The sequence below is a fragment of the Rattus rattus genome, chromosome 10, assembly GCF_011064425.1.
Source record: "Rattus rattus isolate New Zealand chromosome 10, Rrattus_CSIRO_v1, whole genome shotgun sequence".
In the NCBI taxonomy this organism is placed as follows: domain Eukaryota; kingdom Metazoa; phylum Chordata; class Mammalia; order Rodentia; family Muridae; genus Rattus; species Rattus rattus.
In genome coordinates, this window is record NC_046163.1 from 52,842,291 (window position 1) to 52,963,261 (window position 120,971).

At 38.2% G+C, this 120,971-nt stretch overlaps 4 protein-coding genes across 5 annotated transcripts; 3 read left to right on the forward strand and 1 right to left on the reverse strand.

Annotated features, from left to right (window-relative positions):
- The first annotated feature begins 5,835 nt into the window (after positions 1-5,835).
- Positions 5,836-9,301, forward strand: LOC116911509 (olfactory receptor 6K3). 2 transcript variants are annotated; one of them, XM_032915497.1, is made up of 2 exons: positions 5,836-6,636; positions 9,221-9,301. In XM_032915497.1, exons 1-2 carry the CDS (start codon positions 5,836-5,838, stop codon positions 9,299-9,301), a joined length of 882 nt encoding a protein of 293 aa, XP_032771388.1. The 2 variants fall into 2 exon arrangements, with proteins under 2 accessions (XP_032771388.1, XP_032771387.1); XM_032915496.1 differs by lacking the exon at positions 9,221-9,301 and having other exon boundaries at positions 5,836-6,783.
- Positions 9,302-16,868: 7,567 nt separating this feature from the next.
- On the forward strand, positions 16,869-17,834 carry LOC116911510 (olfactory receptor 6K2-like). The gene has a single exon (XM_032915498.1). It carries the CDS (start codon positions 16,869-16,871, stop codon positions 17,832-17,834), a length of 966 nt encoding a protein of 321 aa, XP_032771389.1.
- A 13,664-nt stretch (positions 17,835-31,498) lies between these two features.
- On the forward strand, positions 31,499-99,280 carry Spta1 (spectrin alpha, erythrocytic 1). The gene is made up of 52 exons (XM_032914675.1): positions 31,499-31,519; positions 32,681-32,917; positions 34,137-34,262; positions 36,517-36,657; positions 37,391-37,537; positions 38,960-39,093; positions 39,639-39,783; positions 41,548-41,702; positions 42,562-42,697; positions 42,814-42,915; positions 43,794-43,931; positions 44,645-44,755; positions 46,168-46,245; positions 46,827-46,982; positions 49,170-49,374; positions 50,908-51,089; positions 51,662-51,905; positions 52,745-52,867; positions 53,602-53,819; positions 54,612-54,704; positions 56,359-56,496; positions 58,019-58,170; positions 59,216-59,402; positions 60,275-60,376; positions 61,649-61,740; positions 63,485-63,629; positions 64,273-64,454; positions 64,791-64,890; positions 64,994-65,191; positions 66,388-66,531; positions 67,761-67,864; positions 68,153-68,315; positions 68,513-68,644; positions 69,022-69,159; positions 69,340-69,444; positions 70,361-70,569; positions 72,161-72,281; positions 72,847-72,968; positions 74,008-74,140; positions 81,749-81,847; positions 83,174-83,336; positions 83,856-83,932; positions 87,133-87,342; positions 91,027-91,323; positions 92,015-92,127; positions 93,170-93,187; positions 94,057-94,108; positions 95,091-95,278; positions 96,178-96,231; positions 96,701-96,847; positions 97,528-97,672; positions 98,640-99,280. Exons 1-52 carry the CDS (start codon positions 31,499-31,501, stop codon positions 98,763-98,765), a joined length of 7,248 nt encoding a protein of 2,415 aa, XP_032770566.1. The 3' UTR covers positions 98,766-99,280.
- Positions 99,281-101,422: 2,142 nt separating this feature from the next.
- On the reverse strand, positions 101,423-102,364 carry LOC116910856 (olfactory receptor 10Z1). The gene has a single exon (XM_032914615.1). It carries the CDS (start codon positions 102,362-102,364, stop codon positions 101,423-101,425), a length of 942 nt encoding a protein of 313 aa, XP_032770506.1.
- Between the last annotated feature and the right edge of the window lie 18,607 nt (positions 102,365-120,971).

Here is a 120,971-nt window from a genome sequence, read left to right on the forward strand (position 1 = left end):
TCAATCAAAAGAAAATAATAGGCATCTAAGGGATAACAACCAAATACAACAAAATAAAATATAGTAGAATGATTCTCCTGATTTTCTCCATGTCTATGATACGTCTCCCTTTTTATTGTGTCCTGTGAATTTGGTTATGGTGTATATTCATTTGTATTGAATTCCAAAAACTCTTTTCTTTATTTCTTTATTGAGCCATTTTACATTCAGTAGTGAATCCTTCAGTTTCCATGAATTCATAAGCTTTCTAACTTATCTGTCATTTCTGGTATCCATGGTAGTCTCATAGGATGCAGGGAGTTATTTTATATTTTTTTTTCTGTCAAGACATGCTTTGTGTTCCATTATATTGTCTATTTTAGAGAGAGTTCCATGAGTAGCAGAGAAGAAGGTGTATTCTTTTGCATTTGGATAGAATATTCTGTAAATATTTGTTAGGTACACTTGGTTATACCATCTGTTAGCTCCAGCATTTCTCTGTTTAGTTTTGGTCTGAACGACCTGTCCATCATTGAAAATGGAATATTGCAGTTTCCCACTATCAGGGTGTGAGGGTCAGTATGTGATATAAGCTGGAGTGTTTCTTTTACAAACTTTGGTGCCCTTGTGTTTGAGGCAATGAAGGTAAGTATTGAAATGTGGTTGGAGAGGGGAACATCCTTATCAAAGACGGGGAGGGGGATGGGATAGAGGATTTATGTTTGGGAAACCGGGAAATGGAATAATATTTGAAATTTAAATTAAAAGAAATCCAATAAAAATAAATTATGAGTGTCATGCGGTGGGTGTTACCAGGCACTTAATTCATAACAACAACAATAGAAAAAGGTCATCTTGGTGGACCTTTTCCTTGGATGAGTATGCTCTGTCATTCCCCATATTTTTGTTTTGAAGGCTATTTCATTAGACATTAAAATGGCTATGCCAGTTTGCTTCTTGGGTCCATTTGCTTGATATATCTTTTTCTAATGCTTTTTGCTGAGGTAAAGTCTATCCTTGATCTTGAGGAGTAATTCTTGGACACAGAAGGAGAAGAGTTCCTGTTCTTGCATTCATTCTGTTACTCTGTGTTTTATTATTGGAACATTGAGGCCACTGACATTGAGATATATCCAGGATCTAGGATTATTTTTATTGGATTTATTTTATTTACATTTCAAATGTTGTCCCCTTTCCTGGTTTTCCATCCATAAACCCTCTATCCCATCCCCCTCCCCCTTCGTCTATGAGGGTGTTCCCCCACCCAACCATCCACCCCATCCTGCCTCCCTACCCTGACATTCCCTTACACTGGGGGGGTCCAGCCTTGGCAGGACCAAGGGCTTCTCCTCCCATTGATGCCCAACAAGGCCATCCTCTGCTAGATATGCAGCTGGAGCCATGGGTCTGTCCATGTATACTCCTTTGACCAACTTAATAATTGGATTTTTTACTCAAAATGATATTTACATGTTCACAAAAACTAGAGATAGATGATAGATATAAAATAGATAAATAGATAATAGCTAGATGATGGTGATAGATGATAGACAGATGGATAGGTAGCTAGATGACATAATAAATATATAGATAGACTGATTATTAATAGATAATAGGAACCTCCTGTGAACTGCATTATTTTGTGTCCTTTGAAATGTGTTTCATGCAATGTCACCAAAACTGATTTTCTGCAGTTCAAGGATAGATATCAGTATTAATAAAACAATTCAAACTCATATATTATAACTTTATTTCTCCCCAAATTCAATGAACATAAAATTAAGATTACTATACGAATTGAAAATAATTTAAAATAACAAAGAGGGAAATAAATATAAAATTTCACTAGGATACTTGTGGATTTTTAATATTATGACATGTTGAATATCACACTTTTTAAGAAAAGGAAACCACAGTAGTTTGTTTTGGACAATGCAACCAATAATTATTTGATTCTGTCTATTATGTGGTCCACTAATAACCAAAAGTATACACTTTACAACATCCACAACATTATAACCAAACAACGAAGTGAAACAAAATATTATCACCCCTAGGGAAGAAATCAATTCCCGGGAGTGATTTTCCTTACTTCTTCAGGTACAATACAAGTGAGATGTAAATAGGGAAAGGGAATCTGCTAGATGTTAAAGCAGAAAAGAGAAGAGAATCCCAGATGGGAAACTATATTTGCATCGTGAAAGGGATAACAAAAGTTTCGAGAAGTAATGGTCTATTGAGGAACCATGGATGGTGAAAACGAAGTCAACATTCATATGGGATTCCCCATGTCACACTGGACCTGTATGCTTGGATTTATTGAGGGAAAAGTCCGAGGAGAAACTGAAACACACAATAGAGATGTGGCCTCTAGGATTCTAAGACATTGGAAAGTATAACATCGCAACAGTAATCTCTTTGCTAGACTTTGGGACATGCTTTTATTTTGGTATGAGCATTTGGATCATTGACATTCACTTACATTTGCAATCATAAATCTATATTCTGTCCCATATCTGTCTGTCTTTTCCCACTTTTTCTCCCTTCTTTCTCAGGGTATACACACACAGAGCTTAATCTCTCATTATAGAACTTCATGGTTTAATGTCACTAACTTTTTCAGTCCAATCAAAGGGAACAATCATTAGTTGGACTACTGAAAAGAAAGTTGTTTAGAGACTGAAATTAAATGGTTTCTTAGGAAATTGACTCTTTCTGTTCTAAAAACAATTAGATTGTTTCATAACTAACATCCAAAGGCACACAAGATGCTTCATATTTACTGCTGTCTGCAATATACCTGCCCCAGTCATGTTACTATCTCTACCCAGAGGCTACCGGTTGTTCCAATTCCTTCATGTTACTCATTGTATCTAAAGTTTTTAATTATCATCAAGCCATATGACAGTGTCCAATTGGTAATAAACCTAACACTATACATACCAAGCTTACATTCAAATATACAGCATGAAAGACTGCACAGAGGAACTCATAAAAGTTATTACAGCATAAACTACGTATATTAAACATGCATGTTTAATATGTATAACTTAACATTATATAATATTTATTATTATTCACAAAATACCAAATGACACATTTTGAATGAAATGCTCTTATTTTCTTCTGTGTAGATTTTCGGTGTAATTTTCTGTTCAGATTTTCTACCATACCACCTTTATCTGCGCACATGTAAAGGGGGAAATCCAGAATGATCACTTAGTTGCAGTGCACTCTGGGAGACTCAAAAACAAGAAACAGTAATTGAAATAATACTGCAGAAAGTGGTTACTGTGCTTATTAAGATGAGCATAATTTGGAAAAAATATATTTATTGACAAGTTTGGCCCGGAAATCTGAATGGAGGAGTTAACTAATTAACCTCATGAGAAATGAAGTTTGTGATACCATAGGGGAGGAATTCCTCACAGAGTTCAGACCCCTCCTTGCTATTCCCTGAGATGACTGTGGTGTGAGTATAACTCCCCCTTTGAGTGCTGAAGAAAGGTCAATAATGCAGAGACCTAGAGAGACTGAGGCGTTCCTCTGTTCTGGGTCAGAGGTAAGTACCATCGCCAATGCTTGCAAAGGAAGAATAATTAGGCACATGTGCCACAGAAAATCACATGGCTGAGTTTCATTGCTTGTGAGAGGAAAACAATAGTCTTATCTGTAGAACTTCATGAGAAGCAGGTTAATCAGGTTGCAAGTGTATACAGTGTGCTGGGGCAATGTCCACTGCAGCCATCGTTATACTGTGATATACATTAATTAATTAGTGCTATCACCAACATATTCTCTCATTGTCAGAACATTATGAGCATATATGAACACTGCCCTCTTAGAAATTGGAGTTGATTTAAAACACAATGAAGTTGAATAATTTGAAATGTCACAAGTATGTAAACGTTAGCAAGGATTTAAGTGCTAGCATTTCATTTATAATGTCTAAAATGCAACCACTGCTATGTATTGATTTTATGTTATGAGACAAAGCAGAGGATAGAGAAGTGTTATATGTAAGTCAGAGGCTTCAACACACAGAGAAAGTATTGCAGTTATAGAAAACAACATGAAAACTGAAATTAGAAGGAAGACTAGAGTAGGCAGATGCTAGGTGAAATGACAGAGTCTTAATGGGTCAGATACATTATCTTAGAGCACATGAGAAAAATTGTAGAACAAAACATTGGTAGATTTTATAGGCATTGTCAGATAGATCCTATAAGTTAGTGAGATTAGCAAGCAGTGTACAGAACAAGAAATTAGGGAAGTAATTTAGGAAATAGATTCTTGAAGAAGACTTTAAGATGATGCTTATTGATGTGAGAAGGAAGAGGAAGATGAGAATGGGAGTTGCATCTAAAAACAAACGAAACAAGGCAGGCCTGCCTGTGAGAGGCATTTGGAGCTGGAGGTATTGAAAGAGAAGGAATAGTATGTGAGGAAGAGAAATGGAGTGTGCCACATGCCAGGCAGGACTGAGTAATAACCACAGTGACTGGCAGAATAGCACCAGCAGGATGCTGAGGGATGAAGTATGTAGCAAAGGGTTAAGGTGCATAAGAAAGTAAGTGATCTGGATCTTCTTACTCCACTGGAGTCTACGTCACTGCTTAATGTCCTGGTACACCCATAGGACAGTGCCCATTGTGCTGGCACACTTGCAGCCCAAGCATTCATTTGAACGGCTAAGGAGGACGGATATTTTATGTGAGATCAGCCTAGACTACATAGTGAATTCCAAGGCATCCTTGGCTAGATAGGAAAACTGTCTCAGAAACAAACTGACAAGCAAACAAAAGTCCTAGCACCAACAAAACAACACCAAACATTTATGTTTATGTTCAAATCCCTTGACTCTACATTAAATAGCATTTTTCAAATGAGTAACTGAGACTGGGAGATTTAGTAACTCTGTGTGTGTGTGTGTGTGTGTGTGTGTGTGTGTGTGTGAGAGAGAGAGAGAGAGAGAGAGAGAGAGAGAGAGAGAGAGAAAGAGAGACAGACAGACAGACTGACAGACAGAGAAAGAGAGACAGAGACAGAGACAGAGAGACAGAGAGAGTGTAGGGGCACATTCATAACATGGCCCACATGTCAAATGTCTAGCTAGGTCAGAGGACAACTTCCCCTTTTGTTGAGATAGAAATCCCCTTGATTTTCTGCTGGGGTGTTGTATAAACCAACATCCTGCTCATTTTAATTTCTATACCTCCTATATCAACATAGGAGTACTGGAATTAGGGATGTGTGCCACTGTACCTGGATTTTTACTACTTGCTGGAACCGAACTCAGGTTACCAAGCTTGCATAGCAAATATTTGTACCTGATGAGCAGTCTTACTAGCCCCTAAGTTTACACTCTAATTTGCTTGAATCAATATATCAAACTAGTGTGTATAAAAAATAGAGTTTGGTGTGGAAAGCACATAAAAGGGCATTTATTTTATTATCTTTAATTTATGCTTCATATCATTAATATTGTTATGTAAATGTGTTACAACACAGAACAATGCAATAATACAATACAATATAGCATATATAGATTGTTAATAGGGATACATAGAGGATATGCTGAGATAACTTTGAATAATTTTTATGCCCTTAAAAGATTTGAAAACCCTTTAGCCTGGCTTTAGCCTGAAGTTCTACTTCTTCAAGGAGTAAGAAGGGAAATACCAGATAGCAGTCACTATGCAGAATAGCAAGAAGGTGGGGAAAGTGTGCACAAACACTTCAGCTTATTCCCAACGATTCCTTCAAGCCATTTAGCTGTGCATTTTGCTTATTTTCCTCTCCGTCTCTCATGAGTGAAGTGTGTTCTCTTCTTCTGCAGATAGCTCTCCTGGGGACATGGAGAATGGAAGTCTTTCAGCCGTGACAGAGTTTATCTTTACCACCTTCCCCAGACTCCAGGATGGCAGTCTACTGTACTTCTTCCCTTTGCTCTTCATCTATGCTTTCATTGTCATTGGGAACCTGTTGATTTTCTTTGCTGTAAGGCTAGACAGCCATCTTCATAATCCCATGTATAATTTTATAAGTATTTTTTCCTTTCTGGAGATCTGGTATACCACAGCTACCATTCCCAAGATGCTGTCCAATCTCATCGATGAAAAGAAGTCCATCACCATCACTGGCTGCCTCTTACAAATGTATTTCTTTCATTCATTGGGGAATTCAGAGGGGATTTTGCTCATCACCATGGCTGTTGACAGATACATTGCCATCTGTAACCCTCTTCGCTACCAGATGATCATGACACCCAGGCTCTGTGTTCAGCTTTCTGCAGCCTCTTGCACCTTTGGTTTTCTCATCTTGCTTCCTGAGATTGTGATGATTTCCACTCTGCCTTTCTGTGGACCCAACCAGATCCATCAGATCTTCTGTGACTTGGTCCCTGTGCTGAGCTTAGCCTGCACAGACACTTCTATGATTGTCATTGAGGACGTGATCCATGCAGTAGCCATTATCATCACTGTTCTTATCATTGCTCTGTCCTATGTAAGAATTGTCATCGTGATCCTAAGAATTCCTTCTGCTGAGGGTAGGAGAAAGGCCTTTTCTACCTGTGCTGGTCACCTCATGGTCTTCCTGATATTCTTTGGTAGCGTGTCACTCATGTATTTGCGTTTCAATGTCACTTATCCCCCAGTTTTAGAGACTGCAATTGCACTGATGTTTACTGTACTTGCCCCCTTCTTCAATCCCATCATTTATAGTCTTAGAAACAAGGACATGAAGAATGCAATTAAAAGACTCTTCTGCCTTCACAAAGTTTTGAACACATCTGAAAGTTAAATTTAAGCCTCAGATTCTTTGTTATTATTTAAACTATGCATTTAATATATAGAACATGATATTCCTTTATCCATACCTAGCTCTTTGTTAGATTGAAATATGTCAACTAAATGTCTTTTCCTAATATAAAAGAAGACAAGTATTCTCTGTGTCATCATTGTAAAGTCTGTCCTGAATATGATTGGGAATCTTAAGTGTTTCAATAACTTTAATTTCTGTTTACAGGATGTTTCTTAAAAATCTTGTTCATTGCTTTTGAGATTAGAATTATATGGCTTAACTAAACTGTACTACTGTACTATGGGGTATGGTGCCTCCATTCTTGCAATATATTTAAGATTTAAAAAGACTTTATGAGTCATGAATTACCTTATTAGGTAATAACACAATATAGAATCCTATTTCCCTTAATAGATAGATAAATAGATACATGATAAATAGATAAATAAAGATAAATGATGGATTTATAAATGATAGCTAGATATAGATATGTGCTAGATCAATAGATGATTGATAGAGGACAGATGGATAGATGACAGATGATTGATTGATAGATAAATATTAGATATATAGATGAAAGATAGATCATGATCCTTGTCAGAAAATCACCTTCAATACAGCTCTCTTTTCTTTCTACAAAACAGAATAATGACAGCACCCTTCCATGGCTGTTTTGTCACAGCAATTTTGGTGTCATATCTAAGTGGAGAATGGCTTTTTCAATCATAACACTGATAAAGGGTGTGACAATGTTCAGCAGGATCTGGAAGCATCTTGCTCAGCACTGACTCTCCCTGACCTGAGGATCTAATTAAGAGAAAGCACAGAACGTGTTCATCTCTGACCCCAGGAGGGAAGTGTTTTCTCTGTACTGTTGAGGGAATAAAACCTCAGTGGAACCCACATTCCCTTCAGGATGTTCCCAAGGATGGTTATAGGAACTTTGTAGAGGTGCTGAGAGAACAGGTACAGAGATACCTGAGTAAAAACCCTGACTACTTGACACATCTGAGTTTGGTACTCCTGAGGTCAAAGGTGAGTGTTCATTTCTTTTACTTGGAATGAAGCACTCAGTAACTGACTGTTGAAAGTTCAAAGTGTGAGAGTTTTGGGAGGTATGGAAGTTGAAACTTGCTTTGGCTATATGAGAAATTTCATCTTTCGAGCTCTAGGCTCTTAAGAATAACATAAGAAACAATAGTGAGTTATTCATCCTGTGCTCAACTTCATAGGTGTAAGTGATGACATGATCCCTTCCCCTCTGTCTGCTTTGCAGATTTCTTTTGTTTTAATTGTGCTTTTATATTCAATTCAAATTGTTTTTATTGGAAAGTAAACTATTTCCAAGTGCCTAATATCTCTCAAGGGTAAACTATGCACTAATAGAATCTAGTGACAAAAACCCAAACTAAACCAAACTAACTAACAAAAACCCTGCAACAACAGATTTTGGTAAAGATCATCTAGAGGATGCATGTGAAAGACAGTCTAAGGGGTACACGTGTGGGAGCATGTTCATGTCTGTGCAAGTGTGCTTGTGAATGTGAATGTGTGTGTGTGTGTGTGTGTGAGTGTGTGTGTGTGTGTGTGTAGGAGACAGTACTAACAGTCTATAGCCTTTTCAAGAGATACAATAGCTGAATTGAAACTTGAGAATAGATCAGAGTTAGACAGGTAAAGGTGCATGAGCAAAGGGGCACCCTAAGAAGAAAGCTAAAAGCCACCACAGCTCTAGCGAGTATCTCACGGTGAACTTTGAAACTGCCACAGAGAAATATGAGAAAGTGAAGACAGAGAGTGTTATAAATTGAAATTTGAGACAATAGGAAGTGATGGGGGAGTATTTTCTTCAACTGAAAGTGTGTGTTGACTGATATTAAGGATCAGGTCTTCGGTGTTCCTGCAGACATAAATAAGGAGTAATGAGCATGACTGTCAAAATATAAAACTATAAAATCGTCACTCAAAAATAATCTAAAAAAGGTTGCTATAGGAAAATGGAAAAGACAGGAATGATGGTTTATTGGAAATCAATAACAAAAAGTTTCTAAGAAAATAAGCTCCTTTACATGATTCAAAAGTATAATCATAACGTAAGGACTGCAATTTCAACTGATTTGACATTAGTATGACAGGGATACATAAGGCAGAATGGTTCCTGAATAGCAAAAATGTGGGAAAACCACCTAATAAGTGATTGAAAAAAATAACACAATCTCAAGGAGATAGAGTTAGGATAATTCTCTCACACAGCCAGTCTATAAAGGAAATAAATAGTTATTCTGTGTTTTTTGGATATTAGCATCTCAAATCCCATCTAGGATCATAAAAGTTTTCCCATGTATTGGCACACATCATACCCCACATTTCTGTCTTCCTGTTGTTTTCCAGCAGTGTGACCCTTAAGTATCTTCGATTCTCTGCTACCTATACACAGTTCTGGTACAACACCATTGTTCTTACATTTTCTGTGTTTGCCCCTTTTTTCCAATCCTATTATATGCAGCCTGAAAAATAAGGACATGAAAGATGCATTTAACAAACTCCTTTGTTCTCAAAAGGTGTCCAACCAATCAGGTACGTGATTTATACCACTGCCTTTTAAAGCTAAATAAGATCCTTTTCCAAAAGAATTGATTCTAAAGAATGACTGCAATTTCAAAGATTATGTAATTGATCAACCACTTTCTCCAATGAACTGATGGATGGACATATAAATTCTATCTGCTGATAATTCCCCAGGATTATGAAATTAACAAGTTTTGTCTTAACTTCATCATTGAGTATAAATCTATATTTAGAATAGTTAAGTGTACAGCTATGAAGAACATTTACAGGTGTTCGTTTTCTGACTCAGTTTCTTGGCCACTGTAATCTTCACAATAACATTAGTGTTCTTAGCGACTCATGTTGCAATGACTCTCTCTGTGGTTCAATGGTTAATAATCTGATCCTTAAAACAAGCTTTGGAGAAAAAGAAATCCTTCCTTGCATTGGAACTGTAGGTGTTGACTTTCGTCTTTGTCTCCTTTCCACTTAGTGTTCTAACTGTTTAAGACACATGAATCCATGCACTGTGACTGTAAAATTTCATCAGCAGGACATCATAAGCTCTATTTAGTATTGTGTCAAACACTACAAAAGAAATAGAGTTTTTTACAGAAAGTCAATATGAATAAACTGATATAGAATAAATACATGCATTTCATTCATTACTCTAAAATATTTTCCGTGTTTGAAGTACAAAATACATAATTTTGTATTAGCATATTTAATATTAAACATATATGACTCCATAGCCCATATTTGCAAAACCTGGAATATTATACTAAGGTTTATATACACACCTAATATTTACTATAACTTAATTGTAAGATAATATGGTGATGTCCTATAAATTTTCTCTAACTTGAAATTTTATATATTTCTACATATCATTGTCTTTATTAATCAAGTCTGCACAAAACCCGTTTTCTAAAATATTGTCTCAAGATAAATGTCAAGAAGTTAATATATTACATAAAATTTTTTATTATATTTACAATTATTGATAAAAACATTGGCTACAAAAACAGTTTTACAACTAACACATGAATGTAAAACTATAAATATGACTTGTAGCATAATATCTGGTCTATAGTTTCAATCTGATTTCTGTATTTTGTGGAGTCTATGATTTGATCATTTGCAAGATGAAGTTGTAGTGTAACTAAAAGAGGATTCTGATATGTTGAATTACAGGACTCAATTCTACACATTACTATAAAAACTATAAAATCATTGCACCAAATGGACTCTCAATGAGTTGTAGGCACCTTTCCATCTCATAAGCCTAGGTTGATATTTCTCTTACTTGGCTATTAAGGAGTTAATGGAAAATCCTGGGATGCATTGTTTTGAAGTTAGGCTTGCCCAGGGTGGCTGCCTTACCTCAGCCCTATATCCTACTTAAGTTATTTATCCTCTCTCTTTAGTTTCCTCTCCTTCCTCCTCCTACTATTTCTATTGTAATGTTCTCTAAACATTACCATGTATAAGAAAGCATTCCACCAAGGGACAAAAGTGGCTTCAGTTCTATGAGTGGACAGCTGGTTCCTCTTTCAAGCCTTTAAAATTGGATGGAAATGGCCTATGGGATATTGAGAAGACGCTAACCCAGATAAAACACAGTGGGTTGTGTACAGGAAAGCTTGGGGAGAAGGAGAATTGAAGAAAGATGGAGCAAACAATCAAGAGACGAGGGATGGGAAATCCATGGTGAAGAACCTCAGTTCTATGTGGAAAGATGAGAACAGCCTGAAGATGGAGTCTGGGGCAGGTCGGAAGTGGGGGCTCGTAGAGGGCAATAATGAAGACTGGGATGCTGACCACTCAGAGTTCATCAAGGATGTTGAAAGTGCGTCTGAGTTAGGAGAGAATGACAGAGACAGTCCAACGATGAGGAACCACTGAAGTACATAGTGGGTTTTAGAAATCTCAGTATTTCTTTACCTAGATACTTGCCCAATGTGAGAACTGTACCAGATGTCAGCCTCTTCTGTATGTTCTCACTATTCTCCCACTTGTCTTTCCTCTGTTTATTCATTCACATGGCTCCAGGCCTGGTTCTAGCCTCATTTTCCTTGATGTTTAATTTTTATTTGTTTAACTATTAATATTTATAATTGTACTTATAATTAATATTTATCTGTTTATTTTGCTAACTTTTATTCTTTAATTTTTTCATTTTTGTTTTGACAACTCTTTGGTTTTTATTTGATGCATCCTTATGACAATAATATAGCATGCTTCTTTAGTTAACTGTCTCCAAAGTAATGTATTCTTATGCAGGAAATACATTTTTGCATTTATATATAATTTTAGTTGTGGCTTCCCTGCATGCAAAGGAAATCTCATTTAGTTGTAGAAAATGAGAAAAACTTTTAGTTAAAGTAATGTATGAGATCCCCATGAGTACTCTGAGATTCAACACAAATGTACCAATGTAATTTTGTTTATGGGACTTGGTTTGCAAAACACACCCTTTAGAAGAGTGCTGTCATAATCTTCATATTTGTTTTCCATAGAGGATATTGTACATTTTGTGAGGAGCCTGATTCTTTGAACCTTTTTACTTTTACTTTTTTTTTTACAATGTAAATACAACTGCTTTTATTTTTTCTTTTTTAATTTTGTTTTTATTTATACTCAAGATTTTATTCCCCTCCTGGTCCACCGTCCTACTGTTCTACATCCGATGACTCCTCCATGCTACCCCTGTCTCCACTAGGATGTTCCCACCCCACCTACCCTGCCAGACCTCTATTTGCCCCCAACCAATCAACAGAAGCCACTGACCCCTGTGATTGAATTACAGAAAAGCTGGAGGAAGCTGAGGAGGAGGGTGACCCTGTAAGAGGACTGGCACTCTCATTAAACTGAACCCCCAAGATCTCTCAGACACTAGATCATCAACCAGGCAGCATACACCAGCTGATATGAGGCCCCCAACACATATATGGCAGAAGACTCTCATGTCTGGGTTCCATCAGAGAAGATACCTACATAATAATAAGCTTAAGAAAATCATTAGTCAGCTAAGAGTCAAGTTAAGAGAACTGCTAATATAAAACTGGTTACATTATGTACTTATATTTAATAAATGATTCCAACACAATATTAGCATTGATTTGAACTTATCAATGTGAATACATAAACTTTAGGAAAATACTTTCTGGACTTCACTTTTCATATTACATATTACTCAAAGAAAAAAGGTAATTTATTTTAGGAAAATGTAATTACATAAGTTCATACCAATGTTTAAATTTTGGTTTTCCATATGGGAAGGGATATTTTGAAGAAAAGCTTATACCAATTCACAGGGCAAGTGATGTTCAAGGGGAGAAGAAACTCAATTGGTTGTGTAAAAGTTGAGACTATAATTGAAATAGTCTTATGAGGTCACCATATAACACTACTTATTTGTACTAATATTTGCAAAGCTTCCTTGTTTGTCATTTGTCTCCACTGAGAAGTCCTGACCTCAGTGCACAAAGCAGGTAAAGAAAACAATCAAAACTATTGCCCTAAATTTTAATTAGAAGTAAATAACTGGAATATTCAAAAGGCCAATTGATTTTCCTAAACTTAGCTGTATTGTCTCGGACCAAGTGAGAAGGAAGGTCAGCCTCCTCTTTTCACTGCATCTACATGCATCTCCCTGACTGTACCAACGCCACTCAAATCTGAGTCTTAGACCTTCTTCATTTTGATTAACTAAACATCAGCATCATTAGGAGAGCCATGGAAAGAGGGAGGGAGTAAATATAAGAAGAAGAGTTCATTTGAAATGATCTGGGGATCCTTAGGCCTGAGATTCTCCTCATTAGCCTGAGCTGTTTTGCTTTTGTTTTTCCCAATTGAAGCCATTATGGGGATGATTGTTTTCTCCTAATCTTGAATCATTTATGTACAATTCCCAAGAGAGTCAATCATTTTACTCATGTTTAAAAAACAAAAGAAGGGAAGAAAAGGGGAGAAGACCCACAAGGGAGACTCAGGTCTGTATATCACTGAGTTTATGAAAGAAATTGCTTCAAGTGGAAGTAGCGTGAAGGAAGTTCTCCTATGGCAGTTAGATCCCTCACAACCATCAATATAGCAAAGGTAGAGTTTTCATTCATGTTTGTTCTGACTTTGGACTCTAACAGCAGCAAGGTCAATGGTTGACTATTTGGAGGCAGAGGACAGTACCACTCACTGTAGTTACTGTGAGTAGCCTTTGGATTGGCTTTTAAGAAATATGAATGAAAATTCTAGGATGAGGCAGTACAAGATATAAAGATTTGAATTAGCAGGTTTCTCTGTAGAAAGGGCTGCTTTAAATTTTACACAGACAAAAACTGGGTTTGGATCTCTGAAATGTTTCAAGAATGGTTAGGAAAGAAACATAGGCTTGGGAAGTTGACGTTACTGACAACTGTACCAGATTCACCACTACTGAAATTTGAATGATGATAGATTTATTGGGTAAAGATGAAAATTTCTGCTTTTGGTCAGGTTTTCCTCATGCTTTCTGTGGTGTATTGGCCTGAATTTAGAGATTACAGAAATGTCTGGGTCTATTTAGAAGCTACATTCTTGAGCAAGTGTCTAATTCAAATTTTAGAACCATGCTCTGAAGTCCATAGTTAGAAGATACATATTAAAAAATACACATGTGGGGGTTGGGGATTTAGCTCAGTGGTAGAGCGCTTGCCTAGCAAGTGCAAGGCCCTGGGTTCAGTCCCCAGCTCCGAAAAAAAATACACATGTGTATTTTAAAAAAACTCAAGAAAACTTGAAAAACATTCTAAAAAATTAACATGTATGTATAGACAGGTAGATAGATGATAGATAGATATAGATAGATAGATATTTAAACAGATAGATGACAGACAGATATATAGGACATATATATATATATGGTAGATAGATAGGTGATAGATTATAGATCAATAGATAGATAAGTGATAGATCTATTGATACATGATAGATAGATAGATAGATAGATAGATAGATAGATAGAACACAGATAGGAGAATAACACCCATTCTCCTACCATACACATACATATATATCACCAATAATGGAGTAAGCAGAGATACAAAACTCCAAGAAACACATGAACTTGATTAGAAAACAAAGAAGCAGATGTCGACAGGAAATAAGAAACAGGATATTTCTGGAAAGAGACTCTACTCTTACAGATGTTTAGAAAGTAGAAAATATAAGTTTCATGAGTAGAAACAGTAAATAGCAAGTTGTCATAGCAATGAGGGATAAGGGAAATCTTACTTCTTCAGAATAACAACTAATTTCACTATGGAGTTAAAGGAAAATGGTAGAGTTAATGTATGCAAACAAGAGGAGTTTGATAGGACTTAGTCACATAATTGAAATGATGGAAGTTCGAGAGATTTGTAGTTAATAATAAATAGGAGAAAAATAAATTAAATGTATGTGGGCAATTGATCTAGTTTGGAAACAAGTGGAAAGATAGTTATGGTAGGAGTATGGCTACGATATATGAGAACAACAAGAAGAACAGTGAGGGAAGAAACTGGCTGAATGCTAGCACTATGGTCACATGCCAGCCTGTTAGAGTGAGTCTTTAAAAAAGAAATTTAACATCTCCACTTTTTGAGAACTAGAATACTGCGTGTGAGGTTTTGACCTTATTGCTTTTCTTCTGAGCCTTTTTTCCTTGGGCAATAAATACTCATGTTTCCTGGAGCCTTCCTTGACCTTTCCATAGAAAAATGTCCAAATATTTTCTCACAGACACACCAGTCCATGCAGAATAGCATCAACTCTAGTGGCCTTTTTTAACTGAAATTCTTTCTTAGGTGCAACATGTTAAAAAACCAAAAAACCAAAAATGCAGTTACACTTTGAGGTCCCGAGGTTTAGAAAGTCAGCAAGATTTTCAGGGCTGTGGTCTTGTGACACAATATGTGTTGCTTAAACACTGGGCAACAATAAAACTTCTTGGGGTGGGTTGTCAATGTGGGGACAAGAGAGAGATTCAGAACAGAGACTTATAAATTATTGTTAATATAAAAGAACAAAGGCCAAGGGGAACTGGGAATCTTAAAAAAATGAAATGTTGAAGTAAAATGACTCTTCTGAGTGGAAAGGAAATAGGGATGAGAATAAAATGGAACCAGAATTTTGAGTTATTCATATACTTGGGGAATGAAAAAATGAAATGTCTAGGAGGGAAACCAAACCCAATGGTCTCAATAGAGGACTTCTGAGCATCGAGCACCTGACTTTCAGAGGTGAGTGGAAGCTGATATGGAAAGATGAAGGTAGGTAATTTATTTGAAAAGATTTGGACAATAGAATGATTACACATGACAGTAGGAAAAACTTTATGTAAAGAAAGAAATCGTCTAAGTAGAGATACAATGTACTCGGAATGAACCTATTGATACTAAAAGAAAAATCAATCCATAGAAGTAAAACAAAGTACTGTGAAAAGAGAGACAATTACCAGGACAATGCCTTGTCCTATGCTGTAGTGTATGTAGTCAATGTGTAGCTCTCCCTCCCTACTGAGCTCCCCCACAAAACTAGAAGGGCAACCCTACACTGACAGCGTAACATACTCGATTTTCACAAACTCGTTTTTTTGTTGAAGACTTCTGGCTTGAAGCACCTTCAAGTCTCTTTTACATAAGACATGAAAATGTGACAGGAGTCAAAAGATTGGTACATCCTTTAAATAACAAACAACACAAAGACGCCAGTGCAGTTTATCCTCTGGATCATTTTAAGAATTATACTCATAAAGAGGTGAGGTAATTAGAAGAAAGGGAAGAAGATGGTGAGAAATCCCCAGTGATGGCTTATTATTGTCCCTTAGATACCTGTTTGTTTTCTAACAGAGACAAAAGGATTGAGATGGGTGGGGTGGGGTTGAGGGGGAAGGAACTGAAACGATTAAGGAGAGGAAAAACAATAATCATAATATATTGTATGAAAAAAATCTACTTTCTATGAAAGGAAAAAAATCTCAGATCACATGCCAAGAGTCAGATGCACTGATCAGAAAGTCAGAATTTTGTTGGGGAATCAGTAAGATCGGAACTCAGGAATGAGCATTGTTTTTATTCCCATTTCTCAGGTTTCCCTCCAGATGTCTAACAGAGCATGATGATTTTAAAATATGATTTTCAGAGCATTGGGATTCCTGGTCATTGCCTGCAAATCTTCAGGTTTTACCTCAGACCTCCTGAATAAAACGTTGACTTACAGCACCAAGAATCTGAGCTTTGACTGGTCATTAATTCTGATTCGCGCTAGTATTTGAGAATGACTGTCTAAACACAAGTTGTATTTTCTGCCCATTTTTTCTCCTTTATCGCACATTTCCTTGAAAGCCAGTGTGGACTACACATGATGTCATCATTCATTTCTCTTCACCTCCATCCACAGTGCAAGTGTCTTCTGAAAGTCTGCCTTTAGGTAAGTGGGTTTTCCCCCAAAACCACAGTGGACGCTTTCAGAAGAGCTTGAGTACACTGGCAGTTGTTGGCGCTCTCGCTTCTCACTTAGAGATGGAATTCTCCAATTGGACCACTGCTCAGGAGTTCATTTTTTCTGCTTTCCCTTGTTCCTGGGGAGATTCTGTCATTTGCTTCATCCCACTGCTCTTTATCTATGCCTTTATCATCGTTGGAAACCTGGTTATCATCACAGTAGTCCAGCTCAATGCGCACCTCCACACGCCCATGTACTTCTTCATCAGCGCCCTTTCCTTTCTGGAGATATGGTACACCACAGCCACCATCCCAAAGATGCTCTCTAGCCTGCTTAGTGAACGAAGGAGTATTACCTTGAACGGTTGCGTCCTGCAGATGTATTTCTTCCATTCTACAGGCATCAGCGAGGTTTGTCTCTTGACCGCTATGGCCTTCGATCGATACTTGGCTATCTGCAGTCCTCTTCATTATCCTACCATCATGACTTCCAGACTGTGTGCCCAGCTGACCCTCAGTTGCTGTGTCTGTGGCTTTCTCACACCCCTCCCTGAGATTGCCTGGATCTCCACACTGCCTTTCTGTGGCTCTAATCGGCTTGAGCACATCTTCTGTGACTTCCTCCCTGTGCTGCGCCTGGCCTGCACAGATACCCACACCATCGTCATGATTCAGGTGGTGGACATTGTCCATGCTGTGGAGATAATTACAGCAGTGATGCTCATTTTCATGTCCTATGTCGGCATTGTGGCTGTGATTCTGCGCATCCGGTCAGCCGAAGGCCGCCGCAAAGCATTTTCCACGTGCGTCTCGCACCTTACGGTCTTTTTGCTCTTCTTTGGTAGCGTGGCTCTCATGTATCTGCGATTCTCCGCTACCTACTCCTTGTTCTGGGACACTGCCATTGCTCTGGCCTTTGCAGTTCTATCCCCCTTCTTCAACCCCATCATCTACAGCCTTAGGAACAAAGAAATAAAAGAAGCCATAAAAAAGCATATAGGTCAAGCTGCCATCTTAATTGGTAAGAGCAGGAACCTCCCGTAGCATCTCGTCTTCTGGAGGACATGTCGGTTCTCTTTCATTGTCACTTCCCAGAAGTCTTTGTCAGCCTTTCAGTGAAACTTGTTTTGTAAATGTCCCTGATATGCAAAATTTATAAACAACTAAATTAAATTTATTATTTATCTTACTATGTGTATGTATATATGTAAGAGAGATTCACATGTGATGAGTTCAGAAATAAACATTAGATGTCTTCTTCTCTACCTTAATTTTTGAGAAAGGCTCTCTCACTGAATCAGAAGTTCTCCACTAGCTAGATTGGCTGGGTTGCAAGGCTAAGTTTCCTTTTGTCTCCTCCACACCCTAGGTGTAGGGCCAAGGATTGGTTTAGCTACAAGTATTTTAGCCGGTTGGCCCATCTCCGCAGTCCCTAAACATAAGAGCTTCTTTTTAGTTCAATGCAACATATTTTCGAGTGTAGCTTCATCAATTGAACATCATGCTACTCACGTTGCGTGCGGTACCTCCATCCTCCATTTTGCTGAAGTTACCCTGGTAATCACTCCACTTTCAACATAACCTAAACAGAGATTGGAAGAGTTGGACTGAAATTCAGTTGGTAGAGCGCTGATCCAGATGCGTAGGGCTACGGGGTTGTTTCTCAGTACAAATAAACAGCAAACAGGAAGGGCAACGAAGCTGACATGGTGGGGCACACCTTAAATCCTAGAACTTGAGAGACAGGCAGGCACATCTCTGTGAGTTCAAGGCCCACTAGATCTACTTAGAGAGTTCAAGTATAGCCAGTGCTACATAGAGAGATCCTGTCTCAAAAAAAATGCTTCTTAAGAATATGTTAAGTGTAAAATCTTCATAAGACAAAATTCTCTCTATTTACCACTGTGTATAGAATCAAAGAACAACCCTAAACTATAAGTTAATTACTGAAATTTTGACCAATAAAGCACTGAAGTTAACTCATAAAACAAATAATCAGTTTTTCATAACAATTAAAATTTAATCTTTGTTTTTAGCGTACTCTTGTATGCAATCCTATTGAGCAATGCATATAATAAATTTCTATTGAACTAATAAATCAGGATCATCACACTAAGTTTTAATTGTTGTAGCTAACAGGCCAATATAATGAACAGAAATGTGTATTTAAACCCTTCTTTCCTTGGCTTTAAAGATTCCATATACTTTATGGTACAGTGTGATGGCTTCCTTGGCTGAAATACCTTGCCATACATGTCTCATAAGGAATAATTTTGCCTAGGACATACACTTCAATGAGACAAAGCTCATTTTTCGCACAGACCTACAAAGTCCTACCCCTCTTCCTTCAACCAACACCAACTCTGTAGTTGTCATTCTACTTTCATCACTTCTGTACTTCTATCTTTCATCTTTATTCCTAAATTTTATAGAAAGGCAAAAGTAAAAGTGAAGGTCTCACATTTCAACAGCTAATGCCAATTATATGCTGAAGAAAAAGAAGAGGAGGAAAATGAGAAAGGTTTTATGTTGTGGGTAGAAGAGGTCAAACAAGAGTTCACAGCATACTTTGTTATTGGAATGAGAGAAAAACAACACAGGGACTCAGACAATAATCCTGGACTATATGTGCCACTATTTGTTTCTGAAAATTTATGATTTCACTTAATATTACACATTCTAATGCATTCTAATTCTGTGCATTTGCTTGAAATGTGTGATTTCACAATATTTGCAGGAAAACAATGTGTCTTTAATGCTCCTTGAGTACTTAACAAACACCATGCCCTCCTTTGTTGCAGTATTGTTTTAAAAGTGATACTTAATGACTCAGTACTATATAAAAAGATCATTCCATTTCCTTTTCTGACCACCACACTTTTAACTTTTATACTACATAGTTATATCCTAGAAATAAGAGTAACTTTAGACATTGATTTAGCTAATTCTTACCTATACACTTTCCTCAGTGGAAAAATATAGGAAATGAAAGAGTTAAAACTTGGGTGAGGTGACTTTAATGGTACATTGTAAATACAACCTTTATAGGTACCCAGAATTCAGGACACATGGTTTCTAACTTGGAGATAGGGAGAGCTACTAACACCGTCTCTGTCCACTTGTTTAACAAAAGTTTTCATGAGTTTATTAACACAATATTGTTGTAAAAATAAAATGACAATATAAGTTCATACTGGTATTTGCATTTTGTGATACTAAAAGTGCAACTTTCTACTTACTGCACATTCATATTTTAAGATACTGCACTAATTTCTCCCATATCAAAAGAAATAAATGATGACTATTTCCTTAGCTTGCTCCCTCTTTATGCCTGTGCATCCTGTAGGCAGAACATTCAATCCCATAGGGTTGAATATTTGTATGTAGGTTGTTGTCCCCCTCCTCCCACTGGATATCCCACCTGACTAGAGGAAGTGGACACTCAGTCTCTAATATACCCCACTTGCAGAAATATCAGATTGGGTCACCCCCGTAGGCTCCTAGGCACCTCTCCTACCCCGGGTGAGAAAGCCAATGCCTGACACTGTTAATGTCATTCAGCTCTGCTTGCAGATAGGCGCCTAGCATATCTGTCTCCTGAAATGCTTTATCCAGCAGTAGATAGAAATAGACACAGCCAAACATAAGGCTGAGTGCTGTGTGTCTTGTGGAGAGTAGCACATAGAAGTGAGAAGCTGGAAAGGTCAAAGACACCACAAGAAGACCTAAAAATTCAACTAACCTGGGCCTCAGTGAGGGGTGGGGGCTCACAGAGATTGAGTCACCAACCAGGGAACATGCAGGAGCTAGACTTAGAAGCTCTACACATCTGTAGTAAATGTGAAGCTTGGTGTTCATGTGATACACCTAAGAAGTAGGACAGGTACCGTCTTGGTCTCTGTTTTCTTCCACCAGATCCCCTTCTCCATACTTAAACTGCCTGGATCTGAAGGGTGGGACTGGTAGGAGAGGAGGGAGATTGGGTTGTAAATTGAATAAAAAATAAATTATAGAAAAAAAGAGTAACATTCATTTTTATCATTCCTGTTGCAAAAGAAAATGGGCTTATAGTAGTTAAGTGACTTGTCTAAATATAGATGTTTTACAAAATGCTAAGCTATAGTTCAAATTCAAAAAAGCTTTGTCTTAAGCACCATGAAATATTTTCTAATACTATTGCTTTGAGAGATCAGAAGGTACTACAACACCTGGGATGTTAGTCAGGTAACTGATGCTCTACTTGCTCCACTGTGATGGGATTCATACATATCTAAGGCATGTTTTCCAGAGGCTTATTTATCCAGGAACCCAGGATTGAGACAACCAAGCCCCCAAAACTTATGGTTCTGGATCTTAAGAACTAGAAACTGTAGATCCAAGCTTCAGTGTTCAGAAATTTACAACTCTTGCTATTCAAGTCAGAGGCTGACTGCACTGGTCCTTGACTGGCCGTGACTTGTGGCAACTCTGGGTTGGCATATCTCTGGGCATTCTGGAACTCTTCCAGGTATCAATAACACCTGTAGTCTCTTATCTTCAGCACTTTGTGTCTTTCTATCTCTCACACTCTTTGCTTTCTGCCTGCTCTTGTCTCCTGCCATTTTTGTCTCCATGGTCTCTGCTCCCTATATTTCTTCTCCTAGTTGCTTGCTGAAGCTCTTCCAGTGCCTTCTCTCTGTTACTGTAGTAGCTATTTCTCAGCAACTGTTATTGCTGATACAACTCCCTCCTCTTCGTCTTACCAGCTTAGCATGCTCTACCAAAGCAGATCACACTGAAGCAGGAAAAAGGCTTTCTATTGAGTTGAATATCACCAACACAAGGGGGCGCCCTCTGACTGACTCAACAAGGAACTGGAAGGCCTGTTTTTATAGAAAATATATTTGCATCAATTAACAAAGCTTCTTTTTTTTACTAGTCATAGCTCCTGCATAGGGACTCATCATAGCCTGTAAAACAGTCCTACACATGTCACCAATTATTGGCTTCTATTGATTTGCAGGTGAGGTATTTTCTTTAGTGATAATTGCTTCACAGTCACCTGTGCTTTCAGATGTTCCTCTTTATTTCAATTTTTCTTTCTAAGATCTATGCATTAATTACAGTTTCTAGAGAGAGACCACTACTCTAGCCAGGTCTTCCAAAACAGATGTGGCTGTTGTGCTCATTGCACCTAGAGTGTAGCTCCTCAAGCTAGCTGTCCGTGAAATAGTCAAACCAGTCAGGTTGTTACAATGACATCTGTACAGGCCACAAACAAACATCTCAGTTAACTATTCTCTGCCTGCTGAAAGCAGTCAGGCATATAAAAATTCTAACACTTGTTCAAATCAGCTTAATTCCCAGTATTTAGTTTTATAAAATGTCTGGCACTAAATTCCTATCATTAATGTTAGCATTCTCACTTTTATGAAACAGTACTTAACTGCTACGAAAATGCCTGTGAAAATGATTGTGCCCCCTAAACCCTTCTAAGGATTGTACTGGAGAAGCACTTACAGTAGCCTGGGATGTCTGGGACTCACAACAAAACTGCATTAAATACTTTTCTATTCCTGTGACAAAATACCATGGCAAAGACAACTTGTAGATGAGAGAGTTTGTGGTTTATAGATCCAGAGTCAATGATGAAGGAGCAGAGGCCGTAGGTGCCAGGCATGGCTGCTGGAGCAGTGGCTGAGAATTCACATCTTAAACCACACGCATGAAGCAGAGAAAGAGAACAGAAATGGTATGAGTCTTTCAATTCTCAAACCCTGCCTCCAGTGACATACTTTCTCCAGTGAGGCCACATCCCCTAAACCTCCCTTATAGTTCCACCAACTAGGGACCAAAGACATTTCATTTAAAGCACCACAAACACCAAAAGAGGAAACCCATTTCTGGCACTAGATTTTTTATTTGTTGGCCTATGGTATCTAGCTGGGCCTTTGTTACCAACCCCTCATCCTGGATTTACTTTATTTAATGTATATGTATATGTATGTACTTTATGAAGCTTCTATAGTAGTTTCTATATGACTCTTCCCGACAACTTCAGTGCTGTTTTCCCTCCCTTTTCCTCTTCTACCTTGCTCTTACCTACCCCAATTTAACCCTTCCTGCTTCTATAATCCCGTTAACTCTTTATAGCCCAGCATTCTTTCTCCCCTCATTTGAAAGGCCTTCATTCCTATGGCCCTGTACTAGTTTCGTGACTTCAACAGGTATTCTGTATAGAACACGGATGTCTTAAGATTCAAAGCTAATACCTACAAATGAAGGAAGTGTCCTCATCACATTTCTTATTCTGCATCTGGGTTAACTCACTCAGAATGATTGTTTCTCTAAGTATTTACTCCTAGCTTTCATAATTTCCCATTTCTTAACAAATAGATAATATTACACTGTGTAAAAGTTCCACATTTTCCTTATCTATTCACCAGTTGGCAGCAACTTAAGCTGTGTCCATTTTCTGACTATTGAGACTAGTCATCAATGACCATGAATGGGCAGGTATCTCTAGAGTAGGACAGAGTCCGTTTGGGGGTATAGTCAACCTTGCTCAGATAAGTTTCTGTTCACACTGATGGCAGGCAGTGGAGAGAGAGCTAAGTGGTCAAAGGGCTAAGCATAAAAACATGAGTACTCACAGCTAAATGAACAATTTATATTAGCTCCTACCCCACTAAGGCTCAAGGAACATCGAATACAACGAGGTGGAAAGGACATAAGAACCAGAGAATGAGGAGGGGCACTAGGAAAATAGTCCTTCTGAGTATGATACGGAATCTATCACACTCACGGATTCACAGTAGCTGTGCTTACTTGTCTAAGGGCTACACAAGACCAAGCCAGTCAACATGGCTGCATAGATTGGCTAGGAATCTCCAGATGCTACCTCATACTGAGGGGGTGTTTATTGTTGATAGTTTCTGAGGCAAGGCAGATCATTCTTCTTTGAGGATGAGGGTAGGTTAAACCATTTATTTCTTATAGTTTAAGAGGTTAGAGCATCTAAGATCCAGGTACAAGTTAATTTAATTCTTGGTGAAAGCTCTCTTTCAGAATTACAGATGTCCACCTTTGTGTGTATCCTCACATAGAAGGGCGAGAAAGAAGCTGGGAGGAGAGAGAGAGAGGGGAGACAACCACTATCTTTTTCTAAAAAAGTGATTCTTTTCAAAATTTAAAATGTTTTTGTATGTGTATTCCTCGTGTGTGTGTGTGTGTGTGTGTGCCTATGTCTATGTGTGTCCCTGTGTGTGTATCATTAGAGTGCCAGTCTCTAAAAATGCCAAAAGAGTGTGTCAGATTCTACAGGACTCTAGTTACAAGCAGTTATAAACTGCATGCTGTAGCTGCTGTAAACCAAACCTAGGTGCTTCACAGTGTTCTTGACTCCTAAGGTCATTTCTCCAGTCCCAGATTTTTATCATACACTCCCAGGCTGTATTAGACTGTATATTGTCTATATAAATATAATAGTGATGAATGTAACTTCAGCTTACATCTTTGGTTAACGGAGGGGCACAAAATAACATGTTTCATAACATAAGGAGTTAATTCAAAGCTTTGACTTCTCTTATTTACTTTCTGAGCAAATACACTGTTATAGAAGAAAGAAGGTGAGAATATGAATGTTTTCTCAACAAAAAAGAGACATCAGTGAAGTGTCCTGCTAATTACAGAAGTGTTCTCTTTTTTTTAGCAGTGTTAATTAATTATTCAAGGTGAACCACTTGGAATGTATGGCTAGGAGAATCTAGTAATTAATGGATTTGGAGCTTTATGCTTTCCATGATCATTTTCATTTTGACATAATACACTGTACATGGAATGAGTAAGTCCTCAGCAACTTTTGAATAAAAACAGGAAATATAAGGAATTAATAAATTGAAACATTAGCTACTCATCAAAAATATATGTCCAAGAATATAACCATTTTGGGCACAGCTGAGAGGACCAGTAAACACTAGATAGTAATGGTTTAATTTGTAGTCACTGGGTGTTTTCTTGGGTAGGTTAATGTGCTTTTTCTATTCTCTTGCTTCTTGTCTACTGGCATGGGACATTATGATCTTTGCATCAAATTATGTGTACATTTAGACAGACCTATGCATTTTTTTCATTAGTGACTTCCCCTTCCTGGAGATCTGGTTTACAACAACTACCATGCCGAGGTTGACCTAGTCAATGAACAAGAGAGTATCTTTTCTGCTGGTTGCATCATTCAGATGCACTCAATTTACTCCCTTGGTATCAGGATTTCCTGCTCATCAATATGGCTATGAACAGAGTTCTGACTGTATGTAACTGCTTCTAATTCTCAGCAAGTATATCTCAGCTCTACACACTCAGCTGACTACTCATGATTATCCATTATTCTTTTCAATTGCACTGTCATTTTATGATTCAGATCCAGTTCAGAATATCTTCTGAGACACTGACCTCATTGAGAATCTGACGGTATGGACATGCGTATAATGATGTCGGTCAAAGTTTTGACCTTGTACATACTGTGGAGAACACTGCAACTGCAAAGTTTGTGACTTGGGGTTGCTTGTTTTTGTATTTGTTGGGTTTCTCTGCAGGAACAGAGCTGACAATAAATGCACACTATAAATGGGATTTGTAAGGTTGCCTTCCATGCTGTGGGCTAACAGTAGTTGTTTGCACACTGAAGAGGCTAAGAACCTGGTAGCCACTTGGTCAACAAGGTTAAGTGTCTCAGCAATCTTTGACACTGAAGACATGGAGAGTTCCCGAGGAGCTTCTCATCTTCAGTCCATACTAGAAAGCTGACAAGGATAAGTTTCTAGGTCAACAACGTCTGGCAGGAACAGCTATGGTTTAGATGCCCTCACCAGCGAGGATGGAAGAGAAGCAGGCAAAGTCAGCCTTACTGTATCTTGGCTGCCACCAGGAGGCACTGCTTCTCTGCAAGAGCAGAAAGTACTCTTAACTAAACAATCTACTCTGGGCACGTCTTCACCTATCCCTCACTTCAGGTAATCCTCCTAGTAGACAGATTCACAGAGCCACTCTGATGTAGCTCTTAGAGACTGAGTCAAGTTGACAGTCAAATTTACCTATCACAGTGTGGTTCCCTGCACTGATCCTAAGCATGCACTCTCCTGACAGACACACAAAATGGCTCCTTTAAACAACAGCCTCCCACTTTGCTCTTTTCTGAATATTGTTTCAGAATCTGGTCCTGGGGTACTGACACTGTTGCATTTTCCTTCATCTGAAACACAGCTGTCAGCTCGATGTTTGTGGTGTTTGCTGCATTAACTAAATCATCTACACTCCAAAAGGGAAAGAAACAAAGCTATCAAAAATAAAAAAGCTTATTTAAAAAAAACATGCATTCAGTGAGTATGTGTATTGGTCAGGTGTTGTGGTAGAACCTCTCAGGGAAGAACCATGCCAGGCTCCTCTCAGCAAGTGCTTCTTGGCATCAGCAATAGTGTCTGGGTTTGGTGTCTGCAGATGGGATGGATTCCTAAGTGGGGCAGTCTCTGGATGACCTTTTCTTCAGTCTCTGTTCAAATTTTTGTCTTTGTCTTTCCTTTGGATAGGAAAAGTTCTGGGTTAATATTTTTGAGATGGGTGGGTGACCCCATCCCTCAACTGGGGGCCATGCCTATCTACTGGAGGTGATCTCTGGCAGAGCTAGGGGAAGGACTGAAGGAGATGAAGGAGGTTGCAACCCCATAGGAAGAACAATATCAACTAACCAGAACACCCAGAGACTAAACAACCAACCAAAGAATATAGATGAGGATGGGATCCATGGCTCCAGATACATATGTAGCAAAGGATGATCCTATCTGACATCATTGGGAGGCCCTTGGTCCTGTGGAGGCTTGATGCCCCAGCATAGGAGAATGCTAGGGCAGTGAGGTGGGAGTAGGTAAGTGAGTGGAGGAGCACCCTCAGAGAGGCAAAGGGGAGACGGAGAAGGGAATGGGATGGAGGTGGAGGAGTAACCAGGAAGAAGGATATCATTTGAAATGTAAATGTATAAAATCATTAATAAAAAATGCATGTCATTCTAATCTACTGCTCCATATGTCCCATAGGACAAAATGCACATCACTGCATCTGTAAAATACATACAATTGTGTTTTCAGTGTTGGTTGTAGATGAGTTGATTCTGTATGTAGACAGCCAGTGAAGTGGTTAACAGATCATGCTCTGTTTAATACTAAGTGTTCTCAGAGGTTGGCTGGCAACAGATGCCCAGGAGGTAGGATAAGACCTAACCCTGTCCAATTGGTTAACGTTGAACTCAAAAGAAGTCCTGCAATATGCGATCTCTTCTCTGACGTCCACACTTCTAACAGACGCAACCTTACCTTTCTCTTTCTACAATGTGCATTGCTTAAACCACTATTTAGCATGATTTTGTTCTCTTAAGTTACTGTATATCTGGTCTTATGTGCCTCTAATTAACAATGTTGTGTTAAAGTAGATATCCATTTCACTTGTCTCCATATCCACAATGTCTGGGAGAGCTTCTATCTACCAAATTGTTGAATGATGGTTTATTGAAAGATTAAATGAGTAACTAGAAGCCTCCTTTATTTCTTGAAGTTAAAGGAGAACAAAGCATCAAGGTATTCTCAATTCTACAAAAGAATAGGGAGAAAAGCAAATGGAAAAATATATTAATGGATATAAATTTTAGTAGTAACATGAAGCCACAAGCCAATAACCCAACTCGATTCTACTCAGGGCATACGTTTTAATGTATGGCTAAGACTTTCATTAGCATCCCTTAAACACAGTCATTAAACTTCATACTGAGTTGAGCATCTGAAGGAGGAGGGAGGTCTGGGTAGTTCCAGCTCTTGACTGATTCCTACTCATGTCTGCTCTGATGAAAAATTATATTTTTCACTTGAGTTCCTTTTACTTCCTTGAGAGGGACCATGTCTCAAACACGCTGCCATTCCAAGGCCTCTGAAGATTGATCTGTGTCTACTGCTGTCTTCCACGTCAATATATTGAGATAGACTCATTGGTGGATGAGAGTAGGAGGGAACTTGACATAAAATTTCAATGATTCCCATGAAAGAATGGGAATCATTCTTTGTGAGAAGTGATCTTCTATTGAAGAGTTTCCTTTTACATTCCAATTTAAAAAAATTATAACTCACAGTGAAGTGTATGATTTGGCACAGTCAAATATACTACTGATAACATTCACATCTAACTAAAACTGACAACCTACCCAACACAAAGTAACTCTACACTTTTAAATTGGGCCATAGGCCAATGTTCAATTAGATAAATTAGTCATAGCTACTTCCTAGCACGCTTAAGAAAATTTAAGTCAATTTCCAATAGCCTTCCTATCCTTAAGTAGTAGATTTGAGCATTTGCATGAAAGGGTTGAGCTTCCAATCCAGTGCAATATCACATTGTTCTAAGTTGTCTCCTAAGGACAAATGTATAGAATACTGTAAAAAGGAAATATGATTTATAGGGTTTATTACTGCAATAAACCCATGTGACTAAGCGGGAAAGAAAACACAGAAAGAAGGTATAGATATTCAACTAGAACTAAGGACTAAGTAGCTTCAGAGATTTCAGCTGGTAATGGTTGAAGCAGATATTAACTACAGAAGGACTTTCTTTGTGTAGTTATGCCGCCTATAATTCTAGCAATTAGAAAGCAGTTAGGATAGACAAGAGGTCAAGACCAGCTTGAGTTATATATGCAAACCCCATTCCCTCCCCCAGCAAAATATCTTTTTCATTTTCTGAACATTATATTGTACTATCTTGACCCATTTAGTATTCAAAAAAATCCAAAAAAAAAATGTAAAATGAAGTAGCTTCAGCAAAATAAAGGTAAAATTGTTAGAGAATAGATGAATGATAAGTTCTATTCCGTGAGAAATGTTAGTTTTGCATTAAATTGAATGTATCTGTTTCATTGACTCCAACATAAGTTTACAGTATAGAAATTGCAAATTTTTGTCGCTGAAGTTCTTGGATCCTGTGAACCTGAGAGGAAGACATCAAAAGCCTCACTTGTCCTGACCTCTAAGCCTGGCTGAAGCAAGCTGCTCACGGCTGATTACTGCTGTATGAACACAGATCTGCCCAGAGCTGATAGCAAAGTCCCAGAGGCCCAGCCCTTCAAATCACCCCACCCATGCACAAAAGACTCCTCTTATAAAAACCATTCGTTTCATAATTTCCCTAAGGTTTGGTTAAAGAATATGTCAGAACAGTAAATAATGGCATTTCAAACTTGAGAGCCCCTTTTGTCGCCAATGTTTAACTTTATCATTCTAGGTCTTCTAAGGCTTTTCTCTCTGCGTGTGCATTAATCTAATTACTACTTTTTAATTAAACAATTCTCTTCTTGTGCCATCTCTTTAACCTACCTGTTAAATGTGATCATTTCTGGTTTTTAATTATCGAATTAATATTTCCGATGTACCTCACCCACCGAACACAGTTCTGACTGTGTATATTTTTTCTGTGAGATCCGCTGAGCACTCTTTTTAAAGGATTTTATACGTTTGGAGATTGTAATTACAGTCTTTCTCCATTCCTTTTCCTCCCTCCCAAGCCTCCCAATGTATACCCCTGGTTGTTCATTTTCAAATCCATTGCTGCTCTTTTCATAAATTTTTATTACACACCTATCTGTATATGATTGCTTGCATGCATGTTTTCTGTACTGATCTTTGGTATTGGATAAACAATTGGCATGTTTTTTCCCTGGGGAAGACTGTTTCACCCACTCTCAATATTCCTTAGTTACGCATAATTGTTTAGCACAGAACTGAGGCCTCATGGATGTCCTCCTCCACTTTGGCAAGTCTATTGGTGACATCCTTGTTCATCTCATTTGGAAGCCATGTTGGTGAGACTTTATGGTTTTGTAAAATACACTTTAATTTATTTCCTTCTGGTGTATAGGTTTATTTCCTTGTCTGTGCAGAAGCTTTTCAACTTGATGTACCACTTATCTTTTGTGGTTCCATTCTTTTTTCCAAACTCAAGAGGAAATTATCTAGAGCAATTTCATGAAGCTCCTGTACATCTTCTTCTAACAGTTTTATATAGTTTTTAATGCATTTGGATAAAAATTGATAAGAAAGACAAAGGCACCAGTTTAGTCAATGCATTGTATCACATGTACTGAGGAATTTCAGCCTAGAGCTGAGGTGAGGAAGGGAAAATATTTTATTTTTATCCAAGAAATTTGGCAAGTGTCTACCATGCATGATGTGACTAATTCATATAAATTTTATAGCATTCTGCAGGTTATAATCTCATTTTTATTTGGGAAAACATAATAAATAGACCGGAAAACAAAGTTTCATACTGTACTTATGGCTTTGAGGTATTCAAATAATGAGTCAAGGCCACATATGAATGTCATAATATTTCCTCCTCCTTGCTTTAATTAGTCTTCTCTTAGGCTATCAACATTTATGGCTCTGGTTTCTACTTTCTGGGGCCATCTGACAATAATTACAAAACACTTAATACCTTATAATCACACACACACACACACACACACACACACACACACACATATACACGCAGTTACTCAATTGACAGGACTGGGCATCATGAAACAAAATTGTGTTTTCATTGTATGAAAGACTTAAGCATAATATAAAACTATTAGAAGGAAACCTGGGCAAAGCTTCATGAAGTAGGTCTTGACATTGACTGCAGGGATACAGAAACAAAAGCTGCAGCAACAAAACAAAATAGGATGAGTGGTGGATGGGGCTGGCTAGCACCAGTGCTTGTGACAGGCTATTAAACATTGTATGCTTTTATTTTGCTTTTGTGTTTTTCTTTAGTACAGTAACCTAAAAGAACAAACCTTAGAAAGAAACTTCTGCCTCCTTTATATATGCAAAAGAGTATAGTTTCTGCCTCATGTCTTAGGCATGTTTAAACATGCAGTGAATAATTTATACATATTTCTAAATGATAATTTTTGTTCTAGTAATATTGCTTTATGAACTTTAAGATAAACATGTTCATACAACTTATTATATTGTGCTTTCTGTTTGAATGATTAAGGGTGCAGACAGATCATATTTTTAAGAATGTGTTCTATGAAGTCATAAATAAAGTCTCCTGATTTGGAGAAAGACCCTGGAGCAAACTGTGAAATAAACTATTGACTAAAAGACATTTCATTACCTGAGGTTGGGTCCCTGTCAAAGCAACTGCATTGTACTTCCTAAAAGGAGATCAGAACAAGAAAATCATGTCCCCTCTGAATTCCCTGAGCTCTCCAATGTGGAATCAGAAGAGAAACCTGGAATTTCTTCCTGATTTTTAAATTCTCCTACCTTATAAGGTCTATGACTGGGTCAAACACAGTCCAGCACAGACACTTGCCTTTCATCTGTCACTGCTTTCCCTCCATACTTTTGCAAATGAAAAGTTTGTTTTCTTTCCTTTGTAAAATACCTTACTGAGGTCCTGAAAGCCACAGTCCCCAAAACTGCTGAGTCACCATGTCTGTGGGAGTCAGCAGCTGCCTCAACTGAATGTCCCCTGGAGATAATGCTGATTGTCCACGCTTGGCGGGATTCTAAAACTTTTTTCCTCTGGGTCTTTGCCACATTCACATTTCTGTCATTCCTATTTGAAGTGGACTGGATATTCAAAGAACTGTTTTTCTCTCTTAGCTTCATTTCATCTGGCAAAGTCTTAGACTCTGAGGAGAGATGGAAACTCCAAAGGAAACTGTGAGTATAGTTGCTGTTAGGGAAGTTTGTCTCCTCAGAACCTTCAATTCCATCCTCACAGGCTCATTTAAAAAGTTTACTTATTTGATTTTAATGTGGTAAAGAGTTTTGATTTTAATCCTTTTATGAAGGTTTCACTTCTAAAAATAACCTAGAACTTTATACCTACATAATAATAATAATAATAATAATAATTTAATAATTACTTGCTAAAGTCAGATATAACATACAGAAAACTACTAGGTAATTTGAGATCAAATAATCCCATTAAAACATTGTGTCCTTGTGGAATGACTTAATTTTAGAGTCATCTCAGGAATTACTGTCTACAAAAATAAGATTTTTGAAAAATAAAGTAACATCAAAATATAAACTCAGTATTATATATTTTGGAAATAAGAAATAAGGAGCTTAATACCCTATAGAAATGTCTCTATAGAAATTTTTCTGATTATTGTTACACATAAACTGTATTTCTTTAAAGCACAGTTTTGTATAAAACTATAATACAATATTTTATATTCTGAAATCCAATTACAAACATTAATGATTTATACTTTGTGACAAGTGGGAAGACAGGTTAAATTCAGATTTTATTTTAGTATTTTCTTTTTTTAAGTCAAAGAAGTATATAGTACATGATCTAGACTTTTAGTTAAGAAGAAAAGTACTCAAAATGTGTGTATGATTGATTTACTAAAATAATTACAAAACAATCTCACTATTCCCTAAATTTACAGGATGACCAGCACTTATCAATGTTGTTTAGCCTTTGAAGGGTATAAAATAGCATTTTTTATTGTCTATCTGACATGTTGTGATATTGCTTCAGCAGTCAAAATTTGTTCTTTCTATAGAATATTTTGGATGATTAAGAACTATTGATCTAAAAATAGTTATTTATAGTTTAAAATATACATATTACAGCACCCACAAACTGTATGTATTACTAGGCGTAATAATTTGTACACATAGACTGAATGTGGGTGAATGCCTTGGAATATAAAAGAGAGATAACATTCTTATATGAGAACTAGCAACAGGTACAGGCATTACGTATTGTTTTTGTATAGTTTTAATTAACATAATAACCACACCCATATGTATTTTGGGATACAGAATGTAATATTTCAAAACATGAAGAGACTTTTTAACTTATAGGCTGTCGAAAGCAGTGGACCAAAGGTTCTAGAGACAGCAGAAGAAATCCAGCACAGAAGGCAGGAGGTGTTAGACCAATACCAGAGGTTCAAGGAGCGCGTGGCTGAGAGGGGTCAGAAGCTTGAGGAATCTTATCACTATCAAGTTTTCAGGAGAGATGCAGACGACCTGGAGAAGTGGATCATGGAGAAGCTTGAAATTGCAAAAGATAAGACATATGAACCCACAAATATACAGGTAACTCAGTGCCACCGATGTCCTCAGAAGTGACGCTAGGTTCTCTAGAGATTGAAATAGGCTTTTCTTTATGGTAATGTTGAAGGGTGGATGTGAGCACTGCTCGATTCTATTACAGAACAAAGCCAAATGGTAAAAAGGGAAGTTTACAAATTCAGTTAAGAAAAAGGCTAAAGTTGCTTGTTCTTTACAAATTAGAAAGATGAGCTAGAAGAAAGAAAAAAATGACTGTATATCGATATTTGAAAATACAGAAACATACTGAAGTTTCATTCAGAACTCACATTCTTATAATTAATACGTAGATTCCACAGAAAGATTAGACTATCTAATAGAGATAAAAATTGTGCCTACAAGTGATCTCTGCTTTCCATTTCTTAACTTTCACAGCCTATCTGCAAATAAAACTCATCAGAGACTTTATTTTATTATAGCTTATTAGAAAAAATAGTGGCTGAAAGTTCAAGAAACTTTGACATAACTTGTACTTTCTACATTGTGATATTAATGATAAAGCAATTGATTTTTAATCATAAATAGTAAAACTTGCCAGTGCTTCTAAAGCAACTGTTGTCTATTCTGTTCAGCCAGTCGTACTTTTTGAACTTCTCTCAAAATATTTTTATAGCTGCTGTTAATTTCAAATAAAAGTCTATAGAACAAGAATTTTAGTAGAAAGTTCTACATCTGATGGCATATTACATAGCAAGATCATAAGGAGTAATCATTGTTGAGCCAACAAGAATGGAGCAAAATCTGGGTGATGTATGATGCATGTGTCAAAATTCACATTTGACAAGAACAGAGCTCATTATGAACTTTAAACAAATAATTTCATTTTCTTCATTGTACTTCTTACAAGAGAACTCAGCATTAACCTTTGGAAGGAAAAGGACACTATGCATTACATGGTTTTATTCACATAGGAGCCTGCGGAGCCTTGAGTAGAATATTTTATTTATACTTTCCCAAAGGAAGCGCCAACAGAAAAGGCTGACTTTATGACTTTTGACACAAGAAGCCATGTTCATTTGTTTTCCTTGAGTAACCACTTGTTTGTTTCAATATATGATTGTTTCTGCCTTGGCTAAGGGAAATCTCTGAGTAAATGCAGAAGATCAGGGCGTCTGCTTAGAATTGAGAGGAAGAACAAAATAGTACTTGTTGTTCCTATAAGACTGCATTTCGTTACTCATAAACTCTGATTCCTAAACTGCAGGGGAAATATCAGAAGCACGAATCCTTTGTATCAGAGGTGCAAGCCAAATCAAGAGTGCTTCCTGAGCTGGAGGAAATCAGGGAGGCTCGATTTGCAGAAGATCATTTTGCCCATGAAGCCACCAAGGTAAATGGACGCTAGAATCGCAATCCTAGTTGCTGATTGTGTTATCACGGTTTGGATGGATTAGGCCAGAGAAAGCTCAATGTAGCTGCCTTAGAACAAGGGCTGAAAGCTCTTGTTCTCTATTCAAATTGAGGCAGGCAAAATGATAGCACACCCTTGCTTCCCCATGGGTGGGGAAGAACCGTGGTATGGAAATAGCACTGAGCAGCCCTTATACGTATCCTTATGTCATGATCATGCTATCTTCAACCCATCCCATGTTTCTCAGATGAAATTTTTCTAAAGAATCTTATATTAATTATTAATTCTGACTTCAAAGTGATGTCTATCCATTTCAATCTTTTTTGAAATCTTCCTCTTTGACAGTGAAGTTTTGGTTTGTTTGTTTTTGTTCACATAACACTCTCCATTTCTGATGACATGCTTTTCCATTCTTTCCTTCTACTTACAAAAGAAAGAGAAAAGAAAGAAAGAAAAAGAAAAAAAGCCCTAAAATCTAACAACTTTGGAAAAATGCCCTTTGATGTCTAGACTTGAAGATCACAGTCATTTCAACAATCATTTACCACTGTACTTATTCTTAATGTCATGGCTACTTTCTAATTCATATATTCTCCCTGTTATATGAGTAAAATTTTCAGCTTATATAGTCTTAAATTAAAAAACCAATTTATATTACATAACGTATAATTGAGGATTGTCTTTCTATTTGCAGCATAAACATTCTAGCCCATGTGAATGGTAACAAGATAGGATCAAGAAAGAATTTTTTCACTAGAAAAATAATCTAATTAGAAGAAGGGTAGCAGTAAGAAAACCTTCTGTCTTTTCCACTTGTTTAAAATGAAAAAAAAATTATACTATAGTGCTCTGTGTAAACTCTTACATTAATTAAAATATTTAAAACTAGATATGAGGATGCATGCCCATAATCCCAGAGTGAAGAGATGGAGATTGCTGGAATAGTGGCGGTACTGAGTTCAAGTCTAACTGAGCTACTGTTTTAAGGTTTTATTCCTGTGAAGAGAATAAAAACCATTTTCAAGGCAATTCTTATAAAGTAAGCGTTTAATTGGGGCTGGCTTACAGTTTAGAGAGTTAGTCAATCCTGTTGATAGGAAGCAGGCAGCGAAGCATGGCAGCGTGCAGGCAGATATGGTGCTGGAAGAGCCTAGCGCTCTACACCTTGATCCACATGCAGTAGGAGACTATGTGCAACACTGGATATAGCTTGAGCATGGGAGACCTCAAAGCCTACTCCCACAGTGATACACTTCCTCCAACAAGACCACACCTATTCTAACAAGACCACCCCTCCTAATAGTGCTACCCTCTTTGAGCCAAGCATTCAAACACATGAGTCGATGGGGCACATTCCTATTCAAACCACTACAGCTGCACTGTTAGATGTTGCTTTCTAAAACCTTAATGCAAAATTAAATAGAAATGTATGAGCAGTGTTTAAAACAACTGGTACCACCATTAAGGCTGTGTTGGATACCATAGAAGGGTTCAGAGAAATGTGAACAAGGTGTTGAAGATACACGATTCTTTTAGGGATGGCATAGTGCTCACCAGTTTCATGTGATTGGTGGGATATGACGTTCTGGTCTAATCTAGCACACACTGCCTCTACATTTTGTCAAACTATACAGCAGCAAAATATTCTTTGATTTTTAATGTGCTTTCCAGTTACTCAAGTTGTTTGGTGGTATGCTATGCTTAGAACATTCGCTGCCTATCATCTACCCATGAGAAAGCTTTCCCTTCTTAAGGCTCAGTCAAAATGAACACTCTACCACGAAACCTTCTACCAATGTCTCGTTTTCTCTCCCTTTGCCATCTTATAACTTGTACTTTTCAATTCTTTGAAACATCAAGACATTTTAACAAATTTTCTGTCATGGAAGATTACATTTGGTTTATCTTAGTAACTATTTTCATATATATATATATATATATATATATATTTCTCTCAGTTGAGACTTTATTTCTCATTTCATTTATTTTTTCTTTTGTTGAGCAATTAGTACAGGAATGAATGGGAGGACTGAATTTTATTAATTAATTAAGTAATTTATTTTTATCCTTGCCACAGTTTCCCCTCCCTCCTCTCCTCCCAGTCCTTCTTCATAACTACCCAGACCATCTAGTCCTCCTCCCTTTCTCTTCAGAAAAAGGGAGGCCTCTCATGAGTATCAACCAGCCATTGAACTATTTGCTAGCCTCACCATTCTGTTTCTCTCCCTTAAAGACGCATCTGAAGGAACTTCGCCACTTGTGGGATCTGCTGTTGGAGTTGACCCAAGAGAAAAGTGACGTCCTGCTGAGGGCACTGAAGTTCTATCAGTACTGTCAGGAGTGTGAAGACATCTTGGAGTGGGTCAAAGAGAAGGTACAGGCGCACATGCTTATGGGGTATTCTGACGGCTCCATCCCAACCGCACCATAGAAACTTTCTACAATCTACTCTGGCAGTCTTGAGTAGTTGGGAAATCTGTCCCTAGACTTCGTTCTTTGGGGGAAAGGTGAATTTTGGCAAAGATTTGCGAGTATTCTGAAGATTGTTTTAGGGAATAAAACTAAATCTGTGGCTGAGGTCTAGCAAAGACTAGACTAACACCAAACATGATCTAGGCTCAATTCCCTTCTCTTCCCATGATGTTTTCTCATATCCTTTGGGTCTTATCTGAAATAACTTCCAACTCTTGTTTCTCAGTAAATACAACTATGGCTTTTAAAAATTTCTCTAAATACTTCAAGTATAGTTTCACAGTCAGAGTACTTGTCTTACACATACAAGAGCTCAGTGCAACACTTTATTAGACATGCTTGATTCAAAAGGAGGCAGGTAGAGTAGGAGGAATTGTTCCCTCATCTTCTAAAACATAGAAGGAACCTCTGGACGTTCTCCCTGCAACCCCTTGATTTCACCAAGGAATTGTCTCAAAGTACATCGATCCCCAGACTAAGCTGTCATCCCAAAACACACTCCTACTTTTGGCTTTTCTCTGGAAGGGTCCCCATATGAGTTATCATGAGAATATAACAGGGCCTTGGAGTTTTTATTTGAAAAAATATTGATTTTTTTTTAACTGGTGACTCTGTGAACTTTTTCATGATTACAGGAAGCTATAGTGACATTAGTGGAGCTGGGAGATGACTGGGAACGAACCGAGGTCCTGCATAAGAAGTTTGAAGAATTCCAGGAAGAACTGACAGCTCGGAAAGGAAAAGTGGACAGAGTGAACCAATATGCTAATGAGTGTGCCCAGGTGAGATGGAGACAAAAGAGGTATGGCAGAGAAAGGATTCTGAGCTTACAGAACTCCTTCCTGGCCACTAGAAGGTGGGGTATAATGGGGATGGGACATTTTAAAAGAGTGGAGAGATGCAAATCTATGTAGTAACTTGCTGTGAGCAACTTTCTTTCCTCTTCTGGTTCCACTCTCCCCTTTCTGGTCCATAAAAATAGCTATGTGTGTGTGTGTGGCAGGGAGGTGTGTTTGTGTGTGTGCACATGCTTAAAAGAGAGATAGTTAGGAAGAGAAAATTAAATTTACAACTATCATAGTTAATTTCTGTACCATAAATTTTATTGACTTGTTTTTATGCACTCCTTGTGAAAGATACAAGCACAAGTAGCATAGAATTTATAATGTTAGACTATCAACATATATCTGTATGTATGTGTATATAAATATATATTATATATACTATTATATATTTTATAAGATTGTGAAAGAAATGGAGAAGTACTATCATTTTCTTATATACATTTCAGTATTATTCCCTTTCCGATGTTTCCAGGCAAACATCCTCCCCTCCCCTTCCTTATAAATTTTCAACCTCCCCCATTGCCCCCCCGCAACAGTTTTTCTGAATAGTTTTCTTAAAGCGATGCTTACATAAATTTTCAATGTCTGAGTTAGCAAGGATTTACTGAGACTAAATACCCTAATATACAGAAGAAAATTGGGACAATTGATTGTATGCATTTTTGTGTGTGTGTGTGTGTGTGTGTGTGTGTGTGTGTTGTGTGTGTGTGTATAATCAGAATTATATAATAGTTATGAATAGATACATGTATATGTAATAAAGTATAATAGAGTATATATACTGAAATATATAAAGTCCAAAAGATACCTTTATTGTGAATCATATTTCAGTTTTCTTGTGCTCTCGGTTCTATAGTGAATCTGTTAATAGCCATATTAGTAGCAGCAAGGATTCAGGATGAATATAAACTAAAGAAAAATGAAAGAAATCACTGTTTGCCAACTTTTTCAAGGCTGTTTCTTCAACAGTTCCTACACTTTTTTCTTTACTCTTTTTCTTGTAGTAAAAGTCTCTCATCAATTTAAAACTTAAAAAAAAATACTACCACAAAATGTAGAATAGATATAGTTTTGTTCACAATTCTGGTTCATCTGTTGAGATGCTTGGCTGGGCTGTTCTGATGTCATCTGATTTTGTACATGGCTGCGGTTGTTTGGTGGCTTAGTGAGGGTAAGGGAATAAGATAACTTCACTCTTTGGGGGCCTTGGTGAAGACAGCACAGACTTTGTTTTTGTGTTTTGCCATTGCTTGAGAAGCCATGCTTTGTTATCTGCCATGGTGACAAAGTGTCAGGTATAAAGTTCACTGTTAAGGTAACTTGTGGTATGACAGCACCTTTGCTGGTTTTCTTCCTTAGGAGAAACACCCTAAGCTGCCTGAGATAAAGGCGAAACAGGATGAAGTCAATGCTGCCTGGGATCGTCTCTGGAGCCTGGCTCTCAAGAGACGAGAAAGTCTATCAAATGCAGCAGACCTCCAGCGCTTTAAAAGGTATGGTACTGAAATTATAGCACAGTATGTAGAGGGCTGACCTAGTACACTGGAGGCCTGGCCTCTGATCCACATCACCACCTAAAGTAGGAAAGTAGAGGCAAAGAATCCTAGGCATTCCAGTAGTAGAAGATCATGGGTGAAGATTACAAAATGTGTGGACTTAGCCACTGTTCATAGACTTCTATTGATAAAAAATGATAAGAAAAGAAAAAAGAAAATTAAAGCGTAGCACTTCTGAATTGAATTGGCTCTGAAGAAATAAAGGGGGTATAAGAATTAGATGAGTTTGAGGGGAAGAGTGGTATTCATGTCATATATGAGAAGTGTCTCTGCAAGCTCAAAAGTCAAGAACCTTTGCAGTAGGACATCTCAGTCGAAAAATTCTGACAAGTAAGAATGTTTTCAGTTACTTTGTGCTAGTTTGGTAAAAAGGAGAGTAGTTGCTACTTGAGGGAATTAAGTTGGTCCTATTGTGAGGGCTGTGGGTCTGTTGGCAATGTCTGCCATCTTGGTTTATTGATGCTCATGACATTGTCTGCTAGGGATGTCAATGAAGCCATCCAGTGGATGGAGGAGAAGGAGCCTCTACTCACCTCTGAGGACTATGGCAAAGATCTTGTTAGTTCTGAGGCACTGTTTCACAGTCACAAGAGGCTCGAGAGGAATCTTGCTGTCATGGATGACAAGGTAAGCTTCCCCTGGCATATAAAAGTTATGTGTTCATCCTCCTGCCTAGAATATCCTCAGAAGAAGATGGAGTGAGTTCATGGCTTTCCATAAAGGAAAGACTCTTCTGTGGCACTGTAATATGCCTCCTCATTCTAATCCATATTTGTTCACTGGTGCTGCACAGTTCTTATTGAAATGAAGTTGCATATATATGATATATATATGATATATTTTGTATGCTCTTTTACAACTACAAAAAATACATCCAAGGATGGTTTGATCTTCTTTCTCTGGAATACACCTTGGAACTAGAGTTTTCCCTCTGAGCACATTTTTTTCTGTTGCAGTTGGATCCTGGATTTTGCTCTTCATACCAAAAATCAGGGAAGAATTTTCTTCTCTCATAATAAACTGGGAGACTTTAAAATCTAAACCTATCTCTCAGCTCCCAACTAAAAGCTAAAATGCACTTGTTTTTACGTCTAAGGCATAGACACAGACACACCAAATCTCAGAGCAGTACTCTACTCCTGGACAATACCCATGTTTTCTTTCTTCCCCTGTTACTGATAATTGTCCAGCAGGAACTATGTAAAAGTAGAGCACTTGTTTTGTCTAACAATTTTAGAGATTTCAGACCATCATTTCTTGGCCTCATGTGGTTTGGAGGAACATCATGGTGATGGAAAGGTGTGGTGGAAGATAGCTGTTTGCTTCATGCCTGACAAGAAAGTAGAGAAATACAAGAAAGGCATACAGTAAAATGGAGCTCCAAAGAAATGTCCCCATTGTCCTGCTTCCTGCAACTAGACCCAGCCTCTTATCTTCTACCCACCACTCTAATACCAGATTATAAATCCATTAAGGGATTGATTAACTAATTACTTAGCGCTCCAATTATCTCTAGAAACACTCGGTTCTGAGTGATACCCATAGAGGTGCTATAAGCGATGGATTTATTAACCCAGTAATTTTGGTAATCAAACTCAATATAAATCTTCGGTTCACAACTTTACTTATAATTAGGTGGATACTTGTATGTTTCCGATGAAGGAGCAGGGTAAAGAAAGATCACCACTACCTGTTTTGAATAAAGACCTGTCTGTGTGATCATTTCCACCGTTCCACTTTCATTCTTTATTATTATTTCGTTCTTACTATTTTTCCTCTAATAAATGCTAAAATTATAGGATTTAATGTGTTATAATAAAGAAACTCTCAATTTCTGAGTATGTTTGAGAATAATGAAAGAAAGAACGGTGACATGTGGAGAGTCACTAATGTTTACATTTTGCTATATCATCTCAGGCATGAAGCTCTAAAGGAATTGTGTGTTTTTCTTGTTTGATCAAAGATATCCTGTGTGATGACATCTACAGGGACCAAGAGAGAGAGAGGTGGTGCAGGATAAACTGTTTCAAATCTTGTTTTAGACAAGAGCTGGCTGACTGAATAAATGAAACAGTACTTCTCTGTGGCCATTCATAAGGGATGGGAATAAGAAGCATTTCTTTATAAAGCAAGAAAGAAAAGAGGTTCTCATGATATTATCAATTGAGCAACATAAATAAGAAAATGCTTGTAAAAGACTAAACATAGTGATGGATAATAAGGATTTAAAAATTTTCATTAAAGGAATATTTTGACTTAGCCAAGTGTGTTAATATAAATATACTTATCAATTATTACTATTTATATGATTTTTTTATTACAGTCTCTCCTAGAAATCTGCCAGGAGTCAGACTGCTAGAATTTTTAGTAGGTTTCTTTCTTATTCCGAAGGTGAAGGAGCTTTGTGCCAAAGCAGACAAGCTGATGGTTTCCCATCCTGAAGATGCACCTCAGATCCAGCAGATGAAAATGGATCTAGTCTCCAACTGGGAACGCATCCGCGCCTTGGCCACTAACAGATATGCAAAGCTGAAGGCTTCTTATGGGTCAGAACGTGTGCATATTGTTCAGTCTCTTTCAGGGGGCCCCAAAGCAGAAAAAAAGGTTGAAAAAAAACTGCAACTCTCCTGCCTGCTCTGTAGAAGCAAATGAAATTTTAATTTGCCAGATGAAGTTCTTTTGCAGACTGGTTTAATACTCAGTGCCACACACACCCCTCAACCATATCCCTTTATCTTACCCCCTTTATCTTACCTGTCTAGGCAATTGTTAAATATTATAGTGTAGCCTAGAAAACTGGAAAGCTCTTGACTCCAGCAAAAGTTGTAAATAAGGTTTCAAGCCAAAGAGAGTCAAAATAGGCCTAGAATTGTCTTGTTAAAAGTTATTAAAAAATCTGTGATGACAGAGGGTTGTTTTGAGAGTCAGTAACTCTTAGAGTTAGTAATCCTACCATCCAGAGAGAGAAAATAGTACTCACCCTGTTAATATGATGTATAACCAAATGATGGATATTTAACTCTTTGACTAGATTATCAACATTCTTGATTAATAGAGTAAATATTAGCCAACATACTTAGGGAAATTCCAACACTACCTCCACTCTGATACTTGCATGGCGTGAGTCTATTTTCTGGCTGCATCATGAGACTTTACTCTGAGGTAGGTGTGACCTTAAGGTGATACACGCACGCACACACACATGCACACACACACGCACACACACAGACCTACTCTAGGACATACAACTTTGTTTAAAAATGCATCATAACCTATTCCTCTGGAGAGGAAGTGGAGGACAAGTTCAACCTTGCATGCCATAGTTTATCCCACTCATAACCCTTTGTTCATAGTCCTTTCAAACCAGGTTTCTCATTCCTGTGTTTTACCTTATTTGTCCCACAGGTACCATCGGTTCTTATCTGACTATGATGAGCTCACAGGCTGGATGAAGGAAAAGACGGCTCTGATCAATGCTGATGAGCTGCCAACAGATGTGGCCAGTGGGGAAGCCCTGCTAGCCAGGCACCAGCAGCATAAGGTAAGGAGCAAATGCTTCCCTGGCAGGATAAAGAAGGTAGGACGGGATTTTGTTCAATGTTGACCAATCTAGGAAGTTTCTTGCTGCATTTGAGATGTCCTGTTTTATGATCGCAGCATGAGATTGACTCCTATGATGATCGATTTCAAACTGCTGAGGCAACTGGTCAAGATCTGCTGGATGGCAATCACGAAGCCTCGGATGAAATTCGAGAGAAGGTAAGCTGCTTTCGCACAACAAGTGAATGTTCAGTAAGATAGCCAGCTCTCATCTACCGTGTGCTCATATGGTAATCTGTCTTTGGAAGGGGGTCAGGAGACATCTAAACCTGTTAATGGTGTGTCATGTTTGGCATACATCTGCTTGGTGAAGCTAAATCACTTGAAACTTTCACAAGGCAAGCAATGGCTCTTGCTTCTTCAATTCTCTGACTTCCATCTAATGTGAAACCTTTATACCATCTTGCCCCCATTGCTTTATTTTATTACATCCTTACCCTCACCTCTTTATGACTAGTTCACTGACACATGTACCTTGATACCTTGATAAACTTTGGCTCCAGTCCAGTGTATAGTCCAACGATGTGCATCTATATCATTTCTGCTCTCCTCTATACAACCTCAAATTAAGCTTATTTTTTCACCACTGATGAGGAAATTATTAAATGTCCACCCATTGTAGGCACTACATTTTTCTCCAAATTGCAATGTATAACCTAAATGCCCATGTCCTAGCAGTATAATTAACATATGGTCTGATATTTTTCTTCATCCCTGATGCTCTTCACTAGCTCTGTACATTTCTTAGTGCAATAGTCCTTATACTTCCTGTATTTTCAGCCCCTATCTCTTCCTGCCTGAATTAATTTTTTCTTCCTTTTTTCTACATATAAAGCATGTATATCTCTTTTTTTGGCATTTATCCTATTTTTCCTACACTGCACTTACTTGTTTAAATGTTGGGACTTTCAGAGAATAGCTCGTTTCTTACTGACTTTTGATCTCTCACATTGCATTTGATGTATTAGCTGATGGGTAAATGTAAGATAAAATTTATTAATTAATTTTTCTGATACAATGTCCCTTTGTTTCTTAAGATGACAATACTTGCCCACGACTGGGCTGCCCTGCTGGAACTCTGGAACAAGTGTCAGCATCAGTACCGCCAGAGTCTGGATTTCCACCTCTTCTACCGAGACAGCGAACAAGTGGATAGTTGGATGAGCAGACAAGAGGTAAGAGGAGGCACCTGGCCAGTCTTCAGATATCGATTCTTCACTGTCTTGACTACTATTAGCACCCTCGATGTCATTTCTCTAGGAGAAGCATGTATCAGAAGCTGGAGGATAATCCACGGCAAATAGGGGAAAGATGAGCTTGCTAAAATCCCTTATGTGTAAAGGCTTAGAAAAACATTTAAGTACAAGCTGGACTTGGTGCGTGCACCTGCAATTTCAACACTCAGGATGCTGAATGCGCAGGAGGGTCAGGAGTTTGAAACCAGTCTGGTCCACCTAGTGACACTATCTCCAAAACTACATCTAAGCATGTGGCGCAGAGATTTTGACTACAATTAAAGAATAATCAAATGTGTTAAATTTGTAAGGGTTCAGGAAGAAAAGCATGAAAAGGTTAATGAAAGACTTCTAAGGCTTCTAAGTACTTTTCTTGAGGTAGTTTTGAGAACTCTGAGTAATAATTAGCTAAGAGAATTTTATGTAGCTAGACCCAGAGATAAAGGTAAAAGTTGTGTGCAAGCATTAAAAGCTGGGGGGTCTAAACTCATGTTATTTGAAGTTAATTTCTACATAATCTGTTTATTTGTTCAAATGCTCACCTTGCTATTCATTTCCTAGGCTCCATCTTTTGTTCTTGTCTCAGAGATGTTCCAAGAAGAAAATGTCTTGCCAGTGAGGAAACCCGGGATGTGTCTTTCTGTCTTCTACAGGCTTTTCTGGAAAATGAAGACCTGGGAAACTCAGTGGGTAGCGTGGAAGCCCTTCTTCAGAAGCATGATGACTTTGAAGAAGCGTTCACTGCCCAGGAAGAAAAGATTATAGTAAGCAATGGTTCTTATTTCTTAATTGCATGCACTGTTTCCATATATGCTTCTAAAGAGAATCACCCTGTGACTACAAGACCTAGTATAGAGACAGTTCCCTGTAAATTGCCACTGCTTTGTTTGTTGTTGATAATATTTTCTTATATGTCTTAAAACACTATGGTTGATTCTGTAACCACATAGAATGTTTATATAGTGTGAAAGTGAAAACCAAATCAAGATTTATCCTTTGGGGAAAATATTAACAGCATAAAAATATGCATTTTATCAATAAATTACTTGATCTAAAAATATATTCAGAAAGGTAGCAAGACATTGTTTGTTTTAATGAAGTATTTACTTTATATTATGTATTTTGAATTATAAATAAAGTGCTAGATTTAATTTAAAATCATCAATTAAATGTTCAAAATGTGTTTTTTTCCTTTTCAATAATACTTTACTGCACATTCCTCTCAAAATTTACATGTTAAATAAATCATTTTTTCTGAAGGAATATTTTTCTTCATAACATAGCTGCATTTTTATTGTTTAATTTTCTATCTAATACTATTATGAAGCTTTTCTTTGGTAATTGTTATAATATTCTATTAAATGTATCACGTTATGAAAAGAACTTTCAAGAACATGATATGTCAGGAATTCAATACACTGTCTATCTTTGGTTGTCTCCTAGGATAGTAAACACACACACACACACACACACACACACACTCACACATACATACACATCATCACCAACACTAGTATAGAACACAGTTGATTCCAAACCTCCCCTATTAATTAATATCACACATAAGGTGATACCTTATTAATTCATATACTTGTATTAGATTCATACTGGTAAAAAGCTGAAATTAGAGTAACTTACTGTGTTTTTATATATTTTTTATAATTTTCCTATCCCAGCTAATAAATCCATTGAGAGATTTAGCAGTTTGTGGGACTGATGAGTGAGTATGGCTAGAGACTCACATCTGATTTACACTCAGTCTATCTGGAGACAGAGATGCAGTTGCTGGTGCACATCATAGATTACTGGATGGGATGGCAGAAGAGCTGTAAGAAAGAGAGATTGGACTTAATGGACTTAATCCTTGATCACACACTGTATTTACTCATTGTAACATCTGAATTCTTGTTCAGTGACCTAGACTGAGTGTGTGTGTGTATATATATATATATATATATATATATATATATATATATATCAGAAAAGGCAGTCATGAAGTATACATGAGTATACACTTTGAAGTGCAGGTTTATCAGAACCTCTAAGTAGGATCTAGGCCTCCTAACCTTCAAGCTGTTGAACTTGTACATTGATACTCTTTATTGTAAGGAGATATTCAAACTGGGGCCACTTATTCACTTTTGCCGAGAAAAAGTCAGTGTGATTTTTTTTTCAGACCTTGGATGAGACTGCGACCAAGCTTATAGACAATGACCACTATGACTCTGAGAACATCGCTGCTATCCGTGATGGGGTATGCCAAGGCCCAGAGCCTTTTCTGTTGGTGTGATAAAACACTGATGAGAAACAACTTGGGGGAGGAAAGGGATTGTTTAGCTTTCAGTGTATAAGTTTTTATAAATGAAAACCAAGTCAGGAGCCTGGCTTCAGGAACTGAAGCAGAGACCATAGAGGGATGCTGCTTACTAACTTCACCCTCATGGCTTACACCACCTGACCCTGCTACCCTCATGGTTCATCTGACATGAATCATCAACCAAGAAAGTGTTCCCCCAAACATCCCCACAGGTCAGTCTTACGGAGGCAATTTTTGAATTGAAGTGATTTGAAGTTTGATCCTCCCTGATGACTCTAGTTTTTACACGTTGACTAAAACTAACCAACTTATGGCCTGTGCACCAGTATCAGGAAAAGCACTGGGGAAAGATGTCCATGTTGGGCAGCGATCTCAACTGTCTATATTTCCTTTTGTTGGCCATAAGCGTATTCAGTTTAATGGCTCTCTCTCTCTCTCTCTCTCTCTCTCTCTCTCTCTCTCTCTCTCACTCTCTGTGTGTGTGTGTGTGTGTGTGTGTGTGTGTGTGTGTGTTACAGCTCCTGGCCAGACGTGATGCCCTGCGTGAAAGGGCTGCCACCAGAAGAAAATTGTTGGTAGATTCACAACTCCTCCAACAACTGTATCAAGACTCAGATGACCTAAAAACCTGGATCAATAAGAAGAAGAAGTTGGCTGATGATGAAGATTACAAGGTATGCAGCATTGTTCAATCTGTTTATACTCATTGGCAGTTGGCTTTCCAATACCCAATTCTTTATCCCCACTCAACTGGACCACTTTCTAGTGTCCTTAACAGAATGAGAGAGGCAGAGATCTCTTTTTATTTGCTATTATTGTCCTTCTCGTACTCCTTCTGCTTCTCTACACACTTCTCTAATTTGTCTTACCTTAAGACAGATACTTTTTATGTTCTCCTACCATGGCTAGAACACAAAATTCCCCTACCTCAGCTTCCTGAGTAGCTGGAATTAAAGGTATGCACCAACACTATCCCTTGTTCTCCTCTATGCCTTTGTAATTGTTATACCAGTATCAGGAAAAGTGCTGATTCAAATAGTATATTCAAAATTTTAAAGCTGAAGTAAACTTCTAAGTAACATAAACATTTGCATTATGTAGACTTATTTCCTCAGCATTACAGCTTGAAGGGAACAAGTCTATTTTATGAATGAAGACGCTAGCTTCTGAACTGGAACAGGTCCAGAGTTACTGAGTTGTTTCGATCATTTTACCCACACAGGTTGAAAGCATATAGACCCTAAAGCACAACCTGGGTCTAGGATCTTTGCCCTGTACTTTTTTAGTTTCTGACTGTGAAAGTTGTTGGGAGTCACTAATTTCTCTTTTATACAGTGTACCAATGAATATTTTGTGTAAATAATAATAATAATAATATTGTGTGCACACACATGTATACAGTTTCTAATTATTCCCATTGACAGTCATAGCTCAAATTAGTCTTTCAATTCTTAGGTTAATATTCAAAGTATCTGCATATATATATATGCGCTTGATTCATAAATTTATACCTCTTACATTTTTGTTCATACTTTAGAGAATTATGAATACTTTACCTTACCTTTCTACAGAAGTATAGAGCACGTGTTTTCATTTTCTATAGGAATAACAGTTTTAATGTATACAGAATAAACAGACCTCTAAAATGCAAATCGGTGGATTGTATATGTACTGAGAAAGAAATGGAAAATAAGGGTTGGATAATGGCTTAGTGGTTAAGAGCACTGACTGTTCTTCCAAAGATCCTGAGTTCAGTTCTCAGTAACAACATGGTGGCTCACAACCATCTGTAATGGGATCTGTTGCCCTCTTCTGGTGTGTCTGAACAGAGTGACAGTGTATTTGTATAAATAAAATAAATACATCAAAAAAAGGAAGTGGAAAATAATTTTTATGTCTCATGGCAGCATTGACTACTGTTTCATGCTTTAATGGGGATCATTTTCAAATAATCTTCCTGACCTCATGCTGGAGGGCTCAGCCATTCTGCCCTGCATACAGGAGAAATTGCCACATGAATTTTCCCAAGCAATGGGAAAGAATTTTATATTTGTATTCCCTTCGTTGTGTTTCTTTTCTTTTGAGACTTCCTTACATGTGCACTGCAGGTGCCCACTCTAATCCAACCCATTGCAAGCAGTCACAGCTGCTATGAGATCCTGAATGCATTGGCTGTGTCGTGCCCAGCATTTCACACCCCTTCTCCCTATTCTTTGGGTCTTATATTCCTTCTTCTCCCCTGTCTGTGATGGTCCCTGATCCTTAAATGCTGTTCAGGACTAAGTTTTCGACCTCTCTTCCTTCATGTTTCCTTCAGCAGCTATGCATCTCTGCATTCACCATCATTCATTGAAAGATATGCTTCTCTGATTACATCTGGAGTAACATTTGTTTATAGGAATAAACACATATATTAATAAGGCAGCTTCACACCATAAACATTTTTACAAGAGTACTAAGTTTACCCCTAGGGACTGAGAACTGCTTGGCCATGGGCTATTGACTAGCTTTAAAGCACCAAATGGGAGTTTCCTCTAAAAAAAAAATAAGCTTTAAATGTAAGTATAGTGGTTTCCTATGGCAGTCCTACCACTATTACAGCAGAAGGCACATTTTATCTTGTAGGTTAGTGTTAGAGATAGTTGAATTCATAGCTCGGTAGGACTCTTGCTGTCTCCTCTCTACTAGCCTGATGTTACCTTCTAGGACTATGAACAATGGCCAGCATGGAGAGATGCTTTCAGCTCAGTTCCAGTTTGATTTTTCTATATAGATTCTCATCATCTAGCTTTGGTTGCCCTCGATTTTCTGTCCTTCCCTCTTCAAAGAATGATTTCCCTGATTTTCCCATCCTCTCTCAGGATGTACAGAACTTGAAGAGCCGGGTTCAGAAGCAACAGGACTTTGAAGAGGAATTGGCAGCAAATGAGATTATGCTCAACAACCTGGAGAGAACTGGCCAGGAGATGATTGAGAATGATCACTATGCCTCTGATGCTGTGGCTGCTCGCATGAGCGAGGTCGCCAACCTCTGGAAGGAGTTGCTGGAAGCAACAGCACAAAAAGGTTAGAAGCAGAGGTTTTGATTCATAAATTCACAAGTCTACTTTTTCTACCTTTATCATGTTATTTGGTGAACTGTTTGCAATGGGACCCTAGATGTTTGTTTCCCTGTGTCATCTGGTCATCAACATTTAAAATCTAGTCTAAATTTAACACATTATGTATTTAATCCTTTAAATATTTTCTTTATTTACATTTTTTATTGAAACTTCTTTTTTGTCTTCAATTTTCTCCTAGATATTTTAAGTAAATGTTGAACTATTGAAGGCCACAAATTCAATATTGTCATTGTACCTAAATCTAATATGCTTGAGTTCTTTTATTACATATTTTGGTTCTGTAAACTAGATATATAAATGGGTCATACATACTATTAAGCATTACAATTTACATTAAGGGTTTAGAAATGGGGGCTAGAAAGATGGCTCAGCAGTTTAAAGGCATTGACTACTCTTCCAGAAGTCCTTAGTTCAATTCCTAGAAAACACATGTTGTCTCACAATCCATTTATAATGGGATCCAATTCCCTCTTCTGGTATGTCTGAAGACAGCTACAGTGTACTCACAAAAATAAAATTCATAAGTCTTTTTTAAATGACTTTAGAAATGAAAAGATTGTTAGTATCACACAGGATGATCCTATGATGTTTGTTCTTATAAGGTTTGATTTTTTTTTATGTATCTAGAACGTGATCAGAATATGTTGTAAGTTTTCAAAGATATATACCCTCACTTATGTTTTATCTTGTCTCTTATATTTAGAAATTAGTCACTTGTTCATCATTAATTTTTACAAATGATATTTTCTGTTTTGGTATATACTCTGTTATAACTCTCATCTTTTGATGGTATTCTGACGTGGTTATAAAAATGGGATGTCACATTGGGTTTTTTAAATATCTTCCTGATTTAGGGCTTAGGGGAAAAATACAGTCTTACTTTAACAGTAAGACGTCACGGCTACTTTCCACAGCAGAAGACAAATTGTTTTAAAGAATAATAATGCAAAAAGCTATGAAGTTATAGAATAAAGAATTAGCCAAATATAATAGGAATTATCAAGGCATTTGAAGATAAAATAATGAGTCATGGTTTGTGATGACAGATGGTCACTAGTAGTAAAGCTAACCGTATTCTAAACCACCTAAAATTTCACACTTAGCCAGCTCCGAAGTTTAGCAAATGTGATGTTTGTATTTGAATCTCATCCAAAGTAGAGTCTGGAGAATAAATACCAAATGGCATTTGAAAATATCCAAAGGAACTGACAACTCACAAGTAGAAATACATTTCACCAGAGAATGCAGCTTAGTGTTTGTGTTTTGATAACATCTCTGTATTTAAAACCAAATGCTACCAGAAATCTACTAACTTAGGGTGGCTTCTTCTGTACTGGGACGTGAGATGATTCTCTTTTTTTCCTCATTGGAATATCCAAATATATTCCTCCTTAAGTTGAGGAACGAGATACGACAGGGTGCAGAGAACTTCCAGAACTCTCAATGTCTTCTATTCATTCTTTATTATTCTACCAAGGGACGCAGCTGTATGAAGCCAACCAGCTGCTACAATTTGAGAACAATGCGGAAGACCTGAAGCGCTGGCTGGAGGAGGTGGAGCGGCAGGTTGCCTCTGAGGATTATGGGAAAGGTCTGGCCGATGTGCAGAATCTACTGAGAAAACATGGCCTCCTAGAGTCAGCTGTGCTTGCTCGCCAGGTTTGCTTTCAACATTTTGCCTATTGAAGGAAACTGTACATATACTCTGTACATACTCACAATCTGTCATTATTAGTATTCTTCTCAGCTGATCAGGAAACCAAAGGAAAATTTAGTTGGCAAATTGCCTCTTCCCAATATTTCCCAAGTCCTGTCATTCCTCTGAGCATGTTTCTCTGGAAACTGATGACTAATGGAAGAACTTGTTGACTCTTCTGACTATCGTACCATTTGGAGTCTGAATCCTAGGCCTTTATAGACAGTCTTACCACTTACTCCTTATTTATCATTTGTAGCTCATTTCAAATTAGTTTGTCTTGACGTGATCACTTATAGCATAAGAGCTTCCTGTTCTGGTATTTTGCATTCATACTATCTTATCAATCCTTTTAAAAATATTAAAATTCATAAATATAAAGTGACTTTATATTACACATAATATATAGTTACATTTGTAAAGAATCACAGAGAAAAATAAAAGTAACAGGGCCTCCACTTTTTAGCACATGAAAATTTCATCCATTTCTAATAAATTATATAATTTCCTAATGCACATTGTCTTTCTCCCTCAGGATCAAGTGGACACCCTCACAGACATGGCTGCACATTTTGAAGAAATAGGACATCCTGACTCTGAGAATATACGTGCAAGGCAAGAATCCTTGCTTTCTCGTTTTGAGGCTCTGAAAGAGCCACTAGCCACTCGGAAGAAGAAACTCATTGACCTACTCAAGCTACAGCAGATTTGCAGAGACTCGGAAGATGAGGAGGCCTGGATCCAGGAGACGGAGCCCTCAGCAGCTTCCACACATCTTGGTCAGTGCAGTACAATCATACTGAGCAGTTAGGAGAGGACCAAGCTCTCCAGATCAAGAGAACAACAGTGAGGGAAACAAGTTTTTTTTTCAGCTTCTCCACCCCTGACCCGTGAAATTTGACCCTGACCACCATAAATATTTACATTTTTCAAAATTGTGCCAATATATTTTCTTTATAAAATAACTGTGAACAATGGTATGAAATCATGCCTCTAGGAATATATGAAGGGCTTAGGTTTTTGGGTATGTAGCTACAATTAATTTTCCTAAAGCTTCTTCACTGAGAAGCAATAGTTAATGTTTAAGGTATCAAGTATATTTGTCTGGATTATTGGTGATCCTTTTAGAACTATGTGACCTACTACAAAGATTCAAAAGTGTGGTGTGGATATACAATTCTCTTGTATAAGTAGTCCATACTTACAGTCCATAACTTATTAGTCCATAAGTATAAATTTCAGAATAGTGGTATTGTCTTAATGTACAGGAAAAGCACATACAACTATTGTATAACTTTATCTATATTTACTAAGAGCATATATATTTACTAAGGCCACAGAGATACTTGTCTACAATAAAACATCATAGAAAACTCTTGATTCTTGTTGAAGTAACATTGAGAGTGTCTGGAGAGATATGATGGTACAAATTAGAAGAGAAAGAATCTGAAAGTTAGACAGGGTAAGCATGATGAAGATGCAAGGAAGGTAAAGATGGATGAAGTCCTTAGTGGCTATTATTTGTGTGACATTAATATCGGGCAACAAGTGAAATATATTTAGTAAGCAAGTTCCATCCATAGGATAATCACAAACTTTGAATTGTTTTGCTTTGTAGGCAAGGACTTGGTTGCAGCCAAGAATCTTCTAAACAGACATGAAGTCATCTTGGCAGACATTGCCAGCCATGAACCACGGATTCAAACCATAACAGAGAGGGGAAACAAAATGGTGGAGGAAGGTAGGTGTAATTTGGGTGAAACATCATCATGACAGACTTTGGGGAAGAAATTTAGATAATCTTAGTACCTGCAGATTTAGATGAACCACAAGGACTATGGGATGACTTCCTGTACACATTCTCTCACCATCTCTTTGCATGTTTACATATGCCTCACCAGTTAGATGTCCTAAGGGACCTCAGTGAATGTCTCTGAAGCTCCAGCTCTGTGAAGGACCTGTCTCTTATGTTTTCTGCTTCACAAGTTCTAGTTGTCTTGACTTTCCCATTCTCTATCTCATCAACTCAGGTCTCCTAGCAACAATCCTCTGAACTGTAACATAAGCTGCACCATCATTAGGATGTGTTTCATCTTTTTTTTTCTTTTCCTTTCCTTTTATTAAAGCTCTGAAAATCATTATACTTCCCATTTCATTCCAATTTCTAGCTCTAAGGGAGAATGGAGATCTGCTGGTCCTTCTGCTAATCTAGAGAAGAAACAAATTTTTTCATGCCTATCGTTCTTAGCTCATGTCAATTCACTCACCATCACATACATATATACATCTATCCCCCACCTATTGTTTCTTAATCTCATTTAGGACAGTCCACTTCCCAGAGACCTATGTTGTAATCCCAGCTAAATTTGGCATCATCATCTTGCCTCTTGTTTTTCTCTGAGGTGTGGTGAAGACTAGAACGTGATAAAGCTATGAATGAGTATCATACTTACCATGTCCATACCTACTCCATAGGACACTTCGCTGCAGAAGACATAGCATCTAGGGTTGAGAGCTTGAACAAAAATATGGAGTCTCTCCATGCTCGTGCTATTAGACGGGAGAATGATCTTAAGGCCAATGTTCAGCTCCAACAGTACCTGGCAGATCTGCACGAAGCAGAAGCATGGATTAAAGAGAAAGAACCCATTGTAGACAACAAAAATTATGGAGCTGATGAAGAAGCAGCTGGGGTAAGGTGGAATAGAATGACCATGATCCTGTGAATATTTACCAAAGTCCATCAAAGAATAGGTCATCTAATGTTTCAACAGTGGCTGTATGCTCCTTGATCTGCTATGATATCCCCAACATTAACAGAATTCCAAAAGGAGCATCACATTTTTTTCTAATCTCACAGAATTCCATAGATCCTATAAAAAGAACCTAATTCCAACATCTGTGGTCAAAGATCTATTGTTCTTAGGACTATTCTCAGTTTCTCAGAATTGCTCTGAACTTTCATAAGACAACCAACCCTTCAAAATGGGCATTTGAATTTCTTTATTGAAATAAAATGAGACAGACATGTGGACAATACAAAGAATCTTAAGGATCATAATTGCTTTCAACCCCACTTACAGCCACTATTATGTTTTGTTCAGTGTAATATAGAAAACCTTTTTAGATTTCATTAGCTTTAGAAATAGTGTGCATATTAAGTTTTTCAGAAATCAATCCTACAAAGTAGGATAGTCAACAGTAGCACCCTCTCACAACTATATGTCTTGATTAAAATGTCTATAAAGCTAAGTTAATTTTGATTTGAGGAAATAAAATCCAATTGTTTTTTATTTGTTTACTGAAATTTTCTTGAGTTCTGCAAATGAGATAGAAAAAGAAAATTTCTGATATAGATATAGATGACTCTTATAGGGATTTAGCACATTCATATAATTCTTAGCAATGGTAGCTGAAGCTTCTCCCTGGTATTCCTGTCGTGGCTCTCATATTTCCTCTAATCATCTTTCTATCCATAAATCCAGGCCCTTCTCAAAAAGCATGAGGCATTCCTGGTGGACCTCAATGCATTTGGAAACAGCATAAAGGCTCTGGGGGATCAGGCAGAAGCCTGCCAGGTGAGAAGGATGGGGTTCTGACAGTAGTCCCACTTCTTAGTATAGATGCAAAGGAATTCTGTTCCTTCTCTCTCTCTCTCTCTCTCTCTCTCTCTCTCTCTCTCTGTCTGTGTGTGTGTGTGTGTGTGTGTGTGTGTGTGTGTGTGTGTGTGTGTGTGTGTGTGTATGTAAACTAGAAAACAAGTGCCATGAAAATACTATTTCTCTTATTAATTTTTAGGTAAGAATGCTAAACTCTTTGTAGCATCTTCAATGATGTATGCCAGAATAAATTTTCAATAAACATTAGGGTTTTTTAAAGATACTTTTGGGCTTTTTCATTTTCTCCTTGTTATTTCTTCCCTCTTACATCCATACTTTTCATATTTTTATCCTTTTAATTTCTTTGCTTTGTGACTTGCCTGTTATGAAAACATCAAGATTCATCAAACAGAGATATACAGGTTTCAATTAAAATAATCATGTCAGAAAATTAGTTGCTTACAGGGCTAGAAGTATTTTTAAATGCCTATGTAACGCATGTATAAGAAGAAAATGGGACCACTATAAAAAAAGAAATTTCTTTCCTTCTGAAATGAATGTCAGAAAAGAGAAACAATTTCATAATAAAGACATAAAACGTGCATTTAAAAGCCCACAATCCACGGAAACAGATGGGCCACAGCACAGAACAACCAAGTATATTTGGGAAATCAGAAACCTGTTTGGCTGAGAGTGTTGGAAGGATGAGAAGTGGGTGATCAAGAATGATTACATTGAAATTAAGTAAGTGATAAAGTATCTTGTGTATGGGGAATAAAGAAAAGAAGATATGTCTTTTTCTATTTAAGGAATCATTCTAATGAGCAATTAAGAATCCCCATGCTCAGTCTAGAACAGACTAAGCATGGCAAGTCAACAGGCTCACAGAATGCCTGTTTGTCTCTGTATCAGGCTGTGCCCAGCGGGTCCCTGGACACAGCCAAACTGATGCATCATAGGTCGAGAAGCAATACAACAGGTGACAGGCATAAGTGACAGCCAGAAGAGAAGGTTTCATCCTCTGCACCTGAATGGTGTGTACTTTGAAAACAAAAACAAAACTTTACAGAACTTAAAAAAAGAATGCTTATCCCAGAACAGAGTGGTTTCTTTAAAGAGAAATGCACCTTAGTAGTAGGCTCATAGTTGTGTGAATTCAGTTGTTTCTTCTGTGCTATAGTTTGTAAGTCTCTAAAGTACTAATTTCACAATCCCTTAACAAAATGAATTAAAGAGAACTCAGATGAGAAAACTTGTTAGTTGAGGTCCGGAGAAAGAGAAAGTGACAACAGATGGCCAACCTCGTGTGCTCTGGTTCCTGAAATGTTGACAAGTGTGGTCCATTTGAATCTTCACAGAGAAGTATATTACCCCTCCCACTAAAGAACAATACCTTGGAACACTAAATGCTTCTGATAGTATCTGCATTGCTATTGGCCATGCCCATACTTTCCAATCTGCCAAGTCTCTGATAGGTTCTTCTGGCGCGGCATCCTGGAGGATCGCCACTGTCTGACATAGCAGCCATATCAGACCGCCAGCCAAGGCCCTGGGAACTGTGCACCAACGGTGAGCTCTACTTGGAAAGACTTTCAAGGTACAACTGACATCTGATGTGTTTATTTTCTCCCAGCAACAACAGGCAGCACCAGTGGATGAGGCTGGTCGAGAGGCTAGGGTCATAGCTCTGTATGACTTCGAGGCTCGCAGCCGTAGAGAGGTCAGCATGAAGAAGAATGATGTCTTAACTCTGCTCAGTTCCATCAACAAGGTGATTTTCCCGTGAACTCTCTTACTGTCCACAACACAGCTCTTCAACAGCTCTCTTCTGACTCTACCAGATAGATGTTTTTGTATAACTTTTTTTGTTGTTTTGGTTTGGGTATTTATTTGCTTGTTTGGTCGGTTTAGATTTCAAGACAAGGTTTCTCTGTGTAGACCTGGCTGTCCTATCTGGAACTTCACTTTGTAGATCAGGCTGGCCTTGAACCCACAGAAATCAGTCCATCTGCCTCTACCTTCCAAATGCTAGGATTAAAGGTGTGTACTACCACCCTCAAGCTCAGATAAATATTTTTAATGCTCAACATTTAATCCTTGTTCTCTTAAATACTCTTTAAGTAACATTTTTCTTAAAATACTGTGCAAGAACAGAAAGATAGATAAATGGATGGGTGGATAGATAGATAGATAGATAGATAGATAGACAGACAGACAGACAGACCTTTGGGCACTTTTCAAGTTCTAATCTAAATTTTGGTATTAATGAAACAATGAATCAAAAAGGTAGGGAGTTAATTTAAAGATATGTAAGATTTGACAAACTATTAATAATGGATTTATGGAACTAAATTGTCCTTTTCTTCCTCATTCCTTGCTTATTACTCTTCTATGCCAGGATTTATAGTGAATGAAACAAATTTTTAGAATCAGGAGAAACCTGGTAGAAGAAAATGAAAATCTTAGTCCCGGCGTCTTGGTGGACTGAGGCAGAAGGATCACTTGAGAACAAAAGTTTGAGCAACACAGAGATACACCAGTTTTAAGAAAAAAAATCTTTTTGTAACTTGATTTCTTATATGCTTATAATGCCAGTGCTAAAACAATGGAATTTTATAGAAAATGTTTCCTTATAAAATATTTTAATATGTAATTAATCTCTGAAAGTACTTACAGATGAATTTTGATCTTGTTACTCTTCCTGAAGATATGTGGATACTTTAGGCAAGTTGCTTTCTTATCCAAAAAAAAAAAGAAAGAAAGAAAGAAAGAAAGAAAGGAAAAGAAAAAAAAAGAAAAAAAAAAGAAAAGAAAAAAAAAAGAAAAGAAAGGAAAGGAAAGGAAAGGAAAGGAAAGGAAAGGAAAGGAAAGGAAAAATTTCTAAGTAAAATCCTGCTTCCTCTTTGGATCACATTTTGTAGCATTTTCTCTAAGGAGCTGGACCTCACAGTGATTCATGTGCTGGCACTGACAGAATGTACGTTAATGAATCCAGTGAGATTGAGAAATGTTAATGCCACACCCAAGAAGCCCAGGTGATTCCTCACTAGCTTTTGAGTGCTGTCCCCATCTGACTTCAGATATCAAATTAGTTCAAGGGCTGACTTCTGTAGTGCCGGCTACTCCTCATTAACCCTTTCCAATATGTCGTTTATGCAGCAACCAATGAGTGATGCTTAGCTCTTCTCAGCCAGCTGTCCCTTTCTCTGAAGACTGTTGTGAGAATTGAAGCCGCTACGGCTTGCGGCTTTTCAAAGGATTAATGAAGGAGTGGGAATTTGTCCTCCCTTTAGGACTGGTGGAAGGTTGAAGCTGATGATCACCAGGGCTTTGTGCCAGCGGTCTATGTCAGGAAACTGGCACACGATGAACTCCCAGGGTTCCCACAGCAACGGCGAGAGGAACCAGTCAACATCCCTCAGCTCCAGGAGCAGATCGAGACCCTGTAAGTTCGCAGGATGAAAGCTTTGATGGGATTGGCCAAATATTTCCCTTACTTTCCTCTCATGGTCCTGAGCCTCTCAGTTTAGAGATGTAAAGTCACAAGTTTTAATCTTCATAAACTAGTCCATATGTGAAGAAAGGAAATCCCAGGGACATTGTCTCAGTGTCAGACCGTGTATGGAGCCACATCTTCTAACTCCTTGGCCAGCTTTCTTCAAAATCTCCAGACATCCATAGAAATATTGCATACTGCTTCAAATCTAGCTGCATGTAAAATTTCACTCTTCTACCACAAAAAGTAATGAAGTGAGTCATTCTTTCCATCCATTAAGACTTTAAAGATTCTTAACTAAAATATAATTACATAATTTCTTTTCTTGCTCCTTCAACTACTTCCTCCACATTCTCCATGTTCTCCCATTTCCCCCCTCAAATGGATGACCAGTTTTCACTGATTTTAGATGATAGATAGATAGATGATAGAAAGAAGATAAATCAATGCACAAACATACACATAAAACCTCCTGAATCTATTTTTGTTGTGTGTATGATTTCATTGCTGATCACTTTGCATTGTATAGCCAACAGGAGGCTTTTCCTTGGAAGAGACTAATTCTCCCTCTCCCAGAAGGCCTACGTTCCTATAGTTATTTGCCTAAGGGTGTGACTTCATGAGATTTTTTTTTCCTTTTCTGTGTTAGCATGTCCATTGATATTGTCATTGTTTATTTCTTCTTTAGGAAACTATTTCTAGGAGACACATATAAGAGTTTCTGGTCTCCTTACTCTTAGAATCTTTCTGCCTTTTATTCTACAATGTTCCCTGAGTCTTAGGTGAAGGAGATCCTTCAGTTTGTAAATAGAAGAGTCTCCATCTCTCTGCTTTTATTGTCTATTTTATTCCCAGTTTATTCTTCTTCTCTTTTACTGACATTATTTTGATTTATTCACCCCCCCACACACACACACACTTCATCCTCTATGTTCTTATGCTTTCCCTGTTTCTCAGCCATTATTTTTCAGTTTTTTTTAATGCTTCCACTTAGGTACCACTCCCTCCTAGATCGGGCAGAAGAACGCAGGCGTCGCCTGCTGCAGCGGTACAATGAGTTTCTGCTAGCCTATGAGGCAGGAGACATGTTGGAGTGGATCCAAGAGAAAAAGACAGAAAACACTGGGGTGGAACTGGATGATGTTTGGGAACTGCAGAAGAAGTTTGATGAGTTCCAGAGGGTAAGTGAGGAGACATTGCTTCTACATCATTTTTGAGGTGTTTATTTTTGATTTGTTAACTATTCTCCATTGTTTCAGGACATCCACAGTTCATGTCCCCAGGGCTGCTAATAACTAGAAAGCAATGATTTCTGAAAGTAGTCGACTTAACTTTTCAGCCCCAGCCACTGACTCTCCAAAATCTGCTAGGGAATTCAGGGACCACCATGATTCTTTAACACTTGATCTGTGACATACTGTATTAGTGAATCACAGACAGATATGGAGTTTCATAGGACTCATAATGGACTCAAAAATGAAACAATAGTTGATGTTGGAAGAAAAGTGACCTGATTTCCCATCTAGAAAATTACTTTTTATCTCTTGAGAACACTTGCATCATGTTTTCCACACTCATTTTTATTATATCATCTTAAATAGCTGGAAGTATGAATTTGTCTCTTCCCATCTTTTTCTTTTCTCATTCTCCATGTGGATATATGTATATATATATATATATATATATATATATATATATATATATATATATATATGTATATATATATGTGTGTGTGTGTGTGCGTGCATATCTACATATCTGAAGTATGAAGTGTCCTGATAATATAAATTAGCACATGGAAAATAATTGAAGGAATTGGAGATAGATGTGCTTCAGACTGCAGACAAATAATGATTCTGGCAAGTTTGGGATGGCTGTTTGGTATTAGAGTCTTTAAGGGCACAGCACAGTGGCCAATAAGAGAGCAGCATGTGTATCACACATGACGTAGATCATTTGCTTTAGTAACATTTAACAAAATGTGCACGCAGGTGTCAGGGTGGTATGTCTAAGGAAAAGACTTATACTGCTTTGGATAAATTTCCTTATCCAGGATCTGAAGAGCAATGAGCCTCGGTTAAAGGACATCAATAAGGTGGCTGATGAACTGCTCTTTGAAGACCTCCTAACCCCAGAAGGATCTCACATACGGCAGGTAATCATCAGCTCCCTCTATCCCTCCTCAACACCAGGCTGGACTGTGGAGTCCTCATTTCACATTGGTCCAACTTCATATGCCAAAGGTGAGAATGTAAAAGCAGTGTGAACTAGTTTTAGAATAGGCCAATGACAGCAGGCCAAATCGTCCAGCCAATTTTATTGTTTCAGAGATGTAGTAATAAATATTAAAGAGTCAGGCCCGGGTGCTCTTCCTGCCTTAGACCATGTATGTTCCCAGATGAAAGGCAGACACACACAGCCTTTATATTTTTAAATCGCCTTAGGAAGCACAGTAGCCGAGAAGCTGCCCTCCCTCCATGCTGTTTGAAACTAGTTTCCTCTCCATAAGCTCTCCACAGTATCATTTTCTATTTGCTATGTTCATTCTGGGACGCTCTTCAATTCAACTTCAATTTGGCCAATTCATATGATGATGTTTTTATGGCTCGGCTATCCCATGGTAGTGCTCCTTCTCCCTTCTCCATGTTCTTTTATTCCATAGCAGCAGCTTTTCTCTCCTCCTGGTCCTCTCTCCTGCAAGCCTGCAAAATCTCAACCCCACACCTAGGCCTCTTCTGCCTAACTATTAGCTGTTGTCAATGTCTTTATTCAACAATCAGAATTAACTTGGAGGCAGGGTCCCAGGGGCTACTGCAGACTTCAGGTCTTGGGGTCCATAGTTAGCATTACAATAGGCAGTAAAAGACAAACCTCAGTGGAGAGAACTTTACTGAAGCAGATTTCCTTAGTGACATTTATTGTCTTCTGTGTTCTTCCACATAGATTTTGGAGGGTGAGACAATAAACTCAGGTTTAGCTTCAAAAATCAGATTTAGGATATTTTACCAATGGTTCATTGGTAAAGAACCTGTTGACCAAAACATAAAGACCCAAGGCTACTAGGCCTATTGAATTTAGAATATGTAAAGCTATTTTTTCATAAATAAATGTGTCAGCATCTAACTACCGAGACGATGCTTTTAACTCATTTTTAGAGGTTCTAATTATACTCTTTTCGACAAGAGACATGTATGGTAACCCTGGGATTAATGTTCCTACGCATAATACCAGTTGGGAAGAAAAGAAATCCATTCTCTATGTCACTCTTAAAAGGAGACTAAGCTTGGGCTATGCAACAGAGAAGCGGATCTGTGTACATTCTAAAGGGCTACCAGCAAAGCAAGTTACATGCCAGCTAGTCATGGCCAGCTCTAGGCCATCTGAACCGCTTGCTCTCTGACTAAATCAATGTGTCTACTTCTTCTAGGAGTTGAACACCCGCTGGAGTTCCTTGAAGAGGCTGGCAGATGAGCAGTATCAGCTGCTGAGCAGTGCACACGCTGTTGAGATGTTTCTCAGGTAAGCACCTTAACACTTAGATGGCACTGCTCTGCTGAAGCCCTGTCAAAGAGCCCTTAAGTGTAATCACTATGGAGAACTAGAGCTGAGAGTAAACAGCCCTTTTCCTCAAAAGAAGATAATTCACACAGGAGTGGATTCAAAAAAGGTGGTACATCTACACAATGGAGTACTACTCAGCTATCAAAAACAATGACTTCATGAAATTCATAGGCAAATGGAATGAACTAGAAAATATCATCCGGAGTGAGGTTATTCAATCACAGAAAAACACACTTGGTATGCACTCATTGATGAGTGGATATTAGCCAAATAGCTCAAATTACCCAAGATGCAATCTACAGACCACAGAAAGCTCAAGAAGAAAGATGACCAAAATGCAGATGCTCCCACTCCTTCTTAAAAGGGGGAAAATATTCATAGGAGGGGATATGGAAGCAAAATTTAGAGCAGCGACTCAAGGAATGGCCATTCAGAGCCCGACACACATGTGGCCCATATCTATACAGCCACCAAAACTAATAAGATTGATGAAGCTAGAAAATGCATGTGGAAAGACACTGGATACAGATCTCTCCTGAGAGACACATCCAGAACATGTCCAATACAGAGGCCAGTGCTAGCAGCAAACCACCGAACTGAGAATAGGACCCCCTTGGGGAGAATTAGAGGAAGTATTGAAAGAGTTGAAGGAGCTTGCCACCCCATAAAAACAACAATGCCAACCAACCAGAGCTTCCAGGGACTAAACTTCTACTGGAAGACTATACATGGACTGACCCAGTGTTCCAACTGCATATGTAGAGAATAGCCTTGTTGGGGCACCAGTGAAAGGGAAAGCCCTTGGTCCTGCCAACCTTGGACCCCCAGTGCAGGGGAATATGGAGGAGGGCAATAAGGGGGATGTATAGGGGAAACACATGTATGGTGGAGGGGGGGGAGGGAATGGGGACTTATGGACAGGAAACCAGAAAGGGGAATAAGTAAAGAAATATATAATAAAAAATTAAAAAAAAACATAGTTCACTAATAGGCCACATTATTTTTTCAGCAAAAATTTTCTCACTTGACAAATTGGACATATTGACACATTGACCCCAAGATAACCAAATTCAGTTTTTAATTAGGCACATAATTTGTAGTTCAGCTATGCTTCTATAATAGGGAATCAAATTTAAAGTGTGAATTGGGCTTAAGTTATTATGTTCAAGAAACAGATGGTAAATGACAGCAGATTTCACACTCTTAATCTACTGCAACAACCCTTTTAGTGCTTCATTCTCAAATTCACGTCTACACTAGAAGCACACACACTTACAAACAAATAATAAGTCAAACAAAAAAGAACACGGATATCTTTGTGCATATAAGTGTGGTTTTGAGAATGGGAAATGGAGAAAATAAAGGCACGGATGGGTCTTGCTTTTTAGAATAGCTTAGAGTGCAAAAGTATGAAATGTATTTGTTATCTCCGAGACTCTGCAAGTAGTGGACCAGGTTCAAACTCTAGGTCCACCATCTGGCAGTGGTATGATCTTGAGAAGTCTTGAAATGCCAGTTTTCTGATACATAGTTGAAAACACCAGCAGCTGTGCCTCTAAATGAAAGGAACCTAAATGCTAAATGCCCATGCGTCACAAAGGATGACACTGCTGTTGAAGGTGGTAGTGGTAGTGACTTCCTTCTGAGCCACCCTTCTGAGGTACTTTATGACTCCTGTGTTCTTCACTCTGTTGTGATCCAGAGAAGCAGATGATGTCAAGGAACAGATTGATAAGAAATGCCAAGCTCTCAATGCTGCTGACCCTGGCTCTGACCTGCTCAGTGTCCAGGCCCTCCAGAGGCAGCATGAGGTCTTTGAGAGAGACATCATCCCCCTGGGAGAAAAGGTAAGACACGTGCTTTCAATCCTTTTCAACACTTTCTTCATCTTCTTGCCCTATAGCAATGTGCCTTTCTTTGGTTCTCTTGGAGAATCTATTATTCTTATATCCCTTTTATGTTCAAAAAACCTTGCGTTATACTAATTTTTATATTCTCTCCCTAAGAATAAAACAATAAAATACCATGCTCAATGATCATTAACAGGAAAATCTGTATTGAACTTTTACTGTATACATGAATACTTTATATCCCTTTGCCTCTTTAAATAATGTCAAGTGAATAGATTAGTGGCCAATTGTGGAAGGCAAGGTCTAGGAGAAATGACTATCCATACCCAGAAGAATCAGAATATGTCTAGATATTGAGAAGTGTTTCCTCAGTGAGCAATTAAATAAGATTATTTATACCTCAAAACCCAAAAGGGAAGACTAGAGCATTCCAAATATATTGGATACAACCTATAGCTGGGCATCCTCATGCAAAGCACAAAGAATACCTTCATATGAAGAATTAAGACCCAAGGATTCCAGACTGATATATCACTGAGCAGAAGAGTTACTCATTCCCTCTTGCTTATAACCTTTTAAAAAGCAAACAAATAAATAAAAGGAATTCCACATGATTATCAGAATGCTTGTGTTTGCCCAGGTGACAACACTGGGGGAGACAGCCGAGCGTCTCTGTGAATCACACCCCGATGCCACCGAGGACTTACAGAAGCAGCGAGCAGAGCTGAATGAGGCTTGGGATACACTACAAGGTCTTACCAGTGATCGAAAAGAGAGCCTGAATGAAGCTCATAAATTCTTCCTCTTCCTTAGCAAGGCCAGGTAAAGCTTAAAGGGCTGACATTCACCAAGCAGAATGGGCCGTTTCTAGTCATTGCACTGTATAGAGACCTTAGGAATGTGCTGGGCACAAGTGTTATTTACTGTTGGGTTATGAAGACCCCATTATGTCAATTAAGGCGCAGGAAAGACACATTTAATGCTTCAAGTCAAAAACAGTGATGCTTGAAGGAGTGCAAAGTAAGGAAGTCAACTAAGAAAGCTTTTATAAAGTAACAGGTGTTATCAGGAGTTTGGGGGGATGGTGTTTTCTTTTTTCTGGTGAGGCCAAGAAGAGTAAGGGTAACCACGATTGGTCCTAATATATTTATTTCTCAGTGATCTAGAGAATTGGATCAAAGCCATTGGTGGTGTAATATCATCACCTGAGCTGGCCGAGGACTTAACTGGCACAGAGATCTTGCTGGAGCGGCACCAGGTACAGCTACACAGTCCACAGCCACTGCACAGTGATGTAAAACTCTCTTCTCATTGCAGAAGGTTCTATAATCTTCACTAGCTGCTCTCCTACTTTCCCACAGGAGCATTATGATGACATAAAAAGAGAAGACCCCACTTTCCAAGCCTTAGAAGACTTTGGTAGAGAACTTATAGACAGAGGCCACCGTAATAGCCATGAAATTGAAACTACTCTCCAGGATATTAAATTAAAGAGAGACGATTTGGAAAAGGGTTGGGAAAACCGCAAGAAGATGCTAGACCAGTGCCTAGAACTGCAGGTATAGCCGCTTCTGGAGAGTTTGGGGTTAACCTCAGTTACCTGAGTATGGTTTTATTTGCTGATTGGGGGCATTCACTATCTTAGACTGTTCGAGCTATGAACAGCAGTGTCTTGCGATTGTCTGGCAATGTCCTCAGGGTTATAGACTGAACATCCCTGTGCTCTGTGGTTTTGTTCCCATTAAAGGAGATGAAAAGTGGCAGTGAAATGGTCCAGTAGGCAAAGAAATTTGCTGAAAAAAGTGTGATGACCTGAGTTTTATTCTAGAATACAGGCAGAGAAGAAAGCCTACTTCACGAAATTTTCCACTGACTTTCACATGCACACCATAGACCTTACTCTCACACACACCCTCTCTTTCATCCACAGACAGGCAACACATGCTACTAACAAAAATAAAGTTTTAAAATTTAAAAGCTTTTTAAAAGGAGAGAGCAAAACAAGATTATAATCAGTCTTGTACATAAATGGGATTATTGTCACTAATTATCATTAAATAATTAACTAGATGATTAGTTTTTATTAAGAATAGCAATGTACAGGTCACAATACTATGAATATCATTAGAATATGTTTATATAAAAAGTACAAATCATTCTAATATAGGAGATGTTTACTAACTGAATGTATGAATGCTTTGAGGATAAAGAGGAAGGAGTGGTCATGGTGTCTGAAGAAAGAATATGGATGTGTCACACAAGTCTATGGATAATATTTTTCAAAGTTTTAAAGAAGTAACTATTGAAAACCAAACATATCTGTAATATTAGAACTTAAATCAGTAGTTCATGGTTATCTCCTGTTGCATACTGAATTTGTTGCTGTTGTAAGCTAGCCAAGACTGTCTCAAGTTTTGAGGGGGAGGGGAGAGAGAGAGAGAGAGAGAGAGAGAGAGAGAGAGAGAGAGAGAGAGAGAGAGAGAGAGAGAGATTAAACCAGTTAGTATCTACTGGATGTACCATATAGAGACAGCATTTTCATATTTACTATAGCTTATAAAACACATGGAAGGTTTGAAACAAAAATGACGGTGACAATGTACTTGAGATTCATTATGAGAATGCTTTGAGAGAGACTGGAACAGCCTCAGCAAGTAGTTTTATGTCATCCCCAATGAGGGATAAGATCATTTCCTTGGTTCATCTAGAATTACCACATACCTACCTCTGATTTTGCCTACCCGCCTCCTTATAGCTGTTCCGAGGGAAGTGTGAACAGGTTGAGAGCTGGATGGTGGCACGTGAGAATTCCCTGAGGTCGGATGACAGGGATCACTTAAACAGTCTACAGGCTTTGATGAAAAAACGGGATGACCTGGACAAAGCAATCGCTGCTCAGGTAATAACTGATTTAAAATTTACAATAACAATAACTATTAGCAACAATAACAGATTCTCTACAACCTTACCTAATTTTCTGATTTTTTTAAGACATTTTAATTCTCATTTGCTTCTCTTTGCTTGTTGTGTTCTTAGCATATGTTAATTATACATAATAATGGGTTTGTTATGATGATTCCATGTATGTGCAGTGTTTTGAGCAGATTCACATCTGGTTACATAGCCTTGACCTCCTCCCACTTCTCCATACACCCCCACCCCCTTTTCCTCTCAGCTAGCTCTAATTCTACTGCCATGCCTTTTTTCTTTTCAGTTTTCATGGCCTATGGATTTTGCTAGGTTTGTAGACAGGAACATGGTGTAAGTTTCTTTACAGAAAAGAAGAGCCCCTAACCTGTGGCCACATCACACAAGCAAATACCTCTTGTCTACAGACATAGCTCCTTAGGGAGGGAGTGGGGCTCAATCAGCCCCATTTGAGGCTCAGAAAGACAAACACAAATGTCCTTTCTCATATCAGGACCCTTCCATTCGTATGGAACATTTTATATATATGGTCGTCTACCAGAGAGGAAAACAGATCTTTTAAGCACATGTAGTTTATGTATGATGTGAAAATGAAGCAGAAATATTGATTGTGGAAAGACTAAAAGACATGGAGAAGGCACGGTAAGAGAAAGGGATGCAGGGAAGCATCAACCTAAACTAAACAGGACTATAAAAGTCATGGGAAAACTTCCCACCATAAATTAATCAAAAAGTCCAATTAAATAGTTTGAACAGAAGTACCCTGTGTCGATGTCATTGCTCCCAGAAGACATAGGCTGCTAATCCCCAAATCACTTTTGCTTCTTACAGGCAATGTTGGGACAGGAACGGGAGGTTGACAAATTAACTATGGGCATTCAACCTTTTCTCATTAAGGTCTCCATTATAATAAAACATAACTTTTAAGACTAAATGTGACCTCTTCCTATTATCTATTTCAACATCTTATATAATACAGGATTCACATTTACAATAGCCATGAAAAATGTTTGTTCTATAGGAAGTTAGCACTATCCCAGGCTAGTAGATGTTTCTGTGTGTTCCAGGCATTTACTTTTTGATTCTGTTTCTGTCATCTGAAGCCACACGCAAAAAAATATGTTTATCTTTATGGCAGAGACTGGAATATATCAAAGATCTAATCATGAACATCTGTGTTCTTTGTTTCCTCTTATCCAGGAAGGGAAGATTGCTGACCTAGAGAACCATGCCACAAGGCTCATAGAGAATGACCACTACGCTAAGGAAGAGATTGCTGCTCGCCTCCAACGTGTACTAGACAGGTCAGGCATGCAAAGTCCGCTCTCTGCATCAGAATCATAATAGGAAGACACCTCTAAATTCTTGTCCTTTTGACATGTATTTCTTCGGGAATCTTCTGCTTTAGACTTAGAGAATGAAAAGCATGAAGGATACTTCACAAATTAGTTTACTTAACTACTGTGTTGTGTATGTGAGATCAAAGAGAGACTGTGAGTGGTAAAGGGCCAGGTTGGCAGATGGAAATATCATGTATGTAGCATCAGAGCAAAGGGATGCTGGGTAGAAAATCAACCAACTTCATCCATTAGGTGGAAGGCTCTCAAAACACAGCTGCTTGCTGAACTGGGAAAGCTAGGAGACTATGCTGACCTGAAACAGTTCTATCGTGACCTCGAGGACCTGGAGGAATGGATCAATGAGATGCTGCCCATAGCCTGTGATGAATCTTACAAAGATCCCACTAATATCCAGGCAAGTTCAAAATAGAAATCTTGGAAACTTTCATCAATCTCATTGTTGGTTCAGTTGTTACCCCTATACTGAACACTTCCTATAGGTGCTGTTTTAATTTGATTGTGGGTATGAGTGCAGGGTGGTTCTTTTGTTCTTTTAGTTTAATCATGCTTCTCTGGACGATGGGATGATTTACTTTTTTGCTTTGCCTTCAGAGGAAATATCTGAAACATCAAGCCTTTGAAAATGAAGTCAATGGCCGTGCTGAGCAGGTGGAAGGGGTCATCAACCTGGGGAAATCCCTGATTGAGCGCAGAGTGTGTGATGGGGATGAAGAGAACATGCAGGTAAAGTCTGTGCTTAGATAAGTTTGGCCTCCTGAGGCATGGGAAGAGAAATAACCCATTCTTTCAGTACTTGGTGGGTAGAAATAGAACCGTCATACTCATCTCCTGGACTTCCAACTATGCTTCTGTCTTAACCATTTCTATTTGACAAGGCTCAAGCACCAGTAACTGAATATAACTCAGCACCCTGGTTTGCAAATGGTTCCTTTCTCCTCATACCTGCTATTTTGCCAGACTCAGCATGACTACTTTGAAATGTATGACATTCCAGTATAACTATTTCATTTATGTCAAGATCTTACCCCATTACCCATTCAAGTTCTCATAAAAACCAGGATCCCAAACACCATAATGACTTCTCACTTTCTTGGAGCTAGGAGCAACTGGACAAGCTAAAGGAGAACTGGGACTATCTCCTAGAGAGAACAACTGACAAAGGGCAGAAGCTCAACGAGGCCAGTCGGCAGCAAAGGTTCAACACAAGTATCCGGGACTTTGAGTTCTGGCTTTCAGAGGTAATTGTACCTGACAAGATGGGAGCATATGATTTAGTAAATAACCTGTTAAATGATTTAAGTTTATATGTCAATGATTTTCTTGACTCTTCTTGGTAAACTGGGTGTAGGTGTTACATCTTACTCTTCTGACATGTAATTTCCATTAAGCATCTTTCTATCCTGTTTCTCTGTCCCCAGGCAGAAGGCTTGCTGGCCATGAAGGATCAGGCCAGGGACTTAACTTCAGCAGGAAACCTACTTAAGAAGCATCAGCTATTGGAAGCAGAGATGTTGGCACGAGAGGTAAAAAGCAGTGGAAATTCATTCCTCTGTATAGGGTGGAAATACTTCTGACCTCATATTTTAGGAAAATACGTGAGACTACAGCCTTGAGCTCACTGATCAGCAGTCATTTTAGCCAGATCAAATTCATGGGTGGCATAGCCATTGTGACAATCATTGCTGACTTTGGGGAGTGGATTCTTATTTATAATTCTACAGATCCATAAAAACACTACTTTATGAAACTCTAGAATTGAGTTGATCCTTGAAAAGTGGACATTATAAAGGAAAGAAAAAATAAAATCAGATGAGAGGATGCATATAGTAAGTGCAGCTGTAGGTCCTATGGAAGATTCCAGTAAAAACCTAACCTGGGACAGTAAAATTCTGACACTACTGTTAATTCCATACCAAATAATCATATAAAGCTTTACTTGGTAATAAAGATAAACAATAAAAGGTTAAAAAAAAGCAAAAAAAAAGACTTTCTGGGTTTGATGTGTCAGAACTTTGTAATATTTCTCTTTGCATAATTATTGGGCTGTGGTCAGCTCAAGAATAATACAAAACAGGGTATCAATGGATATTTTGATCAGTTAGTTGGTAGTATCAAGTGCGATATTGTGAAAACAGTTGAGTGTAAGACAAAATATTATTCTAGTTGGTGAGAGCAGGCAAACACTAGAGAACATAGAACTATGAATGGGTTAACTAGGAATAAATGTGATCTGGAGTAATATAGATATAATATCTATAATGCTGATGCACCTCTTACCAAACCATATTTGTGTAAGACACTTAGTCATGTATATCAAAGTCAGTTTCTTCAATGGCAATCTATGCCAACTAGTCAAGGAAATAGACCCATTACTGATTGAAATCTGATGTCTATATAGTATCATATTCCTTCATTCACTAAACACACTGGATTTTCTAGGACCCTCTCAAAGATCTGAATGGTCTGGCTAAGGAGCTGATCTCCAGTGGGACTTTCAACATTGACCAGATAGAAGAGAAAATGAATGGTGTCAATGAGCGTTTCAAAAATGTCCAGAGTTTGGCAGCTGCACACCATGAGAAACTGAAAGAGACCTATGCCTTATTCCAGTTCTTCCAAGACCTGGATGATGAGGAAGCCTGGATAGAGTACGTATCACTCACTGGATAATTCACCAAACAGATTCAATCCTTGCTGAAGTCAATTTGTAATATTTTTATGTTGATTAAACTTTTAAACCTCTTCCTTGACTGAAAGTAAGCATTGATTCCACTTTTTAACTTTCAATGGATACAGGCAGGAAACCAAGGGCAGAGGGAGATACGAACAGGTCAACCACATTCTGGGAATAAAATTCAAACATCATACACATTTTTCAAAATAGTTCATTTAATTATAGCACACGGAAAGCTGACCCTTTGCAACTGATGCAGAAGATCACAACATGGTCATTATTATTTACCTTTTAAAGGTATATTTGTTTTTATTTATGTGCTCATGAGTATGTCTGTGTATATGTGTGCTTACATGCAAGTGACCATGGAGGCTAGAAGCTAGTCCCCTAGAGCTAGAGTTGTAGATTTGCTGTTGAGCCTCCTGATATGGGTGTTAGGAATCCAAACTGCAGTCTTCTACAAGAGAAGTAAGTACTCTTAACCAATGATGCACCTCTCCAGCCCAAAGCCATTACTCTTTCTATACTTGTCGCATTATATATAATGATAGGTAGCCCCTGTCATAGTTTCAGTGTTGACCCCATTCTTTTAAATATGGGTGGGAAATTCTTAGCGAATCAGTAGTTTTTGCCTGTTTCATTGTTACTTTGTTCCTTTTGTTTCTCAAATTCCAATCTGCAGATTCTTACAAGTTGCACATAAATTAGAAGGAAGTGTTTTATAAGGTGTCAAATAGGACCTTTCAGTAGTCATAAAATACCATAACCTTTTGGTGTTCAAAATTTTTCATGTAGTTTGTAACAGTAAAGATCAAACTCAAGACTTTTTACAAGCTAGGCAAGTTTTCTACCACTAAACTATATCCCCACATATTGTTATTGATATTAATACACAAAATAATAAAATTCATATAATTTTCATAGTTTTAAAAAGGAAATATTAATAAATGTACTAGAATACTAATGGGAAGACTGTTACAATATATACAAGCTGGACATTGGTGTGTTATTTTCATTTTTGTTGACATAAATCAAGTTTTCTAAAATTCTCTTCCACTGCTTATCTTTTTGTTGGTTCCTTGATCAGTAAGGGGCTTGTTATTGTTATAAAACATCCTGACCTAAACAACTTGAGGAGGAAAGGGTTTATTTCAGTTTACAGTTAAACAGTACAGTCTTTTACTGAGAGAAGACAGGGCAGGAACTGAAACAGGATAGGAACTTGGTGGTAGGAGCTGATGGCAAAGACCATGAGGGGAGTGCTGCTTACTGGCTTATTCCTCATGGTCCACAGTGAACTAGATCCTCCTACAACAATCAGCAATTAAGAAAACTCACCACAAGCTTGTCATTGGGTCATTGCTGTGGGGGCATTTTTTCACTTGAGTTTCCATCTTCCCAACAATTCTAGTTTGTGTCAAGTTGTCATAAAACTAGCAAGCACGGTCCCAAAGTTCACCAGAATCTGCCCGCTCTCACTATGCATACACGCAGAAAGCTATCATGCTAGTTTCTTCTTAGATATATCTAACCTATGATTTTCCCACTTTCTTCCTGGGTCCCAGGGAGAAGTTGCTACGAGTGAGCTCCCAGGACTGTGGGAGGGATCTTCAGAGTGTTCAGAACTTACTGAAAAAACACAGACGGCTAGAGGGGGAGCTGGTGGCACATGAACCTGCTGTCCGGGTAGGAATCAACTGCCAGACCTAAAGGAATAGAAACACCTAAAAGCAGTTCTTCATATCATAGTTAGATAAAGCAATACTGTAAAATACAAAAACAGTATTCAGAGATAACTATTCCTCATACAATTCATGGCAATTCTTCTTGTGCATATTTTGTGCCCTCTGAATAGGAGGTTCTAGAAGAAATCCCAATGTCTTTCCTAGAAGGATTCATTCTGACACTGATGGATAGTTATTGACAAATGATATGTTTGTTCAGATTCCTGGAAAAGATAACCCCGAGTCTGATATGGCAATACAGTCCCCTGTGTGTATGAATAACCAATAAAGCAGAAGAAATAGGGTATCCTACCAGGTTTGGGGGGGATGTTTGTGTCAAACATATTTTGGAAAGCTTAGTATAGTAGATACTGGTATAGATTTCTTCATATTCCTAATATCCCAGGACCACCTCAAGTCCCAAAAGCTCATGAATAATCTGACATTAAGAAAGACTTACATCCTTTTCCATAAATTATGACTGAGTGAGAAGATGAGATTGTGAAATGATATAATTTTTTCTACAGAATGTGCTGGATACGGCAGAAAGCCTGAAAGACAAGGCTGCTGTGGGGAAAGAGGAGATCCAGGATCGACTGGCTCAGTTTGTCCAGCATTGGGAAAAGCTCAAAGAATTGGCGAAGACACGGTGAGTTGGACAACAGAAATCTCATTGAAGCTTCTACATTTGGAGCATTAGGATAATATTAGGGGGGATGCTTTTGTATCAGCTAATCATGGACTACAGACCCTGACTATATTTTCTAGCTTATTAATTCCCACTCAGAAACCAAATTCTTCATGAACCTTTCACCCAGTGGTCATAGACAGACTCTTCTTTTTTGGAAATAATAGGAAATTTATGAGGACTGGAGAGATGGCTCAGTAAGTAAGAGCATTCGATGCTCTTGTGAACAACCCAAGTTCAGATCCAAGTGCCCAGATTGGGTGCCTGACAATCACACCTAACAGGGGGCCAGTATACATGGTGGACATTCCTACTGTCTTAGGATTTCTAGGGCTCTCATAAAACAAGACCAATAATAACTTGGAGTGGAAAGAGTTTATTTTGGCTTACATTGCCACATCATAGTCTATTACTGAGGGAAGTCCAAGCAGGAACTCAAACAAGGCAGGAACTTAGAGGCAGGACCTGATATAAAGTTCATGGAGGGATGCAGCTTACTAGCTTGCTCCACATTGCTTACCCAGCCTACTTTCTCATAGCACCTTGGACCATCAGCCCAGAGGTGGCACTCAGACATAGACACACACCAACAAATTAAAAATATATTTTTAAAATAATTGTTCGGTCCCCAGCTCTGAAAAAAAAAGAAAAAAAATAATTATTTTTTCTGGTATTGCAGAACTTTCATCACATAAGAGGAAAGGTAGTACTTGACATGGTCAGCCACTTCCTCACTATGGAGACTATAAGCTTCTGACTTTTGTTTGAGTGGGATTTCCTTCATTCACCAAAGTTTCAATGCTATTTCCTGATAAACTTTGAGGACAAAAGTCTCTTCAGTGTTACAGAAGACCAGCAACACTAGAACAATAGGCAAATAAATTGTTGTCTTGCCTCATTAAACTGTGGCTGTCTTGAGAACCAGTGTTTGCCAGGGTGGAATTATACCACGATTTACTTGTTCATTTCTACTCCTGTTGGTCTAACTGCCTCATTACAGAGGGGTGAATTTGGAGGAGTCTCTTCAGTATCTGCAATTCATGGAGAATGCAGAGGAAGAGGAAGCATGGCTGGGTGAAAAGGATGCACTGGTCAGCCGAGGAGATTCTGGAGACACACTGGCTGCTACTCAGGTAAGGGCAAGGCAATACAGGTTGGGTCAACTGTGTCGTTGTGACCACTTTGATACCATTTTCAGAATGTGGTTGTTTTCATTCATAAAATTAGATCCACTTTCCTGGATTAGAGAAATATGGATGCTTCTGTTAATTTTAAGTATGAGAAAACAAGATCAAATCGTAGATTCATAAATGGAAACAAAATGCAAAGCTTAACCCATCAGCTATCTGAATCAAAGACATCACAGTGAAAGGCTTTGCCTCATACACCTGAATCCTTTTAGGGTATATATTTTCTAAAGGTTCTCTCATAATGTTTCATTAGTTTAAAAAAAATACTCATTATTCTAGATTTGGTTATACTTTCCAAAATATATGATTTTAGGAAAAGAAGACTTTATCATGACTATTAACAAATTAGTTATACATTTAGGGATATCCTTATAAATTATTGTTGTTGGTTTTTTAAATAAAGAAATTAACAAATTCTGCAAGTGATCTGTAGTTAATATACATTTTGGCAACTGCAGAGAAAGCCTTCATAGAGCAGTGATATTCTGATGATTTAGAGTGTGTTTCACGGCCTTATATACAGAGATTTTGCTAAGAGCTCTATTTGGGGGTGAATAACTTCTATATGAGGAGATAAAGGAAAACATATATCTGCAGGAAAACATTTAGGTCCGCAGACCCAAAGGAACTAAGAAATAAGGTGAGCCCAAGGAAGGATGAGTGAATTTTTTTTCTATTATATGTTCTTGTACAAGCTCTAGAATTTTAATGTTTGGCATCAAATATTCTTTAAGATTTCTCCTTTAAAAAGTAAGCTTTATTAATTAACTATAAATTAGTTATTTTTGTTTGGGGATTTTGTGAGACAGACATTAACTATGCAAAAGTGGCTGGCCCTGAACACATGTCAGTCTTTCTAACTCAGTCTCCCATGTGCTTAGAGCCGTCATGCACTAGCAAAGCCTTCTATTTCCACTTTTTAAAAATGTAACCAAAGACTCACATGCCTTTAGAAGTAATAATTCAGAGATCCTATGCATCATCACTGAATATTTTCTGAATATAACACAAATAAAAACAGCTGCAATGTAATATCACAATATTTACATCTTCAAGATGGTCACTCCAAGAGTTCCACTTTCCCCTTTCTCCTTTATAACTGTTAGTTCTTTCAACCTCAAATTGCTATTCTTTTTTGTTTTGTTTCTGAGTCTAGATTTTAATGGCTGATTCATTTCTCCAACCCTCAAACTGGTATTCATAACTCTTTTAATCTGCTCTCTCCTTAGATATATATATATAATAGATGATTGGTAGATATATAGGTGTCAGAAGATAGATAGATAGATAGATACATAGATACATAGATAATAAAGAAACACCCACCTCTCCCATATTAAGATTTAAAAATAAAGTCTATCCTTAACTAGGAATGCACTCTATACCAGCTGTATTCTCAACCATTATATTTTCATTTTGAGACTGGCTCTCATGGAGTTGCCCAAGTTGGCCTTGAATTTACTCTGGTAGCCAAGGTAGGCCTTCAACATGTAATCATCCTTCCAGATGGCTGGGATTACAGTTTCATGACATTAGGCCTGAACCTTTTTTAAAATTTCAATTAGTTTTTCATTTCAAGAATGCCTTTGGCATTATGGTTCACACCTGTAATCCCAGCACTTGAGAGGCTGAGGCAGGATAATTTTTATGAGTTCAACCCTGTCTTAGGCTGGGCAGGCTGGTGTTTTGAAATGTCAGCAACAAAAAAGAATGGATTTGGAATAATAGGTAGAAGAGTCTCTGTTTTAAAACAATAGCAAAAGAATGAATATGTAAACATAGGAAATGCGTGTAACTTTGAAGACATTTGGTTTTTCCATCCAGCCTACTTTAGTCACTCATTCAGACTGTTATATGCAAGAAAGTTCATTCTTTTTTATTCCTGAGTAATTTTAAGGTAGAAGAGTACCATGGCTTAACTACTCACCTTGGTTGTTTGGACTTTATGTCTATTTTCAAAAAGAACTATCGTAAATAAAGTACTTTTTTATGCATAAGTAAGTGAATATTTTTCTGGGACAAATACTCAGGACTTGGATTGCTGGACTATGTCAATGTTAGCACCTGTTTAGTTTTATAGTAACTGTAAATTAAGCTTAGCTGTTTCTAGCAGGTTGATGGTTTAACACTCTTAGCACCAGTGCACAAGGAATGCAGTTTCTTCACATGCTCCCTGGAACTGTGTGCTGACATTATTTTTACTTTATTCCACTCAGTGGACAATGATAGCATGCTGTGGTTTTTAATGGGCATTTCCTTAATGGAATTTTTTGCTTGACATCTACATTCATTTTCACAGTGAAATGAAAGTTCATATCTCGTATCTATTTCTATAGGGGGATTTCTTTGTTTTAGAAATAGCATTTAACATAAAGGATGACATCAATAAAAGTATGTGCACATGATATTATTTGTGATGTTAAATACAATGTATAACGAAACTCTTATGTTCCTAGTTTTATGGAAGCTATAATGTACCATTGGCATCCCCTAGCACTAGCAGACTACTTCCCCTTCCTAGTTCCTGGTAACTGCCATCCTATTCTGATTCCATGAACTTTCACCTAAAATTAAGTCATGAAAAACATCCTTAGATAACTGGATTATCTTACTTGACACAATGCCTCGAAGTTTATCTTCTGTCATGATTTCTCTTTCATAATTTTGCAAGGCTGAAATGTGTCATCTTGCATGTACGTAAAGGGGTGAGGAGGTGTTACACTCTGCTTCTCTATTTATCTGCCTGCACAGAAATGTGGTCATGTGTAGTAATTGCATTCCTGGGTCACATACAAGTAGTATTTAAAATAGCTAGGGTAATCTCAGTAACCTTATTCATAGCAGATTGCTTTGCTATGTTTAGTTTCCATGAACAGCATAGCTTGGCTCCATTTACTCCAAAGACTTGGTGACATGAATTGCCTTTGGCCTTTGTCAATTTCTGCCCTGGTAGGAACAAGGCAGCAAATACCCCATTGAGCTTTATTTTCCATTTCCTCCTGATCAGTCATCATGAATAAATACTTCAGTGAGCTGTGCACATCTTTGATGACATTTTATCCAGAAATCAATCAATGTAATTGACTATATAAGCAAACTCAAAGAAAAAAAACACACATGATCATCTCATTAGATTCTGAGAAAGCATTTTACAAAATTCAACACCCCGTCATGGTAAAGGTCTTGGAAAGATCAGGAATTCAAGGCCCATACCTAAACATAGTAAAAGCAATATACAACAAACCAGTAGCCAACATCAAACTAAATGGAGAGAAACTTGAAGCAATCCCACTAAAATCAAGGACTAGACAAGGATTCCCACTCTCTCCTTATTTACAAAATATAGTAGTTGAAGTCCTAGACAGAGAAATAAGACAAGAAAAGGAGGTGAGAGGGATACAAATTGGAAAGAAAGAAGTCAAAATATCACTATTTGCAGATGATGTGATAATATACTTAGGTGACCCCAAAAGTTCCACCAGAGAACTACTAAGCTTGATAAACCCCTTCAGCAAAGTGGCTGGGTATAAAATTAACTCAAACAAATCAGTAGCCTTCCTCTACTCAAAGGATAAGCAGGCTGAGAAAGAAATTAGGGAAGTGACACCCTTCACAATAGTCCCAAATAATGTTAAATATCTCGGTGTGACTCTAACCAAGCAAGTGAAAGATCTGTATGACAAGAACATCAAGTCTCTGAAGAAAGAAATTGAAGAAGATCTGAGGATGAAAAAAACTCCCATGCTCATGGATTGGCAGGATTAATATAGTAAAACTGGCCATTTTGCCAAAAGCAATCTAAAATTCAATGCAATAACCATCAAAATTCCAACTCAAATCTTCAGTGTTAGAAAGAGCAATTTGCAAATTCATTTGGAATAGCAAAAAACCCAGGATAGTAGAAACTATCCTCAACAACAAAATAACTTCTGGGGGAATCACCATCTCTGACTTCAAGCTGTATTACAGTACAATAGTGATAAAAATTGTATGGTATTTGTACAGAAACAGGCAGGTAGATCAGTGGAAATGAATTTAAAACCAAGAAATGAACCCACATACCTATGGTCACTTGATCTTTGACAAAAGAGCTAAAACCATCCAATAGAAAGAAAATAGCATTTTCAATAAATGGTGCTGGTTCAACTGGAGGTCAGCATGTAGAAGAATGCAGATCGATCCATGCTTATCACCCTGTACAAAGCTTAAGTCCAAGTGGATCAAAGACCTCCACATCAAACCAGATACACTCAAACTAATAGAAGAAAAAGTGGGGAAGAGTCTCGAACATGTGGGCGCTGGGAAAAATTTCCTGAACAAAACACCAATGGCTTATGCTCTAAGATCAAGAATAAACAAATGGGACCTCAGTAAACTTCAAGGCTTCTTCTAAGGCAAAGGACACTGTCATTAGGACAAAATCGCAATCAACAGATTGGGAAAAGGTCTTTACCATTCCTACATCTGATAGAGGGCTACTATCCAAAATATACAAAACTCCAGAAGTTAGACACCAGAGAACCAAATAACCTTATTAAAAATGCAGTACAGAGCTAAACAAAAAATTCTCAGCTGAGGAATACCAAAAGACTGAGAAGCACCTAAAAAATGCTAAACATCCTTAGTTATCAGGGAAATGCAAATCAAAACAATCCTGAGATTCCATCTCATACCAGTCAGAATGGCTAAGATCAAAAACTCAGGTAAGAACAGATGCTGGCAAGGATGTGGAGAAAGAGGAACACTCCTCCATTGTTGGTGGGATTGCAAGCTGGTACAACCACTCTGGAAGTCAGTCTGAAGGTTCCTCAGAAAATTGGACATAGTACTATCTGAGGACCCAGCTATACTTCTCCTGGGCATATACCCAAAAGATGCTCCAGCATACAACAAAGACACATGCTCCACTATGTTCATAGCAGCCTTATTTATAATAGCCAGAAGCTGGAAGGAACCTAGGTGCACTTCAACAGAGGAATGGATAAAGAAAATGTGGTACATCTACACAATGGAGTACTACTCAGCTATCAAAAACAATTTCATGAAATTCATAGGCAAATTGAGGGAACTTGGAAAATATCATCCTGAGTGAATTAATGGAATCCAAAAAAATATACTCATAAGTGAATATTAGCCCAAAGCTCAAATTATCCAGGATACAATCCAGAGACCACATGAAGAAGGAAGACCGAAGTGCGATGCTTCAGTCTTCTTAAAAGGGAAAACAAAAATACTCATAGGAGATATGAAGACAATGTTTGGGGCAGAGACTGAAGGAATGGCCATTCAAAGTCAGCCCCACCCAGGGATCCAGCCCATATACATACAGCCACAAAACCCTGATAATATTGCTGATGCCAAGTACATGTTGACAGGAGCGTGATATAGCAGTCTCCTGAGAGGCTCTGCCTGAACATGACAAATACAGAGGTGAATGCTAGCAGCCAACCATTGAGGTGAGAATGGGATCCCCATTGGAGGAATTAGAGAAAGGATTGAAGGAGCTGAAGGGGCTTGCAAACCCATAAGAACAACAATACCAACCAACCAGAGCTCCCAGGGACTAAACCACCACCCAAAGACTACACATGGACAGACCCGTAGCTCCAGCTTTATATGTAGCAGAGGATGGCCTTGTTCGGTTCCAAGGGAGGAGAAGCCCTTGGTCCTGTCAAGACTGGACCCCCACAGTGTAGGGGAATGTCAGGGCAGGAAGGCAGGAAGGGGTGAGTGGTTGGGAGGGGAACATTCTCAGAGAAGAAGGGGGAGGGGTAGGGGGTAGGAGGTTTATGGATGGGAAACCAAGAAAGGGTGATAACTTTTAAAATGTCAATAAAAAATCCTTTTTGATATAACATTACCTGTGTAGTTTTAATATGTTGGATTTATTATGTTGAGGTTGTACCCTGTTTTTTATTTGTCAAGAATTTTTAAGAGGTCTTGTAGTGCATCAATAGGAAGAGAAACCCTTGGTCCTGTAAAAGCTCCATGCCCCAGTGTAGGGGAATGCCAGGGCAGGGAGGCGGGAGGGAATGGGTAGGTGGGTGGTTGAGGGAGCACCCTCATGGGGCAGGGGGAGGATAGGATAAGGAGATTCTGGAGGGGAAAATGGGAAAGGGGATAGCATTTGAAATGTAAATAAAAAATATCCAAAAAAAGAAAAGAGAAAAAGAATTTTTATAGTGAAAAACTGTTGAATTTTGACAAGTGCTTTTTCTGCATTGAGATCTGATGTGGTTTGTCTTTTCTTTTGTTCCTGTGACATATCACATTTGCTAATTTGTGTGTGCTGATCCATGTTGGCATCTGATGAGTGAAATCTCCATAACCTCCTGTAAATACTCCTGTAAATACTCCCAGCAGATTAAGTTTGCAGGCATTCTGAAGAAGAATCCGACCCTTATTTATCAGTAACTTTAGCCTGTAACTCCCCCTTTATTTTTATGGTGGCTTCATCTGACTCTGATTGCTGTAACGCTTTCCTCTTAAAAGATATTGGAAAATGCCCTCTTACCTTAAATTTTTAAACAGTTTGGTAAATGTTAGTATTATTTATTTAAATGTTTGGTTGAATTAGTCGATGAAGCCATCTGGTCCAGGATCTGTTGTGAAAAAATTCTGATTTTCATCTACTGATCATAGTTTGTGTTTCCTAATGACTTACTCCTGGTAGGATTACATTTCCAGGAATCCATCTATCCACTCAATGCTGTGCATTTTATTACCATCTAATTGTTGGCAGGCATTTTCTCTTTGGGTAGCATCATGGATTTTTTTGTCCCCAGCTATATTTTAGTTTCTAAACATCTCACTTGGAAAGAGAAGGTAAAAACATTAAAGACACATTATTTAAAACAGTATACATAGTATATACACACAATTCAAACTAAAGCATTCGGTCTTAAATCATGAATTATCTTTCAAATTTCCATTACAATTTTTCCCAAAAAATGATATAAAAGTCACCATGTATTCCGTAATATTTGGAAAGGAGTGAGCATATTTTTGAGGAAATCTCAAATGAAGATAGAAGCAATGTTCGGGTTCTATCCTCACTTCTTTTTCCAACTTGTACATTCTAAAAATAGACAGTTAAAGAAGACAATCTGAAATAAAGGTTTGCATTAAGATTTAATAACGCTCTGTCTTGTCCTTAACGCCTGCCCTTAGGAACAGCTCTTAGTTTAGGATGACTTTAATACTTAATATTGTCTCAAAGATGGAATGTTTAGAGGAATTGCATGAATCTGTATTGCGACATCTTTACATTTCACTCCCAATAATGTCATTGCAGAATAGAAAGAAAACAGTTCTTAGGGTCACATGAGATGCAGAGAAATAGTATCCTCATTCCTGTCACTCTTTCCAATGAGATTAGCCTGTTTGACAAGAAAGCATTTTTAAGAGGAACTTGGTAGAGGTTTTGCAGGGAATGTGTACAGTCACTATTTGGGCTGGACCCACCCTTTTGAATAACACACTGTGAGCTTGCATGTGGATGGAAGCTAATGATTCTTGAACATTCTGGTCTTTGGTGATTTGATCATGCAGAGTTTGCTAAAGAAGCATGAAGCTTTGGAGAATGACTTTGCTGTACACAGGAACCGGGTACAAGATGTTTGTGCACAAGGAGAAGACATTCTCAGTAAGGTGAGTTCAGGGGGTTTGTGTCCTTTGCTGAAAGTGATTGGCCCAAGTATAGAAATAAGAACAGTGATGAAATTAACTATAGGAAGGCATGGAATAGAGTTATATAGTGATTCTTTTGATACATAAGCCACTGTTTAGCTCTTGAATGGCTTAGAAATTACAGTGTGAACCAGGTTAGCCTCAATTCCATAGAGCCTTGCTGGCCCTCACCCCGGCTTCTGTCCCACCCACCCCTGCCTCTACTCTACCCCCATCCTACCTCTGGCTCCCAAGTGACAAGATTGAAATCATATTCCAGGATGCTCAGCCGACAACACAGAATTTTATTAACCTCTTCCAAGCAGAATTTAGTTGTCTGTCCCAGCAACCCATTACCCATCTGATGTTTTCTGGAAATTATTTTTTTCAGTCCTTGTATACCCCACTTTCATCTTTTCATAAAAATACATTGTTGGCCTTTTGCCAACCTCTATTAATGTTGAAATTGGTTTTAACTATTATATTGCTTATGGTAGCCATTGCTATGATAAACACCATGATCAAAGACATGATGGTTGATGAGGAAAGAGTTTATTTAATTATATGCTTCTAGTTAATAGTGCTTTGCTGAAGGAATTCCAGGCAGTAACTCAAGCAGGGCAGGAATCTGGTAGCAGAAACTGAAATAGAAGCCATTGCAGAATACAGCTTACTTGCTTGCTCCTCATGGCTGGATTAGCCTGTTACAGAACCAGGACTGCTTGCCCAATGGTGACACTACCCACAGTGACCTGGGCCCTGCCATACCAATCGTCAATCAGTAAAATGCCCTCTGTAGGCTTATCCATAGGTCAATCTGGTGGTGGCATTTTCTCAATGCAATTTTCTTTGTTCTTTATGACTCTAGCTTATGCCAAGTTGGCATAAAATTAGCCAGTGCACCCCTGAGTACTCCAAGAGCTTTAAATTAATTTTCTCCTACACCTTGGGATCGGGGGCAGGGGCAGAGAAGACCCTCTTTATAATTTGAGGATCTTTCTTTTGCTTGCATTATCTCTACAAATTCTGATTGATCCCTAAACAGAGATGAGTCTATGCCTTCTAGAAGCTTCAGAATTAAAATCACACTTGAGTAAACAAACATGTCACAATTGTCCAAACCCTAGAGTGAAAATAACACTCTTGAACATACATGAGGAAGGCAAGAGTTACAATAGACCTATGGGATATTATTTCGGTGTCTTAGATAAGAAAATCTCAAGCTTTTTAATGGTGCTGGGGAATCATGTGTCTAGCTCCTTTGCATGGCTACCTAACTCCTCCTCTCATCTAACCTTGGCATCACAGGAAGAAACTCAAAACAAGGATAAGATTTCCACCAAGATTGAAGTTCTGTATGAAAAGACAGCCTCTCTGGCCAAGGCCTTAGCTGTTTGGAAGTCACAGCTGGACGAAGTGCATGCCTTTCAGCAGTTTAACTGGAAGGCTGATGTCGTGGAATCCTGGATAGGTATGAGGTTCCAGCGCTGCTCTAAGTACCATTTGAAGAATGGTCTCTAGATTTGTTCTTTACCTTTGTAAATGAGGTGAACTACTCATTTTTATTCCTCCAGGGTACAGTCTTACACACACACACACACACACACACACACACACATGTTCACACCAATGGTAAGGAATAAGGTAGCTGGTAGAATAAACCCACAGGACACAGTTGTTTCAGACTGTTAATTTCGTCATGCTATTTAAAAAGGAAAATCCTCCACAAAGTATCCCAGGAAGCAAACTGTAGCGCTCATTGATTTGTTTATAATTCATGTTCAACCTTCAACTTCCCTGCAGCGCATGATTCAACACTGCTTTTGCACTTAGCACTCTCTGTCAGCTTCATTTAAGGACAGAAAAGCCATCCAATCTTCCCACTGCTTCTGTGTTGCACGGAGTCACCTGTTCGGGGATCAGGAAGCTTTCTCATTGGCTATTGTAAATCATCATTTAATATTCCCTCCTGACTGTCCTTGTTTGTTAGGTGAGAAGGAGGACAGCCTGAAAACCAAGAGCAATGGTGCAGACCTCACTGCCTTCCTCACGCTCCTGGCAAAGCAAGTGAGTGGAAGATGCCGTGTCAAACGAGGCCAGGGGGTCCAGCATTCATAGTTTAATTTTCTTATAGTTTGTGCTGTTCCCCTCCATCTCTGTCTCCTGCCCTTCTCTCTCTTTTTCTCCCTCTTCCTCCTCCTCTCACCCCTTTCTCCCTCTCCCTCTTTCTCCTCCTCTCTGCCTCTGTCCTCCCTTCCTTCTCTCTTTCTCTGTTTCCCTTTTCCTCATTCCCCTTCTGTGATCACATGTGTTTGTGTTTGTCCTCATGAATTTCGTCAGAGAGTCAACTTTTAGCTTTTCGAATTTTCCCCATTTATGCATCCTACTAATTCCTAAAATTAGGCCATTTTATTACTATAATTCAATGTTTTATGGAGAAACTTAGACTGGATGTGATGTCTCTGTGGGTAATGCATGAGGAATTGAGCTCAGATTCAGTACCAGCCCTGGGAAGTAGAGATGTAAGGAAGGGTCTTGGGAATTTATATTTCTGCATTCAACGAGATAACCTTGTCTCAAAAAGGAAAGTATAGGGAAAACAGGAGGACACCTGATGTCAGCTTCTTCTAGCCTCTGAAATTACACTGTGTGTGTGTGTGTGTGTGTGTGTGTGTGTGTGTGTCCCTACACAGACAATTTAAAAAAGACTTCAAGCTTTTAATAAGTACGTAAGTAGCTTTTTTAAAAAAAGAGTTATTAAGTTCATAAGTTAGGGCTTTTAATCCAAATAGTACAAGAAATGACAAGGTCCTGGCAAATGATAAGAGCATGGAAGAAAGGATAAGATCATATAGGAAGTGAGAAAGAGGATGGGACAACATAGATCTCTCCTGGGGCATGGCTACAAAGACCTCCTATCTGCCACTATTTCTTAAAGAACCCAAGTATTATCACTGCACCAAGGATAAAGCTTCTCATATGAGTGTCATTTATAAATATTGCATATCATTCTATTCTAATTAAGTTTTGTTGGAAAGATGAATCCATTGCATTTAACATTATTAATTCATGATGTCTGAAGTGTTAACATATGATCCATCAAACATTCTACTTTTTGCTGCTTGGTTTCTGTTTCCTCTTTGGTCTTTTAGGGGTTTTTTTGGTCTTTATTTCTGGCAGTTGGTGTGATGTCTGGTCCAGCAGGGAGTTGGGGGTGAACTTCTGGCAATTATAATGGCCTTTGGTCCTGCAGTGGTCACTGTTCTTCTGACTATTTTGGTTGTGAATTAAAAGGATAAGAAATATAATATCTGGTTTGCTCTTGTGTGAGGACTTGCATATTTCATTTCTTCTTTTTCCTAAGCACTTTAACTAGAGCATCTGCTTGGTAGGTCTTGAAATCATCACTCTGAGGCCACAAAAAAGGAATGCCTAGCATCTGTGGCTTTTCGTGCTATTTCTGCCTGACTCCTAGGATATTACCTGCTAATTTTAGGAATCTAAAGTGTCTTGAGTTTAAAATACAGATGACAAGTAAGTGACCACATTCCTGCAGTTCTCTTTATACAGTCTCTGTAAGACTGGATGCCCCTTTTCTGCAAAATAGCTATTTTTGTCCCTTGAACTTACATGTGATTGCCATAGCCTGAGAGGTACTTCCCTGTGAACATCTTACCCTGCTCAGCTTATTCTTAGAAGAGAATTATGGAGTGAATATTGCTATTACTATAATAGTCTTCCTTTCTCTCAGCCATTGTGGGCCCTTCATTTGTAGCTTCTTCCATTTAAATTCAGTTACAGTCAAATAATAAGTGTTTTGGAAATTTAAAAATTGTTTTCAGAAAATCTGAAGAGATGGCTCAGCTGTTGAAAGTATCAATCATCATTCCCGATGGTCTGGATTTGATTGCCAGCACCCACATCACCCACATCACAGTAACAACTGTCTAGATCTCCAAAGGCACATATGCAAAGAAAATATCCATATACATTTTTAAAAAGTCAATTTGTAATTGTTCTCAAAAGGAGACTTAATCTAATGTTCTAGGTATGGTGGTCTACATCTTTTTTTTTTCTTTTTTCTTTTTTTCGGAGCTCGGGACCGAACCCAGGGCCTTGCGCTTGCTAGGCAAGCGCTCTACTGCTGATCTAAATCCCCAACCCCCGGTGGTCTACATCTTTAATACCAGGACTTGAAAGGCAGAGGCAGAGGCAGAAGCAGGTAAAGGCAGGCAGATTGCAGGCACATCTTTATAAATTTGAGGCCAGCCTGATCCACAGAGGGAACTCCAGACCAATCAATGCTATATGGTGAGAACTTCTATTCAAAAGAAAGAGGGAAGGAAGAATAAGAAAAAGAAGAGGAGGAGGGAGAAGGATGAAGGCAGAACTGTTTTTTAATACAAGCCACTTTGTTAAATCTCACATAGAATTCCTGACGTTGAGTTTAACATTTCTGCAGTTTTCATTCCTATAAAACTTTTGAAGTTTATGTATCTAAAGCCCCTAACAATGCACTGCATCTAATTAAATCAGTGTATGTCAATTTGAGAAATTCTGAAAAAGCAATGCCTTACAAGAAAGATTTCATTTTGATTGTAAATATTTGAAATGTTATATCCTGTTCCAATATCATCTTAACAATTTTATCCTTAATAAATAATATATAAAATATACTTACACTAGTACATGACCATAATTCCAAGCTCAGATATTTATTTAAATCTCTAAATTATATTTTCTTTGTACAACATTTTGGCCATCTTCTTTAACTTATGTGTATATAAACATATAGATGTATATATATATTATTGTTTTTCTTCCTTTTACTCTGACACAAGCAATTTGGAAGAAATGGTTTATTGGCTCATATTTGAAAGACAGTCCATCCTGGATGGGAGATACAGGAAGTAGTAACTTGAAGCATCTGGTTACAATGTGTCCACAGTCAGAGAGCAATGAATGTTCCCGCTCCGCTTATTTTCTCCTTTGTATACTGTCTGTGATTTCATCTCAGGGAATGGTGCCACTCAAAGTGGTTGGGTTCCTCTGTCTCAATGAATCTGATCACGATCATCTTTCACAGTCTTGCTCAGAGGTTGAATAATCCCTTGCAGGTCCGCCTCCCTAAATGAACCCATATCCTATCAAGTTGCCAGTTGACATTACCCATGACACTATAATAAGAGTCTGGTTGGACACAGATATGAGTGGTCCTCTGGATGCTTCGCTGATCCTGTTCACTGCTTCTCTTTTGATGTTTTCAGGACACGCTGGATGCCAGTCTTCAGAGCTTCCAGCAAGAAAGGCTTTCTGAAATCACTGATCTGAAGGACGAGCTGGTGGCTGCTGAGCACAGCCAAAGCAAAGCCATTGAGGAACGGCACGCAGCCTTGCTGAGGCGCTGGGAACAACTGCTGGAGGCATGTAGAGTTCACAGGCAGAAGCTATTGGAGAAGCAGCTGCCTCTACAGAAGGTCAGGAATGAAGGAAGGGAAAGTGGGAAAGGGCGGATTGAGGTAAAAGTGCAACTCACTGAAGTATAATGGGTGCTCAAAATTATCCAGTAATTATCCGGGGAACTCAAACACAGTAACTAGAAACTAAATTTGGAAGTTGTATAGACATTTTTAGACACAGAAAGGGCTCAACAAAACATTCATTTTTAAATTGAGTTTTTTAAAGACTTAATTATTTTTATGTATATGAATGTTCTATCTGCATGTATAATATATGCCGGAAAGGTTATCAGAATTCATTACAGATGGTTGTGAGCCACCATGTGGTTGCTGGAAATTGAACTAAGGACCTTTGGATGATCAGCAGGTGCTCTTAACGGCTAAGTCATCTCTCTAGCCAACAAAATATTATTCTGAGGCAAAAAGGAATTCATTTTCTTAAAATGAATTGCTGTTTTTGTTTTGTTTTTAATGGATTAAGACTTTTTGTAGATGACTTAGGATGGAAGCCAGACACATACAGTGGGAGAGGTGGGTAGAATCAGAGTATGGACAGCTTCTGTAAAGAAAATTAAAACTGACAGCAGAGTTGGTCCTGTACATTTCTCTAACCCAGATAAAAATGTCATTGGAAAAGTAACCATAAAGCACTCTTTCTGTGTACCTCCTTTCCTAGGGAGAAATCCTCAAGCGTGATACTTATTACTAAATCTTGTGTGTCCCCTTTAAGAAGATATTTGCATCCTTTTCTGCTTTTCCAAATTTTCACTATTAAGTAAATTCATAGTTCTGGAAATGTAGTATTTCATGTAGATCTAGGAGACTAAAGTTTTCTTTCCAGTGCTAACATCTGAAGCATATCAAATGGCAACCATACAATATTGATAATAAAAGAAAGCAAAGCTGAATTTGGAGGGGCCTGCCCAAAACCCCAGTTTTTGCACTCAGGAACAAACAAAGGGATTAAAACAATCTAGACCAGACAGGTTAGGATAGCAAAACACTAAGATATTAAAAGCGGTAGTGTAGTTCAGTGTGATAGTCAGTGGTAGGGAACATGCTTAGAATGCACCAGGCCCCGTGTTTGATCTTCAGCACCACAGAAAAATTGATTCAGAGTACTCAGTGCTGTTACTACATTCACTTGGCAATAATTTAAGGCAGAGAGTTAGAAGGCATACAATGAATCTCAACTCTTAATTAATTGGTACTCTATTAAAGAATGTGGACACAAGGTAAGTCTTAATTGAAAAAGTAAAGCAATTATATTGAGAGCTTTATGTTCATATATACATTCTACATAGAAAGTTACCTGACATTTCTTATTCTGTAAGAACTCAAGAAATTAGACTCCAGAGAGCCAAATAACCTTATTAAAAATGGGGTACAGAGCTAAACAAAAAATTCTCAGATTAGGAATATCAAATGGCTGAGAAGGAGCTAAAGAAATGGTTGACATTCTTAGTCATCAGGGAAACGCAAATCAAAACAACCCTGCGATTCCACCTCACACCAGTCAGAATGGTTACGATCAAAAACTCAGGTGAGAACAGATGCTGGTAAGGATGTGGAGAAAGAGGAACACTCCTCCATTGTTGGTGGGATTGAAAGCTGGTGCAACCACTCTGGAAATCAGTCTGGAGGTTCCTCAGAAAATTGGACATAGTAGTACCTGAGGGCCCAGCTATCCCACCCTAGGCATACACCCAAAAAGATGCTCCAACATATAACAAGGACACATGCTCCACTATGTTCAAAACAGCCTTATTATAGTAGCCAGAAGCTGTAAAGAACCCAGGTGCACTTTAACAGAGGAATGGATATAGAAAATGTGATACATCTATGCAATGGAGTACTACTCAGCTATCAAAAACAATGACTTCATGACATTTATAGAAAAATGAATGTAACTAGAAAATATCCTGAGTGAGGTAACCCAATCACAAAAAAACCACATATGGTATGCACTCACTGATAAGGGGATATTAGCCCCAAAGCACAGACCACATGAAACTCAAGAAAGACAAAGTGTGGATGCTTCAGTCCTTCTTAAAAGGGGAAATAAAAATATTCATAAAAGATATGGAGACACAGATTGGAGCAGAGACTGAAGGAATGGCCATACAGAGCCTGCCCCACTTGGAAATCCAGCCCATATACATACAGCCACCAAACCCAGATAATATTGCTGATGCCAAGAAGTACATGCTGATAGGAGCCTCATATAACTGTCTCCTGAGATGCTCTGCCAGAGCATGACAAATACACAGGTGAATGCTAGCAGCCAACCACTGAACTGAGAATGGAGTCCCCATCAGAATAGTTAGAGAAAAGATTGAAGGAGCTGAAGGGGTTTGCAACTCCATAAGAACAACAATACCAACAAATTATAGTTCCCAGGGACTAAACCACCACCCAAAGAGTACACATGGACAGACACATGATTCTAACTGCATATGTAGCAGAGGATGGCCTTGTTCGGCACTAATGGGAGGAGAAACCCTTGATCCTGCCAAAGCTGGAACCCCCAGTGTAGGGGAATGTCAGGGCAGGGAGGCACAAAGAGGTAGTTGGTTGGGGGAAACACCCTCATAGAAGAAGCTGGAAGGGTAGGATAGGGGTTTTCAGACAGAAAACCAGGAAATGTGATAACATTTGAAATGTAAATAAAAGAGTATTCAATATAAATAAATAAATAGCAAAACATTTATTTTAAATTTTTATTATAAGAATTCCACTCATCTATAACACATGAAATTCTCTATAGATTATCTGCCCATCTTGTTCGATTTCTTTCTTTGGGTTGAATTATTTTGGCATATAGATTACTAAAATTTGTATAGAATAGTTCTTCTCCCCAATTTAGATCGTCTTTTCTACCTAGTTTAAATTTGAATTACAAAAAAAAAAACTCATTGTAACAATTTCTCAGAAAAATCATGTTGACTATTCAATCAGTTGAGCCAAAAACATACAGTGCACTTTTAATCTGGAACCATCCTATTGTTTGCTGTTTAGATCAGTCCATGACATCTCTGCTTCTAGACATGTAAGTTCAGAGTCCTTGGAGCATGTGAGTGACTGTGGACAATGGTATAGGAGCAGGTATTTCATACACAGAGTGTCGGTCAGTATGTAGAAGATGGGTTTAATCAGTTAGGCTTCAGATGAGATCACAAGAAAGGTTTAGAAGGAAGGTGGGAAGGAGTCTTGAATTATGAGGGTGTGTTGTCTACAAAAGATGCAGGATAGAAAAGGAGACAGGGTAAAGGATAGAATAGGTAAAGGATAGAATAAAGTTGCTTGGTTTATTTTCATCATTTTTCTCAAATATTCACTCAAACACTTGTTTCTGAATGTTCCTTATGCCAGGCAGAACTTCTTCAGTACAAAGTTCAGAATAAGAAATAATGTATCTGAAAACTACTCTTATAACCCTTAGAATCAACAAGGACATTGTTAGCCAGTCCCTTTCTTCATCTATAAATTGTGAAGAAATTTCACACAATGGAAAATACTAAATCCTGGAAGTTCTGCAAATCCTTACTCATCCCACCTCATCATGGGGTCACTGCTAATTTTAGTCTCATTGGTTGAGATTGCTGCTCTGCAAATATTTGAAGACACTATTTTTATTCTCAATATTCTCCTCTCTTAAAGGACTTTGTCAGAAGTGATGAGGGTGTCTTTTTTTCCCTGCAGGCTGAGGAGCTATTCATGGAATTTGCACACAAAGCTTCAGCCTTCAACAACTGGTGTGAGAACGCTGAAGAGGACTTGTCAGAACCTGTGCATTGTGTCTCTCTAAATGAGATCCGGCAGCTGCAGAAGGAGCATGAAGCCTTCTTGGCCTCTATGGCTGGGGCTCAAGAGGATTTCAACCATTTATTGGAGCTAGACCAGCAAATTAAAGCCTTAAATGTGCCCTCCAGTCCTTATACCTGGCTAACAGTGGATGTGCTGGGCAGGATCTGGAAGCACCTACCTGAGATCATCAAGGTAACTTGAGATACAACCCAACATCTTCTGCCTACAAACAAGATGACCAGTGAATCAGTGTTGGGGGTGTTGAAAAGAATGGAGCTATTCTTTTCATTAATTAATTATTTTAATTAAGCTGTGGCAGAAGTCAAGCAACAAAACTGTCTAAAGGAAATTAGAAGGTGGACACACACATATGGCATATCTTCTGGTTTGTTGTCTTGTGGTTTGCTGGTAACTGAACAATTGAAGGAAGCAAAGAAGATAGATGGATAGAAAGATAGATAGATAGATACATACATACATATATATACACATATACATACATACATACACATATATAGAAAGATATAGGAAAGAGAGAGGTCGATGATGATAGAGAGAGATAGATGGATTGAGCGATAGATAGATAGATACATAGATACATACATACATACATATATACATACACATACATACACATACATAGAAAGATATAGGAAAGAGAGAGGTCGATGATGATAGAGAGATAGATGGATCGAGCAATAGATAGATAGATAGATAGATAGATAGATAGATAGATAGATAGATAGATAGATAAGCACATGGCTGCATACCTGTGGAAGACAGGTTAGCTTGGAAATAGAAATGTGCACCTATCCTTACAAAATGGTTCTTTTATGCCAAAGTCCTTCTATATGAACCAGTCCTGCTCTTTGTTACCTTGTAGGAACGGGAGCAGGAGCTACAGAAAGAAGAGGCTAGGCAGATCAAGAATTTTGAAATGTGCCAGGAGTTTGAACAGAATGCCAGTGCCTTCCTTCAGTGGATCCAGGAGACCAGGTAAGCTGTGCTTTCTTCAAACCACGCATGATACAAAAGAAAATATTATGTACTCTGTCCCCATCACCGTATTTTGGCTCTGCTTTATCTTTGTGTTAAACTACTTTCACAATCCCCTTACTGTGTTCCTTATTCTTTCCCACAATTTTTTATTTTCTTTTTGACATGCACACTTTCACTCTTATTGTGTATACTTACACTTCAAAACAATAACAGTCCTATGACTGCATGCTACATTGCACTTTATAAAATACTTCAACACCCATTATCTTAACTGTCAGAGCAACCTTGAAAAGTGCAGAGTGGATCTTAGTACCTCTGCTTTTAACCATGGAAAGTTAAAGTAGGTAAACTGTCTCACTCAAGGTCATATACGCATTTATTGACGTGACTGAAAACATAACCTACTGTGAGCACCCAATAAGCTATTATGTTGCCTGCCAACAAAAGCCATAACAAGGATGGAATGGTATAATATAGCCTAATTTCATTTATTATATGCAAGATGAGTGTGGAGATAATGTGTATTACATCTTCTGAGTAAATGACCTGGAAAAGGGGACACATAAAAAGTTTAATACGTTAGTATAAATGGTCAAAGTATGAAGATTATGCCCATTAGTAGATCACTAATGTGAAATTTTAAAGTTTAGTGTTGGCTGAATGGTCCGTAATTAATGCTTCTCCACTAAACCAAAAGATAAATTGCACCGTGTCTAAAAACATCTGGCAGAGGTCATGTGAATCACTGCCTCCTCCTCGGCCCCTAGCTTTGGTTCCTTTACATTACCCTGCCAAGTATGCTCCAGGCTTAGCCTGCAGATCAATATGGGTCTCCTTGCCCTAGAGAGAGAAGACTCCTACAGTCTGAGTTTCTCAGAGTACCAGAGGCTTTGAAAGCAGCCTGTGGATGTATAGATTCCTATGTGACCAAAACAGACTTTAGTAATCATCAATAAGAAGAAATGGAATCATTCATTGTACTAACATGTATTTTCTTTTTTTTTCTCTCATGAATGCTGATCCGGTCCACCATGCTCAGGGCTTATTTTCTGGATGGGTCAGTATTTTCAGTAACTATGTTTGTCTTGTCTTTAATGTTGTCCTAGACTAATTAGTTAAGAAAACTTTAGGGCCAATATATCATATCTCCTCAAAATCTACTAGGCCTAATTAATGATGTGGGGCAAGAATAAGGATTCATATTTTCTTCCAGCCCTGAACTCATACTACTGAATGTAGTGTAACTGTAATGCGATGCACTGTTCCTGCATTACATGACTGTCATGCACTGTACCATTCCAGTGATGACTGTAAAGGATGGAAAACGTGGGAAAAAAGACTAAACCCTAGTAGTTCTTCCCAAAATAGCGAGTGGTACCTCCCTCACATGTTAAATGTATAGAATAAAATCTGAAAATTCATGAGCAGTATTTCTATATGTTCAACCAATTATGGGCTGAAAATATTCAAAAAATTATCTTTCCTGAATATATAAATATACTTTTCATCATTCTCTTTAAAGTTCCTAACAACTATTTGCATCATATTGGGTATTATAAGCAACCTAGACTATATGCACATACTGCATGCCACATTTACATTTTGTAACTGCAACTTCCACTATGTTAGTAACCATAAAGACACCTATGGACACCAATAAATAGTCACCTTTGAGAGTAAAACTAAGGAAGATGTGTGACTCCTTCTAGAAAGAGTAGAACTAAATCTGGCTTTATGTTCCTTTTTATCTATCTAGAAAGATTGACAGAAAAATTGTTCATTAAAATTTGGCTTCATGAAACTTTATTAAGTCCATGTAACTTGGGAGAAGTAAAAACAATGAACTGCAGGAAGTTTGAGCTAACAGGTCTGTGAAATATAGATTTCTGTTACAACAAATAATGTTTTCTTTTGATTCTTAATTAGATCGTTGCTCAAGGAAACAGGAACTCTGGAATCCCAACTTGAAGCAAATAAAGTAAGTAATGTTTGTTCACTAGCTGAAAAAACTGCTTGAAATTTAAAAAGCACAAGGGAAAGCACTTAGAGGCAGCCTGGTTTTACATAGACATTACCCAAGGTCAAGAAGCCAAGGTTGTAGTCCTACTCAGATGTCAATTTGCAATGTCACTTCAGTGCATGTCATACAGGCCCCAGTTTACTTAATTTTTTGAGTGTCAGTTTTTACAACAATATATCTAAGATAATAAATACATAAAAGGTTTCTGGTGTGCTTAACTAAAAAAGCAGATACACATGTGCCTAGCCTATACCTGGCAGAATCAATGAATTTCTCTTATTAGATATAGGCAAGTATTATAACTGAATGCAGATCCTCTCCTGTCAACTGAGGAAAACAGTGGGCTAAAGAGCATTTCTTAGTCTTGTTTGCATTATTGTCTTTTTCTAAGATTAAAAAATAATTAGTTCAATATACATTTTCCCTAATGAGAAAAGAATAAGATGTCAGGTAGAACTAATCTACTCCATAACATTGAAATTTTCACCTGTCTCTCAGAGCTACTTTGCCCATTGACTCAAGATGCACAATTCTCCTTTGTCAGAATGCTTTGGAAAAATGTAGACATTTTTTACATATGTATACTGTTGCTTAGATAGTGACAGTAGCCCATCATCCCTGATGGTGAAGGAATATTGGAAGTGAGCACACTGAGGCTATTGGACGAGTCAGAGAATTAATTCCTAGTGAATGGACATAATTCACAGTGTAATAACTGGAGCTGGTGGGGTCTGAGGTACAGGACGACAAGCATCATTCACACAGATATTCTTCTCTTTTTCAAAGGGAGGGTTAAGGAAGGAAAATAGTTTTCCTGAGTTGTTCTTGTTATAAAGAGGATAGAAAGGCCTTTAAAATGAACAAATTAGGGAAAGTCAGCGTCTTATCTCCTATCTCTTGGGTTGTACCTGGTGGTTTGATTGACTGCCTCTTTTCCCAGAGGAAGCAGAAGGAGATTCAAGCAATGAAGCGTCATCTCACCAAGATTGAAGACCTGGGGGACAGCATGGAAGAGGCTCTGATCCTTGATATCAAATACAGCACCATTGGACTGGCCCAGCAGTGGGATCAGCTGCACCAGCTGGGGATGCGAATGCAACACAATTTGGAGCAACAGATTCAAGCCAAGTACTGGTTTAAACCCAGGGCAGGGAATGGGCCAGATGGTGTTGGATGTTGGAGTTTAATTAGGTTGGGCTTCAGGTCCCTGATAAAGAGCACTTTCAGAGATGGTTCATTTATCTATCATATCAATCTCTCTTTTCTGTTCCACACCTGAGCTACTTTTTTTTATAGCAGGGTCCACTGTGAAATAAGCAATGTGCCCCTGCCTCTACATGTACACATCCTCTTTAAAGACACATGAGTCCTCCATTCAGGATCCTTTTAACATTTCATAATCTTTTCAGAAGCTACTCCCTTTTATAAAATTCCATTTAAGATATAATATCTAGAATGGAACATTTAAACTGTGGACTAATGAAGCATAAAGGAACAAATTAATTTTCCTAAATTAAACCTATAACAGCAGCTTTATGTCTCAACAGTCTTTGGAAGCATTTTTCTGTACATTAGAAATTGACAATCATCTTCTGTAAATTACCTTGTTATAAATAATTAAACTTTTTCAAACCATTAAATTTCTTTTGAAGCGTTGCAATTTTGCTAATGTACTGGAAAGCAGCCAAAGAAAATTTGTAACTGAATGAATATGGCTCTGTTCCAATAAAACTTTATTCATAGGCTTTGAAATTTGAATTTCATGTCTTTCATGACTCATAAAACATTTTTCGATTGTTTTCATCTATAAAGAAGTATTAAAACCATTCTTGTCACAGGAGCTGTTTAGACTCAGGAAGTGGCTAGATTTGGCTCCTGGAGCATAACCTGATAACCTCTGAACTAGATAGATCAAATAATACATTAATATACAAATAATATATTAAAATTTTTCTACCTTTTCTATGTCATGTTCATTGATACTTAACTGTTTTATTTCCAGAGGTAATTAATTTTTTTTCTTCCAGAGACACCATAGGTGTGAGTGAGGAGACACTGAAAGAATTTAGCACCACATATAAGTGAGTATAAGTTCACAGTTGGCTGGTCCTTTGCCTTCTAGAAAATTCATAAGTTTACAAATAACTTCTCTCTCTATGTTCCTTGATCAGACCTCAGTGACGATCTAGTCTATGTATGCAAATTATCACCAGTACTGGATTGCTATAGCCAATTTTAATCATCTGTGAGATCCCTGGATTTTAAAAGTAAAACATGTCTTTAACACATCACTCAATTGGTGATTATGTTTGCTCCATGTAATTCAGCTGTTTCTGAGGGCAGAACAGGAGAGAATAGTCAACTCTTTGTGTTATTCCTACTGTTACTGAATTTAACAAAAAACACTCAGAGATACGGATAGACTTTCTTCTGTGTGTTCCAATAGTATTATGGCATGTCATTGAAGATGTAGTCAACATAGCAGAATTTGATCTTTTCTGTTTTAACCTGGTTCTCTCTTGAACTTGATAAAATGCTTTTGGTCTTCAGACACTTTGATGAGAATTTGACAGGGCGATTGACTCACAAAGAGTTCCGGTCATGCCTGAGAGGACTCAACTACTATTTGCCTATGGTTGAGGAAGGTGAACCTGAGCCCAAGTTTGAGAAATTTCTGAATGCTGTGGATCCAGGGAGGTAAGAGAAACCGGCTATGGGTTGGGGCTTAACTGGAGATGAACATAGAGGGAAGTGGTCCATGGAACAAAAAACTAACATAACTGAAAATATGCAAATAAGACACCTGGCAAGCTCTATTTTTTAAGATTGGATCAGAAGTAAAGGGCAATGTCCCCAACTTAGTCCCAAGTTCTACAGTTTTCTCAGCTGGTGACTATGTTTCTTCTGTGAACTTCAGCTGTTTCTGAGCGAGGGACTTGAAAGAAGAATTCACTCTTATTCATGGCCATGAGCTCTTAAGGAGAAATTAGTCGTTCAAAGGCCACAGCCAAAGTGGAGTTGTGTGTGCTTTTGGTAGACATGACAGAACTATGCACAGCTTAAGTTACTGTAAGGAACTAATTCTTTCTAGTTCTAAAGTTGAAGGAAAATAAGGGATTATTATCTGGGCTCTCACACTGACAGAAAAATCTAAGGAAACATGGATAATGACATCTAGAACCTAAGAGACTGAGTATTTCTCTATACAGTAGTAACGGGGTGTCAGTGTAGAGAGCAAAACCCAAGTGTCAGAGAGCCTATCTAAAGGAGAACTTTAGGAGATCTGGTTCCTTCTGCCCCGAGATACTATACAGGATGGAAGGGATATACTTTTCTTGTCTTCAGATGGTACAGTTCCTGCTCTGCTTCCCCCACAGGAAAGGCTATGTGTCACTGGAGGACTACACATCATTCCTGATTGACAAGGAGTCAGAGAATATCAAGACAAGTGATGACATAGAGAGTGCATTCCAAGCCCTGGCAGAAGGCAAGGCCTACATTACCAAGGAGGACATGAAACAGGTGGGGTTCCACAGTTGCGTCTCCTGTTCTGACACTATAGTCTTGGTTTGGGTCATCTTGGTCTTGGCTCTCCTCCAGCACTCCCACCCATATACCCACTGAATTGCCTGAGGCCTCCTCTTTCACAAGGCATCCCTTGTTTCATTTAAATTGTTTGCTTTTACTACTCTAGCCCCAAAATGTCTAGTGGTTCTCTACTGACTATTACAGTCTGTTCAAAATCTGCCACTCAATTTTTAAGCAGCTTATTGCCATTTCTACTGAATAAGACAAATAGAAAGAGCTAATTTCTCGATGTTTGTCAACTGTTGAATAGTAAAAAGTGAAAATGTATACATATACATATATATATATATATATATATATATAGTGCCATAATGAAAAACAGGGAACTTTCAAGAAAATTGGCAAAACTAGAAATTATTTCTAGGACTCAAAAAGCAATATACTGTACATTCTCTCTTACACTGGGACCCTAGATAATGATGGTTGTGTGCATGTATATAGGTGAGTATAGGCCAAGGAACTAGAAGGAGAACAAGAAGGGAAAAGAAGGTTTGAAAGGGACATGGGAACTAACAAAACACATGTGACATGTACGATGGAAGAGGACTGTTGGGGATGGAAGCGTACAGAACAGGAAGAGAGGTGGGGGAATAGAATGGGGGACAGAGAGATCAACAAAATCAAATTGTGTTTGAAATGCCAGAATAATGCAAAGATATGGACTTGTTTGGGTTTGGTTTTTATCAAAAATATCTAAAGAAAAGGATATGAAAAAAGACTTGGGAAGAAATTTTAATTAATTTTATTTTATTGGATGAAATAAATTTATGAAAAATTGGAGTGATAGGAAGAAGGCTGCTTCTCCTGATTGCTCTCCTTCTGTGTTTGGACAGATAGGGAGACCCATAGAAATAAGTGTTTGATTTCTGTAACTCTGTCTTTCTCTTCTCGTTCTTTTCAGGCTCTAACCCCAGAACAAGTGTCATTCTGTACCATACATATGCAGCAATATATGGACCCGCGGGGTCGGAGCCAACCTGCGGGCTACGACTACGTTGGCTTCACCAATTCGTTCTTTGGCAACTGACGGGCAGATTCTTATGTACCATAGAAGATCATAGTGTGGCAACATGTGATGGGAGAAAAGAGGCACAAAGAAGTGTGAAAGAAAAATATTGCTCCTGCTACTGCTACTGCTGCTGCTGCTGCTGCTGCTGCTGCTGCTGCTGCTGCTGCTGCTGGTGGTGGTGGTGGTGGTGGTGGTGGTGGTGTATGTGTGTGTGTGAGTGTGTGTGTTCCATTTATTGCAGGATTTAAAAATTTATCAAGTATATGGGCAGGAGTTCAAAAAAATGCTGTAAGATTATGTAACTAGTCTCTACTTAGGGTGGGAAGCTGTGTGTGTGTGTGTGTGTGTGTGTGTGTGTGTGTGTGTTCTGCACACCTTTAGTATTTTGCTGCATTTCTGATTATAGGATCAGTATTTTTAAAAATTAAATTTAACTAGAGTTATGCTTTTGTATTTTCAGAACCATTATTATTACTAAGTATATGCTGTTAATTATACTGTGAAAAGTACAATAATAAAGTAGACAAATAAAATCCAAGTGATTTACATGTTTTTTGCCATTTTCAGGAGAGATTTAGTTTTTACTGTTATAAATGTTTGTAATTTGTCTTATTCCATGAAGCAGAATCACATAGAGATAACACAACACTTGTTTTCTTCTTGTCCTGTTTTGATATTTCACCATGAGAAGGACTGCTTCTGCTCTCAGAAAGATACAATTGTGGCACGTCAGGGTCCCCTCTTGTTTCCTAAATCCCTAAATACTCTCTTACATTTTAATATGATACAAATAATGCTTTATTCATTTCTATCTTCTCTGTAGTCAGTAAAATTGTTCAGAATTTATGAATTAAGGAAAATTCAAGAAGCTACGGTGGTACTATATCTAGGTCTTCTCCGGACAGTTATGTTTCTTAGGTAACTTTGTTGCCTTGTGTGAAACAGCATTTCACAGATAGCTTATTGCTTGTGGATATTGCTCCTTATTTACTCTCTTAAGTGTCTCAATTCTTTCACTTGAATAGAAATTGACCCCTCCTCAATCTTTGGGAAAAAAATCATCACAGGATCCAGTTAAAATAATTATAGCTACAAAAAAAGATATTTGAAAATGACATGTAACCTTTTCTGTAACATTTACCTTAAGCCATTAACTACAGTGGAATATAGCAATCAGAAGATATCCCCAAAATGATTTTTCACCAGTGTCTAAATTAGTTATAAATAACCAAAATCTTTTTAACTGGCAGATTATGACATAATAGACCATCCACTTCAGTATAAGCTGAATAAAATTTTGCTATCTGCTTACATATCTCAGGTTATTTATTCTTCCATCTCCTGATAAGTCTGGTGGATCTGGAACTTAGATTTTCAAAGCCTTCAATTTTCTTCAACCTAAGGTAATAGCTAGGATTCCTTCCTTGTGTCCTTGATTCTTTGTTCTCTCTGCTGAAACTCTCTATCCTTCCCACTCATGGGCTAGTCTTTCAGTCCACAGATATCATTCTGCTCCATTTATTGAGCCCTGTCTTCTGCTTCTCAAAAGGATCATATTGAAGTGAGGTGTAGTTGAACCATCTTCAACAACAAAATTTCCCAGGCTAACACATTTCTCATTTGTAAGACTTTCACTCTCTCTGACCAACTTAGCTGTCTCTGTAACATATCCACAGTCTCTCACCACCCAACTTCTCTTATCTTTTCTGACAGTCCAAGTTAGTTTAGAACATGTTTCACCTGTTCTTTAGGAACAAGGATACTCATTAACTTAGGCATGAAGCTGTCTCAGATCCTCACCTACAGTAATCTTTCCATGGACTAAAAGCCAACATCATATCATTACTAGAAGTAGCAGGTAACATTCAGTAAAAAATGACTGTGACTCAAGTATAGTGACAAACTCTTTATCTATGTATGAAACCGTTAGTCAAACACAAAAGTATGTAATGAGAACTATTGTACAAATGATGACATTGAAACTGAAAACAGGTAAGCAACTTATCCAGCACAGCTAATTAGCTGAAGAGCTTGCTTTCACGCTCTTGCCAGAGGACTGAGAGAGTTCAACTTTATTTCTCCCTAATACACAGAATCATGTATGAAACACTGTACGTGGAAGGAACAGGCAAAATAAATAGCTCTGTAATGTACTCAGAAAGATAATAGGGTGCAGAGTGAGAAGCAAAAGCATCAACAAGGCTTCTGCCTACCCTGAATCTCCCAGACTACATGCTGAGTTTCAGACCTTGGGAGAATATTATTGATCAAATAGTCTCCTTGTGTAATCACTTTAAAATTCTCCACAATGCTCCTGGATCTTGACATCTTAGCCTTGAAGTTAAACACTCTGAAAGTCTTTCATCTTGTTTGACTCAGTTGGGAAATCAGTAATGATTTTCATGAATTAAGATAATTTCTATTTCTTAACTTGTTTTGATAATTAGGAGTGGCACCTATGAAACTGAAGGTGAATATTAAGATTTTGAGCTCACTGTGGGTTGAACACAGTAAATAGAGCAGTAAATTCTGTTTTATCCTTCCAAGCATCATGGGAGGAAAGGCAGGGGACGATGTGGGGTTTTGGTACAGCAGTTTTGTCAATTTTTTTGAAATATTTAGCCTACTAGGTCTAGGATGTGCTTATGCAAAGAAGAGTGTCTCAGGTCTAGCTTTTATCCTTTACCTAGTAAATTCCCCCGGAAAGCATTTCGCAGAGCTGTTTGCACAGCCCGATTCCTTAGACTATAAACAATAGGATTAAGGAGAGGGGTTGCCACAGTGTAGGTGACAGCAATAAGCTGATCCCTCTCAAGAGAGTAGCTGGCTTTGGGTCTCAAGTACATGAAGGAGGCACAGCCATAGTGAATAACAACCACTGTGAGATGTGAGGCACAAGTAGAAAAAGCTTTTCTCCGCCCCTCAGCAGAAGGGATTCTGAGGATTGCTACCAGAATATAGACATAGGAGACACTAATTAAGAAAAAAGAGACCAAGAGAACCAACAGACTGAGAATGAGGATTCCCAGCTCACTTAGTCTTGTATCCCCACAGGCAAGGCTTAGCACTGGAGGTGTGTCACAGAAAAAGTGCTGGATTTCATGGGAGCTGCAGAATGAGAGACGAAAAATGACAAGAGTCATTCCCATTCCAAAAAGGTATCCACTCAGGAAGGAGGTGCCAACTAGCTGGGCACAGACAGTGGGATTCATACGGCTGGCATAATGAAGTGGGGCACAGATAGCCACGTATCTGTCAAATCCCATGACAGACAGGAGGAAGCAGTTGGTACAAGCCCATGAAGCAGAGAAAAACATCTGGGTAGCACAACCCATAAAGGAAATCACCTGTCCTCCCATAACCAGGCCGGAGAGCATTCGTGGGATGATTCCCAATGTATAACAGGTCTCAGAGAAGGATAGAAAAGAAAGAAAGAGATACATGGGTGTGTGCAGATGGCTATCCAGTCTGATCACTATGATGATGAAGATATTACTGGTGATGGTGACAAGATACAAAGACAAGAACAAGACAAACAGCAGAAGCTGAAGCTCCCCGAAGCTGGAGAAGCCCAAGAAGACAAAATCATGCAAGCAGGTGGCATTGTTCTGTATCATTCTGAATGATAGTCCTGGCAATCCTATTGGTTCCTTCGACCATGGTAGTTGATGTATAGCCTCTTTAGATATAGGTGGTATGGGTTCTCTTCTCTTTGTACCTTTGGAAAAACACACATAAAAAAGAATCTTTGATTTAGTCCGCAATTAAACTTTAGAGACTTTGTACTGCATTTGACACAATAACTTATAGATCCACCACACATTCATGTATGTTATAGACAATCAATACATAAACTCCTATATGCCTATGTATATGTAGACAATACAGACACAAATGATTATATATATTACCAATTCAAGCTATGTGTTATACCTCTTCTATTAATTACCACACTGTAAATATGTTGCATCTCTATCTAACAAATGTACATAATTTACAGATATGCAAGTTTGATAACACGTGCAACATGTATTCATCTTTTTTTTTTTTTTGGTTCTTTTTTTTCGGAGCTGGGGACCGAACCCAGGGCCTTGCGCTTCATAGGCAAGCGCGCTACCACTGAGCTAAATCCCCTACCCCAACATGTATTCATCTTAACTTTATAGCTAAGGTTATACATTTAATGTTCATTGCCCATTAAAATGTATGGTAGAAGTGGAAAGATTATGGATGTTTCATAGCTAAGGCAAGAAAGGCTAAGAGATATAACTTTTTTGATGTCAAACAGAAGCAGGACTAGAAAACAGGTTTGTTGTGTTATAATCTATAATTTCTTCTTCATAAAAAGATTACCCTCTTCAAAACCTGTGGGAAAATTATACTAACATGTGTAGACTAAGTATCTTGCTCAATATAAATTGAATATATCAGTACAATCATTCCCCTTCAAACCATTCTATTCTTTTCAAATCAATTAGGCTGAGTGGAACAGAATTATTTTTCATTTTATCAAAATGCTGAACAATGAAGGAAGAATAGGAATTGGCAATGGCTGTACATCATGCATCTGTTATCCCAAAGATCAGCATTCAAGCACCATTCCCCACCCCCAGATTTGCTGTGAACAAAGACATAAGTAAGATCAGTCACTGTTGTTGAAGAAAAGAAGTATTCACTTACATGAAGAAGATCATAGTGGGACTGAGTTCTGCATTATGGAAGCCGTAACAGAGGCTGCTCTTAGAACACTGCTCTGCAAGAGTAAGACTTGAGGTCCATTTCGGAAGCTCCTGTTCTTAGCAGAGTGATGTCAAATGATACTAAGAAGTTTGATTCCTCCACTTTAGCCCCAGATGGTGAACCATATCTGCTTCTCTCCGAAGAGCTTCTCTCTCAGAGGATTCTGGTATCCCAGTGGGTGCTGTTTCAGGAAACACATCTAATTGTGGTTTTTATTACCAGTTGAGACTACTCTTCTGGGGAAAACAGTAGAGGGATTTGTGAACAAAGATAAGCTAACATCATAATTCAAGCTGCAATAATTTGTGTATCTAGTGTGTAACAAGTATATCATTTCTACATATAAAATCTCTTTTAAAACTCGAGTCAAGGAAGATAAGTCTAAATTACATTTTTGGGACAAGGAAATTGAATCCAGTCAAGTTGATATAACTCACTCGAGATCCCTTAATGAGGGACTTATGCTTTCAAATTTACAGAGAAAATAAATAATTTATAAAACATACTTAGAGAAAACAGGGATTCAAATATTTCTACAGTGGACTGAGGAGCTCGTTGCAACCATTTTATTTTGTGTCCAGTCTCAAAGACATTGGGAAGACCATCCTGATCTCTCTCAAGTCAATATATTCTTTTAACCTAATCTCTCCCTTGTTTGATGTGTATCTTTTAAAAAGTAGCATAACCTATTATGATTTCCTTTATTTTTCCTACAAAGCTGAAACATCTGTATCCAGATTTATATCCACTACTCACCATGTGAAGAGCATGACCCCCCACCTCCCAAAGTCAGGCAAGGGTAATCATTGCATATGACAGTTTAAAGATACAGGTTTCTTCAGTATGTTTTTCAGTGGTATAAAGCCCTACTCTCTAATAATGGAAGAAATACATGGTAACATGAGTTCAACATGAGAATGATTCAATTTTATTTTATGGATTAAATGATTAATATTAATAAAATGTTTAAATACATTTATGAATTTAGAATAATATTTAAGGATTATTATTATTACCTCTATTTTGAGAGTGAAAACTAAGGCAATGAAAAGTTAAATTTAATGCCTAAAATATGATTTTATGATAAGAAGCCAACTGATAACATAGTAGCAAAAGGATTCTAGAAGCCATAATAAAAATATTATATTTTCCACCCTGTTAGAAGGCAATGCATCCTGGTGACCACACTATTCTCTTGCCTGTTTTGTGTTCCTCTGTGCCCTTTGCTAGCAGCTTAAAATACTGAACCTTGGGCCTAGGGCAAAGCCTGCTCTTAAGACCTCCCTTCCCATACCTAGAGATAGCTTGACTCCCAGGTCTGTCAAAACCAGGTTCACAGGTGAGACACTCTCTACCCTAATACCTAGGCTAACTAGGACACTCAGGGGCCCCAGTGGACACAGGATGTATCTGCTCTGCCAGAGACACATCATCCTCAATCCACAGCTGGGCCCCAAAGCAGATTGGGTGTTCCAGCCACCATCCCCAGAGATAGCTCAACTCCCAGGATTTCCATCATAACTATGCTGGCAGAGACAACCTGACTCAAGAAGGCCCATCATAACCAAGCTGACAGGAGGGACATTAAGGCCAATTACCACCTGAGATAGCCAGATGGTGAGAGGCAAGTGCAAGAACATAAGTAACAAAACCAATGCCATTTGGCAACATCAGAACCCAATCTCTCACCACAGCAAGCCCTGGATACCCTAACACACTTGAAAAGCAAGATTCTGCCCTAAAATCCCATCTCATGAAGATGATAGAGTACCTTGAGGAAGACATAAATAACTCCCTTAAAGAAATACAGGACAGATCCCATCCCACAATGCCCTGCTCCCAAATTCTGTGGGAAAGAGAGCTGTATACCCAGAAGTGTGGACAATCCTGAGGACACAGGAGAGACTGCCACTTCTCCCCACCTTTGCCCACATCCCTGGCCTAAAAGGAAACTGCATGGTACCTCTGGACACAGGAATGTAGGAGCAGTCAGTGACTGGAGATCAGAGTTCAAGTCTGTGTCCAGAACTGAACTGAACCAGTCAAATAGCTCCCTGCACACAATTCCCATGGAGGAGAGAGCTAGACCCTCAGAAGTGCGGACACTGCTAAGAAATCAAAAGAGATTACACTCTGCCAACATTCCCCACCCAAGACGAAATCGCCTAGTTTCATCTATGCCATCTTGGCACAGGGAACCAGGAGCAGTCAGGGGCAGGACCCTTCCAGTTCCTGCCTGCTCTGAGAGCTGAAAGCCAGCCACCAGGAGGGACTACACACCTGAAAGTAGAACACGCTGTTCCCAGAACCAGCTGAAAGAAAAGAGGAAAACAGGTCTACAGGAGGGTCAAGCCACTGTCAAAACCAGCAAGACAAGTGAACACCAGGGATAACCTGATGGTGAGAAGCAAGTGCAGGAACCTAAGCAATAGAAATCAAGACTACGTGGTATCATCAGAGCACAGCTCTCCCACCAAAGAAAATACTGGATATCCAAACATGCCAGAGAAGCAAGATTTAGATTTAAAAATCACATCTTATGATGATAATGATGGAGGACTTTAAGAAGGACATAAATAATTCCCTTAAAGAAATACAGGACGACACAAGTAAACAAGTAGGAACCCTTAAAGAAGAAACACAAAAATCCCTTAAAGATTTACAGAAAACACAAACAGGTGAAGGAATTGAGCAAAACCGTCCAGGATTTTAAAATGGAAATAGAAACAATAAAGAAAGCATAAAAGGAGACAACCCTGGGGATAGAAAACCTAGGGAAGAGATCAGGAATCCTAGATGCAAGCATCACCAACAGAATACAAGAGATAGAAGAGAGAATGTCAGGGGCAGAAGATACCATTGAAAACATCGACATAACCATCAAAGATGCGTAAAGCACAAAACGTTCCTAGCACAAAACATCCAGGACCCAGGACACAATGAGAATATCAAACCTAAGTATAATAGGTATAAAAGAGAGTGAAGACTCCCAACTTAAAGGGCCAATAAATATATTCAACAAAATTATAGAAGAAAACTTCTCTAACTGAAAAAAAGAGATGCCCATAAACATACAAGAAGCCTACAGAGCTCCAAATAGATTGGACAAGAAGAGAAATTCCTCCTGTCACATAATAGTTAAAACACCAAATGCAAAAAAAAAAAAAAAAGAATATTAAAAGCAGTAACAGAGAGCTCTCTGCTCCCAGAACCTGTGGGAGAGATACCTTACCGCCTGGTCAGGTGGGCACTCCTGAGGCTGCAGAGCAGAAGAGACCACCAACACTGCCCACCCCTGCCCACATCCCTGGCCCAAGAGGAAACTGTATAAGGCCTCTGGGCTCCCGTGGGGAGAGGGCCCAGGTGAGGGCAGGAGCCCTGCCTGAGACACCGCCGAACCTGAAGGAAACAGACCGGATAAACAGTTCTCTGCACCCAAATCCCGTGGAAAGGAGAGCTAAACCTTCAGAGAGGCAGACACGCCTGCGAAACCAGAAGAGACTGCTCTCTACACACATTGCTGATTCCAGAGGAAAACACCGGAGGCCATCTGGAACCCTGGTACATGGAGGCTCCCGGAAGAGGCAGCGAGATCTTCCTGGTCGCTGCCACATGGAGAGCCCGTGGGCAGAACCCTCAGTGAGACGAACTTGAGCCTCGGGACCAAAGAGGAAAACACCGGAGGCCATCTGAACCCTGGTGCACGGAGGCTCCCGGAAGGGGCGGCGAGATCTTCCCGGGTGCTGCCACCCTTCGGAGAGCCTGGGCAGCACCCCGAGCGAACTTGAGCCTCGGGACCACAGGTAAGACCAACTTTTCTGCTGCAAGTGACCTGCCTGGTGAACTCAAGACACAGGCCCACAGGAACAGCTGAAGACCTGTAGAGGGAAAAACTACACATACGAAAGCAGAACACTCTGTCCCCAATACTGGCAGAAAGAAAACAGTAAAACAGGTCTACAGCACTCCTGACACACAGGCTTATAGGACAGTCTAGCCACTGTCAGAAATAGCAGAACAAAGTAACACTAGAGATAATCTGATGGCGAGAGGCAAGCGCAGGAACCCAAGCAACAGAAACCAAGACTACATGACATCATCGGAACCCAATTCTCCCACCAAAACAAACATGGAATATCCAAACACACCAGAAAAGCAAGATCTAGTTTCAAAATCATATTTGATCATGATGCTGGAGGACTTCAAGAAAGACGTGAAGAACTCCCTTAGAGAAACACAGGAAAACATTAATAAGCAAGTAGAAGCCTACAGAGAGGAATCGCAAAAATCCCTGAAAGAATTCCAGGAAAACACAATCAAACAGTTGAAGGAATTAAAAATGGAAATAGAAGCAATCAAGAAAGAACACATGGAAATAACCCTGGATATAGAAAACCAAAAGAAGAGACAAGGAGCTGTAGATACAAGCTTCACCAACAGAATACAAGAGATGGAAGAGAGAATCTCAGGAGCAGAAGATTCCATAGAGATCATTGACTCAACTGTCAAAGATAATGTAAAGCGGAAAAAGCTACTGGTCCAAAACATACAGGAAATCCAGGACTCAATGAGAAGATCAAACCTAAGGATAATAGGTATAGAAGAGAGAAGACTCCCAGCTCAAAGGACCAGTAAATATCTTCAACAAAATCATAGAAGAAAACTTCCCTAACCTAAAAAAAGAGATACCCATAGGCATACAAGAAGCCTACAGAACTCCAAATAGATTGGACCAGAAAAGAAACACCTCCCGTCACATAATAGTCAAAACACTAAACGCTCAAAATAAAGAAAGAATATTAAAAAGCAGTAAGGAAAAAGGTCAAGTAACATATAAAGGCAGACCCTATCAGAATCACACCAGACTTCTGCCAGAAACTATGAAGGCCAGAAGATCCTGGACTGATGTCATACAGACCCTAAGAGAACACAAATGCCAGCCCAGGCTACTGTATCCTGCAAAACTCTCAATTAATATAGATGGAGAAACCAAGATATTCCATGACAAAACCAAATTTACACAATATCTTTCTACAAATCCAGCACTACAAAAGGATAATAAATGGTAAAAAGCCCAACATAAGGGAGGCAAGCTATACCCCAAGAAGAGGCAAGAAACTAATCGTCTTGGCAACAAAACAAAGAGAAGAAAAGCACACAAACACAACCTCACATCCAAATATGAATATAACAGGAAGCAATAATCACTATTCCTTAATATCTCTCAACATCAATGGCCTCAACTCCCAATAAAAAGACATAGATTAACAAACTGGATACGTCAACGCGAGGACCCTGCATTCTGCTGCCTACAGGAAACACACCTCAGAGACAAAGACAGACACTACCTCAGAGTGAAAGGCTGGGAAACAACTTTCCAAGCAAATGGTCAGAAGAAGCAAGCTGGAGTAGCCATTCTAATATCAAATAAAATCAATTTCCAACTAAAAGTCATCAAAAAAGATAAGGAAGGACACTTTATATTCATCAAAGGAAAAACCCACCAAGATGAACTCTCAATCCTAAATATCTATGCCCCAAATACAAGGGAACCTACATACGTAAAAAAACCTTACTAAAGCTCAAAACACACATTGCACCTCACACAATAATAGTAGGAGATTTCAACACCCACTCTCATCAATGGACAGATCATGGAAACAGAAATTAAACAGAGACGTAGACAGACTAAGAGAAGTCATGAGCCAAATGGACTTAACGGATATTTATAGAACGTTCTACCCTAAAAGCAAAAAGGATATACCTTCTTCTCAGCTCCTCATGGTATTTTCTCCAAAATTGACCATATAATTGGTCAAAAAACAGGCCTCAACAGATACAGAAAGATAGAAATAATCCCATAAAGTATCGGACCACCACGGCCCAAAGCTGGTCTTCAATAACAATAAGGGAAGAATGCCCACATATCGTGGAAACTGAACAATGCTCTACTCAATGATAACCTGGTCAAGGAAGAAATAAAAGAAAGAAATTAAAAACTTTTTAGAATTTAATGAAAATGAAGGTACAACATACCCAAACTTATGGGACACAATGAAAGCTGTGCTAAGAGGAAAACTCATAGCGCTTGAGTGCCTGCAGAAAGAAACAGGAAAGAGCATATGTCAGCAGCTTGACAGCACACCTAAAAGCTCTAGAACAAAAAGAAGCAAATACACCCAGGAGGAGTAGAAGGCAGGAAATAATCAAACTCAGAGCTGAAATCAACCAAGTAGAAACAAAAAAGGACCATAGAAAGAATCAACAGAACCAAAAGTTGGTTCTTTGAGAAAATCAACAAGATAGATAAACCCCTAGCCAGACTAACGAGAGGACACAGAGAGTGTGTCCAAATTAACAAAATCAGAAATGAAAAGGGAGACATAACTACAGATTCAGAGGAAATTCAAAAAATCATCAGATCTTACTATAAAAGCCTATATTCAACAAAACTTGAAAATCTACAGGAAATGGACAATTTCCTAGACAGATACTAGGTACCGAAGTTAAATCAGGAACAGATAAACCAGTTAAACAACCCCCATAACTCCTAAGGAAATAGAAGCAGTCATTAAAGGTCTCCCAACCAAAAAGAGCCCAGGTCCAGACGGGTTTAGTGCAGAATTCTATCAGACCTTCATAGAAGACCTCATACCAATATTATCCAAACTATTCCACAAAATTGAAACAGATGGAGCACTACCCAATTCCTTCTATGAAGCCACAATTACTCTTATACCTAAACCACACAAAGACCCAACAAAGAAAGAGAACTTCAGACCAATTTCCCTTATGAACATCGATAAAAATACTCAACAAAATTCTGGCAAACCCGAATCCAAGAGCACATCAAAACAATCATCCACCATGATCAAGTAGGTTTCATCCTAGGCATGCAGGGATGGTTTAATATACGGAAAACCATCAACATGATCCATTATATAAACAAACTGAAAGAACAAAACCACATGATCATTTCATTAGATGCTGAGAAAGCATTTGACAAAATTCAACACCCCTTCATGATAAAAGTCCTGGAAAGAATAGGAATACAAGGCCCATACCTAAACATAGTAAAAGCCATATACAGCAAACCAGTTGCTAACATTAAACTAAATGGAGAGAAACTTGAAGCAATCCCACTAAAATCAGGGACTAGACAAGGCTGCCCACTCTCTCCCTACTTATTCAATATAGTTCTTGAAGTTCTAGCCAGAGCAATCAGACAACAAAAGGAGATCAAGGGGATACAGATCGGAAAAGAAGAAGTCAAAATATCACTATTTGCAGATGATATGATAGTATATTTAAGTGATGCCAAAAGTTCCACCAGAGAACTACTAAAGCTGATAAATAACTTCAGCAAAGTGGCTGGGTATAAAATTAACTCAAATAAATCAGTAGCCTTCCTCTACACAAAAGAGAAACAAGCCGAAAAGAAACTAGGAAACGACACCCCTTCATAATAGACCCAAATAATATAAAATACCTCGGTGTGACTTTAACCAAGCAAGTGAAAGATCTGCATGATAAGAACTTCAAGCCTCTGAAGAAAGAAATTGAAGAAGATCTCAGAAAATGCAAAGGTCTCTGATTCTCATGGATTGGCAGGATTAATATAGTCAAAATGGCCATTTTACCAAAAGCGATCTACAGATTCAATGCAATCCCCATCAAAATACCAATCCAATTCTTCAAAGAGTTAGACAGAACAATTTGCAAATTCATCTGAATAACAAAAAACCCAGGATAGCTAAAACTATCCTCAACAATAAAAAGGACTTCAGGGGAATCACTATCCCTGAACTCAAGCAGTATTACAGAGCAATAGTGATAAAAAACTGCATGGTATTGGTACAGAGACAGACAGATAGACCAATGGAACAGAATTGAAGACCCAGAAATGAATCCACACACCTATGGTCACTTGATTTTTGACAAAGGAGCCAAATCCATCCAATGGAAAAAAGATAGCATTTTCAGCAAATGGTGCTGGTTCATCTGGAGGTCAACATGTAGAAGAATGCAGATCGATCCATGCTTATCACCCTGTACAAAGCTTAAGTCCAAGTGGATCAAGGACCTCCACATCAAACCGACACACTCAAACTAATACAAGAAAAACAAGGGAAGCATCTGGAACACATGGGCACTGGAAAAAAATTTCCTGAACAAAACACCAATGGCTTATGCTCTAAGATCAAGAATCGACAAATGGGATCTCATAAAACTGCAAAAGCTTCTGTAAGGCAAAGGACACTGTGGTTAGGACAAACGGCAACCAACAGATTGGGAAAAAGATCTTTACCAATCCTACAACAGATAGAGGCCTTATATATCCAAAATATACAAAGAACTCAAAAGTTAGACACAAGAGGGGAGACAAATAACCTATTAAAAAATGGGGTTCAGAGCTAAACAGAGAATTCACAGCTGAGGAATGCCGAATGGCTGAGAAACACCTAAAGAAATGTTCAACATCGTTAGTCATAAGGGAAATGGAAATCAAAACAACCCTGAGATTTCACCTCACACCAGTGAGAATGGCTAAGATCAAAAACTCAGGTGACAGCAAATGCTGGCGAGGATGTGGAGAAAGAGGAACACTCCTCCATTGTTGGTGGGATTGCAGATTGGTACAACCATTCTTGAAATCAGTCTGGAGGTTCCTCAGAAAATTGGACATTAAACTGCCTGAGGATCCAGCTATACCTCTCTTGGGCATATACCCAAAAGATGCCCCAACATATAAAAAAGACACGTGCTCCACTATGTTCATCGCAGCCTTATTTATAATAGCCAGAAGCTGGAAAGAACCCAGATGCCCTTCAACAGAGGAATGGATACAGAAAATGTGGTATATCTACACAATGGAATATTACTCAGCTATCAAAAACAACGAGTTTATGAAATTTGTAGGCAAATGGTTGGAACTGGAAAATATCATCCTGAGTGAGCTAACCCAATCACAGAAAGACATACATGGTATGCACTCATTGATAAGTGGCTATTAGCCCAAATGCCTGAATTACCCTAGATGCCTAGAACAAATGAAACTCAAGACGGATGATCAAAATGTGAATGCTTCAACAAACTACCTTCTTTAAAAGGGGAACAAGAATACCCTTGGCAGGGAAGAGAGAGGCAAAGATTAAAACAGAGACTGAAGGAACATCCATTCAGAGCCTGCCCCACATGTGGCCCATATATATACAGCCACCCAATTAGACAAGATGGATGAAGCAAAGAAGTGCAGAAGTGTAGATCGCTCCTGAGAGACACAGCCAGAATACAGCAAATACAGAGGCGAATGCCAGCAGCAAACCTCTGAACTGAGAATAGGACCCCCGTTGAAGGAATCAGAGAAAGAACTGGAAGAGCTTGAAGGGGCTCGAGACCCCATATGTACAACAATGCCAAGCCACCAGAGCTTCCAGGGACTAAGCCACTACCTAAAGACTATACATGGACTGACCCTGACTCTGACCTCATAGGTAGCAATGAATATCCTAGTAAGAGCACCAGTGGAAGGGGAAGCCCTGGGTCCTGCTAAGAATGAACCCCAGTGAACTAGACTGTCGGGGAAGGCAGCAATGGGGGAGGGTGGGGAGGGAACACCCATAAGGAAGGGGAGGGAAGGGGATGTTTGCCCGAAACCGGAAAGGAATAACACTCGAAAATGTATATAAGAAATATTCAAGTTAATAAAAAAAAAAAAAAAGCAGTAACAGAAAAAAGGTCAAATAACATATAAAGGCAGACCTGCAAGAATTACAGCTGACTTCTCACCAGAGACTATGAAAGTCAGAAGATCCTGGACAGGTGTCATAAACACCCTAACAGAACACAAATGGCAGCCCAAGCTACTATGTCCAGCAAAAATCTCAATTAACATAGATGGAAAAACCAAGATATTCTATGACAAAACCAAATTTACATAATATCTTTCTACGAACCCAGCCCTATAAAGGATATTAGACGGAGAACTCGAACACAAGGAGGAAAACTACTCCCTAGAAAAGGCAAGAAAGTAATTTCCTTGCAAGGAAACCAAAAGAAGAGAGACATACAAACAAAATTCTACCTCTAAATATGAAAATAACAGGAAGCAACTATAACTATTCCTTAATATCTCTTAACATCAACAGACTCAATTCCCCAATAAAAAGACATGGACTAACAGACTAGATATGTAAAGAGGACCCAGCATTTTGCTGCATACAGGAAACACACCACAGAGACAAAGACAGACACTACCTCAGAGTAAAAGACTGGAAAACAACTTCGAAATAAATGGTCCAAAGAAACAAGTTGGAGTAGCTATTCTAATATTGAATAAAATCAACTTTCGACCACAAGTCACCAAAAATGATATGGAAGGGCACATGGTATTCATCAAAGGAAAAATCCACCAAGATATCCTCTCAATCCTAAATATCTATGCTCCAAATAAAAGGGCACCAACATTAATAAAAGAAACCTTACTAAAACTCAAATCACACATTGTACCTCACACATTAATAGTAGGAAACTTCAACACTCCACTCTCATCAATGGAGAAATCATGGAAACAGAAATTAAACAAAAACATAGAGAAAATAACAGAAGTTATAAACCAAATGGACTTAACAGATATTTATAGAACATTTCATCCTAAAACAAAAGGGTATACCTTCTTCTCAGCACCTTCTGGTACTCAAAACAGGCCTCAAAAGATACAGGAACATAAATATAATCCTATGCATCCTATCAGACCATCACAGACTAAGGCTTGTCTTCAATAACAACAAAAACAACAGAAAGCTCACATATACATGGAAGTCAAACAATGCTCTCTACTCAGTGATAACTTGGTGAGGGAAGAAATAAAGAAATTAAAGACATTTTAGAAATTTAATGAAAATGAAGGCACGAAAAACCCAAACTTATGGCACACAATGAAAGCAGTGCTAAGGGGGAAAAAATGAAAGTTCTGAGTGCCTCCAAAAAGAAACAGAAGAGAGCATACATTAGGAGCTTGACAGCACACATAAAAGCTCTAAAACAAAAAGAAGCAAATACACCCAAAAGGAGGAGTAGAAGGCAGGAAATAATCAAACTCAAGGGTGAAATCAACCAAACAGAAACAAAAAGAACTATACAAAGAATCAACAAAACCAGGAGATGGTTCTTTGAGAAAATCAACAAGATAGATAAAACTTTAGCCAGACTAACCAGAGGGCACAGAGCGAGTATCCAAATTACCAAAATCATAAATGAAAAGGGAGACATAACAGAATCTGAGGAAATTTTAAAAAAAATCATCAGGTCCTACTACAAAAGCCTATATTCAACAAAACTGGAAAATCTGTATGAAATGAACAATTTTCTAGACAGATACCAGGTACCAAAGTTAAATCAGGATTAGATAAACAATCTAAATAGTTCCCATAACTCCTAAAGAAATAGAAGCTGTTATTAAAAGTCTCCAAAAAAAAAAAAAAAAAAAAAAAGAACAGGAGCAGATGGGTTTAGTGCAAAATTCTATCAGACCTTCACAGAACACTTAATACCAATACTGTCCAAACTATTCCTTAAAATAGAAACATTAGGAACTCTACCGAACTTGTTCTATAAAGCCACAATTATGCTTATAGCTAAACTACACAAAGACCCAACAAAAAAAGAGAACTTCCAACGAATTTCCCTTATGAATATTGATGCAAAAACACTCAATTAAATTTCCAAGAACACATCAAAAAGATCATCCATCATGAACAAGTAGGCTTCATCCCAGGGATGCAGGGATGGTTCAATATACAAAAATTCATCAACATAATCAACTATATAAACAAACTTAAAGAAAAAAAAACATGATCATTTTATTAGATGCTGAGAAAGCATTTGACAAAATTCAACACCCCTTTATAGTAAAAGTCCTGGAAAGGTCAGGAATTCAAGGTTCATTCCTAAACATAGTAAAAGCAATATGCAGCAAACCAGTAGCTAATATTAAACTAAATGGAGAGAAACTGAAAGCAATCCCACTAAAATCAAGGACTAGACAAGACTGCCCACTCTCTCCCTACTTATTCAATATAGTACTCGAAGTCATAGCCAGAGCAATCAGACAACAAAAGGAGGTCAAAGGGATACAAATTGGAAAGGAAGAAATCAAAATATCACCATTTGCAGATGATATGATAGTATACTTAAGTAACCCCAAAGTTCCATGAGAGAACTACTAATCCTGAGAGACAACTTCAGCAAAGTGGCTGGGTATAAAATTAAGTCAAATAAATCAGTAGCCTTCCTCTACTCAAAGGATAAACAGGCTGAGAAGGAAATTAGGGAAATGACACCCTTCACAATATTCACAAATAACATAAAATACCTCGGTGTGACTCTAACCAAGCAAGCGAATGATCTGTAGGACAAGAACTTCAAGTGTCTGAAGAAATAAATTGAAGAGGATCTCAGAAGATGGAAAGACCTCCCATGCTCATGGATTGGCAGGATTAATATAGTAAAAATGGCCATTTTACCAAAAGCGATCTACAGATTCAATGCAATTCCCATCAAAATACCAATCCATTTCTTCAAAGAGTTAGACAGAACAATTTGCAAATTCATCTGGAATAACAAAAAACCAGGATAGCTAAAACTATCCTCAACAATAAAAGAACTTCAGGGGGAATCACTATCCCTGAACTCAAGCAGTATTACAGAGCAATAGTGATAAAAAAACTGCATGGTATTGGTACAGAGACAGACAGATAGACCAATGGAACAGAATTGAAGACCCAGAAATGAACCCACACACCTATGGTCACTTGATTTTTGACAAAGGAGCCAAAAACCATCCAATGGAAAAAAAAGATAGCATTTTCAGCAAATGGTGCTGGTTCAACTGAGGTCAACATGTAGAAGAATGCAGATCGATCCATGCTTATCACCCTGTACAAAGCTTAAGTCCAAGTGGATAAAGGACCTCCACATCAAACCAGATACACTCAAACTAATAGAAGAAAAAGTGGGGAAGCATCTTGACCACATGGGCACTGGAGAAATTTTCCTGAACAAAACACCAATGGCTTATGCCCTAAGATTAAGAATGGACAAATGGGATCTCATAAAACTGCAAAGCTTCTGTAAGGCAAAGGACAGTCATTAGGACAAACCTGCAACCGATAGATTAGGAAAAGATCTTTACCAATCCTCCATCTGATAGAGGACTAATATCCAAAATATACAAAGAACTCAAGAAGGTAGACTCCAGAGAGCCTAATAACCCTATTAAAAATGGGATACAGAGCTAAACAAGGAATTCTCAGCTGAGGAATATCGAATCACTGAGAAGTACCTAAAGAAATGCTCAACATCCTTAGTCATAAGGGAAATGCAAATCAAAACAACCCTGAGATTCCACCTCACACCAGTCAGAATGGCTAAGATCAAAATCTCAGATGACATCAGATGCTGGTGAGGATGTTAAGAAAGAGAACACTTCTCCATTGTTGGTGGGATTGCAAACTGCTACTCTGGAAATCAGTCTGGATGCTCCTCAGAAAATTAGACATTGTGCTACCTGAGGACCCAGCTATACCTCTCCTGGCCATACACCCAAAAGATGCTCCAACATACAACAAAGACACATGCTCCACTATGTTCATAGCAGCTTATTTATACTAGCCAGAAGCTGGAAAGATCCCAGATGCCCTTCAACAGAGGAATGGATACAGAAAATGTGGTACATCTACACAATGGAGTATTACTCTGCTATCAAAAACAATGACTTCATGAAATTCATAGGCAAATGGATTGAACTAGAAAATGTCATTTTGAGGGAGGTAACCCAATAACAGAAAAACACACATAGTATACACTCACTGATAAGTGAATAGTAGCCCAAAAGCTCGACTTACACAAGACCACATGAAGCTCAAGAAGGATGACCAAAGTGCAGATGCTTCACTCCTTCTTAAAAGGGGGAACAAAAATTTTCATAGGAGGTAGTATGGAGGCAAAGTTTAGAGCAGAGACTGAGGGATTGGCTGTTCAAAGCCTACCCCACATGTGGGCCATATATCTACAGTCACCAAAACTAGTTAAGATTGATGAAGCTAAGAAGTACATGCTGGCAGGATCCAGATATAGATGTTTCCTGAGAGACACAGCCAGAGCATGTCAAATACAGAAGATAATGTTAGCAGCAAACCATGAAACTGAGAATTGGACCCCTGTTGGAGGAATTAGAGAAAGGATTGAAAGAGCTGAAGGGGCTTGCAACCCCATAAGAACAACAGTGCCATGCAAACAGAGCTCTCAGGGACTAAACCACTACCCAAAGACTATACATGGACTGACCCATGGTTCCAGTGCATGTGTAGCAGAGGATGGCCTTGTTGGGCACCAGTGGAAGGAAAAGCTCTTGGTCCTGCCAAGGTTGCACCTCTCCCCCCCAGTGTAGGGGAATGTCTGGGTGGCTGGAAGGGGTTGGATGGGGAGGGGAAAACCCTTTAAAAAGAAGGGGAAGGTGATGGGAAAGGGAGCTTATGTTCCAGGAAACCGGGAAAGGGAATAGCATTTGCAATGTAAATAAAAAATATCCAATAAAAAGGAAAAAAAAAAGTAAAGCTCATAGACAACATCATATGTAGACAAAAACTTGAAGTAATCCTATTAAAATGAGGAAAAAGACATGGTCCATAATCCTTTTCAATATAGTGCTTGAAGGTTTATACAGAGCAATATGATGATAGAAATTAACAAGATACAAACTTGAAAAGAATTCAAATTACCTATTATTACCAGAAAAGGTGGAATTGCATAATAGATCCCACCAGAAATTTTCTAAATGGAATCATTTTCATCGAACTGTCAGAATACGATAACATCTTATAAAACCAGTAGCTTTACTACAAACCAAAAACAAAAATGCTAAGAAAGAGATGATAAAAACATTGCCATTCACAACAGCCTCAAAATATATATCTCAAAATGAACATAACCAAGATGGTAGTTGTACAATTAAAACCTTAATCCTCTAAATACTGAAACTGAGATTACCAAAAGATGAAAGAACTTCCATGATTATGCATTGAGAGAATTAATATTGAAAAAATTACCATACATCCAAAAGCAATTTATACATTCAAATCCCAATCAAATTCTATGTGACATTATTTACAGAATCTGCAAAAAAGTAAACTTCTTATAGAAGAACAAAAGTCCCAGGGAAGCTTCAACAATTCTGAGCAATACAGCTGTACTGAGGAGAATTGCATACCAGATTTCAAGCTAAGTTAGAGAATAATAGTAATTAAAAATAATGATAGGCATAAAATGGGCCTTTTGGTGAATGAAACAGAATAGAGGACCCAAATATTATAACATGTAATAACACCCATCTAGAATTTGAAGAAGTTAAAAATATACAATGGCTCAAAAACAAATCTTCAACAAATAATGCTGAGAAAACTGGAAGCCCACAGAGGAATAATGAAGTAAGACCCATATCTATTCCCCCCACAAAATTAACACCAAAATGATTCACAAATTTGAAAGTGAAACCAGATCATTGAATCTGATAGAAGAAAACATAGCCAGTATCTACAAGGTACAGGAGTAGAAGGTGAATTCTGAATGGGACTAAATTTGCTCAAAATATAAAGTCAGAATTTACCAAACAGGCCCCACGCCTTCTGTACAGTAAAGGAAACTACCTATTTAATAAAGAGAAAGCCCACAAGGTGGGAGATAATCCTTGTCAGTTAACCATCTAATAGAGGATTAGTATTTAGAAAATAAAAACAAGGCACAATAAATCAAGAAAACAATTAACAAGGAGTAATTATCTGGAAAAATTCTCAAAATAAGAAATAAACTTGGCGAGGATATTAATTTAAATGTATTCAGCATCCTTGGCAGTCTTAAAAACTCAAAACAAAAATACTGAACGATTTCATCTTCCTCGAATCAGAATGGCTTAGACCAAGAAAACAGCTGACAACAAGTGCTGATGAGGATGCTGGGCAAGGTCAACACTCATTCACTGTTTATGGCAATAACCTGTTTTAGCCACTGTGAAAATCAGTGTGAATTCTCAAAGAGCAAACACTAGATCTATCATATGACTAAATTACATGACTACCTGCCCTATTCGCAAGGAACTCAACAACCTAAACAGAGATAGTCCAGCCATGCTCATTGCTATTTTATATATAATGCAAGAAATAGAGGTCTAGATATCTTTCAACTGATAAATAGATAATTTAAATGTGTACATATGCTTTCATTTACATTAGTCATCCACATAGCAATTTAGTAGAGACATATTGCTAAATTTTCATGTAACTACCTAATGCTGAATGTCCTTCCAAGGACTTACATTGTGTAGCTATTTTCAGTCCTGTCATAAAGATTGGTTTAAGGCAGTATCTTCACCAATGAAAGTGAACTAAATGTTCATTAGTATTCTCAACTTTATTTAGGCTTCCTGCCAAAACAAAATTGAGCAAGCGGCAGAAAAATTTTCTATGGGTATGATGAATTCTGCATGCCTCAAACCCCGAAGGATTTGCAGAAATGTTTCAAAGTCACATGTTACACAAAGCCCTATAACTAATGAGAGCAAATTATAAAGTTGAGAAAGAAAGTTTTCTTCCTTCTCTGATGAAAGACAACAGGGACCTCCAGGGCTCTCCTAACCAGAACCACACAAACCTCAAGAGGTAGGAAATGGCAATCATTGATAACAATCACAAAAGATCTACACTGGCAGAAACCAAGGCTCAGCCAACCGCCATTTAGTGGGTGATTACAAATGAGCCCAGCATCGTTTAATCTCATGTCACACAACTCTTGAGCCATGGGTAGATTAAATCTACACAAACTAGGAAAACCTTGATCTTTCTTATGGCACAAATTGAAATACAAAAGATGTAGCCACTTTCTTTAAGGTCACTAAACAATCAGTAATAAACGGAAGAGTCTGACCCTTAAACCAGGAGTTTATATAACTCAGTTATTATTTCATTTGAGTGAAGATCGACACATGTGGCTACAAACACCATGAAGAATATCTTTCAGAACTTTCCAGTAGCAGTGATATCCTTTGTAACCTAATGAAGCAACAAGGTAGGAAAATTTCCACATCCTGTGACTGCTCTCTTTTATTAATAATGAACTGTCTTGACTCATCATTGCTCCTTAAAGTTGGAAAAAGTATATGGCTCTTTTGTGGAAATGATAAACAAATTAAAATGGACACAAGTTCATTAGCTTCACAGAGAGGTGAAAATGAATTGAGATTCAATAGCCTCTTCCTAATTTTACAGCTAGAGTAGAGGGAGAGTGTAGAAGCCAAAGTGTGGTATGATGTTTCATACAGCACAAGTCCAGCACAAAGTTCTGACCATATAAGGATAGGCCCATTGGGAATGTATAATGATTCTTGTTTGCAGTTCAGAGTATTTCAATCTTTTAACCTATTTTGTATCTTAT

What these genes read in the sequence shown, in the direction of transcription:
- LOC116911509 (XM_032915496.1), top strand. Translation starts at nt 5,836, where the DNA reads ATGGAGAATGGAAGTCTTTCAGCCGTGACAGAGTTTATCTTTACCACC.
- LOC116911510 (XM_032915498.1), top strand. Translation starts at nt 16,869, where the DNA reads ATGGAATTCTCCAATTGGACCACTGCTCAGGAGTTCATTTTTTCTGCT.
- Spta1 (XM_032914675.1), top strand. Translation starts at nt 31,499, where the DNA reads ATGGAAACTCCAAAGGAAACT. An exon ending in AGCAGCTGCCTCTACAGAAG is followed by an intron (nt 87,343 to 91,026) that starts GTCAGGAATGAA and finishes TTTTCCCTGCAG; the next exon opens with GCTGAGGAGCTATTCATGGA. An exon ending in ACCTACCTGAGATCATCAAG is followed by an intron (nt 91,324 to 92,014) that starts GTAACTTGAGAT and finishes GTTACCTTGTAG; the next exon opens with GAACGGGAGCAGGAGCTACA.
- LOC116910856 (XM_032914615.1), bottom strand. Translation starts at nt 102,364, where the DNA reads ATGATACAGAACAATGCCACCTGCTTGCATGATTTTGTCTTCTTGGGC.